This window comes from Xiphophorus couchianus, chromosome 5, assembly GCF_001444195.1.
Source record: "Xiphophorus couchianus chromosome 5, X_couchianus-1.0, whole genome shotgun sequence".
In the NCBI taxonomy this organism is placed as follows: Eukaryota; Metazoa; Chordata; class Actinopteri; order Cyprinodontiformes; family Poeciliidae; genus Xiphophorus; species Xiphophorus couchianus.
In genome coordinates this window covers 15,110,579-15,221,098 of record NC_040232.1, presented here as the reverse complement: position 1 = coordinate 15,221,098, position 110,520 = coordinate 15,110,579, and the positions used below count along the sequence as shown (strand labels likewise).

At 38.5% G+C, this 110,520-nt stretch overlaps 2 protein-coding genes and 2 long non-coding RNA genes across 7 annotated transcripts; 3 read left to right on the top strand and 1 right to left on the bottom strand.

The window, feature by feature from the left end:
* The first annotated feature begins 782 nt into the window (after positions 1-782).
* On the top strand, positions 783-28,089 carry prss12 (serine protease 12). 3 transcript variants are annotated; one of them, XM_028018602.1, is made up of 14 exons: positions 786-848; positions 1,017-1,250; positions 4,225-4,363; positions 5,252-5,424; positions 6,296-6,446; positions 7,015-7,193; positions 7,788-7,929; positions 8,033-8,253; positions 12,313-12,454; positions 16,470-16,675; positions 17,499-17,577; positions 19,155-19,277; positions 24,619-24,914; positions 27,000-28,089. In XM_028018602.1, the coding sequence occupies exons 2-14, from the start codon at positions 1,091-1,093 to the stop codon at positions 27,320-27,322; spliced, it is 2,334 nt and encodes a 777-aa protein (XP_027874403.1). In that variant the 5' UTR covers positions 786-848; positions 1,017-1,090; the 3' UTR covers positions 27,323-28,089. The 3 variants fall into 3 exon arrangements, with proteins under 3 accessions (XP_027874401.1, XP_027874402.1, XP_027874403.1); XM_028018600.1 differs by having other exon boundaries at positions 783-1,250; XM_028018601.1 differs by having other exon boundaries at positions 784-1,250; positions 8,033-8,232.
* Positions 28,090-33,751: 5,662 nt separating this feature from the next.
* ndst3 (N-deacetylase/N-sulfotransferase (heparan glucosaminyl) 3) lies at positions 33,752-92,317 on the bottom strand. 2 transcript variants are annotated; one of them, XM_028018565.1, is made up of 15 exons: positions 91,740-92,317; positions 88,601-89,863; positions 74,725-74,812; positions 73,971-74,125; positions 71,478-71,663; positions 62,061-62,189; positions 46,494-46,676; positions 45,943-46,039; positions 44,031-44,154; positions 43,337-43,511; positions 41,959-42,129; positions 41,606-41,715; positions 37,754-37,856; positions 35,883-35,993; positions 33,752-34,854 (listed from the first exon to the last, which is right to left on the bottom strand). In XM_028018565.1, exons 2-15 carry the CDS (start codon positions 89,597-89,599, stop codon positions 34,846-34,848), a joined length of 2,640 nt encoding a protein of 879 aa, XP_027874366.1. In that variant the 5' UTR covers positions 89,600-89,863; positions 91,740-92,317; the 3' UTR covers positions 33,752-34,845. The 2 variants fall into 2 exon arrangements, with proteins under 2 accessions (XP_027874366.1, XP_027874365.1); XM_028018564.1 differs by having other exon boundaries at positions 33,752-34,849.
* LOC114145147 (uncharacterized) lies at positions 54,218-54,500 on the top strand. Its single transcript, XR_003595621.1, has 2 exons — positions 54,218-54,331; positions 54,456-54,500. It is a non-coding gene; the product is annotated as an uncharacterized LOC114145147 (long non-coding RNA).
* On the top strand, positions 60,518-60,772 carry LOC114145148 (uncharacterized). The gene is made up of 2 exons (XR_003595622.1): positions 60,518-60,603; positions 60,728-60,772. It is a non-coding gene; the product is annotated as an uncharacterized LOC114145148 (long non-coding RNA).
* Positions 92,318-110,520: the final 18,203 nt, after the last annotated feature.

Here is a 110,520-nt window from a genome sequence, read left to right as displayed (position 1 = left end):
TTAGAACCTATAGGGAATGATTTGATTTGAAGTTTAGTAAAAGGTTACTTTGTGAAAGTTGTAATCTTTTGAGAATATTTAGGGAACATTAAACATTTCAATATATTTTCACTGTCCAATGTTGAATATATCCGTTTAATGTTACTTGAGATGGAAGCTTTAATAGGCAAAATTACTTGGTCATAACAAGCAGCCTCCTCTGGTCCATGAACAATAATGGCTCAGTGCTTAGACATGACCACATGATCAAAGCATAACAAATTAAAAACTAGGTCATATTTATGCCTAATTACTATAAGTTATTAATAAACTTTTCCAAGGCTCGTTCATTAATATGCAAGTCCTCGTTTTATTTTTGCTATTAACGCGAGAAGCAGCAGATTAAAACATATCTATAGAGATGTATCGTTGTTACACCGCATTAGTAGATACATCTCAATCTATAAAATGATGCAAGTGGTCTGACTGCATTAAAGTTCAGACCCAAATATCTGTCAACAGATCAGCAGGATGGTGTGATCACATTGTCTATGGAAGATTAGAGAGGAAATCCCATAACGTCAAGAAGGGGAAGAAAAAAAACATTTGCACTGAACATCACCGTGTCCGAAAAAGGAAAGCTTCAAATTTATTAAGCTGTAGTTATTTTGTCAGATCTTTTAATCTTTAAATTCACCGGTAGGTGTGGTACAGAATAAACATGAATGAACTTATTCGATTAATCACTGACGTTAATCCCTTTTTTCCCCTCGGTGAGTTTCCTCCCCAGCAGCCCACGCAAAAAGGATCCATGCTGGTCGTTTTCCTCTTACACTCTCTTCCCAGTGCAAAGCGCTGAAGCTGACTGGGTGAGTGGGAACCCGTCAGCTGATGAGTGCATTAGATCTCCGCCGATATCAGCTGTTCTGCTCACAGACCTAACATGAGTGCGGCGTTTCTTGCCTCAGTGGTCGTGTTTGTGTTTGCGAGCGACTGTTATTCCAGCAGCCTCCCCTCATTCATCCTGCCGTTCACAGACTGCGCACGGAGCCGGGGGAAGGATGGTTCATACCGGGGAGCCATCGACGTGACCGAGTCCGCCAGCCGGTGCATGAACTGGACGGAGGTGGCCGGATTCAAAGAGCGCTATCCGGGCAAAGGGATAGGAGAGCACAACCACTGCCGCAACCCGGACGGCAGGATCCGTCCCTGGTGCTTTTTTAGGAACCACAAAGGCAGAGTTGACTGGGGGTACTGCGACTGTAAACATGGTAAACATGCACCTTATTGCCAATTAAATGCTTTTTTGTGTGACATGACCAGCAGACGTAAACACGCATAATTCAAGTAATCTGATTAATTATTTAAAAATTGATGCACCTTTAAGAAAAGAAAAGACACCTTCTATTCTGTTTTGTGTTGGTAATTTTGAGCTGATGGAGAGAGGAGTCTGCAGATGCTTTCCAGCGGTGTGCAGCGCAGTGCCTGCGGGGCGTCCTTTAGGACTGCACGTGTACTATTTATTTGCGTAGTAGCAATGATAATTAATAAATGTGTTGTTTAGGTGGAAGAATGTGGTTTGTTACTGAAAAATGGCGATAGCAAACCATGCATCTTTGAATCTTTTATAGCTTAATGAATACTTAAGCAGTGTCTCTATTTGAGGCGTTTTTTGTTTTCTGTGTTACAAAATGAGGGAAGCCTCTGACAGAGTTTTCTCTGCAGCAAGTTCAGATCTGCAGAAAGCAAAAAGAGTCACACCTTTACCTCCCTACCCAGTTTATTGGTGTTGTGTCAGCACAGGCATACCCATAGACATTGTATCTTCTTAATGTATGATTAAAAACACGTTATTTGTTCTTATTAAAGAAAAGATCTGGAATGTACATGTCAATAAATTTGAATGTCAAAATGTTAACTTATCTCAATAATTCAAAAGGTGAAACTCATTATAGAGATTCATTATGCAGAAAGTGGCATGTACAGAAGTGTTGACTTTTGTTAATTTGCAACATAATGGCTTATTTATGAGACCTGAGACCTAAATTCAGTTGTCAAAAAATAAACTATATGTGCTGTACAGTATGTTAGAACTCATTTGTGGCTCCTTTAGATTGAACTATTGCATCATCGTCGTCTTGAAAAAGCCCATGTTCCTTCAACAGGGGCTGACTTTGGACTTGATAAAACACAGTGAACCAGCAGAAGTTTATGACATAGCTCACCATATACTGGACCTCAAGCAGCTTTTGTTGTACATCTTTACTCCTTCAAATAAAGTGTAAAATTCATAGGCAAGATATGCAAATTGCAAGCAGAAAGAGCCCAAGCCCTGATCCTTTTTGCTGCAAGGTACCAAGTTTTTTCTTGTCATTCATTCATCCATTGACTATTTTAGCAGATCTACATACTAGGCTGTTCAAGTCATCCATATTAAAAGGGAGAAAGATAGAAAGACACACATTTGAAGAACAAGCATGCAAAAAATACTAGCTAAAGAAATAATATGTGCAGTATACTGTACCATATCAGCTTCCACATGATCAAAAAATGTCGATATTTCTTAGTTTTTCTTTGTAATATCAACATATCATTTGTACAAGATCTGCATGCATCTAAATGTGCTAAAGGCATTTAAATTAACAAGCTTCTACAGAAAGCTTATATTTTTTCCATTAACGTATGCAGTGCTGTGAGAAAGTACTACTAATAATTTATCAAAACAATATTTTTTGATGTTTTTTTTACTACAACTAAAGTGTATTTATTTTGTATTATTGTTTTTAAAAAGGATGACATAAAAGTCAATTTACATGCACTTCATAAAAGGACGTAGGTCCATTTAAAAACATACCACCATAATGTATTTTCCCTAAATTCTGCATGAAATCAAATTTGTAGAGCAGTATCAAACCAGAAAAATGTGCACTTCCTGCAAAAATGCAATGTAAATGCTGTAAGCTGAATATTTTTAGTGAGAATTGGAGAAGCATTTGAACTCAACTGCAGAAGACTTCCAAGAATGGAGGACATAGGCTGAAGCAGCAGAATAAAGTCTGTAAAACGCAACTAGAAAAACTGTAGAAGAGGAGTGAAAACTTTTGGTCATTGCAAAAATCCCACCCAAAGAGTATTATAAATGCAATAACAATAGTTTATGAGCTAAAAAGCTAAAGCCAGCTGAGTTAAAAGGAGTGGAGGAGTTACGGTGTATTATGGTGTTATGGTGTATTGGAAGAAGTTTAGAATAAGGGTTGAAAGGAGGGATGGATTTTGATTTGGCTTAAGGGTTGGAAGGATTTTATTGGAATCCTCAGAGCTAAAGAGCCATTGTTTTTTTTTTTTTGTTTTTTTCTGAAGACTGAGCATAATGCAAACAAAAACTTGAAGAGTGATTTTATAAAACCTGTAAAAGATATAAAAAAAGCTGAAATAAACAGGAGTAGTTGAAGGTTGTGACTACACTTAGAAATTTGAAATGTATTTCTGTCTGAAAGTATGTGGAAGTAATTACCTGTGAAAGAGCGCAACAGTTGTAGCTGAATTTTAAAAAATTATGGAATGTTCCATTCATTTCTAAGGGGCCGGAGATGATTACAGAAAGCTGAATATTTCATAAGATGTCAATATGAAAAGACAGTTTTAATGTCCTGAATAAGCAGAATATAATAAAAGTTGAATGGTTGAAATAACACAAATTACGCAGAAATATTTGAGTGGCAATGCCTACAGCATTCACACTAACAAGACAACATGACGCCTGTGCTTTCAAAAGTGAATTATGATACATAAAAATCACTCACAATTGCACAATCGTGAGTCATTTTAAGTTGCCAGGACAAACTCACATGCCTCTGTTCTGTCTTCCTTTGTCTTGCCTTTTTACTCTTGTATGAAATACTCAAAAATCAATCAAGCTTGTTTTTCTTGTCTTGTTGAAGTTTTGCAACAAACAGTTATTGCTTTAGCTTTTTTTGTGGAGAAGTTGTGGCATGGCAAGCACATGAGATAAGCTAATATTTTTTTTCGCGTACAGAACAATAATCTCTATAGGTGTCTCATTCCTAGATATTGATGTGGTTTTATTTTTTTTTTTTTAAAAAAACAGTCTTTTGTTTTTTTTTGTTATCTGTTCTTTGCAAATTTGACTGAACCTTAATGTCTCCACACTTATCACGCACCTTGTTGTTAACGGTTTTCTAACTTTGCACGATTTTTTTTCTCTTATTTTTTTCTCGACCCCAGGCTCAGTCCGTCTGCAAGGAGGTCGCTCCAAGCTGGATGGCAGGGTAGAAGTGTATCTGGGAGGAGTTTGGGGGTCCGTTTGTGGCAACGACTGGGAGGACGAAGATGCCGGAGTGGTCTGCAGACAGCTGGACGAGGGGTGAGAGCCAGCAGCATGCATGCATTCGCTTGTGTCCGTTTGCTGCTTTGTCTTCCCACATATGTGTTCAAACACAGGTGCGAAGGGGGAATCAATATCTGTCATCTGTTAGAAATTCTCAAGCTGGGGCTGCTGTTAGCAACTCATCAGGCATATATTCTAGGAACTGTTCTCATTTCTTTCCAAAGTGTGTGTACTTTTCTTTTATGACCTTTACATCCCTTTGCCCTTTTTCCCCTTAGGTATTTAATTAGCTCAGTTATTTACATTGCTGCAAGCTCACGCCTTTCCCCAGCCGACCTTTGCGTGCGACTTGTCTCGTGGTTCTAACTATGAGGTATAGCTATGCCAGAGAAAGGTCTTGGGGGAGCTTGTAAAGCAGTTATTCATATCAGCTGTGTTCATAATATGGGGCATACTTGCTCGAATGAGGAATCTGCTTTCCCTGGAAAACACAGTCACTCTATATGCTTGCTACACATGTTGTCACTAACACCAGCACAGACCCGCATTCTGATACGAATGCAGGTCTGTGCAGCATGTGTGCATTCACACAGAAGTCAATGAAAGCACACAGTCAAAAGGAGGGAGGGCAAATGTCAGCCATATATAATGGCTGGAAGTCTCGCTGATGACTTTCCCATGCTAAGTTATTGAAAGCTGCTGGTGAGCAAACTGGAAACTGAGGATTACAGCAACCAGTTGGTAGAGGCCTGTAAACCTAATGTCGGGATGGACTTACTGAATTTCCAATTGATTTCTTATCACATAGCAAGAAATATTTTTTTTATACATATAATTGTTTAGCATTTAAAAAGTCCAATCGAAGCTACTGATGTTAGTTTTGTTTTGCACAAATAACCTATGTGCCCAACAATCTCCTCTTAGGGTGTCTGGTCTTGCTCGTGCAGTTCCTTTGTTTCGCCGCCAACAAGCCAGGCTTCACTGGTTGGCGGTTCATTGTCAGGGAGAAGAGCCAGACCTGCTCCAGTGTCCCAAAACTACCTGGAAGGGCGAGGAGTGTTCTCTGGCTGCAGCGGTTACCTGCACCCAACAGAGGGGTAGGCCTGCCTCATGTGTTAGGAATGATTCTGGGATTGATGTATCGATGTTTGCTTGAATAAAAGTAGGTCTGAAAAGCCAGCAAAGCCTCACAGTTCGAAAATACTCAATAATAATCCTTAGGATTGACCGGTCCTTGCAAAAGTATTCACACGTTTTTCTCATTTTATGTCCATACAACTTCACAATTCAATGCATTTTATTTGGACTTTATCTGATAGACCTGCATAACCTGGTGCATGCTAAAGTATGCCTCCTCACATACTCACGCACACATACGCAAAGTGTTAGAACCTTTTTCGAGCACAGTTGCACAGGAAGGCAATGGCCAGGCTACTGGCGGATGGGTCCAACTGAATATTTTTCTAATATAAGGGGGACACGTCCCGTTTACACAGAATTATTGTGATGCCCATGATCCTCCTAATTGACCTAATTTACCACAGATCTCTTGGCTGCTTCTTTATTGAATGCTCTTCTTAGCCAGTTATTAGTTTAGGAAGACAGCTATGTATTGGTAAGTTGTTACTCGTGTCATATAACATTCAATTTTCACTGTTAACTGTGTGATGTTTTACACTTTGTCAATAGTTTTGTAACCCAGAACTTTATCCCTAACCTGTCTAATGTGCCACCTCCCACCCTTTTTCAACATACTTTCATTTAACAATTTTGTGCTAATTTGTGTATGTCTATCAATTAAAATCCCAATAAAATATATCCCCAATTCTGGGTTTTATATAGCAAAATCAACAAAAGTCCAAGTGTGTATGCTTTCATAAAGAGTCAAGATACTAATGAGTCAAGATACAAAGATCCTGGTATAAAGATGTGTGTAAAATTGTGAACTTCATTTTGTGTGCACATTAGTGGTTGGGACCCTTCCTTTACGGTTGGTTGGACGTCAATCAGAGTCAGAAGGCAGGGTTGAGGTCTTTCACGCAGGACAGTGGGGTTCCATATGTGATGACCAGTGGGACTACAGTGATGCAGAGGTGGTGTGTCGACAGCTGGGGTTGAGGTAAAAGTAAGGCAACACACACACACAAACAAATTATGTGTTTTTTATTTATTTATTTTAATCCAGAACCTTTACTAACAAATTGCACTGCTATAGATAGGAATGCACATTTTGAGTATTGAGGAATACGTATGACAGAAGGAAAATGAAGCAGAATAAATGTGGGTGGTGAGCCATCTTTCTCTCCATGCGCCTCTGAAAGTATGACAAGTATTCTTTCCATTCAGACACAGAGAGAGGAGTGAGGAGTAAAGAACATCTGGGAGTCAAACAGTGAACCAGTCTCATTGTTCCTGCATGGATTCTCGCACCATGGAGTTATGCATATTTAGCAATTCTATATTCTCTGCAAATGTGCCGCAATGGTTGTGATTTACACAATCTTATGTGACAATTAATTTTTTTGTTTAAAAATCTAAAATGCACAACTGTGCCATACAGTTTAAATATGAGCTGTATCATATTTAAACCTTGTGAGGCACTATTTGTCACCACATCAATTTTGCACCGCATTAGAGTTACTGCAGGGCAAACCATTTATTTTCTGGACATTGTGTTTTCTTTTCAGTGGAGTTGCGAGAGCTTGGAGCCAAGCACATTTTGGCAAAGGTACAGGCCGCGTCTGGTTGGACGAGGTGCGCTGCTCAGGCAATGAGCTCACTTTGGAGCAGTGTCCAAAAAGTGCCTGGGGAGAGCACAACTGTCTGCACTCTGAGGATGCTGGAGTGTCCTGCAGTCCTCTTACAGGTAAATCAGCAGATTCCCATTCAAAAGTGATCAATAAACTGACATTTGTCATGATAGCTGAACTTTTATGTGAAGCTACACCTCTTCCTGTTGAAACATTTACTCACGGTCTATCTTAGCTTAGGGATAATTTTGACTTGACAAGTGAGGGTGTAAGAGAAAATATGGGCATACATATTAGTTCAACAAAAAAAAGATAAACAACCTGATATCTAGAATAAAAAAGTGTTGATCCCAACAAAATAATTCACAAAAAATCATGAAATCAGAGTACAAAATACTGCAAAGTTAGTAGAATAACTAAATAAAAAATTCACATCAAGAAATACAACATTTTGCTGGACTGAAAGCACAAATGCATTCATGTCCTTTTTGTTTTTTTATGCGTTGAATTTATAGGATTTATTTTATTTTGTGTCCTGCTTAGTAGGTATTTGAATTCTTTGTATTCTTTCTGTGTTTTTTGACTTTGGTATTTCCTATCTAAAAAGTACATCTATGACCATCTTCAACATAAAACAAGTAAACTCTTCAAAAAATGCAAAACTATAATCAACACGAGCGCTTTGCTCTTTTGTCTTTCCATCTCGACAGATGGTACCATCAGGTTGGCTGGGGGAGCTGGAAGCCAAGAGGGACGTTTAGAAATCTTCTACCATGGTCAGTGGGGGACGGTGTGTGACGATGGTTGGACAGAGTCAAACACTCAAGTTGTGTGTAGACAGCTTGGTTACAGGTAATTTGACATATTTATTTAGTCTCACTTATGATTTAAATCAAATCAAATCATTTAAATATGGTTTTAATTGTGGATGTATGACCTTTATATTACATGGCAGGGTGGGCGAGACACTCCCTTCTGAAGGACTCGACATGAACCCAGTTCCACGGTTTGGGGTGGGGTCGGGTCCAATCCTTTTGGACGATGTGAGCTGCACAGGAAAAGAACCCAGTCTATTGTTGTGCAACAGAAGGGAGTGGCTCCGCCATGACTGCACACACCACGAAGATGTTAACATCGCCTGCAGCTCTGAACAAGGTGCAGACAGTCCGCCAGCTAGTAAGAAAGTATTTTATCTCACTGTCATGCATAATTTATTTTTGGCATGTAAGGGTGCAGGAAAGTTTTCTGAACAAGACAGGAAAATTTTCTGAATTCTTGCGATTGTGATTAGATCTTGCCAACTATAACTGATACCAGCTGAAATCTAACTAAACACATTAGTGTCATTATATTAACATACATGAAAGTAGTATATTATTGATGACTTTATGAAGAAGTTTAAGTTAATTTACAACTCCGGCATGGCAGTGGTTTCCATAAAGGTGTTGCTGAACAAGTATTTTCTTTCAATCTGGAGAGACTCAGATGGAGATGAGAAAATAATTGGAAGAGTTTATTGACAAACAGAATTTAAAGTCTTTGGCGCTCGGGCCCCGGCTGGGGATAACGGTTATCGCAGCGTTAGCGATAGGCTTCAGATGAGCATCCCCGATGCTGTTAGGAACGTCATCCCCCAGGGCCCGGCACTGGTGGTGGAGGTTTAAGAAGGGTGCGGGCCTCAGGACCAGGCGAATGGAGGAGAAGGGGTGGTGGTGGGTTGAGCTCGGCTGGAGAGCGAAGGACGCCATGAATGAAGGTCCTTATCAGCTGGGACTTGGTCGATGATTGGACGTAACGTGGCTTGGTCCGGCGTTGATAGGTCGACGATTGTGGCCAGGTCGCTTCAATTAACGGGTCCCGGTGGGGATAAAAGAGTCTTCCAGTTTGAATTTGCGCCTAGGCTTCATTTCAAGAAATGATGATGGTGTGTCTCAAAATTTTTTATATGCACAGAAAAAACTGAGGGTTTTGTAATATTTTAGGGACCATTAAAATGCCTTTTTCAAATCATTCAAATCCACATCAGTTTTCAACAAGTTAAAAGGAATGAATTGTTTTAGGTCATTAGTTTTTCATCTTATATGTGTCGGCTGCTTAAAAGAGTACATGTTGAATAACCAATAGACTACAAGAAAGTGCAGTCCTCAGCCTTTTAGTATTTTTAATAGGCTACTTTCTTTAACAAAAAAAGAAGAAAAATGACACAGTTTTTATATTTTTTCACAAATCTCCAAAAATATGCTGTGCATTTGAAAAAAGCATCCCCAAATCATGACGTTGCTTTCTCATGCTACATAAGAAAGCAATGGGATATGGTGTGTTTAGGGTGATCTACAGCATTAGTTTTTCACTACTGCATTTTATTGAGGGGTGTCAGAGTATAAGAGAATGAAAACAAAAGCATTCAACAATTTTAAAATCCATGTAAAAAAAAACTTCTTGTCCATGAAATTGTACACTAGTACTTTTATTTGTCAAATTAGATTTCAATACAGTATGCTACATTGATGTTAGTAACTATGTCAGAACAAACTTAAAAAAGTCAAACTTTTGCAAAGAAATGAATAAATATATCTCTAGTTGTACAACCCCAGTTTATAAGCATTTTTTGTCACTAACATATTATTGATTGTTAGCATTAATCTGGATCATCTGCTCGTAGGCAGTTTACTGGAAAAGAAAACACAAGCTGATTTGATCTAAGATCTTTACCAAACTGAACCTGCAGACAATTAGATTTCAGATTACTTAGAGGAAAGGCAACATTCTCAATGTGACACAAGGAAGGTGAGGTCATTAATTGTAATCGCTGCAGTCTCTGGTTTCACTTCACTGTTCTCAGCGCTCCTTGTGAAATCACTTTACTAGACCTACTCATTGCAAATGTTAAATAGGTAATACACAGAGTTTCCACACATCAGACTAAAAAGACAAAATTGTACCCGGCACCAGTGTTGTTCTACAACCTACTGGAGCAGCTTTGTCACCATGTAGTTGCAACTCTTTATCAGAAGAGATTTACGTATCATAAGCAGCTAAACAAGGAGAAATGTTGAATGTAGCATTGTTAATCATATTTGTGGCACCAGTAAAGTTGTGATAAGACTAGAAAGGAATATAAGAAAGTAAATTTAGGTTTCACATGGCTGTTCTGTATGAAAGTATAATGAAGCTCAAAGGGAGAGAGATGGCGTTTTCAGTATGTGGTTTTAGGGGGTAATGTTGGGAAAGAATCAGAAGAACTGCTTCTTCCCACAAACCCCCACTGAATATGTGTTTTAGAAGTGCAATATGTATCTGAGTATATTTATGTTTCAGTGTTTGTTGGTATGTGTACAGCTCTCTCCTTCCCCTCCTAGCATGCCACAGGGAGATTTGTCTGGGTTTATTTTGGAAATGAATTAACAGCAGATCAACCAGGCAGTGCTATGAACTCTCTCCTTCTTTCACCCTTGTTAGAAATCATAACACAGAGTTTTGTGGGAACATCGGTGCTTTGTGTTGGTGGTGTGTAGAGGTAGATTGTGACTTATAGAGCCTACATACAGTGGAGAGAGGGTTAAACAAAGTTCAGTATATTGTATTTTGTTGAATTCATTTTTGGGGACTTGTTTCATTTCTGAAATACTGCTAAAGAGAAAGTGTGGTTCAATAATTTCAGCTTGATCAGTTTCTGAATGGTGGCACTCTTTTGTATTTTGGGTGTTTCAGTCACTTTTACACTGATGTTGAGACACATAGTCAGAAGTAAGCTTACACTCATCATGGCAACAAGTCTCATTAATATTTACTCAAAATTTTAAACACAATTTAATCACTCTTGGAATTTAGATTTATTTTAAATAGGTTATTTTCCAGGCACAAACCCAGTTATTCAGGATATTCGGCAAATCTTTAGTACATCTAAGGTCAAGGTTTTAAGCATTTACAGTATTTCATTTGTTTATGATTTGAAATAGTTAATAATATAGCAAATTCACTTACTGCTAAAGCTGTGCAATATTCATATTTGTGACTCAGAAAGGTTTCTTTGTATGATCTACAATATTTTCCTCAACAGCATTAAGTTAAAACAAGCTATGAGAGAGCTCTCTGTCATTGCTTGTTCTTGATAAATTTGATTGCTATCAAATTAACAGAGAGGATCACATCTTTTGGGAAGTGTCTTAAGTTAGTAGATGATGGAAACACAAATGAATGTATGTTTGTGTTAGTTAATAGCAACAGAAGTGTTTCTGTTTCGGAGCAGGAGCACATCAGAATTTCCTCATTCACCAGCACTGACTGAGAAGCAAACATTTCTCCTCAGCTTTAATCTCTCACCCCTATTGTTCTCTGAAACCACAAGATTTTTTTTAAATGTTAAACTCTGTTGCAGTTATGATGAAGGCTGCAAAGAGAAAGTTTGTGTTATCCTTGAACTTACTGTCTACAACATCCAGCTTGCACATGTTCAATAGCTTTAAAACATTCTCACAACCTATTTCTTCTCAAAGCAAACATCAGAACGTCTGTCCAAACTTAGACTTAGTAAGAGTGTAAACTGATAGGTTAAATCTCCACACGGAAAACCCATTAGTGTCTACTCAGACGGCATCAATGTACGTGCATATGTTTGAGCAAGTGTGCTGACCGAGTAACAGTCAACATAAAACTCTGACTGATGTGAAAGACGGTGTGTTTGTGCATGTGTGTCAATAACTTTTGAGAGAGACAGAACAAGACAGATCGAAGAAAGAGCAGAGAGCAAAGGAAAATAAATACTCGTCACAGACTGAAAAGACTTTGGGAGTTTCCCATTCCATGCTCACACACACAATTAACATTTCTGTAAGAAGACAGACAGGTGTGCCAACTACTACCCTGTAAAGTACGTGTTAGCTCAAGCTGCCTTTACAGAAACATTCTGCCCGGAGGATCAGGTTTGTCAGGAATGCATGAGTAGTTCGTTTAAACCTTCCCAAACTCTGTTTGGAGTGTTTTCGGCAAGTAGAAATGAATCTTTATCATTGTCACAGCCTAAATTAAGGCAAATGTAGAAACTGTTTCATGTCAGCAGAACTATTTTTCCTGCTATCACCAAAGTGCTTCTTAAGTGTGAAAATACTGGGTTCCTTACTGGAAATCCCGTCCTTACAATACCTTGTACAGTTTTCTAAAACCGTCTAAAGTCTTTTCATATTTGGTCATAAATCAGTCTAGATTTAATAGAGCTGCTTTGTGTCCTTTTTCCAGGTATCCCTGTGCGGCTTGTGGGAGGGGAAAGCTCCAGGGAAGGTCGGGTTGAGCTCTTTCTGTCTGGACAATGGGGGACTGTCTGTGATGATGGATGGACTGATCAAGATGCTGAGGTGGTGTGTAGGCAGCTGGGCTACAGGTATTGATATTTGAAAATTGCCTCTATGACAGCTTTGTACTTCTAGAAACAAGGCTATAAACAGCATATCATGAAATCCCCTGTGGTTTACTCAAGTAAGATATATTGCTTGTCGTTTGGAAGTGTCAGTGTCACACACAGCACTTAAATATGTACAATTCCAGCCTGACCTGTGACAAAAATGCATTAGGCTCCTTATATTGTTGGGTTTTAAAGACCTACAAAGAGGTAGGTCTTTAAAACCTGCCTCTAACTCACCAAGGAGGCATCCAGGAGGCATCCTAATCAGATACCAAGCACCCCTCAACTGGCTTGTCTTAACAAGGAGAAGCAGTGGTTCTACTCTCAGTGCTTAGATGGCTTGCCTGTAACTCAGCAAGAACTACTGTGAGGATATTTGTGATCGAGTTTGAAGTGGAAAAAACATTCCAGACAAAGAAACATAAGCCACATGCCAGATCTAAAAGGTGCTGATGGATTGTGCAAAAAGAGTAGGGAGTCTGAATTCACTTAGCTGAGCCTAATGTAAAAAGTGATGATGTTCCAAAGCCACAAAATCAAACTAAGTATTTCTCCAGAATTTGAACCTATTTCCAACATCCTGATCTTGACCACAACTGCAAATTAAAGGTTTAAGAAAATGCTATAAGATTTAGATGACTATCAAAGACGATATCTTGCTGCAACGCGTGCTGTTCCCATTTAATGTAGATTAGCTGCTTTATGCATCTTGGATAAGTGGAAATGTACTACTAAAGAGGATCAAAGTAAAAATAGTTTTTTGTATATTTAAAGGCTCCGATCTAATGTTATTGAAATAATGAAATTATGAATGAAGTTAAACTGCATATAATTACATGTCTGTATTATTTTTTCTGTAAATATTAAAGCCACAACATTTACAAATTATCAAAACAAATAGTATAAATACAAAGATTTTACTTGCTTGTTCTTTAATGTCTTCTTAGCAAAATCCATTCTACTGTCCAACTATACTACAGTTATTCTGCAACAAAATACCACATTTGGTATAAATTTGTAGGAAATAAATTTCCTACAAATTTATTTGCAAATTTTTGCGTCATTGGCAACAGTACCCATATTCAAGTTTGTATTTCTTTGAGAACTGCTAGTTCAGCCTAAGCAGATTACGGTACTCATTGCTACTCTGGCTTGTGGAGGCAGGAAAATCGTTAAACTGAGCATTTGCAAATACTAACTGAGAGTTAGGGCTTACTAGAGCTGCTTCCAGGGCATGCCGGAAGAACCATGGTTTTCAGCTGGACTGGGAATCCCTTGGAAATCAACAAGCATTCCCAGTCCAGCTGAAGAGAATGCAATGAGAATCCCAAGGCATTCCCACTCGGGCCACTTGGGAGCTGGACCAAATGGCTCGGGAGAGTGAAGTCTGGCCTTTGCTGCCAGGCTGCTGGCCCCTCAAGCTGACCCCAGAATAAGCAAAAGAAAATGGATAGTTCACACTGAGTTAAAGGCAAGTCAGCAGAAAAAAATCCTTCAACTAATATTAAATTAGGATGATTTATTATTTTTTTCTGAAGCTTTCTATATGCTAATAATTGCCCTCTAAACTTAGTAAATGCTTGTATAAACCAATGTGGTGGCAACAACATTCACAAAGTGTTTGTTCTGAGTGGTGATAAGTCTTCCATATTGCTGTTGATGAATCCTATTTGAGAATTGTTTTCATTTGGCCATATTTAAGGGAGTGCAAGATGGATTGGCATGTTTATGTATATGCCACAGCATTTCAGTCAACTTTAAGTCCGGACTTTGACTAGGTCTATCCAAAACCTTATCATAAATATGTCTATTTTTTTATTCATTCAGAAATGGACATACTGGTTTAATTTGTATCATTATTTTTCTGCCTAACAGCTAATGGCCATGGGGATCAGGAGAGGGGGGACAAATTAGTGTCTAATTGAGCACATGGGTGGTTTTAATGGGCATTTTCCCTTAAAAATGTACTCAGCTTTTGAAATGTTATTATTTTTATTTAATCAGGTTATGTTTATCTGTCTTTGATGAGGTCAAACGTGTGACAAAAAAGCACTGTAGAAACTGCCAGGACTAACAAATGACAAATATTATAATTTTGCTTACTTGTGAAGCATCTTTGTTCCTTTAGAGAAGCGAAGATACAGCAATGGAAAACAGAATAAAAACAAAAGGCTTCCATTTTTCCTGACTCATTAAAAGAAAAAAAAGGACTCTCAGCTACACTCTGCTGTGACATATTCTTTTCCAATACAACATCTGGAGAGCATAACTCTGGAAGAATTAAAGGCAAAAAGCTGAAGGTGTATAACAGCCACGTTAGTTCCTGCCCTTTGTGTCATGCTGGGTGTGGTGACAGCTTATTACACAAAGGTCCCTAGATGTAAGGAAAGTAGTTTTAAAGGGACTAAGGCATAAAATATGCACACACTGTCATTGTAAACTTGCATCTTGACGTGTAGGGAATTGATATACGTGTGAAAATGCTTTTATGTGGAATTTTGAAAGTTGGAGTATTCTATAAAATACAAATCAACATGGAATATATACCAAAACTTTTATGCCTATATTTAAATTAAAAAAAGGAACAAGATGAGACACATTGTAATGTTTATCACTTTATTGCTTCGTGTTTTTAACTAAACACATTGTTGGAACTAAACACACAAAAGTTGGATTTCACAAAATGTGGTATTCATGGAAAGTGGCAAGAAAAAACTCACTGTTAAAAGCAAACAGAAGATGGTCCTCTGGTTAGAAGAAATTGAGAATGAACTTTTTGGCTAAATCCAGTATTAAATCCATTTGAAAATTTGTGACAAGATCTAACTGCTGCTCACTCTCCATCTAATAATTGCACTCAGTTTGAGCTATTTTGTAAAGAAACATGGGCAAAAACCTCAGCCACCAAATATGATGAACTTGTAGAGATCTACTTCAAAAGCATTTCTGCAAATGATTAACCCCCACACAACATTTGATAGACTCCAATTTTTAAGTTTTCTACTATGCATACGGTAATTATATTTGCAGGACCCTGTATGGAGAGAAAAAACAGATTGATAGAATGATGAAATCGACTATATTTGTAAGTATTAGAATGTAGGTCTCTGTTGTTGAAGAATCTTTTATAATAACCTACACAAATTTATGCATCCAAAATGAATTTTGTCTCATTCCCTTTTGCCATTTATTATTTTTACACTAGTAAATCATGTAGAAACTTTTCTTAACTCACTTTTGTTTCCATGAAAGGTGGGATGTTAATTCATTTTGGTTAGAAGACTTCACGAATTTATTGCATTATCACAGATGTCTTCGACTCATCAACCCCTATTTTCACATTGACTTCATCATTCACTTCTCCATTCAACTGCTAAAACAGATGTTCTAACCAACATGCTTATTGGAAAGAAAGGTGTCCACATTGTTCAATGGACAGCATGGAGTTTCCATCGAAAGCAGATTTTATTCTACTTTATCAATTACACATGTGTGTGCTGTTAGAGAAACCCACAAAAGAGGCATGATGTCAGTTTCTAGGCTTGCTTCCAAGTGACATGAAGGTTCACCCTCTGCATGCTAAGTATTGCTCGGGGAGCTGTCGGAGACACACGTGCATAATAAGATGACTTTGTAAGAGACATCAGATCCCCAATGGATGACTGGAGTTACAGGACTTGTCACCCACCAAACTTCAAGGATGCAACATAAGAAAATCTTTTTCAGCTATCTTTTCAATCTTAATTAAAATCACAGCTACAGACCATATATTCACAACCACAGCCTAAAGGCTCCTGATATCACATTGTCTATTAGATCAAATTGTCAAAGTGTTAAACCTGGTTGGGATCACAACCTAGGAATACCACACTATTTCATCCAACTCTTTGTATCGTCTACACCTAGTTTTCTTTTATTTTTGTTTTTGTTTTGTAACCTTTTTTTGTTGGTTGCAGAGGCTTCTGTTATATCTCTTGAAGTCTGTTTTATACAGGGGTGCTGCAAAGGCTCGTGTGATGGCATACTTTGGAGAAGGGACAGGTCCCATTCACGTCGACAACGTGAAGTGTAACGGCGAGGAGCATTCGTTGGCAGACTGCATCAAACAGAAGCCCGGCACGCACAACTGCCGCCACAGCGAGGATGCCGGGGTCATCTGTGACTACGGAGAATCACAGCACAGCAACAGAGAGGTCAAAGGTCAGTCAAATTATCAAGATAAAGTTATTTGAGTTATGTGAAGAATTACACAGAAACTGTAATGTGTTTAGCAAACACTGCCATTCTGTCATGTGCAGTAAACACAGACATGGCTGAAGAAAACTAGCTGGGTGATCTGCTCAGCAGAAAGCCAAAATTCTCTGAGTGAAAAAAACTAAATTTTTTCCAGTTCTATCATGTTGGAAAGACAAATATCTTGGTGTATTTTATAAAGGTTTTATTTAATAGATGAACACAATAAAAGTAAAAAAAAATCTTATACATATTATTGATGATGGACTGAACAGTGCTATATACTGTATGATTGACCCATTTTGTGTTGATCTATAACATAAAACCCCAATAAAATATGTTAAAATGTGTTGTTACGCCAAGACAAAATGTAAAAAAATATCAAGGAGCACAAATACTTTTGCAAGGCCTCCAGATGGTTAAATGGTCAATCTATGTTTTTGTTTCATCCTGTCTGCCACACATGCAGTAAGAGCTAGTTTGTACAAAACTAGGTATGGCCTGCACAACTCCCATAGTTAAAGCCAGTGCCTAGAGAGTTTTTCTCACTGCTTAGATTTTAACATTCATTATGCTCAAACTCCAAAAAGGAGCCCTAATTAATTATATTTCTAATTGATTTCAGCTTCATATTTTGTACTAAAAGGTACATTTCAAACCTCATTTTTTTTGCCTGTCTAAATATTTAACAAAGGGAAAATCCGAGCTGAAGTTTATGGTATAGCGATCATCATCTTTCCACACATTCGCTCAAACACACAATCAGTGGCTCCTCTTTTGCCTCTCTCAGATCCTGTCAGCTCAATTTGTGGTCTGCGTCTCATACATACTCGCCAGCGTCGGATCATAGGAGGAGAGAACTCTCTGAGGTAAGATGGAGGGGACAGATGGGATTAATAACAGAACAAAGAGAACCAGTCAGAGAAAATGACCACATTTCAAGTTTACACGCTGCTGGTATGAATACCATGTAAAACACAAGGTAAAATATGTTTCCAGCTCTGGGTTTTATGGGTCGGCGCTAAATCGATCTAAGTTTTTGATGAATTAATAAGTTGCGCAATGAATACAATTTCCTTTACCTGAAGAGGGATCTTTGTCCTTTCATAAATATCAAACTAATTGCAACAGAGGAGGCCGATTTTTAACAAGGTACCTGGAGAAGTCAGGAAATAGCTGTAATGTTTGTTGTTTTTTTTATAGTTTTGGGTTTATTTGGAAAAATTAAAATAAAGTATGGAAGAATGTTTGAGTTTGCTGGTTATGTTCATTATTATTTAAGTTAATAAGATATGATTTACAATGAATGTCAGAATATCTGGACAACAATAGGATCAGATTTATTTAATATTAACTTATTTTTTAACGTTTGAAGTTTACCTCTTTCATACAGTTGCCACATATCAAGTGAATTTTTTTCTCAAGCTTTTGCTAGATTTGTTGAATTATTCTTATTTCCTTTTTTCTCTTAATTCCTCAGTTGTATGATGCAACCCCATTTGTTTCAAATAATAAAAACAGCTATCAAAAAAACAAAAAAGAATCAAGGACATCATAAATGTATATATATATATGTTTTTTTTTTAAATCGTTTTGTCATCAGTTGTTGTTCCAGACTCTTGATCTAAAGTGATTTGAACTCTGGAAAATTAATTTTAAGAACCTCTGTCATTTTTTTTATATGTAAGAACCATTTTGTTTCTTTTTGGCACATAAAATTACCAGTATGTTATAAAACTTCAAATTAATTTTTAATGAGCTGTCAATCAGCTGGGATAAAATAATATCTTCAAATAATATCTTCTCTTCATCGAATACCCTTTGCTACCTTTACTTCTAACTTATGTTGCCAGTTTGAACCTAAAAACAACAACATATTAATTTACTTGTTTAAAAGTAATGAATAAATTTGAACTCTGAAGCAGAAAAGTTTAGGTATTATAGGGAAGAGTAAAACAGAAAAATTGTTTTGTAGAATGAGTTAAGATGAAGGCAAATATAATTTTAAAAAATCGAAAGAATTATTCAGAATACATTGAGAAACCTACGGCACATAGATGATGGGAAATCTACAATATTTCTGCAGCTATCAGAGTGAACTTCTCATGTCTTTTTTATTACTGTGGTTCAGAAATGCATGTTTATACTTCACTTTGCCTCTTGTGAACTCTTTCTGACAGGCATGTTAGTGTTTCCCCTCCAAACAAACATGAATCATGTGCTCATGTTACTATAATGGCTTTCTGTTTGTGTCTCTGTTTATACATATATCTGTGGAATGGCCACATGCACCGATTTAATTCTAATTTGTTGCATTGCCTAAGTGGGACTCAGTTTATCTTAAATGCGACCCTGCAAATTTCTTTGTCTTTTTTTTCAATTGTGTAGTTGCTCTGTTAGTGATAAGGAAATGTGTGTGTGCATGGGGGTGTGTTTGTATTTATAGGGGCGGCTGGCCTTGGCAGGCTGCCATTCGTTTGCGAGGATCTCGAGGAGATGGGAGGCTGGTTTGTGGTGGGACTCTCATTGACACATGCTGGGTCCTAACCTCCGCACACTGCTTCAAAAGGTCAAAAAACAAACACTTTATCATGCTTGCTATTTTCTATTAAAGTCCTGAACATAATTCTATTGAGGTAAATGTGACAGTGATTCTGCATACTTTGACTTTAGCATGTTTGGCCTTTGGTTGATGCCTGAGGCCTAAATTCAAATAAACTAACTCCACAGGCTGTAACACACTGTTTCAGGATAATTGATGGTGATTTGGCTGTAGCATAACATAGGTGAAAGAAAGCATGGTTACATGTGGTTCAGGATCCTTCACATGGTCCCAGAAACATAAAATTAATCACTAAACAATGACTGAAGAGGAAATAAGGATTTAGGAAGACTAACCACAGAGTCTGCAGTTACTGCTTAGAAAGTACATGCTAAGATGTATCTTAGGAGAAATATTTTTTGTTTCCTTAGGTTTCAGGTTAGGTCGTTACAGTTAATCGTAGTACCACAACTTGCTACATGAGACGCTCCACTGCTATAAATCTTGACGTTTCCACATCAGATGTTTCCACTTACAAGTCCAGTTTCTTCCCTGAGAAACTGGACTTACATTTACAGTCAGATGTATGTTTTTCATTAAAAGCTCTTTACTTTCCAATGTAAAAAACACCATAAAGAGCATTTGTGTGGCAATTTAAGGACACTTTGAACTCCCAGAATATATGAGACTTCATAAAAGTTCAGCATTGACTGAAATGATTAAAATTAAGCAACATTTACATTTGTTGGTTTCCATTGTGAATAAGTATAAAAATCCTTGCAGGAAATATGTCTTCTACTACAGTGCACTAATCTCACACTGAAAAGAACAAACTGCTGCAATTTGTTTGCAGCAGTCTCTCAACCTCAAGGTAGGTTGAGAGACTGCTCAACCTACCTTTTCGTGTGGTAACCAGATAAACATGGGTTGTAATCCAACCTCATTCATGTTGTTTTAAGTTTTTGAATTAGAGTAGAACCAGTGACTATCAAGTATTTAAATTTAATTACACGTGGAGGGAAAACAAAGTAGTGCATAAATATAAAGTGGAAAGAAACTTAATCTGAAACTCTTGATTTGGATTCAGTACTATTGATTGTTTTCAGGAGTTGCAATAAGAAAATAGAGGTGTTGTTAATGAGCAAACAGCATAATGATGACCAAAACACACAGCAGGAGTAAAGCTGAGAAAAAATATTAAAGCAGGTAAGTTTTGAACATCACATTTGCTTAAAATAAAACATTCAGGTTTTTGACATTAAGGTGATAAAATGTGAAAAGGTTTAAGGGGGCTAATACCATTTTAAGGTAACTGCAATGATTTAACTGTACATATAAACTGGCTTAGGCGAGTTGCTATGTTCTTTTATCTTTCCTATTTTGAAGAGTGAACAATAGGTTTCTGTGTAAGCTTACAATTGTACTCAATAAAATTTGAAATTGAATTAAAAGCTCATCACTTGTCAAGTTACCTTTAGCTTCAGTCAAAGGTAACAGTTTCTTTTATTTTTTAGAAACTGAGTGGGTTGACCAGTGATTTTCAGTCAATATACAGTATATACGTATATGTTCTTTAATGTGGGATTATTTTCTCCTTTAACTAATTAACTCAAACAAATGTTGGAGTTTTTTTAAAAATAGAAGATTTTTTTTTTTTTTCACAGATCTTTACCAGTGTGATATAAAATGTAGAAGGTAGTAGGGGTTGCACCAATTAATCGACTAGTCAATTCTTTTCTCTGCATTGACTTTTTTCTGGGCCAGTCGACTAGTCGCAATCACGTGACAAAACTGAGGCTGGGTTCAATATTTGCAGTGAATATAGCTGATAAAGCCTCCAAGTAGTTGTGAAGCGTTTTGCGCTTACGTCACCATGATGTCACTGCGACTAGTCGACGTCGACTCGAATATTATCATGATGTAGTCGACCTTAAAAAATATGAAGTCATTCAACCTCTAGAAGGTAATTGTAAAGATGTTTCAGATAGCAGCACTAACTTATTCATAAGTCCGTTTCTCCTTTGCTTTAAACAAATCATTATGTAGTTTATTTAGAGGAGTTTTACTCCCCCCAACAAGTTAACAGGAGAGTGTCATCACAGGAGAGAAAAAAACACGTAGGCATTGTCTAAAGTTAATACAATCTATTATGGTGTGCATAATTACTGAGCTGCTTGCACACTTATTGCCTTAGGTATTGCTTTTGTATTGGATACCTTCATAATTGACCAACTGAGTCATGGTGTTGAGTAAATTATATTGCATTCAACACTGGTATGACATTGTTCTGGCTTTCAATTTTGTGACTTCACAGACGCTAAGAGCACACCTAAATTGTGTTGTCCTGTCTACCCCTTGATTGGTTACACCTGTTCCTTGTTTCCCCTGATTGTCTCCCTGTGTATTTAATCCTAACTGTGTTCCTTGTTCCTTGTCAGGTCTTTTTCTTGTCTGCCATCTTCTTGCCTGTTCCTGTCATTATTACACCAGTTGCTACCAGAGATTAGCTCCTACCTTTTACTCTCGCTGTGCTGCCTGGAATCTTGTATTTTCATCATTAAATCACAATTTACTCTCCACAACTTGGGTCCACTGCGTCTGCCTCACCACTCTACTACCACATTTCATGACTCTTCAGTTCTATGTTATCAAAATCCCTCTTTGCTATGTCACAGCTCAATATGAACATTTCTTCGTAAGAATGTTGTAAGTACCTTCAGAGGTCAAACTCTTGAAGCTATTTGTTTTGCCTGCCCTTAAATTACTCTTTCATGCTCCAAGCTGTCAATCTTGACAGCTCGCTATAACAGCTTCCAACAGTCATTTGCAGCATTTAAGTAGGAGAGCGCAAAAACCAAAATAGGGACTTTTGACTTCACTGCATCATGTTTGGTAACAGGCAACATAACATTATGGTATCAATATCATTCTGTGGGGGACACTTTTCTTCAAAGATTATAAGAAAACCGATGGCAAAGTGATAAAATCTGAAAAAGTTTAAGGGATACTGATCATTTTAGAAAACACTTTGTTGCTTTCTCTGCAGATGTGGGCAAGTTTAGGAGAGTAGCTATTTTCTTAAAGCTACACTTTAATGGTACACCATGAAAACACTTACTTCTAATCTCATTGTGCTCTCTAGCTTTTTGTTTTTTTCTTTTGTTCTTAACATGATACTTAGTCTGCAAAGATCAAACTGTTGGAGTGTTTTGTCTTGATAGTCTGATCACATGTTGCTCTTTCATGCTCCAAACAAATGACAGCTTGTAAAAGTCTTCTTCAGTATGCAAGCTAGAATGCAAGGGCTAAAAAAGGGACCTCCCTCTCTCGGTCACAACCTCTATGAGTGGTAACAACTAAAATAAGCTAAACCACACAAACACTCATAAATTTGAAAATAAAAAGCAGTCTGTACATATCAACAAAACATAGGTTTCATTTGTGCTGAAGTTAGAAAATTGTTTCACCAGACCTCTAGCAATAGTAGATGTAAAAGCTGATCTGAGGTCAGTGGTCACATGCAGCCAACACAGTAAGTCTATTTATACATTGTGTCTGTTCAGAAGAGCTTTTGCCAGCAGTAATAGAGGAGATACTTTCAGTAACAAGAGCGTGAAGTGAAATGTAGATTTGCTTTTAGGAAAGGATCTTGAATCGTTTATTACTCCATAACCACTATTAGCTTTCCAAAGATTGTACATGTCTGCAAATTTTAATGTACTTAAGCGGTTGGCCAGTAGTGTCTCTACACCCCCATAAACACATTGGCATTTGCTGGTTGAGAGATCTTTCCGGAAACACTTTGCCGGGTGTAACTGGACACAAGTGGAGACTTGGCTCCGTCTAAAGGCCTGCTCCTTTCATTCCTCGTCTCTTCTTTCGTTTCCATCCTTCACTGTCCCTGGCTCACCCTGCTCCTCTCTCCCTCTCTGCCACTTCATTTCGAGAAAGCCAAACGTGCCTGACAGCTACAAATAAAGTGACTGTTGAGAACATTATGATGATAATAGACATATGAGTCACATGAAACCAGCACAGGCACAAAGCAACAAATTTGTGCGATTTAATCGGTTTGTTTAACTCAGGGTACAGCTACAAAGTGTGCAATCCTACTTACCTAAAAGGCAGATGCACTAAAATGTTGAAATGTGATTTCAGAATGTTCAAAGGGAGAAAGTCCTCATATGTATTAAGCTTTTTCACATTTTGTCATTCTACAGCTTTATATTAGGACTTTATTTGATAGAACAAAATGTAGAGCATAATTGACAAGTGGAAGAAAAAGATCCATGGTTTGCCAATTTATTTACATGTAAAATGTGAAAAATGTGGTGCTTTTGTCTTCATCCTCTTCTGAAAATCTTAAATAAAATCCATTGTAATCATTTGCCTTCAGAAGTCACCTTAACCTGAGTCTAAATGGAGCTGTTCTGTGAAGGCCTTTAGTGAACAATCAGCATCACAGAGCAAGGAACAGCAGGCAGGTCAGGGATTAAGCTATGCAGACGTTTAAAGCTGGTAGGGTTAGGTAATCAACTATCCCAAGCTGTGAAAAGCTGACAGAGCACTATTGAATCCATCATTCAAAATTACCAAGAATATAAAACTACAGCATACCAACCACAACATGCCATGAACTTAACATGATATGTTAAGTTCATGGCATGTTAACAGATGAGCTGTTTTCATAGCTCATCTGAAAAACAGATGAGCTATGTTGTAACAGCTAACATGAGAGATTTTATCAACAGGTCATCTATTAATCTAATGACAAAAAGAAAGATGTTTTTCTGTTTAAATATTTGTCACAAGCCAACAAGAAGAGCAAACACGTGAGATAACATTTTACTTTTGGTTTTGGTTCTCCCTCATTATACCTGGTGGCAGCATCATGCTCTGGGAACGGTTTGCTTAAGGAGAGACGGGGAAGCTTGGCAGAGTCGATGGAAAAAATAGATGGCGCTTCGAATGACCCCAGCAAAGTCAGACCTAAATCCTATTGTGGTAATAGAAAGCTGATCAATTCTGGTAAGAGGTTGGAAACTCTCCATCCAACCTGACTCAGCTGGGGCTATTTAGCAGAGTATAATGGATAAACATTTTTGTATCTAGTTGTGCAAATCTGGTAGAGGCATAACTAAAAAGACCTACTGATATAAATAAAATTATTCTATGAAATATATAATCAGGTTTGCTGAATAAAATTGCATGCTTCACTGTGCATATTCAAAATGACAGATCGTTTTCCTTCTATTTCCCAATTGTACACATAGTAGTGTTCTTCTCTCACATAAATTCCCAAGAAAATACACTTAAGTTTTAGGTGACAAAGTAAAATGTGAAACTAACACTTTCTTGATGTCCACAGGTATGGAAACAGCACCAAGCAGTATAAAGTCAGACTGGGGGACTACCACTCCCTTGTTCCGGAGGAGTATGAAGAGGAGTATGGCGTTGATCAAATCATCCTGCACTCGAACTACCACTCCCACAGCAACGATTATGACCTGGCCCTGGTTCGCCTGTCACCAGGGGCGGTGGGCCAGGCGCCAGGAGAGTGTGTGTCGTTTAGCCGTCACGTCCTTCCCGCCTGCCTGCCCATGAGGAAAGAGAAAGTGCTCAAACAGGCCAGCAACTGTCACATTACAGGCTGGGGGGACACAGGTCAGTTTAATGAATAAGTGTAGAAGTGTAGCACAGTTTGTCTCGAGTTCCTTCGTATACAATGACAAATACACAAGATTATTTAGATCTTGTGTATTTAAATAAATATCAAAAATAACAAGAACAGAATAAAAATGTTCACTAAAAAACAAAGTTTGATATGAAACAGTAATATGTGAATTGAAGTATTAAGTAATTTTTTGATTGAAAGTATAGATTAATAAATGAAAACAAAATAAACCACTAATTATGCGCAAAGACATAATTGCAATAGTGGGAGGCCCCTGAAAAGAAAAACATTGTCTGAAAATTCTCGAGCCTCTTCTATTGCAAACCCAGATATGGTAGAAATGAACGTCTCTTGTAAATTGCACTCGTTCAACTTCATCCTGTGCTTGCTTGCACAGACACACACATCTGTTAGCGATCTTTAAATTCCATGCTGGTGTCATTAATCACCTCAAACATATCACAGAGGCCTGCACACTGTCACGCTTTTACTGTGCAGTAACAACTTGTACTCAACACATCGAAATGCTTTTTGATCTTCTTAATGCTCGTATGATTCCTAACTGATAAAATATGCATGTTGGGGTGAACAGGTGGGAAAGTTTTACTGTTTTACTTAAGTTAGGGCATAGAGGCTATTTAGAGTCTGTGATGTTTAGCAGTGAGTGTCTGACTCAAGGCTCGTGTCTACTTTCTACAGCTGTTTATCTTTGGCTATCTGCCACCTCTGATATCAGACATGCAGGCAATTTTCCACACACACTCACTCACCAGCCAAGGCTGCTATGGATATTTAATGACGGTGTGTGGCCTCTGAGACAAGACAAAACAATGCCGCCTCCTCAACAGAGACTTGTTGCAGTTGTAGTTATCCCAAGTTTCCATGCTACCCCACAAAGCCAGGATGGCTCCTGTTCATGCTGCTCTCAAACTCTGAATTATGGGACAATCATAATATTTGAACTTTAGCATAATTAATAAACTGAACTGAACAGCTTTTTGAAATAGCACAAGTGGCCCTTTATTGACTTTTGCTCAACTATAAGGCTTCTGTGAATTTCTATCATTGCCATGTACTGTACATCTCTGGAAATAATTAAGCGCCCACTGCACTGAACCCCATTGAAAGGCAATTTTTTCTTGAATTTCAGAGACATGTTGTCAGTAGTTCATAGAATAAAATAACGATGATCATTTTACTCAAACACATATAAAAAGTAAAATCAGGGAAACTAATAATTTTAAGTGGTCTCTTAATTTTTTCCAGAGCTGTATATTAGCGGATCTAAAAATGTGACTTTTGTGTGTTTAAATTTTAAACAACGCACATTTTGGGGAATATTAGTCTTATGAGGTCTCTGAAGCAGATGTGTCATTCTTTTGTTTGTTTTTCGTACATAGTGCATGCAAACAGGGATATAGAGCGTAAAATGTACATGCTACTATTGTATCAAAAGATCAAGTAGTACATTCATGTTACATTACTCTTATTCTAAAAGTTCTTTTTTAAGTACATCAAAAATATCTGGCTATTATTTTTGGTTCAACAGCCTACACTTACAGTGTTTCCCAGGTTGGACTTCAGTAATTTGTCCTGTCTTGGCACACGTCAGCACAATATGTCTAGTGTGATTTAAATTTACCAGGTAACGCATTAAGTGACGAGATGCACTGCAGCGCTCATGAAAACTGCATTTCTTAAAAGTGAACCCAGGTATTGTAAAAAGTTTTAACTGGACACAGCACCATAAGTTCTAGTTGCGTTTAGCTGCCAATGTGAATGAACCCACAGGAGTCCAGACAGAGTACTGCTATGATTCGATTATTGTAATTACATTTGTGAATGACTTTCATATATGGAAAGCGTTTAGATGCTATGCTAATCGATCCAGTTGTGAAAAATGTGACACTAATTTGTCTTGATAAGAAATTTTGCTTGAAAACATTGTCAATGCAGATGTTGAAATAGTACAAACAGCCGTACTTTACACTGAATTTTGAACTAAACCCATTCTTTTTTATACTCAAATGCTACCAGAAATCACAAAAGCTTTTAACTCCTATCTCTTTTTCCAGGACGTTCATACTCAAAGACCCTACAGCAAGCCACGCTGTCCCTTCTCCCACGCCGCCACTGCCAGCAGTATTTCCACAGTGCTTTCACGAGCCGCATGCTCTGCGCCGGGAGCGTCCAGTCAGAGAGGCGCGTGGACAGTTGCCGGGGTGACAGTGGAGGTCCGTTGGTGTGTGAGCGACCAGGAGGGGGCTGGGTGGTTTATGGGGTCACTTCCTGGGGTCATGCTTGCAGGACACAACAGTCCCCTGGTGTTTACACCAAAGTCTCTGCCTTTAGCACATGGATACGCAAAATAACCGGACGTGATGAGAAAACACAATGAGGGCTGACAAACTGAAAGAAGTGACCACTCAGGACTCGATTGGTCAAATGAAAAACAGGGCAGCAATACATTTCACTTATGACAATCTGTTGTCATGGTAATATACATATTGCCTGACGAAAAGGTGAAAATAGGATTTTCAGGTTAAAAATGTGAAAAAACAATGCTGAAGTTTCTTCACACTTATGAGTATGCCATAGCTGAAATATCTTTTGTTGTAAAATTATCCATTATTTAAATTATGCTTTGTGTGCAAGCTTTTATTGTGACCTTCTTGTAATTTTTGATATTATTATGTAGTTTGTCTTAAAAAAGGGACCAAACATATAGTGATCTGTCTGTCCATGAATATGCATACTTGCACTAAAATGACCTATTTTTTTAATTTAACTGTGTGATACTCAGAAAAATGTGCTTTCAAGCCCCATTTCAGTCTTGTGTAATTTCTCAGTTTTAACTTATGCAAGAATATTCTTTCATGTCTTAATATTGCTCAGGCCTTTATCTTTTATGTTTAATAATATATTGCGTTTGATGTTGTGTGCTGTGTAACATTTGCACAGATAGACAATATTTCTCTATCCAAACTTAAACAGCATTTCTAAGTGGTTCTTTTTTGCAGCCACACTTTCTTCTTGTGTTGTAATTACAGTGTTGGTTACTGAAGAAAGACATTAATGTCAGTATCTCTTTTGCCAATGTTTACTTTCTTTATTGTTATTATTTCATTGTAATATTTACCTATAAAGGAAAACATTTGTAAGGAGGCATAATGTGTTCTCTTCTTATTCATCACACTCTAGATATTTTAATATATTTTTAAATATTTTAACATATATAATATTTTTTTGTCCATGTCTAAAATTGAAAATATGTACAATCAAAGTCAGAATATAGCCAAAAGTTTCTAAAGTTTTGACAATATTGTTGCATGGCTTTGATAGTTGCAATGCAACTATCAATGTGTGGCAAAATGGTTACCCAACACAAAAGTACTGATAATGAAGTCTATGGCTATAGAGCTCACAAAGTATCTGAAGTCAAATATTCTTTCTGTCATTTTGCTCAGACACTTAGGAAGAAAGTACCAAGTAAGTTTCTCACCTGCCTAACGTTATGACAATCTATTATGGTGTGCGTAATTACTGAGCTGCTTGCACACCTAGTTTGTTCTGCTTTTAATATTGATTAAAATTATTTCAGCGCTAAGTATTTAATATCTAGGTGTTTTTATGGAAATGTGAATCTTTCAGATCAATTTGATTAGCAATTTTGATCATATTTCACATTTTATTGTGTCATGTAGCGCGGGGCGGTGGTCATGGTCTTGACTAGGTCTCGACTTCCCTCGGTCATGGTCTTGACTTGGTCTTGGACCCTAAAAGTCTTGGTCTTGCCTCGGTCTCGATACACTCTGGTCTTGGTCTTGTCTTGGTCTCGGGTTAGGTGGTCTTGACTACAACACTGCTGCTGAGTCAGCGGAGCGTCCTGCTGCGCATCGGGCGGAGGAGCAGCAGGTGTCTTCGTTGAATTTAACTGTAACCAAACAGAATCTGTTCATAATACAAACGCTTTTTGACGTTCCAAAAGCACCGTTGTGGTCAGTGTAATAATTTGACTCCTATACGTGCAGCTATGCAGAGGTCAACAGCATCAACAGCTGGTGTTTGAAAAAAAAAGAAAAAAGAAAAAGGTCAGCACTCAAACAAATGTTGGAGTTTCTTTAAAAATAGAAGATGATTTTTTTTTCCACAGATCTTTACCAGTGTGATATAAAATATAGAAGGTAGCAGGGGTTGCACCAATTAATTGACTAGTCGATTCTTTTCTCTGCATTGACTTTTTTGCATTGACAAAACTGAGGCTGGGTTCAATATTTGCCGTGAATATAGCTGATAAAGCCTCCAAGTAATTGTGAAGCGTTTTGCACTTATGTCTCCATGATGTCACTGCGACTAGTCGACGTTGACTCAAATATTATCATGATGTAGTCGACCTTAAAAAATATGAAGTTGTTCAACCTCTAGAAGGTAGTTGTAAAGATGTTTCACATAGCAGCACTAACTTATTCATAAGTCCGTTTCTCCTTTGCTTTAAACAAATCGTTATGTAGTTTATTTAGAGGAGTTTTACTCCCCCCAACAAGTTAACAGGAGAGTGTCATCACAGGAGAGAAAAAAACATGTAGGCATTGTCTAAAGTTAATACAATCTATTATGGTGTGCATAATTACTGAGCTGCTTGCACACTTATTGCCTTAAGTATTGCTTTTGTATTGGATACCTTCATAATTGACCAACTGAGTCATGGTGTTGAGTAAATTATATTGTTATTATAGTCAGGAATGCATTCAACACTAATATGACATTATGTCTTTCAATTTTGTAACAATTTGTAACACTTCACAGAAGCTAAGAGCACACCTAAATTCCTGTCATTATTACACCAGTTGCTACCAGAGATTAGCTCCTACCTTTTACTCTCGCTGTGCTGCCTGGAATCTTGTATTTTCATCATTAAATCACAATTTACTCTCCACAACTTGGGTCCACTGCGTCTGCCTCACCACTCTACTACCACATTTCATGACTCTTCAGTTCTATGTTATCAAAATCCCTCTTTGCTATGTCACAGCTCAATATGAACATTTCTTCGTAAGAATGTTGTAAGTACCTTCAGAGGTCAAACTCTTGAAGCTATTTGTTTTGCCTGCCCTTAAATTACTCTTTCATGCTCCAAGCTGTCAATCTTGACAGCTCGCTATAACAGCTTCCAACAGTCATTTGCAGCATTTAAGTAGGAGAGCGCAAAAACCAAAATAGGGACTTTTGACTTCACTGCATCATGTTTGGTAACAGGCAACATAACATTATGGTATCAATATCATTCTGTGGGGGACACTTTTCTTCAAAGATTATAAGAAAACCGATGGCAAAGTGATAAAATCTGAAAAAGTTTAAGGGATACTGATCATTTTAGAAAACACTTTGTTGCTTTCTCTGCAGATGTGGGCAAGTTTAGGAGAGTAGCTATTTTCTTAAAGCTACACTTTAATGGTACACCATGAAAACACTTACTTCTAATCTCATTGTGCTCTCTAGCTTTTTGTTTTTTTCTTTTGTTCTTAACATGATACTTAGTCTGCAAAGATCAAACTGTTGGAGTGTTTTGTCTTGATAGTCTGATCACATGTTGCTCTTTCATGCTCCAAACAAATGACAGCTTGTAAAAGTCTTCTTCAGAATGCAAGCTAGAATGCAAGGGCTAAAAAAGGGACCTCCCTCTCTCGGTCACAACCTCTATAAGCGGTAACAACTAAAATAAGCTAAACCACACAAACACTCATAAATTCGAAAACAAAAAGCAGTCACATTTTAATAAATTTTGTAATATTTTAACATATATATAATTTTTTTTGTCCATGTCTAAAATTGAAAATATCAAAGTCAGAATATAGTCAAAAGTTTCTAAACTTTTGACAATATTTTTGCAATGCAACTATCATTGTGTGGCAAAATGTTTACCCAACACAAAAGTAGTAATAATGAAGTCTATGGCTATAGAGCTCACAAAGTTTCTGAAGTCAAATGTTCCTTCTGTCATTTTGCTCAGACACTAAGGAAGAAAGTACTAAGTAAGTTTCTCACCTGACATTATATTCATAAGCAACGCCCACAACCACTATGAGTGGTTTGACTCACTACTCAATTTTTCTATGTATGCTAGGAAAGATGTATTTGCAGTACCCATGTTATTGTCCAAGGAGCTCTTTAAATCTTTGTAACAAAAGGTCTAGCAAATTCCTTTTTTTGTGTCGACTATAGGTGGCCACAAACCGTATACTCCCTAAAACGTTTTTGACAGTAAAACAATAAAGAGTCTCTCGACAACTATTTGACATCCAGGCTTCAAAAGGGTTCTACAATAGATGTAACACCATCTGCATTTGGTTGTGCTTCTTGCTTTAGTAGATGTCACTCAAAAGAATATTTCAGAAAAAGTATTTTTAAATGTAACTTCCTTCTTTTAAAATAATTAAATAAAAAAATAAATAAAGACCAATTATAGATTGTTTTATTCTTTCATACTTTTTGGCTTCAAGGCCCTGAAATGTAATAACTTATGTTTGGGTTTAAATAGCCATAAGCAGTTCCTGTAAATACACGTGATTAGGTTGTTGAGCTTCACTTTGGATTTTTTGTTTGTCACAGCTCTAGCAGGTGACAAGGTGCTGTAGGGACATTTTTTTAGACATGTTTTTTACAACAAAATGTCAGGAAGAAGAACTGTTTTAGACACACTGTCACCTACACGCCCAATGGCAGAGGAATGTTGTTGGGCGTCAACATGAATAGCAACTTGTTTCCTTCAAATGAAAACAAGAATATGTCCCAGCTGTTACACCAAGCAACTGCATCGCACAAAATGTTATGCGGTACAAAGACACATTTTAGTCAACATTTGTTTCATTGGCTTGAGTCTTTATGTGAAGTATTATGTCAACACTGTAAAGAACCGGTAGGTGTCCCATAAAGCTTAAGAAACATCCATCCATCCATCCATTTTCTGTTCACCCTTGTCCCTAATGGGGTCGGGAGGGTTGCTGGTGCCCATCTCCAGCTACGTTCCGGGCGAGAGGCGGGGTACACCCTGGACAGGTCGCCAGTCTGTCGCAGGGCAACACAGAGACATACAGGACAAACAACCATGCACACACACACTCACACCTAGGGAGAATTTAGAGAAACCAATTGACCTGACAGTCATGTTTTTGGACTGTGGGAGGAAGCCGGAGTACCCGGAGAGAACCCACGCATGCACAGGGAGAACATGCAAACTCCATGCAGAAAGACCCCGGCCGGGAATCGAACCCAGGACCTTCTTGCTGCAAGGCAACAGTGCTACCAACTGCGCCACTGTGCAGCCCGCTTAAGAAACAATAACAGTATAACTTCGCGGGTACATGAGATCATTTCAAGCCACAATTTTCCTATACAGAAACTTTAATGAGAACTAAAGTAATAAACTTATAGAATCTGTTATGCACTATTTTAAAGGGTTATTCAGAAAGTGCTGGTTGGATGATTCTACACACATTAAACAAACATGGAAATAAAAAGGCTTCCTTGAATCAGCCAATGTGGCATTGGGAAAAGAAAAACAAAACTTGAAAATTACCATGGATCTCAAGGAATGCGTTTTTATTTTAATTAACTTTTTTTCTGCCCGTTAATCTTTTACTTAGGTCTCTGTGTCTGCCAGAAAAGCAAATAATTAGCACAAGCGGAACAATTCAATTTCAGTTTTAAATCTCAGTCTGCCCTCATGTGGCCAATACTACACATTACAACGACCAATTGCAGATATTTACAAAACTTTTAACAACGATCTCCTATAGTGTGCTCAATCTTTAACTGGTAAGTCGTTGACATAATTTGTCATTTGATTTATACATAGAATCTTCTTTAGTTCATACCTGGCATTAGCTATTGTGAAATTGATAATCAAATTCAGTTTTACTGATGTTTCCTAATTTGGATTCTTTCTCTACGTCAGTAGTTTACAGCAATAACTTCTTTGTCAAAGAAAAGAGAAAAATAAAGACTTTTTTTTTTCATTCCAGATTCATTATTTTACACCCAAGAAAGATAAGGGTAATTGTAAAAAGGTCTTTCAACTTTAAAGACTTAGAACTCATTGCCATAGTTAAACCCTCAAAATACCAGTAAAAACACACATAGGGTAATTATCAGAACTGTTTGATTGCTGTAACAGCAAAAATGATCATTCCATTTATTATTAAGAAGGGTATTAATCATTTTCAAACTGATAGTGCTTGTACATCATGTTATTACCTGCGATGCCAGTGTCATTTCTTATCAGAAACAAACATCCTGGCTGGATTCATCTTTAACAAATATATTGTAAATATAAGCATATTTTTCCCTACAGTATGGGAAAACATATGGTATAGTACATGCGAGACAAAATTACTTCTTGATTTGTGAATTTGTTGACTAATGTGTGTATGGCTTCAGTTTCATTTAACTTCACAGTTATGTACGACTGCCAGTCTGTTGGATAAAAGCTCAACACATTGACGTTTGTGGTTGAAACAGGACTTAGTGTGAAAAAGTTGAAGAAGTGTGACTCATTTTGCATATCAGTGATGAATTGTAGGTTATTTGTTGATTTTACATTGTGTTATTATCTGATATAACATAATAACAGAAAACAATCTCTGGTCAAACAGGCCAGATCTTGTTTGTGTGTCTGTTTTGAGATCAGGGTAATGAATTTAAAAAAATAACTTCCCATAGTTCTTTTTAACTTACCTTCGATCTAAAACAGTCTGTCCTCATTCATACAGAACAAACGTATCCTTACAAATGGGCCGGTATGCTCACCAAAAACACAACAAACATTTTATGCTGACAGTCATATGCATTTTTATTTGAGTTTTGGTTTTGTAATTGACATGTAGGATTGTTTGCATTCAAATTTAGGCTAAACTTAGGCCACTGGTTTTCAAAGGGAAAAAAAAGGTTTAGGCCTAAATGAGACACAGACAAAAAAAAAACATAATCTTCTTCCACTTACGCACCGACTTTAAAAAAATCCTGAAATTAAATTTTATTTCATAATTTTGAGTGGTTTTGGTCATGTCTTTGCAGTTCTTAGAACTGAAATAATTCTCTAATAAATGAACACAGAATACTCCTACATGACCTGCTGGGAAAATCTTCACTGAGTTCTGCTTTTAGCTCCAGATACTAATTTCCAATCCAAAGCTTCTCCCATAAAAGTGTCATGTGATGCACTGTGGGTTGAAACAATGCTACCAGATCTGCCTTAAACCTGTTCTACCAAATAAAACAAACAAGGAACAGCCTATCATTCACCCTGAGTCCACCTTGTCTTTGCTTTTTATTCTTTTATCATACAATAAAATCTAAATAAAACAAAAGGGTAAAAGTGAACCTCCAAAGGTATGTATTATTTTAACATGGCGGGAAACAGAGAACAGAACTCAGTGCAAAGAAATCTCTAAGTGAACCACGCACAGCTGACCAGCGCTGCCCTGGTATCATAACTTAGCAGAGAAATCAAACCAAAAAAAGAATCAAAGTCACTCCAGGTCTGCATGAGAGTCAGTTCAGAACAGGTTTTGGGCATTCAGAACCTGCCAAATCCTCAATGTCTCACACAGCTCTGTCTTTTATTAGATGTTGGCGCTTGGTTTTAGTCCCAGTTTCTTTAGAGATCTAGTCATCCATCCATCCATTCATCCATTTACTCATCCATTCGTCCATCGAAGCGCACAAAGATTCTTCGCCCCATCACGCCTCCCGCTCCATCCAACAGCGCCGTAGCTTTCAGGTGAAACAAATCCACCAGTCCTTGGCCTCACCTCAGCGTGCACAAAAAGGCCACAGACAGCGCGCTTTTGAAGGTCAGGAGATTCTGGTCACTTCCCGATCTCTGATAGCTCGACCTTTACCCCTGGCTCATGGACTGAAATGTTATCTAACCTTCAGAAAGGGGTAAAAGGAGGAAGGGTTAAAGAGAGGGAAACAGAGGAGAGGGAGGAAGAAAATGGAATGAAGTACTTTAATTGCACTGTTGTTTTTTTCAATTAGAGTCAAATGTCACCTGGAAAGGGTAAAGCCTGTTGTGATTGGCACAAATGCCTATGAAAACCAAATGGCTCAGTCATATGAGTGAAAGGGAGTTCAAAATTGAACCACTGCTTGTTCATATGAAACTGAGTCATTTGAAGGGCATCTGATAAGGAGGCTCTCTGGAAGATCCCTTTGAACATGCCTTAGTTTAGAGCCCTTCTTTCATACTTCGATCTGTCAATTCTGTCATAAAAGTCCAAATGTAAATTGACTAGTGGATCCAACAATAAGTAAATAGAAATAAATACTTTGGCTTCATCACATAATAGTCCCTAGAAAAACTGCTAATACTCCATATCAAAAGGAGTCAGTTGAGGTGAAAATATGATGAGAATGGCCACTAAATGCCCCGCTCCCTTTCCTTACAAACTCCTTTTGATTTGGAGAAGCAGTGGCTCTGCACTGAGCCTCCCCCATGGATAATGAAGCACCTCCTGCTTTCTCCAAGGCAAAGCCAGGGAGGAAGCTCAGCTGAGTCGGCTGTACCTGGAAAGTTGTTCCTCCAATCATAATCTATATCTTGTGATGACTGGAACAAACCAAACAAATAAAAATTGAAATGGTTATCACAGGACAATGGATGGAGGTCTTCTCATTGTTGACTTTTCTGCACTTTTGGTCACCAAGCTTTCTTGTTTTACATAAGTTCATAAAATTATTTTGGGGAAAAAAACACAAGATGTCACACTACAAAACAGAAAGTCAAACAGTATAAAACCTGTAAACAAGTAGGTTCTGACAAGAAGACCGGTGCATGTTTTGCCCAAGACTTTGTAAATGGCTAAGTTTTTTTTTTTTTTTTGGTTCTTTATATTTTATATCTTTATTTTTAACCTTTAAAAGTGCATGTTCACTGGTAAGATGAGCATGGAACTGACCTTCTGCAGCTCCTCTCTCAGCCATGAGGGAAGGGGCTGTCCAAGCCGATGTAGCAGCTTTGACAGCTCAACATTGTGCTCCCTGTAATACCTGGAGAGATATGCACGTGCCTGAGGAGCGGAAGAGAAAGAGATGAAAAGACATTGAGTGTGTGAACAAAGATGACGGCAGACAGGTGGCAGAAGTAAGGAAAAAAAGAGTCAGGAAAACCAAAAGTCCAGTCAAGTTTCAAGAAGTTAAAGGACAAGAGAGCATTGCAAATGATGGCTAAACATTTAAAAATATACAACAAATATTTTAAGAGCTCACTGGAGGCTACAATTTACAGACCGGTTTGTTTAGTGTTCAGTTTTTAAAGTTTTGCTAAAGATTCTCAATTGGTTTTAGGTCTAAACTTTGACTAAATCATTCTAAAACAACATTTATCTAAACCATTAAATAGTAGCATTAGCTGTGTGTTTAAGGCTGATGTTCCCACATGAAAAAACTAATTCCCAAAGGATGATGTCGCCACCACCATGTTTCACCATGGGGATGGTGTGATCAGCGCGATAAGCATTTTGAATGTAGGCAATACAATTTAAATTTTGGTCTCATCTGGCCAGAGCAACATCTTCCATGTATCCTGTGTCTCATACATGCAAATTTCTTATTTATTTATATCTTACCTCTCTCCATAAAGTGTAGAATCATTGGAGGGTAAGGCTAACAGTTGTCTTGTCAAGAGATTCTCCCAACTGAGCTGTGGCTCTCTGCTTCTCTGATTAATCCTCTGTTTTACCAGCCTGCTGCATCAGGTGAACAGTCGTTTGTCTGTAGGTTTGCAGGTCTGTCTTACACTTTCTGTTTATGGAGTTTTACAGGTCGGAATATCATTTTATAACCTGGCCCTGCTTAAAAACTCACAACATTCTCCCGGATCTGTCTGCTGTGTGCCTTGGGCTTCACAAAGCAGTTTTGTTCTCTGATAAAGCTCCAAGGCCTTCACAAGACAGCTGTATTTATAGTGAAATTGAAATAGATACAGATAGATCCTGTTGACTTATTATCAATCAAGGAATCAGGTTTACAGAAGAAACTACAAAGTTGTAAAGAAAACACTATACAGTCAACAATTGAACATTACATTTTAGGTGTCAAATTAATAAGGTAAATATGTTGTATTGGAGTAATGGAGACTTCCACTTCAGAATTATGTCCTACTTCATGTTTATCATGTAAAACTCCAATAAAACACGATTAAGTTTGTGGCTGCAATGAGTCAAAATATGAAAAGGTTCAGCGGGTGTGAATACTTGTGCAACGCTCTATAATTATTTTCTTCTCTTGTCTCTCTGCCCTGCTGTTCACTCTATCGCCTCCCCTTGGCCTCACCTTGTGTCTCCTTGGTTGAGGCTCAAATAAATTTTAATTGCAGGTGACACGGAGGCACAGCCGTGAGCCATGCGTGAACACATGTGGAGAGAGGCTGTATCTATGTGAGAGCAAATGTGTGATTCATCGTCTGCAGCCTCTCTGTGGAGCCATGAGGGAGGACAAAGATTTATGGATTTGGATTTTCTCCTTCTATCTTTCATCTCCCTTTATCCCAATCTGCCTTGTTCTGTTTCTCATTGTAGTTTTTATTAGGTCCTCCTAATTAGGTTTAAAGCGTCTGGCTGGATCTGATAGGGTTACAGTGGCCACCTCTGCTTTGATTCCTGGGGAATAGTTTGCCTCAATGATAGAGAGAGAGATGTGGGTTGTCACTGCCAGTAAGATGGCTTGATTCCTTTTGTGTCAGTTGCTCTCTCAATCCGTCACATCACAAAACATGCACCATTTTTTCCCTAAGCGCAAAAGCCTTTTAGTTAACAGGAAACAAAATTACCTCTGGGTCCATAGGAGGATACTTTCTTCCTTTGCTTTTTCCCAAACATTTTGTCTTTCCTCCCTCCAGGAGCTGGCACCAGAAGCCCTTTTGAGGGTCAAAGCTGAGAAAAGAGGAAAGCAGAAAAGAGGCGTAGGTGTCACCATGAGTGGTGAAGTGAATGGTTTCTTTTGGCAGTTTTGGGTGTGAAAAATTATTTTTATAAGTTTAATGTCATTTAATGTCTGTCTAGGACAGAACATAAAAAGAGATTTGTCTTGGTTATTATTAAGCTCATGAAAAATCAATAACCTTGAGAGCAAAGTAACCCAAGGGCTGCACATTATGCTTGTCATCTCCAGACAAATGTACAATGGATACAATTAGAACACTTTCAATTTTCACGAAGTCATACAGCACCTTGCAATTTGTACATGTCAGACTTTTATAGTCACAACCTTATGTGAGAGACCAGCAAAGTAAGTTGTGGATATTTGTGAAATAGAATTACAAGATGATTTTCGATTGATACAAATATAAACCTAAAAAGCATGATTGATACAAATATAAACCTAAACAGCATGATTGATACAAATATAAACCTAAAAAGCATGATTGATACAAATATAAACCTAAAAAGCATGATTGATACAAATATAAACCTAAACAGCATGATTGATACAAATATAAACCTAAAAAGCATGATATATACTGTATTTGTGTTAACTCTCTTACTTTTAAAATTTTTTTTAACTCTACCGAAATGTAAAAAAAGGGGTTGCAAATACTTTGCTAAGCAAGGTGGGGTCTATTTATTTGTACAACATAGTACAGTTCCTTTTCAGTTCTCTGGGAGAATAAAAGCTGAATCCTGCTGAATCCAAGGTTGGTTCTGGTTCTGGGGATGCAGAGTAGCCTAGGACAAGAAGACCTGTCTGCCTAAGCAGTCTGATTTACTGCTTAGGCAAACCAAAGAAGACACTATTGCAGTAATCAGTTATATTATATATATACGTATTTTAAGTTCATGAAATCTACACACATTAGTCCTTCAATCCTGGAGATGTTCTCCAGATAGATGATGAACTTTGTAATTGTATTTATGTGTCTCAAAAGATTTGTGTCTGAACCCTGAATCTGGATGACTTCACCCAGATTTTGGGCCTGATCAGTAACACATACCATTGTGAAATCTATGCATATTTTAAATGTTTTATTCGCTTCTTAAAATTATTAGATTTTTATTAGCAATTAATTTTAACTTTAACAATATCATATAACATGATATTGTGCTCTGTTATCACCTCTTTCTGAACATATTCTTTAGAGCAAATGAGGTTGAAAGATGCAAATTATTTCCTTATCTGCATACATTTTTGGACTAATAAAGAAAAACAAGCGCTAGGAGGTCTGCTACAGTCACAAAAGATGAAGGAAAGAAAGAGAAGATTAAAACATAGCCTTGAGTGTTAGGAATCTGTCAGACTGCTGGTGTGTCAAGAAAGAAATGACAGGACAAAAGATTAGGCTTTTGTCTAACTCCATTCTCAGACAACACACAAACACACACAGACACACGCACAAAGCATCCTCATTATTCCATCAGAACCTCTTCCCAAGTTATTTGTATGCTTGTGGGACCTTGATTGAAGACAGAGCCATTCTTTGTCCTGGTCGGAGCCACAAATTCTGGATGTCACTGTCTTGAAGCTTGAAGCTTTAGAGGCTGATTGCATTCTGATGAGTAGTGCTTGAGAAATAAACTGTTTCCAGCTCATCCAAAGCATAAAAGCTACATGTTTAATTTATGTCATCACAGATCATGAAGTGGACACACATATAGGAATGTACATCAGTCACTAAAGAGGTGGAGTTTGTGGCTGCCACTCAGAAAGACTGAGGAAGAGCTAGGCCTTTAAGGTTTTATCATTTGTCTTGCATCAATGTCACTTGTGGTTGTGCTGTTTTTGATCAATTTAGGCTTTGGGACTGAAACACTGCAGAAAAGTAAGGTTTGTGTTTTGTACTATTTCAGCTGTAAATCAGACAGGCAGGCAGTGAATACAAGCAGTTTATACTCTGAGGAGTAAATGTACACATTCTATTTTGCAAATTAAACATTTGCAAATGTTTAATGTTGGTAAAATTACATATGCTTCCACTTATGAAACTAGATACCAAGGCAGATCTGTCCACTTCACATTGAGCATTATACATGACTTTATGTAGAAACTCCACATAGTTATGTATTTTTACACAATTCACAGTCATAGCGAAAACCTTGCCATCCTTAAAAACCTGAGCTGTTTGTGTTTTGCAGATTGACATCTTCTGAATTTATTGTGTTTTTGGTTGGACAAAGTCAACTGTGGCCTCAATCAGAAATTGCAAATTACTAAATCCCCCCTCTTGTCTGAGATTCAGACAAGCAACAGAAAATTTTGAAAATAAATAAGTTATAAAACTCCAATAAAGTATATAACAAGTTTTAAGAACTGTTCTTTATACAGTGCTATATTAGTGCGCATGTTCTGTTCATCATTAAAAAGCTTTATACAACACACGCAGTCAGTTTAAAAAAATATAGTGCGATAACGGATGAGAAAAGTTTTAATGTACCAAATTTGCTCCCTTTACCATAGCTTTTAGAGATGCCACATGCCTGTATATCATTCCTGTTCATGAATGATGTACAGAATTCAATACAATTTATATTGTATTGTATTTTAAATGACCTTGACTAACTTAACTTAATTCAGCAAAATCTGTTGCATTGGTCTTATTTATCCAAAAAAACGGAGTTTTTGAATCTCATTAGCTGTAAGTAGTGAAAATGAAACCTTGAAGTATTCTCAGTTTAATTAGTAAAATTCTTTACAATTAAATTACTGAAATAACAAAAATTTCAAAAGTATTCTAATTCAGTGAGATTTACTGGTAGCACAATTTTTTCTCCTCCTGTTAAAGAAAGGAGAACATCCTTTCTTCACCAGAAAGGAATTTGCTGTGTAATAAACAGCACATTTGTAATGACTCAGGAATAAATAAGGACTTTAGTCTTATTTGGAATTATTATTCTGCATTCATAAGCATAGTTCACTTTGACTTAAATAACACAAGCAAATTCTAATGTTTTAAAGCTGCAGACAAATGGAAACAATTGATGCATGTCCAAAAAGATTTGCAATTTGTTTGAAGGGATGAGAAACTGCTACAATAAACTATAGAAGTAACTTAATGTTGTGGAGGTTTAAAGTTGCAATAGGTAACTTCTATAAAAATATGTTGTTTTTTTTTAACATATTTATTAAAACTGTCACTATGTCCAGCTTTGGACATAGTGTCTCATCTGGCTCTTCTCAGCAGTTCTAAAGCTATCTGCAGAAATAAATCACTCAAAGACTGAGAAAAACTAAACAATCAGAGGCAGGAAGACGATCTTAGGCCACCAACATGCTTCACTCTGTAGAGGGCCATGCGGATCCAGATAAATGAATTTGAGGAAATGGTGAACTTTCTACAAGTTGGGATGCACAATAATCATTGTGGCACCCAACAATGAGAAAGAAAGCTGTGTTTTTTTGCGTGTGTTTTTGTCACTTTCACTTAATGTTGTTTTTAAAGAAAACATTTTTTAAAACTTGATAATTTATTGTTTTTTTACTGCTTCAATTAGCAGTCATCTGATATGGTTGTTGTTTTTGTTTACGGTGTCACTCCGAGATGTTGCTGAGGACCTGGATCAAGCTGTTTACCAGCAGATGTCAGGCTTCCCACAGATTTGGGATTTTGGAAACTTGTTGATGAATCCAGACTGAATAGCATTCATCCCACTTGTAAATTACAGGCAAGCGTACAGAGTCAGATACTCACGTTAGAGTCTGGGAGTAGTTAAAGTGAGGAGTGACACCCAGAAACCTCTGCACTTCATCCATCACTGCTGCAGGGTCGTTTCTAAGCTGATGGCCATCAATGATCATCACCTGCACACACAAAGACATGCAAGGATAGGGGGCATTAAGTACTGACACTTCAGTAACTGATCAATCCCGGTGTTTACAGAGAACAAAGTGTTACAGATTTAAAAAGGCATTAAAAAAAGTAAAGATGTAATTTAAAAGATGTAAAATAAAGATGCTAAAAGGTCAAAGCAGATAAACATTTGCCTTTAAATTTGTTTGGAATCATAATGTCAGTCATTGGCTTGAATCTGTGACTGTACGTACCTGGTTAGATGGGTAGTACATCAGCCACCTCTCCAGGTGTGTAGCATAGAGGCCTGGTAGGAGACAGCGACTCTGCAGGGATCGCAGCTCTGCAGACGCTCCCTTTCTAGCACTGATGACCTCATAGAAGGTGAACTGCAGGGCTGTGCGGTCCTCATGAGCTCTTTGATGCTGGAGAGAAGTGCACAACAACAGAAGAGGCTTCAAAGATCTCGCTTTGGACATCAGGGTTTTTTCTTATTTATCGATCGATGTTGAAGAAAACATAAAACTGGAGATGACATGTTTGTATTTATTTATTATCAAACAGGCTTAAGATCACAGTTACAGGGGCTTATGATACGTGAATATGCAGATATACCAGACAAACCTAATAACTCAGCATTAACTAGTGGAATCAGCTCCATCTTAGATAAATAACTTTATGTAAATAGAGACAGAGGTATTTCACAGCATGATGCAGACAGCTATTGCAATTCAGTACAGTGTAAAAGCATCTGCATGTTTTGACATTATAATCACACCCCTTAATGTGTCAAATCAGGGATTTATGTGATAAACCAAGATTAAGTGGTGCATAATTGCAAAGTGGAAGGAAAAGAATACACGTTAAGAGATAAACAGCTATGTTGTAAATTAGTATAATGACTCACTGAAGAATATTTTAGATTCACAGCTTTAAATTCTTTGGGGGCATGTCTCTAGCAGTTTTGCACATCTGAAGGCAGATGTTTTGGTTCTTCTAAAAATGGTCTCTCATAAATGTCTTACAGGCTGTTTGAGATTTTTGTGTTCCAATCTTCCCAACAGCTCTGACCAGTTTTTCTCTCCTGACTGAAAGAAGGATTTCCGCACCATAATGCTGCCTACGCAGTGTTTCACCATAGTGCTGGTAGGTTTAGAGCAGGGGTGGGCAATCCTGGTCCTCGAGGGCCGGTGTCCTGCAACTCTTGCAAGTCTCCCTGGTCCAACACACTTGAATCCAGCAGCTGAATCACCTCCCAAGTGCAGTCAGGTTCTCCAGAGTCCTGCTAATGACCTCATTATTTGACTCAGGTGTGTTGAAGTGGAGATGCATCTAAAAGTTGCAGGAGTCCGGCCCTCGAGGCCTGGAGTTGCCCACCCCTGGTTTAGAGTGATGCAGTCTGGTAGTATTCTGGCACAGGCTTTCCATGTAGGCCACAGAGCTTAATCTTAGTCTGACCAGATTAACCTTTCTTCTACCTATCAGTGGATCCCCCAGACTGTCTGTGATTTTCCTTTTTGCTGTAATTGTGACAAAATGTGAAAAACATCAAGGGGTGTGAACATTTTTAAAAGGCACTATGCATGTGCAGTCACGGTCAAGCGCGAGTGTGTTTGTGCTGAGTGTGTTCACCTGATACCAGCTGTAGGCCCTGTCAGACGGGTTGATGAGCAGCGTGATGATCTTGGCCTTGGGCAACAGGGCAGCGGCTCGCCGTGGGGTCTCCTCTGAGGGAAAATAGTTGGCACTCTTCTCAAACATGAAATCTGTGCTAACATTGGATGGCACGGGGAAAAACTCCATGTACCTGAGGCAAAGCAGACATCACTTTAAGATGCACACCACACTCACAGACATCTGCAATTAATCAAAACTCTGTAAGCCACAGCAATTCAAGACAGCGGCTTTGCACATAATTTCAAAGTCAAATGCAGTCTGGAAAGTCAACACATTCTAGACTTTATCTGTGCCTTTAAGGAGTCTGAAGATACGACTTAAGCAATTTTCAATGAAGAAGTGTTTCTGGAGGATGCGACAGCTGTGTTTGTCAGCTAAGTAACCCATTTATGGGTCATTTAGGCCGACATATGTCTGTTGGCTTACACTACAGGATTAAAACCTCATTTTGAGGACACTGTTGAGCTGTTTTGAACTGCCTGACGCATTACTAAAGTCTGTACAGGCAGGTGAAAGCTAATAACAAGCTCTCAAAATGAAGAAAAGGTGGGTTGTTATCTTTTGTTTCACCTTAGGCACTGACTAATAAAAGACAAAGAAATGAAAGAAGGCGAGAAGTGTGTGTGTGGTATTGTGCGTGGGAGCTCACCAGTCGATTCCTTTGTGGTAGTTGTTGGTATTAAAGAACTGGACCTCCTCGTATGTCTTTGGACTGGGGAAGTTACTGGAGATGGAGGGATGCATGAGCAGGAAGAGATAAAGTGCCGTTGTTCCTGGAAGAAAGGGCATAATTCATAACTGGCTCGTTAGTTTGGCTCTGTAGAGTGTGGGTTTGTGCGTGTAAGAAAGTGTTTGTTAGTGTGTGAGAGGTGTCGTCCACGGATCCATACTGGAAGATTTTTTTTTCCCCTTTTCCGAGATTTATATGTTGCAGAGAATTCACAGAGGGAGTTCTTGTGTGTCTGTGTGCAGAAAGATCAGAGTCCTTTCCTTCCACATGATTCAAAAGCATTTGACACCAATCAGCAGTGGGGGAAATGGTCCTGCCCTCTGTCTCACCCTCTGCAGCTCTTTTTTTCACCTGCTTCTCCTGTGATGAAACGGGGATTTATAGTAATCTAATTGTTGTTAGGTTGCTGATGTCGCTACATTGACCTCTTCTTCCACGTGGGAGATTATCATCCAGGTAATTACTGTTTATACCTCACCTCTTCACCTCCTACTGAGAAAAAAATCCCCTTATTTAAATTCTAGAAATCAATTGAATGTAGACAAGGTGCAAATTGTATTGTGCACGTAGATGTGCTTCAGTAAACCGAAGTTTTGCAATTCTCCACAGGTCTTTTTTGTTTACCAAAGTATGTGCCACCTATTTTAATTACATCGCTGCACATCCAGCACTTCATAGGCATGAAACGCACAGTAATATTTTATCCCGTTGTCACCAATAAATTACTTGGGTTCAAAAGTGGCTGAAAATCAAACACGCAACATACGAGAGCAGATGTATACTGCCTCTTTCATATCTGTGAAAAAGTATCTTTCTCCTTTTACATTTCTTCCATTTTTGCTCTTTTGTCACACTTAAATGTTTGATAAGTAAACATGTTTTAACCTAAAAAATATATAAGAAGCGGTTTTCAAATGATGATTCAATTCATAAATGCCACTCAAACCAATCGGGCCAGATGAGAAGAAATTATAATGCCCCACCAGCCCACCCATTGACCCCACCCCCTCACACTAGAAAGGGCTACACAGACATTTAAAATGAATTGAGATGTGAGTAAACCACAGTCAAAGCCAAAATGTTTAACTAATTATAAACCATAATAAACCAAAACAAATGCACTGTTTGATAACTAGGTTCAATATGGATGTATGTGTGATTGAAATAAAATGAAACATAAATGAGTGCTATGTACATAAATGGAACTGAATCAAATTAAACAGATAGAGAGAGGAGGAAAGACACGTAGAAAAGGTCCTAGGAATCAAACCTAGGACAGCTGTTAAAAAAGACTAACAGCCTCCGTAGAAAGAGTATTGGTTCTACTGTTACAACTACTGTACGTCCTGCACTGCTCCATTAGGCTTCTGTTCTTAATACACCTAAAGTAAACACACAAACACACGCCCACACACATATATACTGTATATACAGTACATACACACACAAATAACACAAACCTTATAAATGCTTTATCTCCCCCAATTTTTGATTTCACCTCTTTTGGATGGATCCAAGTCTTATCTAAGAAAGTCCCTTTCCTGCCCTGCATCCAGAATTTACACACATTTTTAATAAGCTCCTCTATTTCAGTCTCTTTGATGGAGTCAAAGCAAAAGAAAGACAGAGACACTGGTACCATTGTGCGTCTAAAGGAGAAAGCATGTGGGTGGAAGAAAAGAGGAAGGAGCCTCCTCCTTTGTCTCCCTCTGACAGAAGTAAAGGAGCATGGGGGATTATATGAAAAGGCTCTGCTGCAGACACCTGTGCACACAGGAGAAGCCTCTGTGTTACATGTGCATGTCTGATTGTTGGCATATCTTCATCTTACCTGTTTTCTGTGGGCCGACCACCATGAATTTAGGCAACCTGTCGCATGTTTTCTCCTTAGACCAGATGTCTTTGTGCCGTTTGTCATCACACGGATTCTACAAAACGGTGCAGAAAAAGAGGGATCAGATGTTAAACATAAAGAAAACAAACATGCCAAGTAACCCACCTCAGTGAGGAGATATAGAACAGAATGATATATAACAGAAGAATGAATAGTCTGCTGAGCCTTTTCTGGCTTTGAACACAGCACAAATCCATATAGGCTGTAAATGCCTCCTCAAACATTTCCACAAAGGAGTCAGAATGCAGTAACAGACTTTAGTTTTCTGCAATAAACTTAATGGATCCCTGCATCAAAAAGGACAATAAAAAACAATAAGTACTATCTATTTTATCTATTCTTCTTTGTTCTCCGCGCATCAGAATACTGCATGATGTCTTCACAAATTTAAATACAAAAGAATATCTTTTCAGTAACAAAATCAAACACAGAGCAGACACAGAGAACACAAGCCTATACGTGTGTGGCATGTACCCATGCAAACACACCTGCCAGAGTGGGTTCCTTTGTTCAGGAAAAAGCTGAAAGTACTTGTGTGCGAGCTGAAGAGGCGGGAGGGTGTGGAGCTTCAGGTTGGTCCAGGAGCGAAGGAAGGACACCAGGTGGACAAACGTGTAGAGACCCAGTCGATCGTTGCCGTAGTTGGAGAGGTGGGTCATGAATATGCTGATCTGGAGAGGAGAAAGAAACAGAAATATAACAAAGGGATAGTTCAGAGTTTTTGGAATTGGGATACTGTAGTGTTTTTATAAATAATTCAGTAAATCTTCTATTACCTTGCCACACTATTGCATATCTGACTTAAATTTCAGTGTCATAGGAAAACAAACAGCAGTGGGTTAATAATGCTTTAGTATCATGTTCATGACTATGTCAGGTTGCTCCTATTTTTTTTTTTTGATTATGTTTAATAACTACATATTACCACCATATATGCAAATGCTCAGTCTGCCCTTTTATGAAGGTCCAGAGATTTAAATATCTCTTAATATAGTGTTGTGTCCCATGGCTATAAACACTTTCAGTCTGAGTTTTTTTGAAGGGGTAAAAACTGATGGGATGTCTGACCAGCTGTTAACCATTCATTGCTTCGAGGATTTATTCCCTTTTCTACAAAGGAACTGTGATATAACACCATCTGCTACAGGCAGATTTGACAGCTATATCTTTTTTTATTTTAAATCAACTGCTACAAAGTAAGTTTTGCTCGATAATACCTTGAAAACAATTTGATAGGCTGCACTGTTAATTCTTCACGGTATATTTATAAAGATTAATGTCATTGTTATATTTTTATTTGTTCTCGGTAAAAGCCATGCATCTGCAGAGAGAATTCTCGGAGTGCTGCCGACTTTAAAAATGCCCAATTACAAGCAGCAGTGTGTAAAAAATGCTTTGGTATGAGAGCAGGCACTTTCGTTATTTGGAGTGATACTTATCTTTGCAGAATGATGACAAAGGAGGACAAAGGAAAACGTCAGTCTCACCCAACAAGAGTGGCAACCCTTGTTATGGGTAAGGGAACTATTACATCTATAACAACTCCTTTATCATTATAGAACCTTATATCAATCCAACTCACTAAGTCTTCACATTTACACCTGTAACCTCAAGAAAAAAGATTACTTCTATGTATGTGAGTTCAGTTGTATGGGTCCAGAGCATTTCAGCTGTTCTCCAAGAATCAGCATCTCCTATCAGGTGCTTTTGTTAGGTGAAATCTCATATTAAGTTTCAGCACAACATACACAGTTTGAAGTGCAAAAATAAAAGGTAAACAGATAAAATGAGACTGATGCATTCACTGCTCCTGGTAGATAAAGCTGAGGATGCAGCATGATACTCCTCGGAGGCACTGGGAGATGGGAGAGATGCGTATGCACGCGGGACAGTGTGTCAGAGCGTGTTTGCGGTGGTTAATGTGTGTGAGGAGGAAGGAGACACTCAAAGCGAGCGGAGGAGCAATGGTGTGTCGGTCCAGGCTATCTGTCCACGCTTCACTGCTTTTATAGGCTGATCAAAGAGACAAGCTAAGATAGCTGTTACAGACAAATGCACACATACACGCGCACGCACACCCCAACTTGTGCTATACTCCTTTTTGTTCACAGAGTTATGGAAACATCTTTAGATAAAACGTTACCATCAGCCATTAAGATATGAATTATTTGTTGGATCTAATGATGGTGTCTGGATTCGCTTGAGTTATGGTGTTTCAGTCTTTAATGTTCTTCATCTTAAAAAGCATCCACTCTCTCCTCCACACAAATACACATGGTAGTCTCACTTTGGGGTATATCCCATTAATTTTTCATTTAATTCTTAGTTAAAGTAATCTATGTCCTATCATTTTGTTTAAAAATATTTATTAGATAGGATCTGTCATGTCCATATAAAGTCATCAATACAACACGGGGAACATTACATTTCCCCTCTTTTGTAGAGCCAATCAGCCAATCAACTCCTTGTTGAAGTAAAAAACTGAAATATATTATTCTGTGTAATGAATCAACATAAAATATTACTTTAAAATTGTGAATCGAATTGCTAAAATTAATTTCAGCAAGTCTATACAGTAAATTTTCTGCATATAAAAGAGGGTGCGACTCTCTAGCAGCACAGATTTCCTGTAAATATAGAGAGACACGCTGTCGGAGCTTGATAGATCAGCGTCCGGCTGACCTGGAAAGTTGTTGGGAACACTTATACACTCTGACAGGAACATTTGATAGATACACCAGGAGAGAAAATGGTCCACTTGGCCCTCATCTCCACTAAAATTCATTATCAAAAACCTGAGACCTCCTCCTTCACAGCTTTCAGAAACAACTCAGTAGGAATGTCTTCAAATTATAATGAAGACATAATATTTAGCAGCACCCTCCAATAAAGGTGGACTGGAGGGGATTCAGACTGTGTAGCAAATAGAAGAAATCTGAGCAGAGTAGATAAAAAAAAGTCTCCATTTTTGTTCTGTGCCTTTTTCAGAAAGGAAACACGGGGATCAAAAAGTGATTTATGTCCCCTTCAAAACCCTCAATAGCGTATGATGTCTGACTCTGCAGGCTGTGTGGAAACAGGTTGGGGTGTGTGGTTGTGTGTGGGGTGTTTTGCAGGTGCATACAGTTAGGACAAACAGAGGGAGAAAGAGAGAGGGAGAAAGAGAGGTCTGGCTATGGCAGCACATGGAAACATTCATTATGAGGCCTGAGCGGTGGCAGCCAAATTAAACAAAAGGGGGAAGAGGGGATGATTTGTGTTTGTAATTGAAGAGCTGCAGAAAAGAGGGGAAAAACAGAAGAAAAGAGAGAGGAAAGGGGGGAGGTGACAAAAAGAAAATAACTTTGGCAGGTGAGTCTAAATTAAAAAAGAAAAAAGTAAAAACCCACTTGAGAGGGTGTTAATCTCCCATTGAGGTAAAAACTCCAAGCCCCCCGGTGGAAGAACGTGCTGTGGCTAAGAATTCAATTAACTGAACCATCCAAACCTTTTCTCTGTGTTTCTTGAGCACTGAATTGCTTTGGGTCCCATATGGGCCTTTAATAAAAAGGAAACTACTTCAAAATAGAACTGGACTCAAATCTTGCCTGGACTGGCAGTGTTTCGAAATATATAAATACAACCTCTCAGCCTATCACTTTTAATCTTTACTCCTCATCTTTTCTTCCCATTGCTACTATGCAGCTCTATTTCCCTCCGCTTCTTTCATCAGTTTGATGTCTTACTCTCACTTTCTACTCTGCTCCAAAAAGTCACTTTATGTTTTTTTTTCCTTCCCCCCTTCTTCCAGATCTTGCGCTGACCTAGATGCCCTAATGAAACATGTCAGCCTGACATGAAGTGATGTTCTTCAAAAGACATGCATGCAAGAACACGCACGAGCATGCAGAAACTCAGGCAGACAGCGTGTCTTGCAGGATTAGAAGAACATGTGTTCTTGTACTTGAGTTTGTGACATATTCCAATCCCCCTTAATATGATTGCATTTTGGAAGTTATTACTTGATTCTTGTTTGAATCTGTTTGTCCATCCTCCCTTCTGACTGTCTGTCAGCTTGTCTGGTTCCACATTAAGGATCGATTAAAGCAGTCACAGGTTTATTATACTCTACTTAGCAAATAAAACACAAATTTGATAGTACATGATAATGTTAATTAAAGGGGACCTATTACTTTTCCTTGAACTGTTTAGGATAGGTCTGTATGCTATACAAATCATGTTCAATAAATTTTGTTTTTGTTGAAATCATCACCTGGTCGGTTCTGCATATTGTGATCTGTATTAGAGTCTCTCTTCACTTTAGATCCAAATAAGCTACTGCTGGAAGCTCCCCACAACTAATTGTTACACTTTTGGTTTTTTACACATCAAAATGGCTACAAACAGATGCACAATTGTACAATGGTACATCTTTTGACTCTGGGTCAGATCCAGAAGCAGAATCGGAGCCTCCTGCCCAACAACCAAGGAGCCAGCAAGTGGTTTCTGGATGGCAAGTGACAACAGAACATTTGTCTTCTTGACCAGCTCTGCTTGGGTTGCTAAATGAGGGGCTGCACCCCATCACGGATTTGTGATGTTATATTTGTGAAGTTTTGAAATGGCCAAAATACTTGAATTTATTTCCAGAAAACAGCTGGATGTTTTTTAAAGTGCTTAGACTGTTTCTAGAAGCAGTAGAGACCCAAATGCCCCTTTATAGTTCATGCTGGGTTATGCAGACACTTTGCAATGATAAAGATGCAATCCTCTCATTGTGCACAAGGCAAGAGGTTGACAAGGCAAGAAAATTTAACTTATTTTCTGATAAGTTCAGGTAATAATTATTTGTCCACTTTTGGACACTCGGGACTGTGTACAGAGCTTTGAACTTCCATCCCGACATGGTCAAGGAATGTTTAAATATAATCAAAAAGGAACAAGGCCATGACATGATGGTGAAAAACCACTATCCTGATGCAATAGAACAGTGTTAATTTTACACCCTTTATCCTGATACTCATGCAATATGCAAACCAGGGTTGCATCACAAGCTTTACACATAACTGTGAAACATTTAATCTCCAAATTATTGGTGCAGCTCTACAGAAACAAGTCATGTTTCTCCCTCAGATATTGGAAGTCTCTGATATCAGTAACTTTCTTGTAAAGTTTAGATGCATAGCTCAAACCTGGGCCAGACCAAAGTTATATGATTGATGGTCGGATCGGGCTCAAGCTTCTGTAGCATGTTTTGAATAAGAATACATCCAGCACAGAAGAAAAACAAAATGCACAATAAAAAATTGCAGTAATCTACTTATCATAGTCTAAAGAGAGGAGTAGGTAGTTTAACCTGATGAAGAAAGAAAAAAAGAAAGTAAGTGCAGAAGTTTATTGGACTGTAACAAGCTGGCACTGCCCTGATCTGCTGCTACCAATCACACATGCCAAAAGATTTGCACGTGATTCCCCCTGGGATTACAAGGAACAAAACAGAGCTAAAACAGGAGAAGTTACACTATTTAGTCAAATTGTGGTCTAAAAACAAAAGCAGTAAAATCTTCATTAAGATAATATATCGGGTTTCTTGGGGGTCGAACCTCTAACTACAGTTAGTCACATTAGCTCGGGTTCAGACACAATGTCTGTGGGGTCAAATATTGACTTGGTTTTTATTTATTTATGCACTTTTCTTCAAAAACATGAAAGTCATTATGCCTTAATAAGGTTGAACTATATTTTCTATTTCTCTGTTACTTCAGTTCAAACAGAAATGGGAAAGAAAGTTTTCAGATTTTGGTTAGAATGTCATCGAATCTGAACTGAAACTGTCCTGTTGAGTAACTTTTACATTCTTGTGTGTGTCTTATTGCCTTCTGACTGCCGCTGTCACCTCATGTCCATTTATGCAGCTGAGGCCCGTCTCTCATTACTGGCCACTTATTTCTGCATACATTTCACCCTGATTGAAGTGTTATTGCTTCTAAAAAGATAACTGCTTATCCTAACCCCACTCCCCCACTCTGTCTCATTTTCAGTCATTGTCCCATGTCTTCTTAACCCTGCAGTCCCTTTTTCTCTTTTCCTCTCACAGTTCATCTCAGTCTGTTTGTCACACCAGCAGACAACTGAAAGTGGCGCGTAAGTACAGCAAATGATCTAAGTAAAATGTATTCTGTCTGTTTCTGTCAACAACTACTGTCCCTTTCAGTTAGACCAGCTTTCACTGCTTTTCTGTCGCTTACTAATGTCTTCCCAGTTTGTATTGTAGTTTACTGTGTGCCTGTGTGTGCGCCTTTGTTTTTGAGAGAGCTTGTATGTGTTGATGAGATGCCAAAGCCTTCAGTTGCGATCAGCGGGACTCCTGAGAACAAGAGGGAAGAAGTGGAAATGAGACAAAAAGAGGTGTGGAAAGATTCACATGTGTGAGCAAAGTCAACATGCAGAGGTTGAGAATTGCTGAGATGAAAAGAGGAGGAGGAAATGGGAGAGAAAGAGAAGAGACCCAAAGCAGTGACAATATCAGTACTGTACGTTGAGGGTGAAAAGTGGCTAAAACAAAGGAGAAGGGGAGATTGTGCTGATATTTGGTCTTCGACTAATAAGCTTAGTGGTAGAGCTAAGCAGAGCTAAATGTCAGACCTGATATATGTCTAAAGCTCTGCTTATGCCAGCTATACACAGATATTTCTAAAAACACACACACACACATACTTGGTGCTTTCAGTCCACAACAATATTCTCTATTGTGTGTTTTTGCGTGTGGGTGTGTGTGTTGGGGGGCTATATGTGCATCATTTCCTCTCTGTATGTGTCTGGATTCTCAAGTGACACAAGATGCCGTGACCTGAAAATTAAATCTCAATCTGTCTGCCACCTTTTCACCCGGCTCCCCCTGCCTCTCCCACCACTCCCCATCTCCTCCCGCTCTCCTCTCCTTTCTCAACATCTCTCTGACCATTTATCGGGGAATGACTTGTGCCCTTTTGGCTATTTGCAGAGTCCAATCGATTGTCGAGTGTACTGTGTACTGTACGTAAGAGCCGAGCTCCATGACCGCGCTGCATGAACACCTTCACAGCCACCCCATCACACATGCAAACACATTCACGTACTTTTGGTCGCTGTCTGTGGCAAACTGACGCAAAATGCCAAAAGCGATTTAGAGTCATTCGACAGGAAGTGGCACTGTTACCGACAGGCAGATCATCAAACAAAAGGAAACACCCAGGGGGACTTAAGCAACGAGCCACAGAACACTATTGATTAGGCACAAAGTGCGCACACTAATTAAGCTTTTGTGTCTGCAAATTGAAACACTGCACTGAGACACTAACATGAATCATCTTTGCACCTGCCTGTGTGAACTGTGCGTGTGTTTCAGTCAGGGCAGACAGCTCTCATTTAGAGGGGGGGGGATACTGCTATGCTTCTTAGCGGTTTTATTGATGATACAAAAGTGCCTCTTAGTGTCGTTTGTTTTGGCTCTGAGGGAGAAGGACAATAGATTAGAAATGTGAGAGAGGCAAGTCTAGCAAACAGGGCTGTAAATCTTTCACTGAAGTTTTTTTTTTTTTAGCTCAAGCTGAGATGACAATATAAATGAAATAAAGCACTGGTTGCACATTTGTCTAATAAGCAGTAAAACAAGCCAAGCTACAGCATAACATTTGTTTCATTCTATCCATACCTTATCTTGTCTCAGCCTATCCTATCCTATCCTATGCTACCTTTAAGCAGATATTCTTATAAAATTAAGAAGGTACCAGTACCACAGCAACCACCATTTCTTACATAGATTCAAACACATTTTTCAATCTTATTTCTAATGGCAGCACAATGTTCTAAAAACCAGGCACCAAATATCAAGCGCACACAACAGGTACAGAACTCCATATTGATTTAAATAAAGAAGGTTAAACCTTCTTAATATTTCTTTCTCTTGACTCAAGGTAACCGAAAACATACCAAAACATGAATTACATGCACCGTTACATCCCTTCGGGTGGCTGTAGTCTACAAAATGATATTCTTTAATTTGTATAAAGCACTGCAATTTCAGACAGCTTGGCTTGTGCTTACACACCTCTCTTAGCCTAATAATGCATTTCAACTAACCTCACTATCCATGCTTTTGCTGACTAGAAAAACATAGATAACCCTTTGTGTTGTTGGGGACTTATGTGTGTGTATATGGGTGGGACTTTCCCTTTAAGAGGTGCAGCCCAGCTGCATGTCATGTGACTTCGGCCAGGAACCCAAGCTGAGTTAGATTCATGTCACCCATGTGTTTAATCAATCCAGTTTAATCTTTATCTATCTTTGCCCGGACGAAGCATTGTGGGTAGGTTATGTTTAATATATTATTATATATCATTATTTCTTACATCATTTTTTGGTTGTTGCGGTGGATGTTAAATATTTTTGAATATGTTTGTAAGTCTTGTATCCCCTTTTGTGTGTTTCAGTTTCACACTTCCTTGAAACCATTAAACCTGTGGACAAAAGGTCAACTTGCCTGAGAGTCTTTGGGTCAGGGAAGAGTTTAGCTGTACTGTCTAGTGCTTTTCATATGGCGAAGGCAGTATAGTGAAACCACACTTCTCAGCGGGCTAGACATCGCAGTTTTAGCTGGAAGACTCGAAATACGCATCAACGTACCCAGCCAGTGAATTATTATTACAACATTCACCTCTCTAAATCACAACAAGAAAACAAGTAATTATGACAGAGGAGGCTGCAACGTGGGAGACACGCTCTCAAGCTTCATGTTCTTCTGTACAGTCAAGAGCATCTACTACAGAGTCTGCTGCTGCTAAAGCAAGAGCAAAAGCGGAAGCAGCAAAAGCACGCCTCGCCTTTGCTGAAGAGGAGGCTAACTTAAAACTGCAAAAGGCTAGATTGGAAGCATCAATGGACATTCTGAGCATAAAAAAGAAAACGGCTGCAGCTGTCGCTGAAGCACTGGAAGCAGCTGCCGATATGAAAAAAAATCCATCCAATCAGCTTAACTGGTTAACACCTTCCTTAGAAGCCACCAAACGAACGAAAGAGTACGTTCTCAACCACGGTCAACAGTTGGATGTGGATAAACAACTCACGCTTCCTTCAAAGCCACAGCCAGATGCTGAGGCTTCACCTATGCATCTTATGCCAGACGTTAAGCCTTTCATTCCAAAGAAAGATGATTCTGGAACCCAGTTATTTTGTCAGACTCCCCAGCAGCAGCTCACTCGTGAGAAAAACACAGTTCGACTCGAACATGATCACTTTACTCGAACACGACCCTTCACGCCACAAGTGAACGTCAGTGATCATCCTCCACATTCATCATTTTCAAATCCTAAATTTGACGATTTGAAAGTGAATGACTTCGTTCGCTATCTGGCTCGACGGGAACTGGTGTCTACGGGTTTACTCAAGTTTAATGATAAACCTCAGAACTACAGGGCTTGGAAAAGATCATTTCAGTCTGCCATCCATGGTTTACATTTGACAGGGCTTGACCAAACATATGGTTCTGCAGAAATTATAGAAGACGCCCTCTTCAAACGAATTGAGACGTTTCCCAAAATAACGAACCAAGATTCTTCCAAGTTACTCAAGTTGAGTGATTTATTAAGCAAACTCTTGGCAGCTATGGACGAAGGAGACTTACCTGGACTTACCTTCCTTGACACAGCAAGAGGCAACCAATCCCATCCTGCGAAAGCTACCCTTTAACCTACAGGAAAAATGGGCATCAGTAGGTTCATTATACAAGCAAAGATATCAGGGGTTTTCAAGATATCCACCATTTGGTTACTTCGTGGATTTCATCAGTCAAGAAGCAAGCGTTAGGAACGACCCAAGTTCTAATCTCAACACTCAAGAGGAGATTGCTCCAAAGGCTGAGCGGACAGCTTGGAAGGCGAACAGACACAGAGAGGTTTCTACGCACAAAACTGAAGTTACCTCAAACACAAAAGAGCTCTTCTCAAAATCTGACGATTGCAAGAAAATGTGTCCTCTGTATAAAAAGCCACATCCTCTGCGTAAATGTCGAGCATTTAGAGAGAAGTCCATAGAAGATCGTAAGAAATTCTTGAAGGAGAATCATATTTGCTTTAAATGGTGCTCCTCCACACTGCATGTCGCAAAAAACTGCACAGCTAACATTCTGTGCGCAGAATGCAACAGCGAAAGGCACCCCACAGTACTAAACCCTGGGCCAGCACCTTGGGCAGCAGAAGTAGATCCTGCATCAAGGCACGGCAGGGAGCTTGAAATCCCTGTTCAATCTCAGGTCAATGCCCAGTGCACTCAAGTTTGTGGTGGAGATCTCGCTGAGAAATCATGTTCTAAAATAAGCCTCGTAAAGGTTTATCCATCTGGGTCTAAGGACAAGGCTATGAGAGTCTACGCCATCTTAGACGAACAAAGCAACCGTTCGTTAGTTACATCACAGTTCTTTGAGGTTTTCAGTGACACAAGTTCAAGTTCTCCTTACATCTTGAGAACATGCGCTGGAGTGAAGCAAGTATCAGGAAGAAGAGCTACCGGCTACGAAGTGGAATCTCTGGATTGAACTGTCCACCTCCCACTACCAAGTCTTATAGAGTGTAATGACATCCCAAACAACAGAGCTGAGATTCCAACTCCCGATGTAGCACTCCACCATCCTCATCTGAAGTCACTGGCGCACTCGATCCCAGAGGTTGATCCAAAAGCACCAATCATGCTTCTTCTGGGCCGTGATATTCTCCGTGTTCACAAAGTCCGCAAACAGGTGAACGGCACACACAACCTGCCCTATGCACAGAAGCTGGACTTGGGGTGGGTGATAGTAAGCAACGTATGCCTGGGCAAAGTGCACAATCCACCAACAGTGTGTACCTTCTTCACCACTGCTTCAGATATTGGACGTCCAACACTTTTCCAATCATGTCCAAATGTGTTTCATGTTAAGGAAACATATGGTGGAATTTCAGTCAACGAACGGATTCCAGGATGTTCAGAGGAGTCATCTGTTTGTGAAGCTGCCCATCTAGGATGCTCGGTGTTTCAGAGAACCAAAGATGACAACCAAGTAGCACCTTCGATTCAGGATGGGTACTTCATGAAGATAATGCAGGAAGGACTTTGCAAAGACTCAAACAATAGTTGGATAGCACCATTGCCTTTTAAACATCCACGCCCCTGGGTACCCAATAATAGGTCTCATGCACTGAAGCATCTCACATCTCTCAGACGCAACCTTGAGAAGAAGCCTGAAATGAGAGACCACTTCCTGAGCTTCATGGACAAAATGTTCAAGAATAACCATGCTGAGTTGGCTCCTCCACTCAGTGAAGATGAAGAAAGGTGGTACTTGCCCACATTCGGTGTTTACCACCCAAGAAAGCCAAAACAAATTCGGGTTGTCTTTGATTCGAGTTCTCAGTTCAATGGTATATCACTCAATGATGTGCTGTTAACTGGACCTGACTTGAACAATGCACTCCTCGGAGTTCTGATTCGCTTCAGAGAAGAAGCAATTGCCTTTACAGCAGACATCGAGCAGATGTTCTACTGCTTTCTAGTTAAAGAGGAGGACAGAAACTTTTTACGTTTCCTTTGGTTTGAAGACAATGACCTCTCCAAAGACATCGTCGAGTATCGGATGAGAGTCCATGTCTTTGGCAATAGACCGTCTCCTGCAGTGGCCATCAATGGTCTGCACCAGTCTGTTCAAGGTGGTGAGTTCCATGCCGACAGTGATGTTCAGCATTTCGTGATGAATGCTATGTGGATGACGGGCTGAAGTCTCTACCCACAACTGAAGCTGCCATCAGCTTGCTCAAAAGAACACAGGATGTTCTCTCCAAGTCAAACCTGAGACTGCACAAGATCGCAGCTAACAGCAAGGAAGTCATGGAGGCTTTTCCACCATCTGATCGGGCAAGTGATTTGAAAGAGCTAGATCTTGATGTCGATCAGCTTCCAATGCAACGTAGTCTTGGACTCTTCTGGAACCTCCAGACAGACTGTTTTCACTTTAGTGTCTCAAAGGAGATAAAGCCATACACTCGACGTGGTGTCTTATCTACAATCAACAGTCTGTACGACCCTCTTGGTTTCGCAGCACCAATCACTATCCAAGGCAAGGCAATCTTAAGAGAGCTCACAACAGGTAGTGGAGATTGGGACACCCCTCTACCAAAGGAAGGAGAGGAAACCTGGATTGCATGGAGAGCTTCTTTGACCGAACTATCTCAACTTCCAAATCCCAGATTGTACACCAAAATGTCACCTTCAGCCGCTGACAAGAAAGAGTTGTGTGTATTCTGTGATGCGTCAACTAAAGCTATTGCTGCGGTTGCGTATTTGAAAGTCACAGATGGTGAAGGTAACAATCAGATTGGGTTTGTCATGGGAAAAGCCAAACTTGCCCCACGTCCAGAGCATACAATCCCCAGATTAGAGCTCTGTGCAGCGGTGCTGGCTGTTGAGCTAGCTGGCCTAGTGTCTACAGAACTAAACTTTCAGCTTAGTGATGTATCTTACTATACAGATAGTAAGGTCGTTTTGGGCTATATTCACAACGAAACCAGGCGGTTCTACGTATACGTCAGTAATCGTATACTACGGATCAGAAGATCATCTAACCCAAATCAATGGCACTTTGTACCCACGGATCAGAACCCAGCAGATCATGCAACCCGGTTTGTTGTTGCTGGTCGACTCATATATACCAACTGGTTGGCTGGACCTAAGTTTCTCTACTTACCTGAGGCAGTGGTCTCCAAGAGAAGCTGCGATCTGGTTGAGCCAGATACAGATCCTGATGTGCGACCTTTGGCATCTACTTTGAGCACAACAACATCCCCTGATCATCTAGGTTCTCAACGATTTGCTAGATTTTCTTCCTGGAAGTCACTCACCTGTGCAGTGGCCTGCCTTGTGCACATAGCACATCTTTTTCATGTCAAGGCAGCACAAAGTAACTCCTGCAGAGGCTGGCATTACTGCAAGTCACATGTCAGTGTTGAGGAGAGAAATCAAGCTTCAGCCATCATCATCAAATCAGTACAAGAGGAGACATATTCCCAGGAGATTAAGTGTATTCAGGAACAGAAAAAGATGCCACAAAGCAGCCCTCTAAAGAACTTGGATCCTTTCATTGCCATGGACGGTCTGCTAAAGGTTGGTGGTCGCCTTCAGCATTCCAACCTTGGTCAAAGTGAGAAAACCCCAGTGATTATTCCAGCACAGCATCATATTGCGACATTGATCATTCGACACCACCACGAGCAGGTACATCACCAAGGCCGTCTCTTTACTGAAGGTGCCATTTGGTCTGCCGGCTTCTGGATTATTGGTGGGAAAAGGAAGACAAGCAGCGTTATCCATCACTGTGTGGTCTGTCGACGACTTAGAGCTCCCGTTAGTGTTCAGAAAATGGCTGACCTCCCAGCAGCTCGCCTGTCTACAGATCCTCCTTTTACACATATTGGACATGATGTTTTTGGTCCTTGGATCATCTGCTCACGACGGACAAGAGGTGGTCTTTCACATAGTAAGCGCTGGGCTGTAATATTCACTTGTATGAGTGTGAGAGCCATTCACATTGAAGTCATTGAATCCCTTGAATCATCTAGCTTTATCAATGCCTTCAGGCGATTCATTGCAGTTCGTGGACCAGTCAAACACATCTACTCGGATCGTGGCACAAACTTCATCGGTGCTTGTAAAGAGATGAACATACCTTCCAACATGGACAATACCACAGTGCAAACATACCTGTCAGATCAAGGTTGTGTGTGGACATTCAATCCTCCACATGCCTCTCATTTTGGCGGGACTTGGGAGAGGATGATCGGACTTGCAAGACGGATTCTTGACTCTATGTTCCTCCAGATGAAAGACAAACTTTCTCATGAAGTCCTGACAACTTTCATGGCAGAGGTTGCAGCAATCATTAATGCTAGACCTCTAGTTCCTGTGACCACAGACCCTGATGATTCATTTATCCTAACGCCTGCTGCTTTACTCACTCAGAAAATAAACATTGTTTCAGCACCTGCAGGAGAGTTTGGAGCTTCTGACGTTTACAAGCGCCAGTGGCGCCAGGTCCAACATTTATCTAACACCTTCTGGGACCGCTGGCGGAAACAGTTTCTCCCAACCTTGCAGCCACGCAGAAAGTGGCTGGTAACTCAACCAAACATTACACAAGGAAGTGTCGTACTCCTCAAGACCGTTCAGTTGGCAAGGAACGAATGGCCTCTTGGACTTGTGACACAGACTTTCCCAAGCACAGATGGCAAGGTCAGAATGGTGGAGGTCAAGGTCTGCAAAGCAGAAGGATCTTCACTCTTCCTCAGGCCTGTCACAGAGATTGTGCTTCTCTTCTCTCCGAACGACTAAGGACTGTTGTAGTCTAATGTGTGGCATGGGGGCATGCCAGGCAGGGAGTGTGTTGTTGGGGATTTATGTGTGTGTATATGGGTAGGGCTTTCCCTTTAAGAGGTGCAGCCCAGCTGCATGTCATGTGACTTCGGCCAGGAACCCAAGCTGAGTTAGATTCATGTCACCCATGTGTTTAATCAATCCAGTTTAATCTGTATCTATCTTTGCCCGGACGAAGCATTGTGGGTAGGTTATGTTTAATATATTATTATATATCATTATTTCTTACATCATTTTTTGGTTGTTGCGGTGGATGTTAAATATTTTTGAATATGTTTGTAAGTCTTGTATCCCCTTTTGTGTGTTTCAGTTTCACACTTCCTTGAAACCATTAAACCTGTGGACAAAAGGTCAACTTGCCTCAGAGTCTTTGGGTCAGGGAAGAGTTTAGCTGTACTGTCTAGTGCTTTTCATATGGCGAAGGCAGTATACCCTTCTTTCATTTTTTTTTCAGCTTTGATGACATTTTTTCTATGTATTATTAGAAAGTTATCATTGCTCCTAGGAGAGATGTCAAACCTCTTTGTCTTCTAGAGATCCTTTGTCCAAGGTGGGAGCTGCATAATACAAAGCAATTAGGGAATTCTTTAGAGCTGGATAAAAAAGTAATTTATCTTTTCTTCAACTAGTAAGCAGGAAACTGCAAGCATTTTTCTGCCAATATCTATTAGGATCTTTTTAAACAGGCAAGACCTTCTGCTCAGAAGAAGAAAAAGAGGATTCACTTACGAGTTAGAGGGCGGGGAGAGAAAGAACAAAAGGGGAAAAAAGAATACTTAGTAAATAAAACCTTAGAGAACATAAGAAAGAGAGACTTGAGAAAGTAAGGAAAATAATGAGACAGGAATAAAGAAAAAGGCATCATAAAAATGTGACCAAAAAAGACAGAGAAGGGGAACAAAGGGGAAAAAATAGCTGGGAAACAAAAAGAAGGAGAGAGACAAATTGGTGCAGAGACAGAAGAAAGAGCCAGACTGGGGTATTGTAGGGAGCTGCACTTGACTCTGTGATGTCGGGTGAGTTCTGACAGCTCCTCTGGTTCAGCACTCCCTTACCTGACACTTCAATACAGCTTACTGCCGCTCTATGAGCATCTTTGTGTGTTTGTGCATCTGCACATGTGTGGTTTAAGGCAGAGAAAGAAACACAGACAGTGAAAGATAATGTTTAGGGGGACACTTTCTTTGAATATCCAGCCTTGAGCCGTGTGTGAGAGCGTGCCCATGCAGGGGTGCACATGTGGATGATTTTTTTTCTTTTAAACTCCCACCCAAAACCTAATTCTGTTCCTTAATTCAAAGCAGAGTCAAGTTGAGCTGACATACACAGCAGGGGTAAGTGAGAGGTGGAAAACCCGCATGTGTGTGTGCACGGATGTATGTGACAGCAACCCCCCGGTGGATAGACCTAATTTAAAGTGGAGAGATGAACACAGCTCCAAGAATGAGACGCTGCCCCTCACAGGAAAAGAGGCAGACAGATTAATAATGCCAAAAAATTATATTGATCAAAACTGAAGGAAGTTACAGTTATAGTTAAAGCAGTAAAGCCTTGTGGTGCTTCTTCAAGGCCAAGAAAAAAAAAAAAAAGTTTATCCGTCTGTGTGTGTGAGTGCTTGTGTTTGGCTGCTTTTGCTGACTCACAGGGTTGAGTAGCACAGTTAGAAACAGCTCTCCCCCGCGAATGCTTCTGTCCAGTTCCTTTGGTCCACCAGGATACTCCTTATAGTAGATGGTGTGAGTAAACAAGCCACACGTCTGACGAGGCAGCACCTGGACACACACAGAGTGGCATACAGTGAAAGAAGGAGCTATTACTGTGTTTCACATCTACAAAATAGAATAGAATAGAATAGTATTCAACTTTATTGTCATTGCACTGTCACAAGTACAAGCAACAAGATGTAGTTTGCATCTATCCAGAATTGCTCTACGAGATATAAATATTTATTCACAGATGTACAAGACTATGTATGTATGGACTATAAGGGGTTATAGCAAGAGATATACTGTAGATATTGTGTATAAATATAAATATGGGAGCTGTATGCACAGATTATACAGATTATACATATTATATAAACTCTGATGAATAAAAGAAGATGGACTCAAGCAAAGTGAAGTTAACATGTACAAATTAAGTACACAAATACAATTTGAAAACACCAAAAATGCATTTACATTGACCTCTTTTGCTCTAGAAAGTGTTTATTTTTGCCTTCATGTGCTCCAGATATTAAAATTTTTGCATAATGGATGGAATAAACAGATAATGGGGGAGGACACAGTGAGGAAGAGCAAACATTTTTTCACATTTAGTTTTCTTTTTTCATTCTTATCCAGATTTGGAAAATATCTTAAACTCTAAAATTCTGGAGTTATTTAGTCTACTCACAAACATTTTACATCATTGCCTTTTCCTGCTTATATTCATCCCTTTGAACACCGAATAGACTTTTTCAGAAGCATGTATTTCATTTTGGTTTTTACAACTGCATTATTTGAATCCAAATAGATGAACTAGCGTTACAGAATAAATTTCCAAACAGAAATCTGCTGTTAAACAGAATCAACCAATTTTCAGCTCCATTGGACCTGACTGGAGACACACTGGAAAGAAAAGAAAGATTTTTCTAATTATTGAATACACCACACAAGCACTTTATCCATAAACTGACAACACTGAAGTAAAAACTGTGGAGACAACTGTCATCCATTAGTCAGTAAGACAGCTAGTTACCATGGAGACTAAATGTGTGCTGTTGAAAAGACATTATTGATAGAAGAGTCACTCTTATTGCTCCGTCAACAGGTGTTCCTCCCCTCCCAAGTGCTTTTTTATTTTCTGACCTCCAAGGCAGTAGACTACTTGATATGATCACTAATATTTGTATGAGAAAAATGCAATCCATTCATCCATCCATTTTCTAACACCCTTGTCCCTAGTGGGGTCAGGAAGGGTGCTGGTGCCTATCTCCAGCTAATGTTCCGGGCGAGAGGCGGGGTTCACCCTGGACAGGTCGCCAGTCTGTCGCAGGGCAACACAGAGAGAGACAGGACAAACAACCATGCACACACACACTCACACCTACGGAGAATTTAGAGAGACCAATTAACCTGACAGTCATGTTTTTGGACTGTGAGAGGAAGCCGGAATACCCGGAGAGAACCCATGCATTCACAAGGAGAACATGCAAACTCCGTGCAGAAAGACCCCAGGCAGGAAATCGAACCGATGACCTTTTTGCTGCAAGGCAACAGTGCTACCAACTGCGCCACTGTGCAGCCCGCAGTATTATTTCATTATGTTTTTTTTTTTCTGTGTAAGCCTTGGTTATCTGAGCAAGCATTTTATATAAATTGCTCTGTGAGAACATCAATTTGATTTTCGCTTGTAGCTAATTCAGTCCTAATTTCCAATGAAATTAAACAGTAGACAGGGAAAGCACTACAAAGGTCACATATCACTTTATATACAGGCTGCCAGATTTTCATTTTCACACTCAACACTTTTTAAGTGACATCATGCAGTTTTATGAGTCCTTGTTATGTTATTCTTATGACCCCTTTGAGAACAACTGGAAGCTTTATGCTTACGCTACACTGGTGTTCACATTTACATCAGCAGTCCACGGGAACTGTAAAAACACCCTGTGTCAAAGTGCTCCCCTTAAGTATGACAAAAACCAACATGATTAAACTGTTTGCAATTCAAACTGCCGCTTTGTGGAAACCTGTAGCTAAATACGAAATAAAAAGTGACAATATTAACAATGAAAGCACAAGATAGTAGATGTACAGGTGAAATTATTAGATGAGACATGAATATATGATGCATTGCTTGAATTAATGATTGTTCTGTAATGTGAAAGACAGCAGAATGCATTTTGGAAATTCCAGTAATATGTTTGATACAGCATATGGCAATAGTGCACTTAACAATGGCTCACTTTCATTTAGGTAGTCCAGTTTCGAGATCTTGGCGGTAAGCATGCTGACTTGCTGCCATCTAATCCACAGAAGCCATTATTAACTGTTATTGGTTCTACCTTTGCTTTCCCTATAATCGCCAGCCAACATGGCTGTTATGACATAGAGGGCCAAAGAGCCCCATTCATTTTGGACAAGAAGCCTCTAAAACCTAATAACATCTGGCTTTTGATTTCAGTGAGAAAAAAAGTTCAATATGTATTTATGCTTGGAAAATGTGAATAAAGACTTGTCACCTTGTCAACTCTGTAATCTCTGCAGCTTGCAGCATGAGGTCAATGAAGGTTTGTTGCCTTAGTCTGCCACTTCAAGCACTCTGACATTTTAGCATAAAATTCCAGCTTCTCCACTCAGGTGGTGCTCAAACCTAGTCACAGCTGAAAGCAAAGTAGGAGCTACAAAAACTGGCTTTGTCATAAAATCAAACCCATTGTAGTTATGCAAAGAATGGCAAAAATATTTCAAGAGTAAGGTTAGACTGGTTTTGTGATCATCATTTGAAAATGCATTATACTGTCTGCATGGGGGTCCCATGCATTCATGTATTTGTTCCTAAAGTACTCAACGCAGTGAGATCAAAACAATCTGAACTCCTACAGTTGGTAATTTTGTCTTGATATAAACACTACATAACAGCAGTGGTGACTCAAGATGGCAGTGCCCAAGGAGAATGCTAACATTACTGAGGATGAAATAAGGCCCAAAAGAACAAGAAGTAAAGTAGAAAAACATGTTTTAAATAATAGAAACTGATCCCCTGTGATCAGCTGTGAAATTTCAGCACGAATAAAGATGCAAATTAAGGCGAACAGTGGTAATTTCATTTTTTTAAAAAAATAAGTATAACCACACACAATTGTTTAGAAATAGCAGATTTGAATGTTGCTCAAACATTTAAGGTTAAAAAACATACAGTATGCATCCAGACTGTGTCCAGAATATTTATTAAGAGAGGAATTAGTTATTAGCTTAGAGGAGTTGTGTTTTTACAAAAGCACAAACTAGAATACACTAGAGTCATGTATCTGGAACCCTGGATTAATTCACAGAAGGAACAAATAGCAGAATAAATGCAGCAAAAGTGCAATCTCTTTTCATGAGTTAAAACTTTAACGGTATGCTGTTACACTGGTTCCACCCATTCCTCACCACCTATGATGTTTGGGTGACTTGCTGTTTACCAAAGGAGATGAGATCAGATTGCTTTTAATCCCAGCTCAGAAAGGAATAGATTTCTCCCAGGGCAATAAAAAAACATCCATACCCCATACCCTACGTGAGCTGCATACTACACCCTACCAGTGAAAAAGGAGTCAAAGATAAGTCTTATCACACTTAAAAGCAAATTTGACATTACTTTGACATTAATACTAATACTAGTTTTTCTGTTTCAAATCGCCAAAGCAGCAATATTTGACTAACATTTGTAGACGTGTTGCTGGTTGCAGTCGTCATTCAAATGGAATTAATTATAATGTACACTGTTGAAAGTAATGCACACAAACAACTATAAAGAAGCAGTAGGGTGCTTGTTAGAAGGATTTGGCAGCTTGTGAATTAAAAGCGTTTTTATTAGTTAATTACTAAAGAAGAAGGGACGAAAAGAAAAGAGACAAACATCTTTATAGCAAACTCCTTGTGGAGCACTTCTCCGTGTGAAATAGAGTAAAGGCTGGAAGCGCAGATATTGGTTTATCTATAAAATGCTGCAGACTCACGCACAAACACACGCCGACACACGCATACACACACATATACGAGAAGGCCACCATTGCCACAGACACTCAGCACTATTTCACCAAACCAATTATCCACACAGCCATAGCTCAAACTGATATAGTACATTTTAAAAAGAAATACACACACGTGCACACGCCCACACAGCACAGCTCCATATCTCAGTCTGATTTGTTCTGATACTGTAGGTCCAGTGGGTGGCTCTCAATCTGCTGACAGAGACGCACAAACACCAATTTTACCGCCTTAAGACAACTTCCTGTCCTCCTCTGAGCAAACGAAGATGGAGCACGCAGGGGAGGAGAAAGAGATTAATGGGTACGAATAGCTGGGAAAATTGGGCGTGAAAAATGTGAAAAGTGAGGAAAGTGGGTAGGGTGCTGTTGATGCCTCAAAGTTATCTTCCAGCAGGGCAGGAGACTGTGGGAAAAGCCTGGAGAGCATATTGACTTTTTAATTTATATTGTTATTTTCTATAGATAGTAGGGTACCTATTGATATAGTGTGTTAGATAACCTTTTGTCCTCATAAAGTTGAGTTATTGTGTACATTTTTCCTCACTTGGAAGAGTTTTTATGCAATCTTTTCCAATTGTAAAACTCTTGAGAAAAGCAAAAACATTACTGGTTACTAGCTGTGTTTTAAAATGGTTTTGTTTGCATCTTTCTGAGAAATCTTTCAATGGCTATTTGAATCAAGTCACATTAGAGAAAACACTTTCTCTTGTGAGATTCCTCTAGGATGTATTGTTAGATTTTTTCTAATTATTTCTGCAACTATACTACATCTCAGTGTACTCCTCTGTATCATCATGTCATAAATCAGCTCAAATTCACTCTAAAGTCATTTCTAAAAGTTTATTCAGTTCAGTTTTATTATTCTAAGGTTCTGTTTACATCATGTTTCCAAAAACATGTTCCATTATGTATTCAAAGAAAAAAAAAAAAAAAAACAGTGCGTAAGCCAGGCCTGTAGGAAGCAGTGAAATTTGGTGGATTTTCTGATCCAGAAGGATGTTTTTGTAACCTTTTTATTCATTTTGCTATTGGAATAAATGGCACAAATGCATGTTAAAAAAGATTTTGCTTTAACATGCTAAGTAATCTTAAGAGCACAGCAAAAACAGAACACAGAGTTACACCAAGCGCAATATGATGTGACTGACGTCATACTTAAAATGTTTTTGGTTTGCATTTACATGGACATGATCATTTTGCAATTCTAAAAGGTTTCACTGTGCTGCCCATTGTCAATTCGTTGCGTTTTTGACCTGCGAGTTAACGTATAAATAAGAGGCCAAAACCCAACAGAACCTTTGTGTTTTACTGTCCTAATATTGTCATGTAAGCAGGGCCTAAGAATGGTGGTTATCAATAGTTTTTTTCATGATTAATCATGTTTTTAGTTCAACTTACCTGGACTACTGTAAGAGTTTTTCTAACCATTTTTAACAAACTAATTTTAGACTGAGTTTTATGGATTGTAGACATACAGTAGCTCTTCCTTGTGGCTTTTTACATCTTGATGGTTCCACACACTCCCTGTTAAACCTGTGTAGATCAATCTTTCGAGTCAAGCGCACATCCTCTTTCGCTATTTTCTCCATAGGCACTATTGACTCCTTTTAAAAAGCAGCTGAAGCCACTGTTATGTACACCAGTCTCCACTCTGGTTCTACAACCATAGTATTTAGTGCATTACACTGTATTTCATGTTGCTTTTTCCCTTTCTTTACCTATTTTTATTAATTTATGTTATTTTCATAATTACACTCTGTTGCTCTCTTCTTTTTACTAACCTACTATTTATATTTTGTGATGTGTTGAATTTAGTAACCTTTGTTTTAACAGGGTTCGTAAAAACATTTGTTTTTCTACTCTCATCACCCTACAGCAGCTGTAGATAGACAACAACACTGAGAAGCACCACTAAAGTCATTTCCTAAATCTAATTTTCATACTTAGACACAGACAGACACACACACACGCGCGCGCGCGTCTTTCTATCCTCACCGGGACTTTGCCCTGACTTCCATTCATTTTTCAATCATTTCTATAGCCTAACCCTAATCCTTACACTAAACTAATCACTACCAGTACATACCTAATCCTAAACTTAATCTAAACTCAATCCACACTTAGTCCTAAACCTAAAGAATTGCTGCTTCTTCTTATGGGGTCTGGGTTTGGGGCCCAAAAGGAGCAGTTGGTTACCACAACGTAGTATGTGTTAGAAAAATGGTAAGAAGTGGGATCAGTACCTTCCTGTCACATTCTTTTATTTCCTTTAAAGCAAAGAAATCAATTGTAGCTAAGGGAGCCTGAGTTACACATAATTAAGTTATAACAACTGATATTAGGGTGTAAAACACAATGTGTACAGAATCTGTATTAAATTGAGGTAAATATCAGAGTAGTTTTATGTCATTTTTCTTGTTTATTTTTTAGTTTATCCTTTTTTATATAAACTGTTAATCATTCATCTGGCTTCAGTAAGTTGTTATTTTATTGAATTCAGTGAGTCACAGATGCTTTTCAATACCTCTTGATTAAGAATGCATAATAACATCTAACAGCCTGTCAGAAGGCCTGCTTGTCATTGGGCTGAAAAGATGTAGGATTAAATTGCTGTCTGTTACAGCACTGTGACAAGACATCAAGAAATAAAAGCTGGACTGATTGGAAAATTGATATAGCCGTCTCTTTATATTGTTTGCTCAAGAACCTATTATGGCAAAAAAAAAAAAAAGTGCTGATAATTAAGGTGCCAGATGTGATTGGCTCTTTTGTCAATAAAAAAAACAGTTGGCAGACTCACTAAGAGTCTGAGTGACAAGTGAATAAAAAAGAGGAGGAGCGAGCGGGCACACTGATTACGAACGTGCCTATTCGAAATGCCTTACAAAAGTTTTATTCTAAAGCTGTCTTAATCGATGATTGATGATTAGTTAAAAAATAATTTAAAATGTCTCATTGATATGCATTCAGTTTATGACACATATTCTGCTATATTCAAATATGCAAACTCACAAAAAGAAAATTGCCCTTTCTCCAAGCACTGGGAAACCAATGAATATTGAATTAAGAGCAAAGCGTGCTGTTGTGAGAGAAGGTCAAAAAGTCCATAGCCATAAACAAAGACAGAAACACCGAGGTTGCACACCGCATGTGGCATTATTGATTTTTTTTGTTTGGAACCGCAAGAAACAATCAACACACAATTTACGTTTAGTTTCAACACCTGTTTCAACAGAAAGACAGAAAGTAAACACTCCTACAAAAAGAGAAATAACACAGAGAAGCACTACAAGCTGTCAAAACAGACCCTACTTTAATTTATCTGCTTTAAAAATGTATTATTCATTGTTTCAATATTAGTCTGGATTTTCTCTCTAATGTTAACCTAGGCTGGGTGAGAACACTTTCTCCTCTCCATGTCTGCATTTATATTATACTAGGAGTAGCTTGATATGAGTATTTACAGTGTCTTGCAAAAGTATTCTACTTATTTAACCTTTTCATACATTGTCATATTAAAACCCACAAAGCAAGTATTTGCAGGAAAGTGCTCTGGTCAGATGAGAAAACTGTCAGCTTCGCAGCCTCTTTACAGAACACTTTCTGTAGTCGAAAAACTAACGCTGCACATCACCCTGGATACATCATATCTATGGTGAAACGTGACAGTGGCAGCATTATGTTGTATTTCTTTATCAGTGACAGCGAAGTTGGTTAAAATTAATGGGAATATACGTAAAATTAAACTGGTTCATTTTAAAAGAAGATACGCTAAAGTGTATTTCCAATGCAGGAGGTTTTTAGGAACCGCTGCAGTTTTTTAATATAATTATTATCCTCTCTCCATGTCCGAGGCAGAAACCAGAACTAAATCATAAAAAAGTGAGTAAAAATGTTGCAATGCAGAGTTTGCTTTGAAATATCTTGATAAAATCTGCCTATCTTGGTACAAATATTCAGCTAAAGGAACCAGAAGCTTTCAGTTTCAGCGTCTTCACTGACAGAGAGAGATTAACAATCTCATCAAAGACTTTAAAGAGATTTTTACTGATAAATATGTAAATGTTTATTTCAGTGTTAATACTCTGAGATACAGTTAAACCAACTGTCCAGGAGCATTAATTATTTATCCGTTTTAAGCTTAAGAGGACAAGACCTTCTGGTGATGCATGTGTTTATGGTTACTGTTACTGAGAAACAAATCTTGATGATTTAAATTATTAGATATCTGTGGATTATTACTGTGGATTATTTTAATTCAGCTGTACAAATTGGTTGCAATGAAACTGTTATAGAGGATTTCTTTAGATGGTCAAATACTAATCACAGCTCTGCTTTTTTCTTTCTTTATGAGGGATGGGATCAGCACACTTGATTTAAAATCCATTCTACCATCACATTTTCAAACACTTTGGAGTCATAGTCCATGCCTTTTAAACCACAATTGGTATGAAACAATCCAATATTAATACTGAATAAGTCTGGTTTCACTGTTTTTTAGTCACATTTTGGACTCTGCCCTGAAAGTATGAAGTTTGTCTCCAGACTGCAGTAGCACTCCTGATAGGAGGAAGGAGCTGCTAACAGACCAGCATGATCTAAATAAACTGCCCAGGTTTTGATCCCAGGAAAAACAAACACAAAAAAATTAAGAATACATTTTTTGGGGAAATTTAAGCTCTGGGAATGTTTTGAAGCCAGAGGTCAAAATTTGTAAAAGACTTAAGAACAAGGCAGAAGTTGAACTATTAGCAGCACAATGTCACTGAACATGTAGCCAGAGCTGCCCTGGCGTGGCTTTGATCAAAGCATATTCACATGCTAAAATGGCCCAATTTTAGATTTGTATTTGAAAAAAAAAAAGATTTTATTACTTTACAATAATATACTAGATTTTTGTTGGGCTATCACATAAACTATATTGAAATCTGTGATTTTAAACTCAGAAAACATAAAAAAGTTGAAAGGGCATGAATCCTGCAAGACACTGAATAAATAAGTCTCACTTATCACATTCAGGCATAAAATGCATGTTTTGCTTGAACCATGCCACATACAGTATTTTATGAAGCAAAACTGTACACAGATAAAGATTAAAAAATATATTATTGCTGGCCTTAGAACGGACAAAGCAGAAAAAGTGATTAGATTGGCAAGAAGCAACAGTTTTTCATGTCACTGGAACAAAGTGCCTTCATAAATGTAATTGATTGTGTGGATAAGCATGTTTCTACATGCAGTTACAGTAAATGCACCTCTGAACTGTTTAATTAATTATTCGCTTAATACGATTAACAATCTTTGTGCTCACTCTCACCATTATGTTGTTGTGGATGAAGCCCCTGCGGTAGCGGGCGGGTTTTAGGTGAGGGTACTCCTCGGTGCTTGTGACCCGTATGTTCCACACCCGCCTCCAAGCCTCGTACAGCTGCAGATGCACCGGGTAAACGCCGGAGTGGTGAGGGGCCACAGCGTAGCCCATGTCAACTGGGATGTTGTGCTCCTGAGGAAGACAGGAGAAGGTAGGGGGCACATGCAAAGAGTCACACAGGAAGGTTATATAAATAAACTCAGAAAATTATGGCACACTTACAGCTCTTTGTATCACATAAACACACAAGGCCCAACAGTATGACCTTGTAGGAAAAGCACACGGTTCGTGTTGAATTGAGTTTGTTATTGTATTGGCCTTCGGGTTGGAAATTAGAAAAAATACAGTTGGGGTGAGCATGTGTGTGTGAGCTTGCAGGCTGGATTCCGAAGACTGATAGTGTTGTCCTTTGCTCTGACATACACCTACGCACATTGTCAGGGCTAAGCATCAGCGGTCAGAGGAAATGTGAATGCGTGTATGCGCATGTGTATAAAAGAGTATAGTAATCACACTTCATGTTTGGGCTCACCTTCAGTAGGATGAATGAACCTGCATGTGTGAGAAAGCAGCTCAATATGGTCATAAAAATAACCCTTACTAAAACATATGCTCTTATCAGACAAAGCAAAGTAAACAAATATGAAGAATTATAGGACACATCTATCTTCAAGTTTAAAAACTTATTATATACAACTGAAAACGCCTTCTGCAACAATTTATCACAATTGCTTTTCTATCCATGTGAAAATGAATATAGTAGAATCTACTCTTTTGCCTGTTACTCACTATGAAGACTTATACTATATACATATGTATGCTTTTTGTCGTTACATGTTTAAAGTTTAATTCACAGGGCTACGAGATTTGAACTAAATATGTTTCTCTGTCTGCTCTGAATTAATAAAACTGGTCATATCGCTACATCCTCGCTGCCTAAGTCACAGGTACATGTTCATCATGAAAGTCATTTTGGGTAAAACTAGGTCTGGACGATAAATCAATAACAATATCGCAATAGACACGAGATCAATATCAATATAATACATCTGATAGAATACTCAATATTAAATGTATAGAACATTCACTGAACTCCAATACAGAACAACAGAGGTAGAAGAAACACTTTAGCTGCTTAACCTAAAGTGTAATAAACGAGGCTGGTGGTTGATAATCAAGTTACTCAATCTGTTGAGAAACTCATGTTTAAAAATAAACAACAGCTCGAGTGAAAACTGCAGATAAAAGAGGAAACGTCACAATACCAGTTTGGCAGTTTTTCAGATATTTAAAACAAAAAACAAATCAATAACTATCAGCACTGATGATTATTGTGCTCTTATGTGCTCTTGTGCTGGAAATTTTCTTGTGCTTTTAACAAAAAACCTGAGAAAAATAAAGCTCTACGTTGACTACTGTAGTAGTGTTCAAGTAGGAGCAGGGTTGAGATAGCTCTGGAGTCTGCTTGGGCAGGGAAAAAAGGAAGCTCCGTTCAAACACTGTTGAAGCAAGAACTCTTGGAGGCTTTGGTCCCCGTTCTGTCTTCAAGTTTAAAAACTTTTTATATACAACTGAATATACACCGATAGAGGTCCTATATCGTCCAGCCTTGGTTAAGCGTTCCTTTTGTTATCGCAAGAAGCACATCACAACCATTAGGTAGTTTTGAAAAAGTGGATCCACTTTTCAGTCGATAAAAAAAGATTTAGCCTTTTTTTAGCTCCTGGTAGCTGGAACAATCTTCAACCTGGCCCATATCTGCAAAATGTATCATCTTTCAATGAATTTAAAGCCCAGATGAAAACCCTCACTGTGCAAGTCATTTTGGTATCTTTTAATGCATTGTTTACTATTCTGCTGTGTGAGCTTTGCAATTAAAATGTGTTGCTGTTATCTTGGTCAGCTCTTTCTTGGAAGAGAGATCTGTTATCTCAGTCAAACTAAAGGAAATTAATGAATCTACTTACTGTACAGGTGAATCTTTTTCCCACTGTATGAGAATGTAATGGGACAAAATGGCAGAAGGTGCTGCAAATTAACTTAAGTACATATTCACTATTGAAATAAATCTAACACTTTGATAAAATAACCTATTAAAATGTAATTTGCACATTTTCATTTTTCCCTTGCATGCAGTTATAATACATCCTTTAAAGAGGCCATAATTGAGAAGTAATCGGATTGCAGTACATTTAAAAGTTATATCCTCGGCTGTGTTCTGATAATGAGTATTTTTGTTGCAGACATTACATCTTATATAGCAATAGACGTAAGAGAGAAGATGTAATGTCTGTTATTTTTAAAGAAAATAATAATAAAAGTGACAGACGCCAAAAAACTAAGTCATGAGGGAAGGCATGATTAAGAGGACACATGAGAGAAAACAACCACAAGCCAAAAAAGCAGCAAGAAATGTTTTTGCTTTTCCATCCATCTCACCAGAGCAAACTCCTTGTTGAGGACCATCTGCTCCAACAGAGAGGACTCATTGTGGAAGAGGTGAGGCTGCATGTGGCTCCACATGTGGGGGAACCACCAGAACTCATCTACATACTTCAGTAGTAGATCATCTCCTTCATCCTCCTCCACTGTGCCTGCACGCATGAAACACAGACACACACATTCTCAAGGACAGAAGGACACAGAATGAAGCCTGTTCCAAAACAAGGAAGTTTGGGAAATGCTACACATTATAAATTCTTGCTAATTAAGTGCAGAGTGTCATCAAACTTTGAAAAGTCTGCTATAATAGATGTCATAAAACTAAAGTTTATGAATAGGTTGGTCTTGAAAATGAGACTTCATTTCTCTGTGGGATTTTCCTGTATAGATAAACGTAAAACAAGATAGAAAAAATATCTAAGTTCACTTTCTTCTTTTCTGGTCTAGTTTGTTCTGTACATTCTTGCTCTTGCTGCAGAACTTTACATCTAAATAAAAACAAAAGTTCATTCTTTGTCACTACAGTAGTTAATGCACCACATTATGTCATGACCTCATAAGCATAATTACATAAATGCTGCATAAATGCATTATTGAAAGAAAGTTGAAAGATCTTTTGTTTTAAATTTGTCATGAGCCGTGAATTTGACAAAAGCAAAAAGGTGGAAGAAGGTGCTCTGCTCAGATGAGACCAAAATTGCATCTTTTGGTCTACATGCAGAAAATGTTGCCTGCACAAACAGAAACCCACCTGTATGGTAAAACTTTCCAGAAAAGCCCAGATTAAAAGTAAAATTGGAGATATAGGAACGCAGCTGCTTCTGGGTCTCCAGCAAAGCCTGCAGAGAGATCGCATGAGATTAAATTAGATATAAATAAACAGAGAGACAGACAGATATTTAGAGACTGGAATGAGTAATGACGTTACACAAAAACCAATTCAAGCATTTTAAACAGTACAAAGTACATAACAGTGTATTAGGCTCTCTTCTCCCTGCCAGCAGCGAAGATAAAACACGGTGTGATTTAGATGTTATGTCTCACTGTTGTCTATTTAAGTGAACTCGGGTTCCTTTGAGGACTATCACGATGTGTTCTCATCAGCGCTTACCCTATGGCCTGACAACAGCGACTGTCAACGACAGGCTGTTGCGACATCTTTCTTTAGTCAGGTCTGTTATACGCCCACAACTCCTCCGGTGTTTCTTCCTCTCTGTCCTTAGCGCTCCTCCAGTTTCTGGTTTCAATACTTGCATCAGGATGTTCCTCACTTATTTAATGACTTCATTAGTTTGCTGGCCTTTAAACAAAGACTCCGTAATGAGTGTTAACTAAAGCAAGTTGTGCACTGTGCTCGCACACTCACGCACACCCCCACACAACGACACTAATGCAAGTTAATGAAGGTCAGTGCATTAGTAGCCTCTGGAGGGTAGACTAATAACTACTCCACCCACCCATGCACACCCATAGACTTACACATACACACACACATATTCCTTTCCTTTTCATCATTTCCTCCATCCGTCCCTAACGCTACCAAGTGAAACCCTGAACCCTGCCGTCACCTCTGTGCCACTGCCTTCCCCTCACTCTTCTTCTTCCTCATCTCTCTGAGAACCTGCTGTCTCCTCTCTGCTGCGCCCCCTCCTCTGCCCCTACTCCCCCACCCCAATTCCCGCATTTGTCTTCCACACCTTCCACCCTCCTCTGAACCTCCGTCTCTCCCTCGCTTGCTCCGTGAAAATGTCACATTCTCAGGAGACAGGGTTGTACTAATTTGAAAGGAAGGCTGAAGCAGCATGGAAGAAAGATCGCTCCCTCTCCCTCTATGACTCTATACCCTTGCTTGTTCTTTTGCACTCTACAACTTCGTCTTCTTGCTGTTGTGGCACCTCTCGCTGCTTGTTCCCACACACACACACGCACATACATATATATCTATATATGTATGTCTGGTTGTTGTTTATAAATAAAGCCCATACTTTTCTTTTCAAAATTCAGTCATCTGGGTCTTTCTCCTATGCCATGAGCCGAACCCAAACTACAAATCTTTGTCATGCTGCTTTTAATCGATCCCCAGGAACCCTTCCTGATTTATGATACCTGAGCAGCTGGAGTCAGAGCAAAGAGCCGGTTCCAGGCACTTACGCTCTCTCCTTCTTCTCACCACCTCTCCTCTTGAGAGTGAGTCTTCCAAACTAACAAATACACAGACACATGCAGGGAGTGTCTTCATTAGCTTTAATCTAATGGTGGAAGATGGGCTGCACGGTGACAGATGTGCACAATCCCCTAATCTGATCCCTGTCTCCTTCCCTAAGACATCCTCTATGTCTTGCGGACGTGCACTCACGGAGCCAAATGTGAGGCTACAAAGACTTAAGAATTAAATTAAGTTTGTAGCTAAGCACTTTGCATTGTAACTCAATAGACATTCCCCAGTGCGCTCGGTCAAAATGTATTATTAACGTGTGTTGGCATGTGTGAGAGTGAGTGGAGGGGTGTGACCAAGTGTGCAATATATTAGTTTAAACATCTCATTTGTATTCTGCCAACTAAGATCTTTAACAAAAAACAGCAGAGTCGCACCATAGATATTTGTGGCGTCTTAGCGGGACACATAACAGCTGCTTTTGCATGTTTTTAGTTTAAACTGTGACAATCTTACTCTTACTTACAATCTTACTCCTATATCTGACTTTTCAACACAATGCTGTGTTTTTCTGTGTGTAGCACTGTCAATCTTAGCAAAAAAAACTATTTGTAATCTCCTCTTTTTTTGCAGCAAGTAAACTCAAAGGTGGAGTATTGCTTATCCAGTCAGGCAAATTTTCTGTGAATAGACATAGAGAAGATAATATTGGCACTGAAAAAATGTAAGTATTTAGAGTGTGGCGATCTGTTCAGGCCACAAAATTAGGTTCAAGAGAGCAATGAGATTTTGGCAATCTCTTTGTGAATTGTTTTTGTGAAACATAAATGTGTTGGATTTATTTGTTTAGGGTCAGGGTTTACACAAAAGAGCACAGATTTTATAAATCCTGAACTGGATTTTGAAGTGTCTGTTATAAAAGTACAATAATTCACTCCAGGTTTGAGTCGTCTATATATTGATGATTTTACTGTTTACTCATTCTAAGGAAGTGTTTATGAGAACATTGAAAATGTTCTCGTTTTATTGTTTTACAAAATCTTTTTTATGACTGTCTTTTTAATACAAGCTGTTTTAAACAAGCTCTGATGTACCCAGTTTTTAGATTTTGACCAAGTGAGGCATGTTGTTAGATTTAGTGTAGCACTGATAGGAAGCTCAAAGGCAAACACAAGCTTTAGCATGGTCTGTTTCTGATGGTTACCCACTTGTTATCCTCAGAGGAATATCTCTGTCAGAATTTCTTTTTTCTATTTGGTAAACAGAATGCTGCCACACAAAATGACTTAAATATGATGGAGACTTCTTAAGCTTTGTAACGGAGTGATGTAAGCCAGCCAGACATGCAGATTATAAGCAGGCTGTCAACAAGAAAAGGAGGGTTTTACTGATTATAGAACCTCAAACTCAGGAGAAGTAAAGTACTGAAGACGAAGCAAGTTGCTAAGGTAGATAAGATCAGTCAACCATTCAGAGTTCTCCTAAAATTAAGAAAATTGGCATCAATAAATCATCTGGTCAGTGCACCCCCAGTAATTTTACTCAAGGATGTCATACCATGAGAATCTGCTACTGACATATGTATGACTTAAACTAGGTTTGGATGGGACATGTTGGCTAAAAAAACTGTTTTTGACATTTGTTATTGCTTAAATTAAGACAAGGACAGAAAAATCTTAAGTAGCCTTAGGGGTAGTTTGGAGGGCAGATTTTTTAACCTCAGAAATTCTGAAAAAGCTTCCACTGGCAAGACATACTAAAAGAGATAACGAAGCAAAACAAAGCTGATCTTCAGACAAGCACAATGAAAACTGAATCTGTTTCACCAACAGATTTATCATTTTGCTATCCACGTTCATATCCACATGAAAGAGTGCAAAACCCTTCATATCTGAAAATGCATTTGACAGTGAAACTTTTACAGGCAAGAACCTGTTCACAGATGTTTTGTCTAAACCAAGCTTCAACCCACAAATGATTATCAAACCATCTGAAAGCTGCATTTCAAAGAATTGGTTTCCAACTTCAAACAACTCAGGGATTTCTAATGCGTAGACGTCAAGAGAGTTGTCAAACCTCAAGCTTATCTGCAAAAATAATCTTAGAAAACTGCATAACTCCTGAGACATCAACAACACCTTGATAATAAAAAACTGTAGCAAAGCCAGCATATATAAAAACATCAACGTGTGGTGGGTTAATAATGACAGGTTGTCATTCTGAGCAGCAATAGTTATGGAGGGATTTGCTCCATGAGGACAGCAGAACTCTTTCTCCAGATGTCTCGGCTCCACTCAGTCAATTCTCTGTTCACCTCTGTACATGAACACACTCTTTCCATCTGTTGAATTATCTCCCGGACCATCCTCTCTTGCAATACTCTATACACTGATTCACTACTCTTTACCAGCACTGTATTAAGATTTTGTGGCATGAGATTCCATATTAAAATACCTTAATATTTCTCAGCAAAGGAAATTCTGTCTATTGAAGTGCCATTAAAGTCAGAAAGTGACTTTAACTGGTGAAGTAGACTAATCTTATCAAGCTTAACATCTTGTAAATATGTTAAGATTCCCATTTAAAAGCAGAAAAGGATAAATGTACACCTACTCATAACTACATATTTTTAAAATTTGTGTTTATAGTAATTTAGTATTGTACTAAATTGTACTTATATTCGTGTTACCAGTTGGCACTGTTACTGAAACTTAATTTATGAAAAATCTCTTAATAAAGCAAGTACAATTTTATCTCTGTGTTATAATCTTAGCCTTTTCCCTCCATTCTGTGTGCATTTCATCAAACCATTTTTTGCCTCTGCTCCAGCCATATAAGTGACAGAGCAATCATTAGAATGTCTAGTTTGGCACAACCTAACATTTTACATCAAATAATCTGTGGAGATGCACCACAAAAACTCAATTGGTGCAAGAAATCATAGTCAAAACAACAATATCTGGTCTGAAAACTCAAAGTTTAAAAATGACATCAGAGAGGACCTATTTAGAAAGGAAGTTGTATTTTCTACAACATGCAAAGCATGTCTACAGTTTATTCAGGATGTGAGAGAGAATGAGTGAGGTTTTCAGTAGATAACAGGAAGAGTCAATGGAATACATGAAGGTTGCTTTGTTTCTTCTATTTCTGGTTTCAACCTCCATTTTGAACGCTGCGTTTAGAAATGTCGGGAGCCTCTTGAAAATGTTACGGTAAGGTTGTCCACTCTCAAAAGTATAAACACAGAGACTGTGATGGTAGCAACCATAATCACTAATATAACATTGTAAGTCAGCTATCACAGACAATTCCATGTATCAACTTCATAAATAGGGTCCCTTTACTTAAGGGGCAATTTGAAATTTGAATAAATCTTATACCAGCTGCATGGATCTGAAAGATTTCCTTCTGACTTGACTGTCTGAGGGGAACTGTGCCTTGTTTCAGAAAGCCTATCTCAGCATGCCGAGTTTACTTCAAGCTCAAAGCTAAGAATTGTTTTAAAATAGCCCCTAGGAGCTACTTCAAAAGTAAATAGGGAAGTTTGGATACGCATAACGTAGGACAGTTAACCATATGAGTGATTGTGACAGGGACGAAAGTAAACACACACCAGCATTAGAAGTTTCCAAAAACTGCGGTTTCTGCGCCCAATCCTTCAGCCCCCACACAAGGCTAATGTGAGAGGCAATGCTGTTTTTGTTTCAGCGTGGATGCGAGTGACAGCACGTCTGTTTATGTGTACTTGTATGCATGTGTGTGTGGTAAGCTGTGGAAGTGGTGCCAGATAGATGTTGGGGTTCAAACAGATGGGAGACAGGCATCTGGACAGCTGGCATTCACCGCCTTTCAAACCCCCTTACGCCAACCACCTCTGCACCATATCCCCATTCTGTCATTCTCTACATTGCACTGCTTTCCTCTTTTTCTTTAATGATCTTAAGCCTTGCTAGGGGAATCTAAAATAGCAAATTAATTAAAAAATATATTTTGTTGCAAGTGGGATTTAATGCACCAGCAGATTTAGAAGTGAGGAGAGGGAGAAAAAAAAAAGAAAACTAGACATATTTGAAAAGCAAACGTAAATCAAAATTTTTGATTCATCTGCATGAATGCCTCATATCTGTGCGTGCATGTCTGTGTGTGTTATATTAACGCTAGACCCGCAAATTTAACTGGGTCAGGCATCTCTATTTGATGAGAGGAAAGAGCGCCTTTCCAGTTAATGCCAGTCTTCCCAGCACTCAGCCCCGTTTATACCGTCTCTCCTAAAGTCCCTCGGGTGAGATACAACTCAGCAGAGCTTTTTCCATGTTTAAGCATTTTACAAATTCATCTATTAACTTGCATTTATGTATCCGAGGTACTTGTGGTCTCTTTGGTGTCGCTATCCTCCTGCTAAATTCTACTTGGCAGCCCCCTCAAGGATTTTAGCTTGAGTGATTGGTGCGACTGCAAAACCTGCCTCATTTTGCGGAGGAAAATTCATGGCACATAGCCACAGCCTCAGAGTTTATTTAGAGTGGAAAACCATCCCTTAAAAAGATATTAATGAAACAAAATGACCAATTAGGATTTCTTTTGTGGACAAAAACATTACAAAGAGTGTTTATGCTATGCCTTTTCCACTTTGTGTTTAAAAAAAAACCTCCTCCACATAAATCTAATTTTTTTATTGCTCCGCAAAATAGAAGTGACTTTGACACTCTAACACAGGAATGTGATTTGATCTAAACAATTCCAATTTAGCCCTGTCTATGTCCGGTCTTTGTGTTAATGGGAAGAAAAACTCTGCCAACTCGTCAACATCCTGTCCCTGCCAAATTAAAGCATCCTCACACCATGATGCTGCCACCACCATGTTTTATCATGTAGGTGGTGGTCAGTGTTAGGTTTCAGTCACAGTTAAGCAGCTACACTCCTGCTGGGTAAGCCCTAAAGGAGTTTAGCCTTAGTGATTGCTCCAAGTGTTAAACTTCCCTCATTTTGCATGAAGAAAATTTATGGCTCAAAGTCAGAGTATAACAACTTGGCACAAATTTAAATAAAACAAAACAGCCAAACATATTTTTTGGACAACTATATTACATTTTTTACACTTTATGTGTTTGTCATTGTCAATATATATATATATATATATTATTTACATAATTATCCCAAAATACAACAAAAATAACAATTGTCTCTCTTTATGTGTTTATTTCTCCTTTCCTTCCCTCCCTGTGTGATTCTTAAATCTTTTATTGAATGTTTATGTTTTTCCTTCATTAACTATGAAATGGCATTTGGGAAAAAAAAAACTAAACTAAACTGATACCAAGAGAAAAAGCTTTGTGTGATTGACTTAATTAGTTCTAAAGATTAACTCCAAATTGAGCAGCAGCATAAATGACACAATGCCAAGCCAAAACACTTCAAAGAAATGAGAACTGAGCCCATTCTGGGCAACACCATTCTTGTGAGATTTTTTTTTCAGTAAGAAGTATGACAAAAAATAATCACAAAGGGATTTAAAAAAAAATAAGGCCAAACACTGATATGTGTGAATTTCAAGCATCTATTCATTCATTGTTTGTGGTGCAGTCAAATGGAAAATAACTGAACCCTTTGGCAGTGTAAGATCTGAGACGTTGAAACAAGTTTTTTGTTCAGTGCTTCAGGCAAAACAGACTTTCTGTGATAGAACACTATGTAGAATTAATACCTGTGCACCCAAATTAGAATAAGTAAAAAAACAACGGCATCAATTATCTTCTTTTCCTTTCTCGAGGCTGACAAAACACAAAATTCTAATACCTGCAATAGGCAAAGTGCAGGTAAAGTTTTACTCAAAGAAGAATCAGAAAAGTGTGAAATGCATTTGTACTCAGAACCGTTTAGACAATACTTCGGAGAAACACCACTGGCAGCTGCACAGAGACATAACCTCTGTGTTGACAGAGGTTATGTCTCTGTCAGCACCGTGCATCTGCAGACTGAAATCTGAAATCAGATTGGATGAAGAGGGTCTGTGAGAATCAATTCACAGATTCCTAATTTTGCTTAAGTCTGGACTTCAACTGGGCCATTTCAACAAATTATCTAAACTATTTATTTGTAGCTCTTGTTGGCCACTTGCAAGCTGAATCTCCATTCCAGTCTCTTGCTGCCTCCAACGAGTTTTCTTTCAGGATTACCTTTTATTTAGCTCCATCCATCTTCCTATCAGCTATAATAAGCTTTCCTATCTAGGCTGAAGAAAAGCATCTCTGCAGCATAATGCTGCCACTGTCTAGTTTTATAATGAGTATTAATGTTTTAAGCTCATGTGCTGTTGTAGTTGTGTTGCCATCATGGCTTGTGACAAACTGTGAGCATGTATCTCTTCTTGCCACTCTTAAAGAGCATACATGGAGTCCATGATTTTCCTGGCAACAATGCACTGGATTGTACTTCTATTACCTTCAGAAAGAAGGTGACTGTAGGCAAATGTGCATACTACTTTTCATGTTGCATTTGCAAAAAATAAAAATAGCTGTTCTTGTATCATATATTGAATTAATATAATAAAAACCTAGCAGACTTCATTGAGGTCTTCAAATGGTTTAAATACTTTAGACAGAATTTACAAAGAGGTCGGTTTTAAAATCAGGTATCGAGTCTTTGTCTGACCTCAGTTATTGCAGTAAGGTCTAACAAGAAAATACCTTTCAGCCACACAATCTATGTATGTAGAAGGTGTGTTTCATCTAAGCTCAGATAACACCCCTGAAGAAGACACCTCAGAGAGAGAAAGAGCAAGATCAAGTTGAGAGAGGAAGAGAAGAAATGTTAGAGAGGCATACAAACAGCCCAGTGATAATCAATGACTTAAGTGAGCAAGGAGAGAAGAAGTATGTAAGGCAGAAGGAAATCTGACCCATCGCTGCCGCCTGCATGCACAGGTTGGAAAAAACACCAGCAAAGGCTTGAGAATCATTGTATATGGGTTTTGACTGACATCGTTCCTCATTTTGAGAAATGTCATGAGTGGGGTGCCTTCCTGTGAATCATTTTAATAGAGGTAAAGCAGATGTGTGTGAGAGTGGGCGTGCGCAGACAGAAGTGGGGTAAGGATATTGTTTGTCACCGCAGGAACAGGTGGGGGTGAGACTAATGAAGAAAAGAAGGGTGGCATTTAAATTGGCCTTGCCTCGATCCTGTCTCCCGTCCTATTTCAACCAGCATGTGACTTTTTTCTGAGGTAAACGAGGATTCCTCAAACACTGTGACGAAGTTTCCACTTTAACTGTTTATCAGCCTCCAGGCACATTTTACATTTTCACATTGTTTGTGTGTAATTCCTATTTATTCATTGTTAAATGTTTTACCATCTGGTATCTTGTAACTGCTAAATAATTATACAGTGCCAGAATAATATTTTCATCCTCCATGTTGTATATTTTCGCACTAAAACTTTATCCTCTGTCCTTCTTTTTGATGTTTTTTTTTCTTTTTTGATGTACAGGAAAACGCCTAAAAATGACTTTATTGCCATCACTTTTATAGAAAAACCAGAATTCATAGATTGTGGTTTATCTAAATTGACTGAACCCCATGAGAAATCATGAACAGAGTGAAGTGAGTATGTAAAATGTTCAAAATTTAAAAAGCCAAAAAAAAAATATTTTTTTGCATAGGCATAAAGAGTACACTCTAATTAGTCTAATATTTTACCATCCTATGTGATAGCTGATGATAATATATTAAACCTGAAAAATCTTTCATCCATCATTTCAGCAAGAATAAAAGGCTTCTGAAATCAATAATTTTCAAAATAATTGTGGTAGCAATGTGAAATAATGAAGTGCTTTTGAATTAAACAGATTTCTTTCAAAAAATATATATAATTAAAATCTTTTTGACTTTCCTGTAAAAAAAAATACCACTGCCTGAATGTGTTGCACTCCAAAGACTAAATGTATGAAAACCCAGGAAATAAGTAAAACATGTTGTTTTGACTTCTTCAGAGTGTCAGTGCCATGTGGCATTCGTTTCCCAAAATACTAACAACTAGGGTTGCCACAATACTTAAATAAACAGTAAGAAAAATATTAAAAACTCAAAATCGCTGCAAAATTTTAAAAATAAAAGGGTTTTTTTTACTAGTTAGCTCCAAAATATATAATGAATTACAATGTACATTTTTAAAACATTTTCTATCAAAAAGCACGTAAGTAATATTTTTGTAGTTGTTAAAAGACATATATAATTTAAAAGTGCCACCTCACCTCTTTATCTTTAGTGTGCCAGTGTTTGCTTCAATTTGACTGTCAACAACCTGGGACAAATAAAGGTTCATTTTGTACTAAAATTGTATTTCAAAACAAACGCGAATCTGGAGCATACAAAACATATTTTTAACTGAGTACACAAGGATCTGATCCATGCAAATGTATTCAGCAGCCTGAACTATTTCTCTCTTTCTGGTAATTTTGCTGGGTATTTTCTTTAATGAAAAACACCCAGCAGCCTCATGAGAAAAGTACCTCGGAACAACGCTTGTCAGCTAAGGAGGAACGCATATGGGTTTTTTTTTTCCCCCGGGATGTACTTGCCATGTTTGCGTAGTTTAAAACTTCCAGCAGTGGCCTATCGTTTTGGTCAGATGAGTGACTGCAGGGAGGCTGAGCGTCTCTGTTATTGCAGAGCTGCTGCTGCAAGAAGTGCAATAATTTGAGCAGACAAGAATTGTTCAGTTTAGCAATTTTGACGCAAGTTAATGTCAGATATCAATATATCAATTTATTTGACAACCTTCCTGACAACACAAGCAACTGTCTCGTAGAGAGGAGACAGAAGTAATAGGGTGTTCATTCAAATACTTAGAATAGTTTTACGTTTATGTTGTTTTTGTTGGCAGAAACTCAGTCTTCAAATTGACCTGCTGTGAGAAGCAATTAGGTAGACTCCCTGGTGAAGTTCTTCCTGATGTCTGAACTCACGCTGATTTACTGCAGGCAAGACAACTCATAAGACACCTCCAACTTCTGAACAAAAAACCCCACTTAGTACATTATCCAACAAATGTTTCTACCTGTGACTGGCAAACAATTACAATTAAAGCTACAGTCTGTGGCATTATCTAGTCAACAAATTAGATTTTAACTTTAGCATTTTACAGCTCAAATATCAGTCACCAACCTTAACACATGTAACAACAGAAGGTGCCTATAGCACCAATTTTCACCTAAAAAGTATCTGACATCTAACCAAGATTATTTATTATAAATTACTTCCAACAAAGAAATATAAAAATATGAAATGAATCTGTTGATGTCACACTTATAATACCTTGTTTACCCCAGCTCACACAACCATACTGTAATCTGACAACTCTACCTGAGGCTTGCCATCAACAAGGCAAGAGCTGCTAAAAATATTTCTACTCTGCCGCTTACCTTACTCTATTCCCTCATTTCCCCTCAGCATTTTGTTTCACTGAAATAGCTAAGTTTGCTACAAGCTCCTCTACAGGCACCTTGCTCTGCCTCTCCTCTTTCCCTCTAACTACTTAATCCTGGTAGTTTTTGTAAAAGAAAGTCTTTCTCTTTGTGATTGCCAACCATCCCAATATGTGAAGGAAGTGTTTTAAAAGGCACTGCCTGCACTTTTATACTGACCCTCTCTCTGTCCATCTCTTCCATCTCTCCCTCCATCTTCCTATTTCCCCATCTCCCTTCCCTTCTGTTATGGCACTAGTTCACCCTCATGTATATTTATGCTACAAAGCTGAAGAGTCAGGCAGACTTAAAATGAAAACTCCAACTAGAGAGTGCTTGTGTGCTCATTTTGTGAGCATGTACTGTACATGCACAATAATATGGTGCACAGGATGTGTGTGAGTGGGAGAGGGAAAATGCACTCTCTTATCTTTTTGCCAACATTTTTTTTTTCATATTTAGGGGTAGAATTTTTTTCTCTCCATTTCAGCTTTGACTGCATATTTTCTTTTCTTTTCTTTTTTTTGCCCATTCTTGCATCCTCTTCCTAACTTATAATAAAGAACAGATCACTAAATTTCCTCTATCACCTGCCAGGAAGGATAAAAGTAACAATTTCGTCTAAATAAGTGACGAAGCATTTAGCAGCATCACTTTTGGGAAACACTTCTGGTTGCAAACAGTTGTAGCCTAGAACATAACTCTTCTTGAAGGGATTGCTGAATTTTTGGAAGTGAGGTTGTGAGAATTTAATCAAAATGGTTCCCTAACTAGTCAGAGTTGGGGATAAAGCTAAATGTTTAGCTTTAAACATTGTTACAAAGCCCAAAAACAAAGAAATTCTTGGTTGGCTAGCAGTCTGTCAAATACTGGGGGGAACCAGCCGAACTTGATTGGACACCCAAAGCTATAAAAAGTGATTAATAAGTCACAGCATCTAGCACTGATTACAGTAAAAAAAAAAAAAAAAAAAAAAAGAAAATAAGGACAGACATGATTTAAGATTGTCATTTAAGTCCATGTGCAAGTTGACGCACACAACATGTGCACCTGCTCAGGCTGTTAGCGGAGGGAAGTGGCCGGGCCCTCTGGCAAAACCCACACCTCAACATTTTTGTAACAGTCGGCGGGTGGCACATACCAAACAGGAAGAAGAGCAGAGAAGTAGCGTGTGAAAGGATGTTAGTTTTTCCCAGCATATGTATGTGTGAATAAAAACAGAGAGGGAATCATTGAAAGTAAAAAAGAACTGCTAAATAGTTAGTTATGAGGCCATTCTTTATAGAGGAAAATGTATTAGGAAATAACTTCTCTCTTTAAACTCTCCTCCCTTACCAGTTGTTGAATACATGCAGATTTTATCTGTGGCACCTTCCACAGCTGAACATAAGAACTACAGCAGTTCAGCAGCACTTCAAGTGCATGTAGGCTATAGTCAAAACATGTAGAATTTAAATGAGAACACAGAGATGCATGAGGTAAATACAAAAGAACATTTAAGAGGAACAAATGACTGTTAATTTGTTACTCTCCAAATCCAAGCAGACAAAAGGAAGATGAGAAAAATCAATATGCTAACTGATAATAAGAGTAGGCTTTTGGAACTGAGAGCATGGTTGATGAACATGGCGATGAGAAAGTTGTCAAAAAGCCATGTTGTTTAGATAGCAGGTAAGAGAAACAGAATATTTATCTTCATTAATATATGGAACAATGTTAAATCTTTACCCAACCTCTGGCCAGCCCTTGTGTTAAAGTCTAGTTCCATCATAATTCAGATGGATCCCCTCGTCATATTTAAACAACGCAAGTTGAGAATGTTATTATCTGTGGGATTCAACAATACGTTGAAGGTTATTACAGATCTACTTGTTAACAACTGATGAGGTGTAAACCATAAACCAAAACATACATTGTATTAATTAAGCTCACCAGCTGTAACTCTTGTCACAAAAATGTCATTTTTTTCAAAATTATATTTCTGAACAGCAGAATTTCTCTCTTCTGTAAGCAAGAGGAAATTTTCCCTTTTTATCCACCTGACTGGCAACAAGTGAGGGAAGGACAACAATTAGTGAATAATTAAGTGAATGAATGGTACTTTTATCCCAGCATTTTGCATAGTATCTCACTGAAATAAATTTTAAATCATGGGAACAATGATAAAAATGTTAGTATGCCAGTTTAATAACTATCTAACAGTGATTTAAGAAACAGCTAGAGAGAAAAGGAAAGTCACATAAACCCACTTTTCTCTTTTGTATGCCTGCAGTGAGCTGGGCAAACACTGTTGTTCTTAGTCCACAGCCCAAAACAGCTCAGCCTACCTCCAAAAAACATGAAAAGCCTTTTTATCATAAATAATACATTATAACATGAATCAGTATTTTAAATTTCTGCAAATACAGTGCTCTTGTTGCATGTAAACATGAGCATGGAAAGCACATCTGCCTGTTTTGGTGTACTTGCTTGGACGAGCGTGTGCTGAAACAATAGCTATCTCGAGAGGTGAGCGGTGCAGCTGACTCTCCTTTAGTTTCCCTAAAAGGAGGAACGTGGGAAAAGAGGAATAAGAGCCATTCATCTTCTCACTGCTTCATTCACTACCTCTCTTTCTTACTCACCCCCCTCCTCTTTCCGCCTTTCACACCACATCTTTGTTCCCCTAAATGGCCTCTCTTCTGGCTAAAACCCCCACTTGAAAATGCTCTGTTGTTGCAACCCCGACAAATATGCACTTGATGCAAACACAAAGAGGCATCGCACACATAGACTCTCACACATTACTCTTAAAAAAAAATCTCCCGAAACAATTCTCTACTAAGGTGGCTTACGATCCAAAGAGAAACCCTTCCTTATCTTCATTATTGCACAGCAATTGATTACTGGATTTAACAAGTTGATACCTGACTCAGGGACGTAGTCTAATACTACTGACCCAACATTAATTAATCCTCTATCCATCTCTGTCTTTCTCTAATGCATATTATCCCACACTCATCATCCGATACCTTCACGTCCTTGGCGTTCATGCGTGTTCCCTCTTTGCCGACAAAGATATCATCTATATCCACCAGAACATGCCGGTCCAGGCCCAGGGTAAGCTTTCTGTCTGTGAGGTAGGAGATGGCATCCACCAGGATGAGTCTGTGGAGCCAGTAGCCCAGTCCCTGGCCAAAGAGTACTCGTCTCACTCCGTCATACAGCCCCATGTCCTGCACCACTGTGGCCTGGAGGCCGAGGCTGAAACCAGGTCCAGCATTGTCTCCGCTGCCTGCCCCTGCTCCCTCTTTAGCCCGTGCTAGCAGCACAGCCTGATATGTGGAGTGATTAGACGAGAACGAGGTCCAGTCCTCCCCAGGTAGGGCCCCTCTATCTGTGCCAGGCTTGGTCAAATGGAGGAGCGATGAGCTGGACACCACACAGCAGTCCCAAAGTGCCTGGTTGGTTCTTAGAACGAGAGGTAGGCCTCGCAGTTTGAGCACAGAGGGGGAATTCTCTGTGGAGCGGTAGAAGCCAATAATGCCAACTCTATACTCAGTGCAATATTGATGCAGCAGCTGTCTGTTCCATGTATCTGCATGTGCATACTTCAAAAGATTCTCATAAATGATGAGCGAATACCGTCCCCGGCCTTTCTCTGTCAGCGGTGGAAGGTCCCCCTTTCCTGAGGCTATCTCCATCCGAAATTGGAAATGGGCCGACTCCAGTATGGCCATGATGTCCTGGCCCAACTGAGAGTACTGTGACTCCACTAGTACTAGCACCACCGGATCAGTGTGGACATGTGTGTGCGGAGGGTTAGGAGGGTACGGGTAGGGGAGCTGACGGTACGGAGACATGGAAAGCGGCTGGGAGCAGGCAGGCTCGGCTGATTGTCCAAGATGCATTGAGGGGGAAGAGTTTGAGAAAAGGAAATAGGCAGATAGGAGCAGGGAAATGAGGCAGCATGAGGCCAGAAGGAGCAGGAGTCTACGTAAATGGCGCCGGAATCTCACAGCCACTGTCATCTCGAACTGCGGAGGTACTGTCCGTCAAACTAATAGATGTCTTTTTCAGTTTCACAGGTGTCTAGAGGTTTAGGAAAACCCAAGAGATTGTCAGTGTGTGCAAGACAGGAGCATAGCCACTCAGGGGTATGTCATGTCACCATGGCAGGTGAGTAAGGAAGCAGAGCTGGATTTTGGAAGAAGGGTCTTGATTGAAGAAACACAGCCGAGGTTCCTTAGCTTCAGGTCGTCACAGAGGAGTCGCATAGAGGGATTGACTAATATCTGCAGAGATGGGGGACAAGAATAAAAGAAAAATAATAAATTCATTGCACAAGGTTGAATATCCTGCATTAGTTCTGTGTGTATTTGTGAGTGAGTGTGTACCTAGACTGTGCCACCCTGGGGAATGTGAGGGCACAGCTGGTAACTACAGAACTGATTGAAAACAACTTGCATCCTCAGGGCTTAGCCAGCTTCTGACACACACACATACACAAGCATACATGCAAAATGACATCCCAGTTAAAACATGACACAAAATTTAATCCACACAAATAAACAACAGCTGGTTGTGTGTTAATGTTGTCTTGCAGGGAGGTGAATAGGAGCTCAACTAATCAGTCCCATAAAGCTCCGCAGAGATTTCCTCTAATTGTGCCAAACTCTGAGCACCTCTGTCCTATTTCTGAACCTAATCATCTGAAATACCACAAAATTAGAGCTGGAATCCTTTTGCCAAGAGCACTAATCTGAAGGGAGGGAGGCCCATGACAGCACAGAGGAAAAGAAGTGCGAGAATGAGAGAGAGCGAGAAAAGTGAGAAGGAGAAAGGAACAAAACGCAATGAATTATAGAAACAGACAAAAAAGAGCAGGATTAGCATCTTAATGTATGTGCCGGGAGCCAGGGAGAAGAAAAGATCCCACAGCATCTCTTTCTTTCTCTCGCTTTTTCTCTCCTCCTCCTCCTGTTCTGTCTCTCTCTGTGCCCATCTCCTCCAGTTCTTTCAGTTTGAATATCAAAGGCCTCTTCTTAGATTCTCCATCTCTCCCTTTTTCTTGTTCTTCACTTTTAGGGAACACAAGCAGGGAGAAGGTCAAAGAGGAGGGATTCCAGCCATACTCCTGAAATATTAGATCAGTAAATGAGAAAGGGGGAGCAAAAAATGTAACTGCTCTTTGGAGAGCTACCAGGACAAGGATGAAAACGGCATTACTTATGCCATTAAGTGTGAGATGAGCTAAATAGCGCTTTCATAAAAATACTCTCCCCAAAAAAATCTTGTTACATATCATACATCAGCTATAGGTATCAAAGTATACCACAGTTATAAAAATGTATCAAAACCAATCAGATTTTCCCACACATAATTACGGAAGCTTTCTTTTATATTTATGTACGAAAGAAAGCTTATGCGTAATAAGTGTCTTTGGCTGAATATATGGTGCAGCGCTGACTCTTCTCCAATTTTTTGCTGCACACTGGAAGTCATCTGACTGAAATACCAAAAATGCTTACAATTTTAATTCAAGGTTATCAAACTGTCAGAATCTCCTGTCTGAGATTCAGACAAAAGGAGGCGGCGATGAAAGAGACGCTCTTTACTCTTTAGGAATAAACGGTGCTTTAGGCAACAGTGGAGGCGGTTTATGAAAGCTGATGGTTGGAGCTCTGACTGAATGGAAGACTGATTTAACATGTTAATAAAAGGTACAACTAGGCTTTCTCGCTAAGACACAAGAGGGCGCTCGCACCGGTTAAAAATGACTTCACGTGGAAGTTTTTCCCTCAGATTAGCAACTTTAGTTGCTTAAACCAAAAAAAAAGATAAAATATCGTCGTTTGTTTTTTTCTATCGGTTAGCAATTTGTTATTATTTAATTGTTGTCTTAATGTAGGATTATAGTTTTAACAAGTAATTCAGTGGTGCCGCGCATAGTGTAAACAATGGAAAGAGGCAAAACAAAACAGCCCTGTTTGACTTAATTTACTCGTCTCGTATTGTTTTTCTTCTTTGAATAATTTGATTTAATGCACCTTCTAATCCAATAGCAGCAAATTCCTGCAAACTCTAATAACACGTAACTCAACAGTTTTCCGTCCCGCTTCACGCTGTTGTAGTTAATGTTCGGGAACCTGCACAGACTCGCCCACTTACCTCTAACCCGGGCTGAGCGGCTGCCGTGCTGGAGGAAGCGAGGCGGTGGAGAGGTGATCGTGCTGCTGCTGCTACTGCTGCTGGTGCCGGTGATGGGTCCGGGGCTCCAGTCTGGGTGGTGCACCCGTGTGTTTTGGATGCTGAGGCGTTGTGCCATCTCTCGCCCCCCTCCTCTCTTTCTTCCCCGTCTCTACAAAAGCAGCAGGGTCGTCCAGTCGGAATGATCCTCTCTCCTCCCCCGATTCATCACACTTCTGTTTCTCTTCCCCCCACCCCCGCCTGCTATCCCGCCCTACACTACGATATCTGTTTGTGAATCTCAGCTCGTTATGCGGCGGAGCTTCGACGCATCCGGCTGCCCGCTGACGACTGGCTGCCGCGCGTAAAGGCTGCTGGTTTGTAAGCGCCCGACTAGCGGAGGCGACAGAGGGAGAAAACGTGGAGGGGATGGGGGGAGGAGGAATAGAGAGAGGGATACGAGAGAGAGGTAGGGGTTGATTGACACAAACAGCCTTTTTCTCGGGCATCAGCTATCACGGGGTGGGTAAAAGCTCTCCGCCCGTTAGTTGGTGTTGCTCGGATGAGCGATGTTACATGTGGATGCGCACAGGTGCGGGCTGATGGCGCCCCTCGCCGACTCCCTCTCGCTGTTTAATATAACTTTCAGCGCTCAGCGTCAAATTTACGTGACAGGAGGAAAAACAGAGACAAAAATCAATATCTTGCCCATCAGAAACGATAAAATCACAAACAAAAAGAATTATATAATTTAAAAAATATAATATATATAACAATTTGGGGTATAACTGTGCACTGAAAAACAACAATAACTTTGGTAACTTAGATGCACAGATTAAACAGCTAAAACAACAAACATAAAAGTAGAGGGTGTTGCATGGTTCAGAATTTATATATATATATCTATATTTGATCTTCTTCCCCTGCATATAAATTAAGAAAATTTTTAAATTGTGAAAATGTAATATTTTTTTTATCAAAAAGGTTTAATTCTAATCATTTTAAATATACTGTTACACAAATTAAGTATTTGTATTTTAGTTTCTCGAATAAAATGTTTAACTTTTACTTATTCTGCTTCATATTGACTTATTAAACTTCACGTAAACACAACAGAAAATGATTGCCTTTAATTAAAAAAAAATAGAAAAGAGGTAGGCCAACAATACATCTGTACAATCAAGAGTGATATTAAAATTTTAAAGTTGACATTTCAGAAGAATGTTTCTGACTTTAAATTTAAAGCAGCCAGACCTTTCTATGCAATCAAATGAAATCAAATATAATTTGTTAAAAATTACATTTGTTTTTGTATTTTTTGTCATTTTTATTAAATCAGTATTAATTATAACCTCCCAATAGCATGCTTTCACATCCTAATAACATCCTATATAGCACAAAGCAACTGATCAGTTTTTTGAGTACAACTATTTAAAAAAAATTTGTTTTCAATCAATTTTCTTCTTCAGATGTATTGTATTTTACATGGTTGTCATAAAATATTTGATTTGTATGTGACAAAAGTTCTTGGGTTTAACAAAATGTGCCTGTTGCCATCAAATCATTGACAGGTAGATAATATAATGAACTCACTTGTATGGCGATTATTTATTGAACAAGTGGCATGTGTGTTTGGAAACTAATTAGATAGAAGGATTCCAACAAGAAGATAAATTGATTTGTACCAGTTAATTTGTCAGTTAATTATCACCCTTTGCCTTAGCGTCTCCATCCACAGAATCATTCATCATGGCTTGGATGCCACTGCAGACAAACTCTAGCTTAAAGGATACCTATTATGCAAATTTGACTTTTTGCATGTTTTTGTACTTCCACTTGGTTCTCTTCTTTTCAACAGAACAAGCACTTAAAAACATCATGCAGACATTTTCTGGCAGTAAGTTAATGTTTTTTTGTCTGTAAAACAAGCCATTTCAAAAACCTATTAAGTCACAAGGAAGGCCCTCTCCCATTGCCTAGCAACCCCATTCAAGCCCAGCCCCTCACCTATCAGCCCATGTGGGTTCACATCCGTCTATTTATTCATTCCAGTAACTTTTCTTTCCCTCCAACCCTGTATGCACTGTACAGTGGCTGATGAAGGACAAGTGTTTTGCCATTGACTTACCATTCAGAAACCACTGCTGCATCCTTTATGGTTGTGCAGGAGGCTCCACTTCCCCTGCTTCTGACTCAGGGTCAAAGGTCTAGCTACAATTGTACAATTGCACGCCTTTTTGCAGCCATTTTTACATGTATAACGTGCGAGTGTAAAAAGTGAGTTGGGTGGTGTGGCCAGTTGTATCTAATTTGGATTTAAATTGACAGATGCCCTAAAACAACTCATTCTGAAAGGAGCTCAAAATAGACAGAACTGAGCAAAATGATATATTATCTGAGAATTATTCTTACAAAAAAAATATAATGAACATGTTTTGTATTGCAAAATTGTTCTATTTAAACACATTAGATGGTTCCCTTTCCAGCTCAAACTTAATTTAAATGCTTCAGGATTAATGTGGAAAACTTTCAAAAATTGACTATCCTCAATAATTTATTAATACTAGATTCTTGTGCTTCTTGTGATGCAATCAGCCAAAAATACACCAAAAGGAGAGTTGCTAGCATTTGTCTCCTGTGTGCTTTTAAGAGTTACAAGCTCAGATCAGTCAATCACTCCTGATTAATAAAAATACAGTCTTCAGGATGTATTCATTGGCATGCCAGAACAAATTTGAAGGATTTTCCTTCATGACAGCGGACACCTCTACCAAGAGGCATCTTTCCCATTTCTGAAATGGAATTATTTAATGCATCCTCTATTGCAAAAAGAACAACAACAATAAAAAAAACTTAATAAAAACAGCTTTGTGATTGACACATAAAACATTTCAAAATAGTAGCCAACTTTTTTCAGACAGCCATGGTTAAAGTGTGCTGTGTCATTAGCAATGACTCTCTCGGGGTTAAGACCCATTAGTTCTGGCACTGTACCTAAACTAAATGAAAGTGGATACAAACTTAAATTGTTGCATCAATGGAGCCTTAAACATTTATTTGTACAAAGTTACTAAAGTCAATGAGATCACAACCAATGTAAATATTTCATCTTTAACGTTCTATACTGGAATCTACACGACGTTAGCATTAGCACTACTGCTATATTGCCTAATGTTGGGAACAAACTTAATTTCATACTCCCAACAAGAAAACTGTTTTATGAGAAATAATATATTTTAACCAAATGAATAATGATAATAAAACTCATACAAACACATCAGCCTTACCATTATTTGGACACCAAGTTCTGCCTTAAAGATTGGTGCTGTGGCTAAACTAACTAAAAGTGGAATTCAATTATTTCACTATCACAGAGGCTTTTTAAACAGCCCGCCTTGTAACATGTCTTAACCTTCACTAAGCTGGTGTACATGTTCATAATGCAACCTACACCAATAGGGGTTGATTGAACAATCACATTCTGTTCAATTTTAATTTTAATGTTAAGATTGGATTTTTTCGACAAAAAAGTATTTCACACTGTAAAATTCATCCATAAAGCCTATTGCATGTTACATTTTCAAATTTGCATGCTTAACAATTTTAATGGCCAGCATTCAATACCCTCCTAAGTTCCCTTTTATGGTCTCTGTTTTTTGCACATCAGGGCTTCCTTTTGAGTGCCGATCAAGGAGCTACTGCTTGTCACTCACAGTGTTTTAACTTGATTAGGTGTTCTCCTTTCACTCCCTGCCAGTTCATCAATCTCTCCAACCCATTTGCTTTGACACACTCTTACTCACGCAAACCTCAGTAGAGCTAGTGCTGCCCTCATTCACATTATAATGACTTTACAATGGGGCTTATTTAGTGTGTGTGCGCATGTGCGCGTGTGTGAGAGGGTGAGCGAACACCAGTCAGCATGTGAAAAACAAAATGCATAGACTCCAAGGGAGACTCACCATTGTAGTCTTATATACTGAAAAACTCACTTATAACTGATTTGTAATTGGGGTCCATGCAAAAGCAAGCAAATTCTGTCATTGTGAAGAGAGCTAAAAGATGATCTGGAATCCTACATTTTGCTGAAAAGTATATCTGCCAGAAATATTTTCCAGGTATGAATATGAATAAGATAAATAGAGCATGGAAAAATATTTCCTGTAACATTTACAGTAAACTGGAAAGTACTAACTGCGCTTCACTTTTTCAACCTTTTATTGAAAAGAGATTATTTTAACTGAATTAAAATAATCTCGTTCCTCAAAATTTTACACACAAATAACCCATTATGATGATGAGGAAAGATGGTGTTTGAATGCTCCTGCAAAACATTCCCTTAACATTTGGGAAAAGTGAAATGCTGTGGATATTTTCCAGATGCATCGCATCTTTTAATTACGTCCATCTGACCTTGAAGTATATGTGATCAATTTGTGGTGAAATTTGTATTTATATGTTAAAAACAACGTAAGAGTAATTCAAACCTCTTGAAATTTGAATCTGGAAAAACAGTAAAATTTTGAGATCTGATATGTTTTAAGAATCCTGAGAGGTGATCTACAAAAGGAATAGATATCATGGTTTGTGAACACATTTTCTGACCAGATAGAAGTCCTCTAGCTGTGCTTTCTGGGATTGGCTTCTCTTCTTTCAAATTACTTTGAGATTGTTGGGCTGTGAGGCATGCTCTTGTTTTTTAAGATCTATCCAGAGTTTTTTTTTAAAATTTGTTTTATTACATTCTGGTTGGGAGGCTGTGGTAGCCCTCAGCTTGTGAGTCCCCTGGTGATCCATTGAGGGTTTGAGCTGCTTTTATGGTGAAGGGATTTTGCTACTGAAGCTATTCTCTTTTTCATCAGATTTTCACAGACGTTGTGCTATTGACTGCTATACACGTCCAAATCATCATCAATCTTTTTATTCATTTCAGCAGCTTTTCTTCTCTTCCAAATACCTCTTTATTTATCAAAGGTAAAAGTTACAGTTTTCATCAATGAACAGGGTTGTTTTAAATTAGGCACTCCGTCTGCGGATTTATGCCAAAATTTGATTGCAAAAATAAAGATATAATTAATGACTTGTATGAAGACTTTATGACAGAACTTTGAACAAATCCCCTTCAATAAACCAAATCTTTGAAGATTTTGTTATGCTGCGTCTTCACAGTGAAAATTATAATTACACATATGTTTGGTTAATATTGTAAGCACGATAACTTGCAATGATCACTCAATTTTTCAAACATTGCATCTTAGATGATTTTTTTTTTAGAAAAACATTGACTTTATTGTGTGTAACCATTTCATTTAAAGCATAAATAAAAAGCTCTCCATTATAAGGGAATATCTGGGCTAAACATATCACACAGTGACCGATATTGATTTTTGCTCTTTTGAAAAGAAGAAAGAGGGGACTGAGTCGGCAACAATGTCACATTCTCTTGCAATTCAAATACAAGCAGGGACTTACTCATAGTTATTCTCTAAGCAGGTATTTTTCATTTATACAGTGAACTGGGGTAATTGTTTCCTTGAAACACTTTTTGATTTGTCTGTTCCGGTTTTGTGTGCAACAACAATTACAATTTTCAGAATGAAAGAGATGCCGAGAAGTTTGGCAAGTTACGGTACTTTATATTGATTAACCTTTAAAGCACGTGGAGGCAGAAGGTATTATGCTCTCTGCCACCATTCTGTGGTCACTTTAAATAGACAGTAACTCCTAAGCATCAGACTGTACTCTCTAGGCATTTTTTCCTCCATTTTTCATAAAAGTTACTGTTGGCAGCACAGCAGCTTTCTGTGGGATTTAGAGGAGTTCTATGAACAGGCAACAGGCATGCGTGTAAACAGGCAGGCGTGCTTGTGACACTTCAGCAATTGGACTCACCTTTGCCCTCAATCAACCCGGTTAATGTCCACTGTCTGGATGACAAAATGGGCAAACTGCTGCTTCCAAAACAAAAGAACACAAACTGCAGATCATCCACAAAAGAGGACTGATTCTTCTGAAACAAACAATTATGTCTACAGAAAGGATTGTCAGGGAAGACCCTTCCTCTCTCCTGACCTATAGGGTGAAATTTCTTGTTTGTGTGAACAAATCTTGCAAATAAAGCTGATTCTGATTATGGATGTTAGACGTTTTTTCAGAGCTCATTTTTTCTAATGTGTTCAAATTTTTCTGGGCGGCTCTTAGATTTCAACAGTGAAAATACAGGCAAAGTAATAAAATTAACTTACTAAAAATGTTAAAATGATCTACAGTATCTTACAAAGCTATTAAAGCCCCTTAAACATTTAAAATGTTTTGTCACTTTTCAACCAGAAACGTCCATGTATTTTATTGAGATTGTATGGAATAGACTAATACAAAGCAACAAATAACAAAGTAAATGTAAAAGGATGGACAGTTGCTTTTAGAATACATTTATGTTTAGGATTCTTTACACTTACCCAGGGGCGCTGCCAGAAATCTTGGGGCCCCTGTCAAAAAATTAAATTGGGCCCACCCACACAGCTGTTGTTACAATTTGTTGAGTCTATCTGACCTATCAAAAGCGTCACAATTTTAAAGGCTTGCAACGGCCTTGCTTTCTTTGGTCCAATACTGATAATTAACACAATACTTACTACTCATGAATTTTACATCCAACAGTCCGCATACAGTATGCAAGTACGTTGCTTAAATATTTTCTATTACTTTTATATTACTGAAATGTCTCTCCCCACGAGCAACAGTCACAGGCAACATGGAAAATACACATAAAGCAATCTAGACTTCTCAAAAAATGCCATGTAGTCGCATTTTATTCAAGCTGCAGTATATAACTTTAATAAAAAATATGTTTTCTCCATATTTGTTAAAGCTGTCACCATGTCGTGATAGTTTGTTCTGAGACAGATAATTGTGAAAAGATCAATCTCCTCCGCCTCCTCCCTTAATTACTATTACTGGCTAAAGTAATGCAGCATTCCGACCAAAACAACCAATCAGAACCAGGAGGAGGGTCTTAGTGCTGTCAATCAACTCATTCACTCACTGCTAAATGTGCTAATGGTGGAGAAACAACATATCATTACAGGAAAATCCTTCATCTGCCGTCACTGGTAGCTATGCTAACTAGACTAAGCATTTACAACAGGCTATGCTAGCTGTTGTAAATGCTAGCATTTAGCCTTCTCGCTCTGTAGAATAGCAAAGAACGAGGGGGAGGAAGGATGAGCAGCCACATGAGATTGTGATTGACAGCACTAAAACTCTCCTGCCACTGACTGGTTGTTTCTAGATAGTACTGGGAGAAGGCAGAGGAAATAGATTTTTCACAGATTATCTCTCATACCATACTGTCACAACATAATGACAGTTTTAATATATATATATATATATATATATAAGTTTTTTTTTTTTTTTAATAAAAGTTACATACTGAAGCTTTAATTTCACTCAGGAGAGGATGGGTCAAGAGGGACGTGGGTTAGAGCTGCTGCTGACTGACTCATCTGCTGTTAAGTGGTACACGTTAAATATATGAATATCTTGGTAATTTTTTTCCTTAATTCATTAGATGCTAATGAAATGGAGGCAAACAGTAGTATGTAGCTAAACTAACTATGCTAAATGGTTGACCATCTCACACAGTCTACCCACCTCTCTTGGAGTATAACTGCATACTCTTGGAGTATAACCCAGTATAACTGGGTTATAAATTGACATCCTTGCCTTTTTCTCTCTCTCCTGCTATCTCTATTTTTTTTTTTTTTGAAAACCTGACTTTATTATTTTTCTTAGCAGCATAGTAACCGCCACAGTCATTTGTGTCTTCTACTGACTGCTGCTGAACACCGTCCAAGCAGGAACGAACCATTTCATGCAAATCCAGGGTTGTTCAGGGCAAATATGGATGTGTGTTTTTTTTGTCTGTAAGGGGTAACATTTAATTTTTACTGCTATAAACAATCTTCGAAAATACAATATGATTAATTTTGTAATTGACAAGTCCCCAATTTTTTTTTTAATTACTAAGAACAAAAAATAAATAAATAAATTGTGGTAGGGCCTCCTGTTGGTCAGGGGCCCTTAGAATTGTCATAACTTTCCCCTTCTATAGGGTGCCCCTGCTCTTACTCCACTAAAGAAAATCTAGAGTGGTTCAGTAAAAATCAGACAGAAAAGCGATTGAGAATCTCTGTCAAGGTTTTAAAATGTATGTTTCTCCATCCAATCTGACTTAAGTTAGCTTTAGCATTCTTGCAAAGAATAGGGAAAGCAATTCAGTCAAGATGTGCAAAGCTTATCGAGAGACATACACCAGAAGACTCACAACTGTATTGATTCTGGAGAGCTGAATATCAACTCATTCCCCACTTTTAAGATCCTTGTTTGTCGAAACATAAAACAGAAAAAGAATAAAACATATCTTTTTTGCATTCATTTAGTTGATACGCAAAAGTAGGAACTATTTTGTTAAAGTAAGAAAACACATAAAAGTGGATCTGGAACAAGTTCAAGGAGCATGATTGGCTTTGTTTAAATAACACACATACAATTGTAAAAGAATATTTATCTATTTTGGAAATCAATTTGTTGCCTTAGTTAACAAATTAAGCAGGTGCCAAAATGTTTGCACATATGATGAATAAGAAATGATGAGAAAAAAAACTTAAAGAGTTTTTTTTGTTCTTTCCTTAGTTTGTGATATTTGCACATTTTCTCGGATTGTACTTTCACTTGGAAGGCTACAATTTGTGTCTTTCACTTAGTGGAATGACTAAGCAGCCGTGTTGCGAAACAAAGCTTGAATGAAATATAACAGCCAAAATATCATGCCCTGCAGAATGGAATCCAGAGATAATGAAGGTTTGGATTGGAGCGCAGTTGTGTTTGTATGTAAATTAGTGTCAATGGGTGAAGTGTAATTAGAGAGGATGTTCACCCATTTTTTCTGCATGACAAGAGAAGAGCCACTCCAGCATTGGTCCTGGCTGCAGCAAACAATAAGCCAGATATGAATTACTAGACATCTGCATACAGGGTTCAGTGTAAGCTATACGTTCTCATGCATGTTTGTGTTGACGCTCTACGTAATTACAGCGACCTTCTTAGCCGCAGACCGCACAGTAAGAACTGCTGAGAGAGCAGAGAAAGCATGAAAGCGCATGTGTCATCTCTTACTCACAACGGTGCACACAAGGATGCAGCCACTCACAGAGACGCATGTGAGAACAGACACAACAAAGCGCTATGTAGAAAGTGTCAGAGCTGCCATGTTCAACTAGCTCTCTGATTGCTAAACAGAGGGAAGCACAGAGATAAATGAGAGCGAGCGTGAGGGAGAGTGCTTGTTGTCTTCATCAGAGGCTTTTGTTAAGTGAGAGATAAGAGAGGAGGCGCGACTGATTCCCTGATCGTCTCTTTGCCCCGCTGAGAGCTAAATGGTGGCTCTGTGAGTGTCGGTCCCTCTGTGAGGCCTAGAGAGACTGGATGGTTCTGGAGTGTAAAAGCTGGGAGAGATTACCATCGCTTAGCATCATGTGATGGCAGAGGTCATGGTGGCAGGTATTCAGCAAGCGTCTATGCCAAGGCACCCTAATTAAAATCAAGACAAAAAAAAAAAACTGGGCAGATTGTTGATCTTAAATGCCTTTTTGGCAGAGATTGCGATACTTTAACTTACTTCATTACATAGCAGTAGAAGTGCCAAGCAGAAAAACCTCCTTGATATCTCCTTGAAAATGAGATATGAAGGCTAAACTCAGTTTAGCAAAGTGTGTGCACAATTTGTCTTTTTGTTTTTTCAGTTTAGGAAACCAAGTGCAAAGATTAGCCAAAATGAGATTTTTTTATTTTATTTATTATTTCTTTTTACAAACATACAGCACATGCTGCATGCTCATACCTCGGGATAAAAATTCTCTAATAAGATAAAAACATACATATTGTTAATTTAACTATTCAACAGTTCGCTTCAACACATTTGTCTGATTAGTGAAAAATGCCTCGTATTTTAGCACTTCCAGTTTCATACTTTTGCAGTCTTGACTTTTTGCCTTCTGACTAAAGGACATTTCTTCCATGCATGCATCAAGTCACACCCACTTTGAGAGCCAAAAATGTACATGGAATTTAAAGGAATTGTTTGAACAGGGCCCATGATTTCTAATACTTTATAGGAAACACACTCAGTGGAAATATAATTAGAATATAATGAAAAGTTCAATAAAAATTATAATACAATTATTTCATTTGTCCCTAATTCATCAAAATGAAACTGTATTAGTAATGATGGATGCAATTTGTGAGACGAGGTGATATATGGTTGCTGAAATTATAAGTTAAAGAATCCGTGATAAGGGGATGGCTAAATGGTGGTGCTCTAGGTAGCACTGTTGCCTTTTAGCAATAAGGTCATGGGTTCAAATCCCAGAGAAGGATTTTTTTTATAGCTTTATTCTCATAGTGCTATAAATAATTGGCATACTATCTGTCAATCTCTTCCAGTTTCTTTTAGCTGACAGATACTAAATGTTACCACACAAACAATTGCATTGTTTTAGTTTAGCTTTATATCATGCTATAATGTTATTCCCTTATCAAAAAAACACACCTGCAGTGTTACTGTGATTCTTTTATGCATGTTTGAGAAACCCTATAATCTCCAGTGGAAGCCATTCTGGGGGAGGATGACTATCCATAAAGTTCCTCTTTGGAGCTGCAGTCCCCAGTTGAGAGTTTGCAGACTCATAACCATTGCTTTACAGTTGTTGTTCTGTGGACTTCTGATGCATATATTTAGATGTGTCCCCTCCTCACAGCATTGAAAATGCAGCTTAAAATACAGATCTGATACACAAAGCACTGTTTACTTAACTGTGTTGCAGATTTGGTTCCATATAAAAGTTATATTTCACTCTATGTTAACATGTGCCTACAGCTTGGATGTTTTTCTAAATGTACTGGATATTTTTGTTTATGTGTGTTTGTTTCCATAAGAGAGAAAGAAATAAACCAATCTCATGACTCCTGACCTCTTTCCAAGTCTGAAAATCTTGATATTTGTTCTCCTAAGAGCTCACAGGCTAAGTGAGTAAGTAGCCATCACCACATACCTCTCACTCCACACTCCCCCAGCAAATTATAGGGAAATATTTTTTGACCAATCATTATTGTACTTTTATGTTGATAAGCTGTAGAAACATACATGCACTGCAGCACACACACAGGCAGAAACAAAAGGAAAAAGTATGCCGTTCTCCATTTTTGGATCCAGCATATAGATAAACCCAACCAGAATATTTCTATTACTGGATTTTTGCCACTGGCAAGATTTCCATAGCAACATACAAAGGCAAACTGTGCTCTGTTTAAAAATAAAATCACATGTGTTTTTTTTTCATACCTTCACATTAGATGTTTATTTTGATGAGATAATTATAAATATAAGCTTTATGTGAACTTAATTTTATATCTGTGTATAGGCATGGTAAAATCTGCTGCCACCTCTGTCATATTCAAAATGTATCATAATCTAACACTGACAAACGGTAAAAAATTGAATATTTAATTTGAGTGCATTTAGTTGATAGACAAAGAAACTCAATGTTCACAACTGATACAATTTTAAGAAATTGTGAGTATTACTGGGCCTGTTGTCAACAATTAGTACAACCACTTTTTGCAATTTAGAAAGCACTGAATCTTTTATATCTTTTCACCATTTCTTTCTCTACATTGCTTGTAGGCTCTGATCTCTTTAGGTCACCACACAGGCTGTCTACTGAATTTAGATCTCAGGGCTGATGTAACTGTGAAAGTTTTATTTTGTGTCTGAGTTCTCCCTGTGTTGGTTTGGATACATATTTGGAACCCAGATCTGCTAAAACATGCAATGACGATCAATACGCAGATACTGGTACAGTAAATCAACTTTTAAATTAAAATTATCTTGATATTAAAAAAGTTGTGATTCCATGTACTCAAACAAGGCCCAAATGGCCTTTGGAAGAGAAATCAACTCATATTATCATAGATGCTCCACCATACTCAACCATCTTAAATCTTTGTTGAAGTCCCAGTGGAGTTAAACTCCACATTTAAGTCTTATGTTTGTGATGGTAGGACAACTAAAAAACAACTGGCATGCAGATATAAACTAAGGAGTGTTGTTTAAACTGGTGACTCAAGTATGATAGTTTTTGGTGCAGCTCCCTTATAGTAAGATGAGATTTTTTTAATGTATTTTTTTTAATCTTCCACAGTTTCCTGTTTGGATGATGACAAGATAAATGTACAGTCAAACTCAACAAGTTAGAATGTGTTTTGATGAGGCTTGTTTACTCAATTAAATATACCTTTTAAAAATAACCATAAAACAGGTGTCAAGCATGCTTTTCATAAAGCTAATCTTACTCCCTTGAACTACAATAACTTCAGTGAGAAGATTCATGTAATCATCTCTTTATCATTGATCTTAGCATAGTTTGTTCCACTTTCCACATTCAGCTGTGAAATGTTTGAAAGGTTCCATGTATGTACAGCCTATTGTAAGTAACCCCACAGCATTTTAATGAGATCAAGATCTGGGCTTCTAAGAATATTATTTCATAAGTCCTGGTCTTTCTTTACATTCTATATGTCAAACCTTAGTCTTAGTTTCCTCCTTATTCACGTCCCTTGAAAGTTAAACTTTTGCAGTCTTTTTCTGATTCTACAAAAAATGCACTTTCATATCAAAAGTAACAAGAGCCAACTGTAGGACTAGTAACAGGGCCGGCCCAAGGCATAAGAAAACTAAGCTGCTGCTTAGGGCCCCCAGGGCACTAAGGTACTGCACGCTTCGCCGGTAACATGAGCTGCCGTGCAACGTGCGCATCCAAACGTCCAAAGCTCCGGTCAGAGGTTAAGTAAGTAGAACAATGTCTCAAAAAAGGACATATTCTTCAGGGAGGGAGAAAAGAAAGAGGAAGAATAGAAAAAAGCCAAAACACAGGTTTGTTTTAATGTGCCTTGGTAATGTAATGTAATGTAAAAGATTTGTAAAGCTGCTAATAGAAAATTAGCTTAATAGCGATCTGGAATGGTCCAGTTCAACAGCCAAACATTTATGCTAGGGTCTTTGTGTTTGTGTGAAACTGAGTATAAACTTTAAATGAATTGATTCTCATGGTTGGCTCTGTATATTTCTGAGGTATTTTTGTGTTTGATAATGTTTGATAACAATAATTTAAACTTCTCAATGTTTGACATTGTCTAGCAAGATGTTTTTACATCAGGCTACATGGCTGCTACATCGATTAGCTGCTTTATGCTGTAGTTGGGGATATGTTGTTTGCTGCTGAGCATAATCATTTTGTGGCTAAAACGAACATTATTTTTACATCAATTTCTAAGTTAAGTGAAACTTCTGTTAACATCATGTGAAGGCTGGCGTGGCGTAGTGGTTAGCGCGACCCATATTTGGAGGCCTTGAGTCCTCGACGTGGCCGTCGCGGGTTCGACTCCCGGACCCGACGATATTTGCCACATGTCTTCCCCCCTCTCCTTCCCTGTTTCCTGTCAGCCTACTGTCATTTAAGGGACACTAGAGCCCACAAAAGACCCCCTGGAGGGGTAAAAAAAAAATCATGTGAAGGCTCAGAATCAGTCCAGTACTGGTACCGGTCCACATTCCAGGGGAGAAATACTCACCTGGTTTAAATTACATTTTTAGCTATTGGAGTAACGCTTAGGAGAAATTTATTTAATCAAAGAATTTCATGAATATGTGTGTAGGGCTGCACGATAGCAGTTTTCTGGCTAATCCCTGGTTACCGATCTTTAAAAAGCCTGACCTGCCGTTTTAGATTTTGGCTGATAAGAATTTTATTTGTCTGAAATGTTGCTAAATATTGCAAGAAAATCACTAACAGTGGAGTGAATATTGTTAACTGCAAACGTGCAGACCTGGCCTTGTGGGCCAGTCTGTCCGTCACACCTTTCACTGCAGAGCACCAGAGGACACCGACTGATTTTTAAACCTTTGCTGACGAAGATAAGGTTAGGGGATAAGATCAGCTTCACATGTAAGTATCAGCAGATCACGACCCCCCAAAATTAAGGAAATCAGCGCCCAGAAATCGACTGGTCGACAAATCAGTTGGCCAATAAATGTATCGTATTATACATGTATATGATGTAAACAGCACTGCCAGAGATGCAATAAGTTTATAGTAGGTGTGTGAATGATCTAATGATCAGACTGCTGATTGCAGCCAGTCCACACTGTTAGCAGAACTAGAGGGCCCCAAAACCAAATTTCGCTTAGGCTTGGGCTGGCCCTGACCAGTAATGACATCTTAGGGCCTGTGTGGACTTTTATCAGCATCTTGTGGGCTGCTTTCAGAGTTAAATTTGCTTTACAGCCAGACCTGAGAATGTTGGCAGTTACTTTGAGTGTCCTCCACTTGTTGACTATTTTTCATGGAGTAGAGTGACTGATTTCAAATTTTTTGAGACCTCTTTGAATCCCCTACCAGACTCCTTCTGGTAGACCCAGGAAGCTCATTTGATCTCACCATGATGTTCACTCTCACTCTGTCAGTAGCATACCAAACTAAATTCATCAGGCTTTTGAAGTCACAGTGTTGGAATCATCTGCACTTGATATGTATCCATAAGTGGTTTTTCCAAGAATATTGATGTTCTATGTCCTATTTTTGCTTTACTGTGTGTGCAAAAGTCTTAAAACCTTTTTTATAAGTATAACTTTTTTCATAGTCAAACTCCATTATCTTCTGTCGCTTTTCTTTCTTTAATCGGGAATATGTTTGCAGGTTACAACTAGAAAGTAATTGCAAAACAATGAATGGTCACAGGAAGGAAAGCATAATACATCTACAGTGCAATGAAGTGTACATGAGTAGATCTGGTATGTTTTGGTTTTAGCGTGTTTTTCTTTGTGACTCATTGAAAGACAGGATGTGGTTCGCCAATAAGAACAGAGTTTTTGACATATTCGGGAACAATATTGCCTCTGCACAAACAGAAACACACATAAAGGCACACTACGTGTACCCACAAGATCATGTTTGACGCCCACACGTCTCTGTAAACAACCCTGTGCTCCCACACTTTTTACAAGCCACAAACGCCGGCAGGGTTGTGCTGCTGGAGTGACAGCACGCACCTTCATTTCATATCATATCAACATTTCATCTTTAGCACTGATTACAAGTGATGCTTCTGACAGCCAAAAAGACATGTGAAAGTTGGATGTATGCAGCAGGGAATGCATGTCTTTGCAGTGAGCACCATATTATCACATGAGGATCTAAATAAATAAATATTAAAAAAAGAAAATAGGAACAAGTGCAGGGGGAAAAAAACAGAGGACTTCAGAAAGCACAGGAAGGATCAGATCACATCACACTCAAGGGAGGGAGAGGTAAAGTGATCTATCTTTGTCTCTCTCTGACCTTGTTCGCTCTCGCCTAAAACCTGCCTTACAACCCCAAACTAAATATGATACCTCCACATTCTGCCTCCACCCCCCACCCCCTCTGTTCCTCTTGTAATAAATCGTGCTGTAATTACCAGGCAGGATCAATAACAGTCACATCACTCCTCTCTTCGGTCTCACAAGTCCTCATCTGACACTGACGTGCTCATCCCTTGCTCTTGCTCTCTTATAGATCTGTGAGCGCTACATCCTATCCTGTTTTACATGTAAACACACCGCCAAAACTAAATAATAATTTAAAAAAAAAACAGGCGCACACTAAAAAGAAACATAAAAAGAATCCAGGAGAAAGACAGTTGGACACCACGGGGGGTGGAGGGCAGGTGGAGGCCATAGGTCTCGGTTGCTATTGGAGACGTTTCTTCAGCTGAGCAAACCACAAAGAATTACCGTTCTATCCCAGAATAGATCGCTCCCTATCTAATGAAAGGGAGGACAAGGATGAGAATCACTTGGTCAGTCATGCAGCATGAACTTGGTGAGTTTGTCTTTGGCAGAGAGAGAGAGAGAAAGAGCAACCCAGAGTGTGTGTGTGGGTGTGTGTGCCTGTGCATAATCATGTGAGTGTAATGATATTTAATAGGAAATTAAAAATATCCTGGGGAGCAGGAGCAATTTTCACACCTCAGAACTGCTGACTTGAAATAGTTCCTCACACCTACATTTGCACGGACACTTGATGGCTATGCCGTGTGTGTATGAGAGAGGGGGTCGAATGTGTGTGTCCAGCAGGATATTATATCAACTTGAATAAGTACAGAGAGGGGTTAGCTGGCACATTGAAAAAAAGACATGCAGTGCAGAAATCTCACACCATCCCTTGATTTTGTAGATTTTACTTCTACTAACGCAAACTGTCTTGTAATTTTATGATAATTTTTCCATCTTTAAACTTTGAAATTTGACATAATCCATGCAAAAGTATCTTAACATTCCTTCATTTAGTAAATAGAAATAAGTGGTAATTCTTTGGTTTGAATTAATTTTACAAGCTATGAAAACACACTGTGTCTTGTACAGGGTATATAAACACTTGGTTTCAGCTGTATATGACTTTTTCTAGAAAACTGACTCAGCAACTGTGCAGCTAATCAATTAGACCTTTAAAAAATACTGGTGAGTGAAAGATTGGTCCATGATCCAAAGATTAAAGAAATATATGTCACTTTTTAGACCGATGCTGAAAAACTGAGAAATATCCAACCTCAAAGTGGTGCAGAAAACTAGTTTAAGCATTTGCTGCTTCTAGACTATTTCAATTACCTGTTATCAGGATGTTCAAATTACTTTCTGCCTCCAGCTGATTCAAAATGCTGCAGTGAGAGTACTGTGATCCGCAATGAGAGCACTGACTACCTACAAAATATAATTACAGTAATCTTCTTCTTATGTATAACATTCCAAATGATCAAGCTTTATCAAATATCTTAGGTATTATATAATAGTATTCCACTACAGAATTTTAGTCTGCTTGGATTTTGGAAGCAAAAGAAGAGTGACACTGACAACAAGGAAATTACTTTGTCGATGCCCCTTTTTTTCATGATAATAACAGTAAAGATAACGGGGAGGCGTGAGGTTGGGGTCATTGTGGGTGGATGCTGAGCTTTGGGTAAATAAGCGGTGCATTGTATGAGCAGGAGTAAAAGGCGACCACAATGACTGAGATGAGATTCAGAGTCCTCAAGCATGCATTATGGTTTTTAGTGCAATTAAAGTCACAAAGGGTTTGACTGAGCACTGCATGTGATAGACCAAACAAAGTAGTTTTAGGTTTTCTTTTTTTCTGCACATAATTAAATGTCAAAAGTTGAACAACCATTTGTTTTTAACCCTCTTTATAGGAACCTGTTTGCTTGCTGCCAGCAGGCAATTTTCTTTTAAGACATTACAGGGAGCACAGCTCGAATACATTGAAACCTTTTCTCCTGCATTTTTCTTAGATTTATGGTGAGAGAGAGAAAGTAATGAAGTCCAAAAAGTAACCAGAGGTTAAGTGGAATGGTCTGGATCAAAGCACATCTATGTGTTAAAATGGTACAGTCAAAGTCCGGAGCTTAATCTAATGGAGAATCTATGGCAACACTTGACAGTAAAGACTGCTTCCATCCAGTTTGACTGACTTCAAGCTATTTTTAAGAGCAAAACTTTCACATTCTAAATGTGCAAAACCGCTACAAACATTCCCTAAGAGACTTTGTGACCAAAGGTTCTTCAAAAATCTTTGCTCAATCAGGCTGGACAATGTATTATTTCCCTCTACTTCATAACTTGCACTACTCTGTGTTGGTCTGTCACCTAAAATCCTAATGAAATACAATTAGTAAATTCCAATGCACAGCAACAACTAGAAAAGCAACCAATCAAAAAGCCAAAAACAAGCACATTCTATGACTACTAATGACATCTAACACAGAAAGGACTCAATGTGGAGCTCAGGCATGAATGAGTCACATCTCTTAGAGCTATGTGTAAAGCAAATGTTAAAGTTGCTTGGCACTGAGCTGATGTCTACAGCCTAAAGATAAGTAGAACATCAGTGGTTGTGTAATGTGTGTGCATATAGACTCAGCTACTAATTGTGGTCCTTTGATTTTATTCCATTAGCTATAAATGATTTTTAATGGTTCTTTACCAAGTGCAGCGGCATTTACATTGAGTGCATTACAGGGCTGGTGTTTTGTCAGTAATGACTGATTCAGTGAAACACTTGTGAAAAAAGGTGATTTGAATTATATGTGGTCTAAAAGTTGAGGGTATTTCTATAGATATTCAAAGAAAAAGTCACTGTTTATTTATGGAATGAGTTTTTCTTCTGCACCATGATTCCAGCTTAGGATTGTTAAAGTGATGTTGAAATAGATTCTCTTAGGTCTTAAAAATAAAAGATTGCCCATCAAGACTGAGGCACGTTTACAAGCTCTGAGCAAACCTGTTCAGGTAATATTGTTCAAATTGAGTGTATGATGTAAGTTATTTGTGGGGCTGCACATAGGAGAGATTAGGCACTCTAGAGGAAAGATCTTCACAAACATTAATCTCACAGTCAATTCCCTGTCAGATGAAAAGCTGCAGAGGTTAAAACATGAGTGGAAGTTTGTACTTGGAATTTTTGTTCCTCCGATTGGACCTCGTTAAAAACACTTGAGAAGTCTGTAAGCACAATTTTGACACATGCTTTCAATATCTCAAGACTGAGCTATGGGTAGTTTGTGTTCAAATTGGAGATGATTCCCATTGTTCCTAAAACCCAAAAAAGCTTTC

What these genes read in the sequence shown, in the direction of transcription:
- prss12 (XM_028018600.1), top strand. Translation starts at nt 923, where the DNA reads ATGAGTGCGGCGTTTCTTGCCTCAGTGGTCGTGTTTGTGTTTGCGAGC. An exon ending in TGTAGGCAGCTGGGCTACAG is followed by an intron (nt 12,455 to 16,469) that starts GTATTGATATTT and finishes TGTTTTATACAG; the next exon opens with GGGTGCTGCAAAGGCTCGTG. An exon ending in CAGCAACAGAGAGGTCAAAG is followed by an intron (nt 16,676 to 17,498) that starts GTCAGTCAAATT and finishes TGCCTCTCTCAG; the next exon opens with ATCCTGTCAGCTCAATTTGT.
- ndst3 (XM_028018564.1), bottom strand. Translation starts at nt 89,599, where the DNA reads ATGACAGTGGCTGTGAGATTCCGGCGCCATTTACGTAGACTCCTGCTC. An exon ending in TGGAAAGTTTTACCATACAG is followed by an intron (nt 74,126 to 74,724) that starts GTGGGTTTCTGT and finishes TCATGCGTGCAG; the next exon opens with GCACAGTGGAGGAGGATGAA. An exon ending in GGTCGGCCCACAGAAAACAG is followed by an intron (nt 44,155 to 45,942) that starts GTAAGATGAAGA and finishes CCTTTCTTCCAG; the next exon opens with GAACAACGGCACTTTATCTC.